A 144,179-nucleotide genomic window follows, 5' to 3' on the forward strand; every position below is an offset into this window, starting at 1 on the left:
GCATCCAGTTTAACTCCCCAAGCCTTGATTAAATTCTAACACTTACTAGACCCGTGAATTTAAGGGGGTCTGGCACCCCCCAAACTCATATTAATCTGAATCCACTGATTTCAGACACTTGCTCAGAACCTACACAGCATTCCTGAAATCAGTGGAAGTAGAGCACCCTAAAATTTGAGAGAAAATTTCCTACCAGTTTCTCGTAAATGTTTTTTTAAAAAGCATAGGGAATAAGACGGAATTATAGAGTTCCCTAAACCAAATGCCATGGGGCCCAACCGCAGTTTCCCCAAACTAGACTTCCTCTAGGGAAAGAGAGATTTCCTCTTCCAAAGACACAATGGCTGCATTCTCTGCTCCAAACAGTCATTCAGACATATCTTCAATATAACAGACCCCTTTCCTCCACATAAATATTGCCTGTGAAAAATAGGCAATAACAGGTATTTTGTTGGTATGCATTTTTTATGCTTTTAACTTCCAAGAAGAAGAAGAAGAAGAAGAAGAAGAAGAAGAAGAAGAAGAAGAAGAAGAAGAAGAAACAACTTTGTCAGGTCATGTCCAGGTAAAGTTTGACAGAAGGAACCATCTTTGAATTTCCTTAAACATTTTCTTTCCTGGCAACTGATAACATGTCACGCTCAGCAAGTATTTAACCCCCTAAGTGGATAAAAATATTCTGGAATTACCGAACTGGAAATCACAGTTATAATAAAGTGGAAATGATCCCTTTGGGTGAGGCAGGCCAGCTGTGTCATTACCAGGCCTGGGTGGAACCCTCAGAGAGACCATTATACCATCAGCTAAGCAATTAAAAAGGCTCTAACTGCAACCCGCGATAATCACAATGCTAAACTGGGCCTGGTCTGCCTAAGAGTCTGAGTTGTAACCTCAACAAACTGCTCTGTGAACAAATGCCTGCCCACATTTGACAAAGGGAAGTCACTACCCGTGCATCATTTTACAGTTTCAGTTCCTACCTTATGTAAGCAAGGGGTCCGCTGAATGACAGCAAGTCAATGGCGGTGGCTGTTAAGTCCCAAAATTTTGAAAAATAGAATTGATAATATTAGGTTCTTTAGTATATGCCGAGTAGGTAAAAGGTAAAGGTAAAGGTACCCCTGACCGTTAGGTCCAGTCATGGACGACTCTGGGGTTGCGGAGCTCATCTCACTCTATAGGCTGAGGGAGCCGGCATTTGTCCACAGACAACTTCCGGGTAATGTGGCCAGCATGACTAAGCCGCTTCTGGCGAACCAGAGCAGCACACGGAAACACCGTTTATCTTCCCACCGGAGTGGTACCTATCTTTCTACTTGCACTTTGACATGCTTTTGAACTGCTAGGTTGGCAGGAGCTGGGACCGAACAACGGGAGCGCATCCTGTCACGGGAATTTGAACCTCTGACCTTCTGATCGGCAAGCCCTAGGCTCTGTGGTTTAGACCACAGCGCCACCCACATCCCTTTCGCTGAGTAGGTACACCTTCTTAAAAAGGTGACATAATACAGCCAAAACAATGCAGCTTTTAAATTATCAATATGTGAGTTGTTAGAAAGAGTTCTGAGGATATGACAAACTTAAACAGGGACAGCTAGAAACCTGTCTCCAAGAACAAACAAATTCAGTGCACATTGGCACAACTGATCCAAGCAAACACTGTGGCACCTATTAAAAAGTCATTTCCCCTCTGCTGACCTTCCAAGTGTGTCTCTTTAATTATCAGGTAAGTAGGTCCTGATCCTGCTGTTTGCTGCAGCCATTCCTGCCCTGGGACAAAATGGGCATTTTTAATGCAACTCTCCAAATGTTTGAGAGCCAAGTTTCAATATGAGAAGCAATTTTCTTTGTATTAAAGCTGTAATCTAAGCAACTAGGCTCCTGCTTTTCTCATTGTAGTAACAAGCTGCTAACCACCATAAACCAGGTATTAGGGGTTCTACCAGTTAAACAACTACAAGACATAAAAGGAAGGTGCTCATTAATTTTGGATCATATGTACTTCCAGCATATGTAGCAGCATCCCCAATGTGTAGAATATTTCCTATAGATACTGGGGGGGGGATTCCTTTTCGTCTTCCCCTTTCCTCTGTTTTCTCACATATAAAGTAGGGGGTTCACAGGCAGCGCTGAATTAGGTTTGTCTTTGTCTTCTGTTGTAATGGAACAATAAAACCTCTAGGAATCTGTGGAGGGACCACCTGGGCTCATGCTTGTCCAGTTAAGGAAACATCCCTTTCGATGAGCATCAGATGTTTAAAACCAAACACAATACAAAAAAGGATGGCACACCAGACACACTAAGTTAACTCCATTATCTGATCATTTTTATTTTAGTGTAGGACCACTCTTATACCTTGTCTTGCTTTTATTTTGACTGTCTGCTGCATCTGGTATAAAAGAGAACCATGATGCAGGCCTGCCGCCTGTCTATTGATATTGAACTATGGGTGTAGGGAGGACTCTTTGATTAAGGTTTACAAGGTTTCAGGGCATGTTCTGAAGTTTGGGAGTTTTAGCTTCCTTCCTGGGGATAAACTCAGAGAAGCCAGGGAGCAAGCCATTTTCCAATGTGGGTAGCAACATGTTGGAAATGTGGGAAGCAACATGTTGCACTGAAGTGCTGCTGAAATGCACTCATCTCGTAATGAAAAACAGACATGTACAACATACCCTCCAACATGTTGAGTCCCCCAAACCGGGACGTGCATGTTCCTGTCCATGCTCCCATGCAAATCACACGACCTGTGCGAAATCACTTTTTTCAGGGCCATGCTCTCACAGTGCCCCAAAACACGCATTTGGGGGAACTATGTGAGATCATGGCCTAAAAAAAAGCACTTTTTTGGGCAGAGATCTCAGCACAAAAGCATGTGATATCACAGCGCCCAAAATGGCAGCTGTGCTCTCATGGAATAATACACATGTCCTGTTTTTCCCCAGGACACCTGCTGAGTATGGTACAAACTTTGTGTCCCTCTGTTTTGTTTTGTTTTGTTTTGTTTTGTTTTGTTTTGTTTTAATCAAGATAGGACATTGAAAAATCCCCAATGCTTTGGAGGGAAGAGAGAAGAAGAAGAAGAAGAAGAAGAAGAAGAAGAAGAAGAAGAAGAAGAAGAAGAAGAGTTTGGATTTGATATCCTGCTTTTCACTACCCGAAGGAGTCTCAAAGCGGCTAACATTCTCCTTTCCCTTCCTCCCCCACAACAAACACTCTGTGAGGTGAGTGGGGCTGAGAGACTTCAAAGAAGTGTGACTAGCCCAAGATCACCCAGCAGCTGCATGTGGAGGAGCGGAGACGCGAACCCGGTTCACCAGATTATGAGTCTACCACTCTTAACCACTACACCACACTGGCGAAAATCATAGTATGGACAAAGCCTGGGGAGTGCCTTTTTTGGCAGAAGCATACAACTCTCTTCCAATGCATCCGCAGTTAAGGGAAACATAAGCCCTATGAGCCTGCACCACAGCAGTAACCTTATTGTCTCTCCGGGGCAATAGCTTTTCCTTGCATGTATTTGTGCCATCATCTCCCCAGCTCGTCTACAAACACTGCTTTCCTTCCTCCCCAGCTGGTGTTCTGGTTCCCTCCTGCCATGCAATATGGCAGCATTGTGGTAGCTTACATTTTGGAATTGCTCTGTTTGCCTTGGCATGGAGGAGGCTGCTGCTATGCAAGCAGGGGGAGGGGAAAGGGAGCTGCTGATTCACCGCAGCTGTTTAAACAACCCATTCACCTCTGCTGCCTCCTTTTCCTTCCGAAAGACCAGCTCAGCCATTCAAGGCCAGGCTGCTGCTTGCGTTCCCTGCATCCAAGTACAGCAGCATCAGCTATAGCAAATTCTTTGGCAGTCTCTTTCCAGCCAATATCCTTTTTATCGCAAAGCATCTGTTGCGAGAGTTCAGGGACAGCAGAAGCCCTCTTTTGTCTTTCAGCACCAAGCTGATGGACCACCGGGCCAAATTAGAACCTTGAACCTTTGCAGAGATTCCTATCTATCAGGTGGTCCAATGAAACCCATTTGCTAACAAAGAATGCACACAAACAGGCTGAAAAAGGTCAAGAGGCTTATAAAATCTGTCTGCCAGCACAGAAAGAGCTGCACAGCCTTCCTGGTGCTCTCACTTGACCACTTAGAGATGCTAAAATCCTCTGTTAATTCCAAGCTTTTTGTTTACTTGTCCAACTCCACCTTCTTCTCACTCCCTTTGGTCTCTTACAAAGTTTTAACATTTGTAACACAGAATTTCTAACTGTAGGTTCAGCTTTAATTTGTGGCATGCAGTTAAAAACACAAATCACTGTATTCCCCAGCATCCTACTAGATGCAAATGCTATACACATAGGTGCATTTCAAGTCACTGCTACACGATATCTGTTTCCATCAGAACTTTCGTCAATTTACTTAACAGAAACCCATGTGGTTTCTTACGGTTATATTTGTCTAAGAACATACTTTATAGCAGCATCTCGTGAACAAATACCCAGCTACTGTGGTAAACCACAACAGCTCAACCTAAAACCACAGGAATGGTTCATAGGCCATAACTATTTTGTCTCACCTGCAATTACAGGTGAGGAGGAAAATATGCCACCCATTAGATGGCTTATCCAAGGATATAAACTATTAAGACTTATATTCCAGGGAGATCTTAAAACAGGAAAGACACTGCTCAGAGGGGATGCATTAGTTGATACTCCTGGGATTGATCACATTATGCAAAGGACATCACCAATTTTGTTGCCTTCCTTCCTTTAAGTGATGCTTTGGCAGAGTCTGGTCTTTCTATCCTGGGAGAAAAAAGAAGGGGGGAAAGTGATAGCACTTTTGTCTCCACTATCAATAATGGAAAGAAGGCATGATTGCCAAGGGTTCACTTCTGAACTTGCAAACTCTGACCCTCAGCCAAGTCCCCTGGCAAGGGATACTGGGCAATTTACAGCTCAGATGATAATGCAGACAAAACATATATATTATCGGTATGGCCATGCTACTTAAAAGCACTTCATGGTGTTCAGAAATTCCCTCTTTCAGACTGAACCTGGGAAACCAAGTTCTGTCCATTTGCAGCAGAAGCTGTCTGTACATTTGACTAGCTCCTGTGATGCAAAAAGCATATCCTTCTCCCAAATACTGGAGCAAGTCTTTTAAAATTGATTTTCTGTGTTGTTTTAATCTAGGGGGATGATAAACTATTGAAACAGTAAATAGCCAAACAGTGCCTAGCATTTGTTTAAAAGCTGGACACTCTACCTGAAACATAAGCAAGATATGTAGCTTAAATTCCAAAGCTGATGCAATTAAGTTCATCCGTCCAATGCATTGTGAGGACAGGGGGAAATGCTGGGTTCATACTGCATGAACACACCATGGTGAGTCTTCTTTAAAGATATTCACCCTACATGAAAGTGATGAAGAAGGTAGCCTAAAGCCCTGTGGGCGCAGTCTTGAAGATTATTAAGCCTGTTGGAATCCCAGACAGGAATAGTTGAATAGAACAAGCATGAAAATGTGTTTCAATGTTAACCCTAGAAATCCGCTTGTCAGGAGAAAAGAAAATCTTGCTAAACCACGCCCCCTTACTCCTCTCCACCCTAAAGAGTCATCTCCGAACTTTTTGCAGCTTCAGAAGTTCTTCAGTGTCTGACAATACTGCACCCTATGCTGCTGTGCTGTGCTGTTCTGTGCTGCTGTCTTCTTATTCTCACATGGGCTGCTTTTGTGGTTTTTATTTTTTTTAATTGTACTTGTATTTTAATGTTTGGTGGAAGCCGCCCAGAGTGGCTGGGGAGACCCAGCCAGATGGGCGGGGTACAAATAATAATAAATTGTTGTTGTTGTTGTTGTTGTTGTTGTTGTTGTTGTTGTTGTTGTTGTTGTTGTTTTAGCTGTCATTTTTTTGTAACATTGTAACATATTTAGAGAAGGGCACACTAAAAAGTACAACCAACCAATCAATATCACACAGACTGAGCCATAAACCTCCTTTGTTGTTGTTGTTGTTCAGTCATTCAGTTGTGTCCGATTCTTTGTGACCCCATGGTCCAGAGCACCCCAGGCACTCCTATCTTTCACTGCCTCCCGCAGTTTAGCCAAACTCATGCTAGTTGCTTCGATAACACTGTCCAACCATCTCATCCTCTGTCATCCTCTTCTCCTTGTGCCCTCCATCTTTCCCAACATCAGGTTTTTTCTAGGGAGTCTTCTCTTCTCATGAGGTGGCCAAAGTACTGGAGCATCAACTTCAGGATCTGTCCTTCCAGTGAGCACTCAGGGCTGATTTCCTTCAGAATGGATAAGTTTGGTCTTTTTGCAGTCCATGGGACTCTCAAGAGTCTCCTCCAGCACCATAATTCAAAAGCATCAATTCTTCGGTGATCAGTCTTCTTTATGGTCCAGCTCTCACTTCCATACATTACTACTGGGAAAACCTCCTTACCCAAGACTTAAGAAGGTACATTTATTGGAACGCTTCAGCTACAAGCAATGACTGAAGTGGACTATGTACCGCTTGACTAGCTTAGATGTTCAGAACATAAATCCAAAAGCCAACAATAAATAAGGAATGCTCTGTGACCAGGCTGATAGTAACCCTGCTCTCTCATGTGCTCTTTAGAACAGGGCAAAGCAGCAACTGCGATACATTCTTGTGTTGTTTTGAGTCACTTTTATGAAAATAGCAACTAATAATAATAATAATAATAATAATAATAATAATAATAATAATACTATAGTACAAGTGTTCCTTCTCCACACAGGGTCTCCTCCCCCCCGCTGCCCAATTCATTCTATTACAGCCAATAGAAGAGGTGGTGTGCATTTGGTTGTGGTGTGTGTGGTGCCCATTACAGTTTCTCACTAGCCTAGAAAGACTGGCAACCTGTTGGATCCCTGTCTCTGGACTTGTAGTGTACACACTTGTGCCACACTGTCTGTGTTATAAAATACCTACCTTTCATACATAGAGAAATTGTCTTGTTTAAAACAGCCTCAGGTTAATTGGATTACAAACTGTGCACTGTTGCAAGAATCAGATTATTAAATGCCATTCTTCCTCCCACCCCACTGCCCAAAAAAAAACGAAATGCAAAATGTTTCAGCTAGAAACAGCAAAATTACCTCAACTTTCTAAGCATCTTGGTAGGCTTGTCGAAACAAGAATGATTTTTTTGCATGTGTCAAAAAAGAGTGCAGTGAAGGCACCTGCTTGATATCAGTAGTATTCTTCAGTCAATGTGCAGTTGCACTCAACTGTGTAGTACATCAGCTAATCCAGTGAGAAAGCTACAGTAGAGTACAGTAGAAAAAGTATCTAGAGTCTGAAGTAAGCATTTATGGCTCTTATTTTCATCACCTTAACTTGATAAAAGAGACACAGGGGAAGGCATATTTGTAGAGTCATGGCTGGTAATTGTAAAAGGAGCTGCTGGCTTCTTTCCGTTAGAGGAAACATATCAGGGTTACAAGACAGACAAGAATTATCAGTACAGGCCAAAAGCCCATCCTACTCCCCTACAATCAATACATCCCCTGTGAATCTCCAGTTTGGGAAAACCTGGCTTCATTCCTTTAATCCTGACATGGGAGAGGGAAAGTGAGCTGGAAGCAGAGATCTTCTGCACAGGAAACATACCAGCAGCTGCTGGGCCTGGAGGATATACACTCATATGACAGAACCAGGAAGCTATGTGGGATATCCTCATGTCCATAAACAGGAAGCCAGGACCACACACTGCTGAAATGTTATTGGGTCCTTTCTGGGTGACTTAAAGAAAGGCTGTTGTTTTTCATTCCAAAAGCAGTAGGAATAGTGTGGGCAACATATTACAGCCTGGGGATTACATTTATCAGGCTGGAAGATTCATGCCACTGGTGGGTGGGCGCAGAGTCATGAAGACATGGAGCAATGGATGAATCTCTCGCCCTTGTGCAGTAGGCTACTTTCCAGCCAGAGACACCAGCTTGGGAGGGCAATTTGGTGGGGAGGTCAACATTGCTTGTGTGAAGTCAAGATGTCAGGAGGAGCCAGAAGTGGAGCCAAACTCAGTGGCTGCATGACTCAATGGCCAACGGCTCCTCTTCCTCCTCTTGGTGCTACCACTGCAGGAGGCTGGTTTGACCTTCCTTCCCCTCCATGGCAGGAGGAGAAAGAGCTGGCTGCTGGAGGCAGGCCACATTTGGCTCTGCACCTTGGCTCCATGCTTTCGGGGCATGGGGGGGGACCCCTACCCCAAAAATATGGAGGGGGGCAAAAGGGCTGGCCCCAGGAGACGGCACCCCTGATTCCAGCCATACAAAACTGAGAAGCTTCTACACAAACACACACAGAGAGGGGGGGAGAGAGGCAGAGGGGGAGGGAGAGGGAGGGAGAGTCAGTTTAAGGTTTCCCACCTCTGCAGTAGTGGGTGTTCACTGCTTGGGATCAGTGACTCTCTCGTGCTTTTCAAAACATCATCATCATCATCATTCTTTATTCGACCGTCAGTCAGAAAAGATACATTTTTTTTCCAAAACGAGCATTTATGGAATGGGATTTTCTCTGGCAAAACTGGGAAACATACGCAGGAACACACACATGTTAGAAAGTGTGTTTTTAAAACTTAAAAATGCCTATTTTCAATTAACAGTTCAAAATTAGAAATTTATGTTTGTTAAACCTCCTGCTCTTCTTGTAACTAGGGAATTTTGAGGGGGAATTTTTATTTTGTTTATCTTTTAATCAGAAGCTACATAATTCACAGTTCTCAAACCAATGCGCAAATGAAAAATATAGCTATCCTTTGAAATCCACACTTCTCCAAATCTCGAAATGCCAAACAATGTGTACCACCCAGACAATGTGTACATATTAAGGAACAGGATGCTTAAAAATACAATTGTTGGTGAAAAATAAGATACAAATATGTTATCACATACGAGAAAATTTCTTGCATAAATGTATATGATAGTTAAAACTGCCTATAAAAATGTGTTTATTTACCCTATAATGTTTTTGGGGTTTTTTTATTAAAAAAAAAAGAATAACTGCTGCAAAAATGTGTAGAGCTGAATGTAAGATTGGAAAAACAAGAAACTGTAACATGGACAGTAGCATAGACAGATTTGCCCATCCCTATTTGAATATTGGGCTTTGGGGAGCAAGTCAATATATTGTTAAAAACAAAAGCAGGCTTTAAAAAGTGAGGGGAAATTTTATGCTTCCTCTCATTGATGACTCAGGCCTCCTCCCACATTTGTTAAATGAAAAGGGTGTCCTTTTGACTTTTCAGCTTAGGTGCAAAAACCGCAGAGGCTGGCACATGGCCTTTGAACTAAGATGTGAAGGAGGATGTATTTGGCTCCACGTGGATTTAAACTGGCTAAGATATGTGATCCTAAGTTTCCATTATCACACAGACACTTTGTTTAAATGCATTCATTTGAACCTCTCTCAGCTAGCACAGACTTCACTTGTGGTTTTGCACATTGGTTTTGAGGAACTCTTGTCAACAAGACCATTTCTCCTAACCGCATGTCTGTGGCTTTTGTTTGCTGATAGCACTTCTTACAAACAGCAGATCCTCCCGGGAAGAAAGACAGCCTCAAATGGACGCTCAACCAGAAATGTTATCCCAAGTGCAACTAAGTTTACATAAAGCACTGGCAGGATGGAAACTTGATGTCCGCAGAGGTTGGGCCAGGGGCTTATTTTGTTGAGTTAATGCAACCCAGCATTACCTTTGGTGAAAGACAAAGCTCAGCATGCAAAGAAGAAACCCTGAACCCCCCACCAATTCCCCATTATCTGCATCTCTGGAATAGCATTGCTTGGGATGCTTTGCAACCTTAAGACACTATTAGTAATTTAAACCAGGGTGGGTGGGTGGATAAATAAATAAATATATAAATAATAACATCTGCTTGTTTTGATTTTAATTTGTTTTGGATTTAAAAGTTATTCATTCATTTATTTTGAATGATAAATGCTCTGGCCGATATCCAACTAAACTGTTCCATTAGCACAAGGTCCCTACATGTCTCTCAATATGTTCACGACTGGGGGTTCCTCAGCCATCAAATTTCTAGGGGGCGCAGGGAGGAGGTGGTGAAATTCTACTGCACAGCTTAAAAGACCTTGCTTTAGCAGCGCTGTTTAGTTAGATGTCGCCTCATTTTTCTCTTTAAAATAACTGGCCTAATTCTAATCTTTTGGATATTAGCACATTAGCCCTACAGTTGATTTCTACACCAAGGCAATGCTTCTAAGAGACATTGCGGCCAATGAGGTTTTTCTATGTAAGTAAATGAAGAACCAGTCTGAATACTTACACTTTGCTTATCAAATAAAAAGGAAATGCATTCAAAATGTCTAAAGTGCAACAAAGTGATGCAAACAAGGCTTGGTTTTAGGAATGAAACAATAGTGGAACCAATACCCTATTTAGTTGTGAATAAACAAGTTTTAGTGGTCAGATTTGCACCATTGACTAGGGAATATATGCAGTAGCATCCACGGGAAACTTGATTTAAATCAGAGTTTTAAAAATCAGTGTTTTTCCTTGCCGATTAAAATCATGCCCTGCCTGAAACACAAACATAACTAGATTGAATAAAGTTATAGTCATTTGCCCTTGCTTACAGCTCCCTGTTCTGTTATTTTCTAATTGTTTTGGCCCCATGTTTGTGGAGGTGTCTTTCTCCTTAAGTGATAGATACACTTACTAGAACATTCCTTTATATACATGCTGACTTACAACCAAGTAAGATATGTTGAGCTCAGTGTGTACTCCAGCCTTAATACAAATATAGTGGTACCTCAGGTTACAGACGCTTCAGGTTACAGACTCTGCTAACCCAGAAATAGTACCTCGGGTTAAGAACTTTGCTTCAGGATAAGAACAGAAATTGGGCGGTGCGACGGCGGCAGCAGCAGGAGGCCCCATTAGCTAAAGTGGTACCTCAGGTTAAGAACAGTTTCAGGTTAAGAATGGACCTCCAGAACGAATTACGTTCTTAACCCGAGGTACCACTGTAATCTTATACTAATAGCGAACTCATTATCTGTCTATGAATCATAATATAGGCAAAAGGGTATCATCCATACACAAGAGGAAGATAACAGCAAGCTTGGAGAAGCCCTAAAGTTTGAAGAAGCACAAAATACGAACAGCAGAACGCGGACTGAGCATGCTCAGTGGTAGCAAATGCTGGCTGTAATATGGTATTGAGAAGAATCAAGGAAAGAAAGGGAGGGGGGTTGAATAGGGCTTCCTATGAAAGGGTGTGACCAGCTGGAACTCTGGAAAGAAGCAGTCTAGCCTGCATCCTACTTGTTATGGGCTGACATGAAGGGCAATATTTCTGTTTTCCTAGAATAAATCAGTTTCTCAATTTCTCCAGCTCAGGGAACAGTCATATAGGGTGCTCATCACCCAAATAAATGCTTTCATTCAGAAGCAGTGTCCTCAATGGGCTTCTGACATCAGCTTCCCCATAGAGAATGCTGCTACCCATGCCCTAGCAGGACATGCCTTACAGCAGGGGCAGGGGATGCTTCCAGGACATCAGATCTTAGCATGGTGTTTTGTCCGCACTAGTGGGCATGACAGAGGCATGTGGGGAAGATGAATACAAGCCTGGATCTGCTTCCAAAGCCCCGTTCAGGTGCCATACACCCTGGCCAAATGTTCTGCCTCCTTTCCAGAAAACGGGGAAACAGAAGAAGCAGGAGGGGGAAGTCAGAGGACAACAATATGATCACAGCATCCTGTAGGTGCCCTGTAAAAGGTGGGTGAACAAAGCATGTGAATTCTACAACAAATGGGGCAGCCGTCACCAAGTACTCTTTCACACCCCACTTTGTTGGCCACATCTGCTGAATGAAAGGCAGGAGCAATTATCCAGATTGTCACTTTGGCAGCCATACAGCCATGAAATATAAGCACTGAAAGCAAGTCATCAACGGAGCCACAAGATTCTATTATGTTTGTTCCCACTGAAGGGAGGGGGAAGAGATTGGTGTGAAACCTGGGCCTCTGCTTTAAGGGATCCGAGGATTAGGCTGCTAAGGATAATGGGGGGACTCAAAGATGTTTAGACTTCCCCCAGCTTCTTAGTGCTGCATGCCTCTCCCCTCCTGGTTCTCTAACTGTTGCTGAGAGAGTATATTGACAATAGGCTAATTGTCAGCTTCTCCTCTTTCCTTCTAATCTCCAAAGTTTAAAGCATAGGAAATGGTTTGCTGATTAGCTAATTAGCTACTTCCGCCTTGTGCCACTTCTCTTTCTTCTGCCTGACTCTCCTGGGTGGTTTTTTTGTTTTTTTTTATCAGATAAACATCCAGACAAGAAATAACACCTTAGATGGGGGACATTGTGGCCCTCCAGATGTTGGATTCCAACTTCCATCAGCTGCAGCCCAAATGGTCAGTGGTCAGGGAATGATGGGAGCTGTAGTCAAACATCAGGAGACCCACGAAAGTTTCCTACCTTTGCCCTAGAAGAATCAGAAGGCAGGGCCTGAGCTAGAAAAATGCAGAATTTGCACAGGATAGGGATAGATGGACAGAGAGTAGGTGGTACTGATACCTTTCTTTAAAAGGGAGCTACCTTATTCTGGACTGTGATTTCTCCATGAAATGTATTTTTCATCAACAATGATCTTTCCTCAATTTAGATTTCTTTTTAGTGTGCCCTATGAAAGGAAAGCCATATCACAGTACTTAATTACTTTTTTAATGGTGCTGGCAGGACCACTATACCTTTAACAGGAGCACAACCAGCAAAATAATTAGCTGGCAATTTTTTTCTAGAATGTAGATGATTGGGGGGGGGGGCTGGCCAGCCTCTTATGCAAGGACAATGGCAAAGGAACACTGGGGGAAAAATGGTGAGAGGAATGTATTGTCCACTAAGCTCTCAGAGGTGGACTGTTTCCTCATTTAGCTGCAGCAGGGTTGAGAAACTCATGGCCCTAGTCTTAATTCATCATGTGGGTGGGGAGAACTCAGAGAGAAAGATCCTGGATCAAATGGAACAATGAAGCCTGGGAAGCCACCTTATAGTGAGTCAGACCATTGGTCCATCTGCTTCAGTATTGGCTACACTGATTGGCAGCGGTTCTCCAAGAGTTTGACCAGGGCTCCCTCCTACCCCTAACTGTAGATGACAGAGGTTGGACCTGGCGCAATCTACATGCAAAGTAGCTCTACCATTGAGCTATGGTCCTTCTGTAGGCCATCTTCAAGCCAGCACTTTGGACCTGTGGCATGAGCAACTTGTTCCTCCTCCTCCTCTGGCTGCCCTCTGTGTGAGGAGGAAAAGAAGTATAAGAGGGAGCCAGAAAGAGAAAGGAGAGGTTGCAGGAAGAGAGAAGGAGGTGATCCCACCCAATGGCTTTAGCCCCCTATATATTACCTCCAAGGGAATTTGGCCCTCAACAGGGAAAAAAATCCACTTTGGCTATAGATTCTGTTGTTAGGGTTCCGGTCACTTACCAATGAGTTCCTGAGAGTCTGAAGTGCTTTTATTCGGCAATCTCCTCCATTAAGATTTTAACCCTGTAAATTATGGGCTAACCAGCCATTATGTTGGGCAGAACCATCAAGAGGTTTTGTGGCATTAAATATATTCTAGGTATCCAGCCACATTGTTTTCTTTCAATTATCAGATACAGAACTGGAAAACATGTTACTAGTGCATTAATAGAGATTAAAAACTGCTATTACCCAGCAGAGCAATTTCAGTTTGTAGAGCAGGGGTGGCAAAAAAGGCAGAAACACAGACCACTGTGTTTTGTTTCTCTGTTTGCTTTTTTGAAAAAAAATAGCAATGCACTTATCAAACAGCATTCTTGAAAAAACAAAGGCAAATGGGATGTGGATTTTTGTCTTTTTCACAGCTTGAATTTTGTAAAAAGATGCACTTTAAATTTTGGGAAGGTGGAAGAGATCTCTGGCTTATGTTTGACAAAGTCATTGCATTTATATAAGGACCTCTATTTGTGTAATGAACTAACCCTCCTTCTCCTCCCACCCTGCACCCCCTCCCCAGGGGCTCTCCTAATCCTCACACAGGGAGAAAGTTACATTGCACAACCAGAGGTCCATGTATGAATGGAATGACATAGCTGGATACAAGCCTCTATTTGTTGAGGAGAGCAGTTCCATCTCCTTCACAAAAAATATCGAGAAAGTATATATACTGAACAATGGTGTGAGAAGGTGAGGTCCTTGTTACCAATCCTCAAGTGTTAAAGAAAGACGGAAATATGAATAATTGTAATTGTAGCTGTCTTGTTTTTTTTTTTTTTAAATATATCTTTATTTCTTTCAAATTTTACATAAACCACAAATAAACAAAAATTAATCATAACAAAAATACACATCACAAAAATTGCCGACTAATTACAACTTATTACAACTTATTCCAAATTCCATCTCTTCCCCCTCCCTCCTTCATTCCCCCCTCCCCTCCCCCTTGCTTCACAGTTTACCTTACATATTGTCTTTAGTATCCATTAGTCCATTCGCATGTTTATATTCTATTCAACTTTCTCTTATATCTTGTTCATTTGGATCTTTAGCATTCTGCCAAGAGGTTGGCTCTCTTTACATATAATTTAAAGTAGTTTTTAAGCATTTCCCAATTCTTTCCTCTCTCCAATTCCTCTTTCCCTTGTAATTCTTCATATTTTACTGCCCAATTATAGTAAGTCAATAATTTTAACTGCCATTCCTCTTTTTCCGGTACTCTTTGAGTCTTCCAGTTTTGCGCTACCAGCAATCTCGCCGAGACCGTGGCATATAGTAACAAGTGTCTATCTTTAGCTTGTATTTCATTCTCCATCATTCCTAAAAGGAATAACTCCACACTTTTTCTAAAGGAATATTTGACCATTTTCTTTATCTCCTTATATACCATTTCCCAAAACACTTTAATTTCTTTACAAGACCACCACATGTGCATAAATGTACCTACTTCTTTTTTACATCGCCAGCATTTGTTATTTTCGTTCTTATAGATTTTTGCCAATTTGACCGGTGTAAGGTACCATCTATATTGCATCTTCAATAAATTTTCCTTAATATCATAATTTGGGGTTAAATGGTTATCCCTCTTCCATAATCTTTCCCACTTCTCTAGCATTATTGGGTGGCCTACGTCTCGGCCCCATCTTATCATGCTTTCTTTAATTTGTTCCTCCTCTGTTTCCCATTGCAGTAATATTTTGTATAAATTTTTTGTATAGCCTTTTTGCATATCCAATAAAATTTCCTCTAATTTTGATTTCCCTTTTTCAAATCCAATTTTCCTATCTTGTTGGAATTTTTGGCTTATTTGGAAATATTGGAGCCAGCTAGTTAAATAATTTTTTAATTCTTCATATGTCTTTAATTTTAATTCTCCTTCTTTTTCCTCCAATAAATCTCTATAAGTAGGCCAATTAGAATCCATATTCCTTTTTTTTACTGCCACCATCTCCAGGGGGGATAGCCACCAAGGTACCTTTGTCTCGAAGTACCTTTTATATTTTAGCCAAATTCCAAATAACGATCTCCTGATGATATTATTCATAAAGATGTTTTGTTTGTTTATTTTCTCTTTCATGAGGTACCAATGCCAGCCAAACCCCAGCCCTTCTCCTTCCAAATCTAATAGATCGTTATTTTTCAGTTCTATCCAGTCCTTGATCCAATATAGTGCTGCCGCATCATGGTACAGTCTTAAATCTGGTAATCTGAAACCCCCTCTTTCCCTGCTGTCTATTAGATTTTTGTGTTTTATTCGGGGTTTTTTCCCGTTCCAGATGAACTTAGCAATGTCCTTTTTCCATTCTTTAAAGTAGTCTGACCCCCCTAATAGTGGTAAGTTCAGGAACAGATAGTTCATTTTAGATAGTACCCCCATTTTCACCAGTGAGATTTTACCAAGTAATGATAATTTTAGTTTAGACCATATTTCCAATTTTCCCTTAATTTGTCTCCATTTTTCCCCATAGTTTTCTTTTAGCAGGTCTAAACTGTTTGTTGTTATTGAAATGCCTAGATACTTTATTTTTTTTGATATTTTTAATCCTGTGAGTTCTTGTAATTTTTCTTTTTCTTTATTTTCCAGGTTTTTTACCATCATCTTTGTTTTCTCATAATTTATTTTTAAGCCTGCTAAGTTGCCATATTCTTTTATAACCTGCAAAGCATTCGGGATGCTATTTATGGGATCTTCTGATGTTATAAGTATGTCATCCGCGAATGCTTTGATTTTATGCTTCGTTTTCCCTATCACCACCCCCTTTATTTTCTCATCTTCTCTTATCGTTTTTAATAACATTTCCAGAACCATTATAAATAGGGATGGCGATAGGGGACAACCTTGTCGTGTTCCTCTTGTGATGTTTATACTTTCTGTTAGTTTGTTATTGATCAATAATCTCGCGTTTTGGTTCCCATAAATAGCTCCTATTGCCCTTTCAAATTTTTCTCCAATATTTATTTCCTTTAGTATTCCTTTCATAAATTGCCAAGAAACCCTGTCGAAAGCCTTTTCCGCATCGAGGGATATTATTGCTGCTTGTTTGCCTCTATTATTTTCTAAGCATTCCATTATATTTATGATGTTTCTTATATTTTCTTTAGCCTGCCTGCCTTTCACGAAACCTACTTGGTCTTTATGTATTATATCAGCCAGTATATTATTTAGTCTATTTGCTAATACTTTGGTGAAAATTTTGTAATCACAATTTAGCAGTGATATTGGTCTATAGTTTTGGGGTGATTCTAGATCTGTTTCCTGTTTTGGGGTTAATGATATCACCGCCTCCTCCCATGACTTTGGTACTGTCCCGTTTCTCAGAATATTATTCATTAATTCTTTCAATGGTGGTAATATCACCTCCTCCAGGTGTTTGTAATATTCCATTGGTAACCCATCTGGGCCTGGTGTTTTCCCTTTTTTCATATTTTTGATTGTTTCCTTTATTTCTGATATAGTGATTTCTTTATTTAGTATATCGATTTTTTCTTGGGATAGTCTTGGAAGTTTATGTTTTGTAATATATTCCTCTATATCTTCCTTCGGTGATTCTTCCTTTTGATATAAGGTTTTATAATAATTTTCAAAAACTTTCATGATCTCATTAATATTATTTGTAATCTTTCCCTCTGATTTAATTTTGTTTATTAATCTTTCATTCTTTCTTTTATTTATTTTCCAACTCAGTAATTTACTAGGTTTATTTGCCCACTCAAAATTTCTATATTTCCATAGTTGGATTTGATATTCCATTTCTTGTTCTATAATTTTTTGATATTGTGATCTCAAAATTTTTAATTCATTTTCTATTTCCTTTTTTCCTGATTTATATAAGTTTTTTTCCTTAATTTTTATTTCTTCTAATAATATCTCTTTGTGTTTTTCCCTTTTCTTTCTAATTATGGCATTTTGTTGGATAAAATACCCTCTTGCCACCGCTTTCCCCGTATCCCATACTGTTTTCGAATCTACCTCTCCATTATCGTTAAATACAAAAAATTCCTTCATTAGTTCTTGGGCTCCTTTTTTAATCTCATCATTATTCAATAAGAACACATTTAATCTCCATTTCCTGTTTATCTGTTGTTTTCCTTCTTCCAATACTATTGTTACCGGGTTATGGTCAGAAAATGTCTGAGGTCCGATCTCTACTTTTTGTATGTGTAGTGTCAATTCCTTGGGAATCCAGATACCGTCTATTCTACTTGCAGTTTGATGTCTGCTTGAGAAGAAAGTGAATTCTTTTTTTATGGGAAATTTATATCTCCAGGCATCTACCATGTCAAAGTTTCTCATCATTTCTGCGAATAATTTCGGTAGTTTATTTTCTTTCTTTTTCCCTGCATTTGTCGTTCTATCCAGCTCTGGATTGGTGACACCATTTAAGTCTCCCATAATTATTATCCTCTCTCCCACATAATTCATTAGTTGTTTTTCTAGATTTTTGAAGAAAGTCACTTTACTTCCATTGGGTGCATACACCCCAACCCAAAACCATCTTTTTCCTTCTATTAATGTTTTAACTATTATGATTCTTCCCTCTTTATCCTTCCATACTAGTTCTGGTTCCCATTTATTTTTTACATATATTACTACTCCTCTTTTTTTTCTTTGGTGTGAGGCTATAAATTCTGACCCTAGTTTTTCATTTTTTAAAACTCTTTCATGTTTTTTATTTACATGTGTTTCCTGGAGGCAGATGACATCCCAACCTTGTTTTTTTAGTGTGTGAGTTATCCTATTCCTCTTCTTTTTATTGTTCAGGCCGTTTACATTCCAGCAGAGTGATTTTATCTTCATCTTTTATTAATTTTATTATCAAATTTGGACGTATAAGACTTTAAAAATTCGCTTAAGTGGATAGTGTGCCGGCTTAATAAAAAACCCCCCACAAATATAAGTATATGCTTCTTTTACTCCTCCCCCTTCCCCTCTGCTCCTTCTTCCTCTCCTCCCTCTTCTTCAGCCTCTTCTCCCTCTACGTCAGTCTCTGTGGCGCCTTCTTCTTCCTCCTCTTCCTGGTTGTGTCGTTGTTCTTTTATCGACTTCGTTTTACCTCCTCCCAGTTCCTGTAGATACGTTCTTTCAAACCTTTTAGCCTCCAGCACAGTCTCAAATCTTCTCCTTCTTCCCTTGAATGTAAATGATAGTCCTTCTGGGTATTCCCAGCGAAAACGAATTCTTTTGGCTTTTAGGGCTTTTGTTAAAAACTGGTAGTTTTTCCTCTTTTGAATCAGCCTGGGAGGGATTTCTTTTAGGATTACTATTTCTTCTCCATCTATTCTCAACTTCTTCCTTCCTTTTGTTTGTAAAATTTTATTTCTCATCCATAAAGTTGTAAAAGTCACTAAGCAATCCCCAGGCCAGTTGTTGATTTTTGCTTTTTGTGAGTTAACCCTGAAGGCTTTTTCAATCCGTATTTCAACTTCTTGTTCCTCTAAGTCCAGCCATTTCGCCAGTTCACTGATTATTTTTGTCTCTATTTCTTCATTGGGGGTTTCTGGTATATTTCTGAACCTGAGGGTCTTTTCGCGCAGTTGCATCTGTATCATAGATAGTGCATCTTGTGTTGCCTCCTGTATCATTCTCTGTTCTTCCATCTCTTTCTTTATTTTTTCCAATTCCTTTTTCCCTTCTTTTTTTTCTTTGGAGAATTTTTTCACAGCATTCTCAGTTGTCTGGCTTTTTATTTGTATATCTTGTATTGCTTTTTCCGATTGGTTTGCTTTTTCTTCCACTTTTTTCAGGTTTTCTTTAATTTCTAATTTCTCTTTGTCATTTGTTTCCAATTTCTCTTCCATCTTTTCTATTTTCCCTTCAAGCCCTTTAAACCTGTCATTCATTGCGTTCATTTCTTTTTTAATTTCTGTAATGTCGTGTTTAATTTCTCCAATATCGCCTTTCAAGCTCAGAATTAATTCTCGAAGGTCTAGTTCTTGGACTTGTTCTGCCATTGAATTTCTCCTTTGCGTTGTTATTCCTATTGTCGTCTTTTTTAGATGTTTATCCATTGTTATATATATATGTATTTTTTTTTCCGGCACAGATGCAGTATGCTTTCCCTCCTCACTGTAGTGCTCAGCTCTGGTCTATTTATTTAATTATTTTTCAACACAGGTGCAATGTGCTTTCTCCCCTCACGGTGGCGCTTTGCTCTAATTTATTTATTTATTTTTTCGTACACAGTTTGCTGTTTGCAATCTGCCGTCCCGCCACTAGATGTCGCTGGTATCTTCCCTTAACTATCGCTTCTTAGATCTTCCACTTCCTGGTTCTTTATGCTCCCACTTGCTTAGTCATTCCATCTATACTGTCTCCGCCATTTTCACCATCTCTTCTATTCCTTTTACAGTTTCTTTTCCTTCCTTTTAAATAACCTTCACCACGTCTCGCTACTCTTTCAATTCCCGCTCACTCCAACCAGTTCTAGCTTCTCCACGCAGCTATCCTTATTTTTGTTTTCCACGTTTCTGATCCAATTCTATACACATGCGTATGGGTTCTGACACACAGTAAGGTAACTCCTCTAAACGCTTTCCTTTGCAATTTCTTATAAGTTATTTTATAGGTTTCTTTCTCGTGCGCTGTTGTTTCACCTCTTCATATAAGATCTCCTCTCCCTTCCGCTGCGCCCTCCTTTCCACTACACTCGCTTCTTCCTTCTGCCTATCTCTCTCTTTGCGCAGCGTGCGGGAGCTTTTAACGATATACTCAGCTCTTTTTCCTTCTGTTCATTTGTTAACCGCACGAGGAAAGGGTACAGTCCATATGATAAAAGGAATTTTACCGTCACAGCCGCTCCAGGTGTAAGCTCCGAGCTGGTAGGTGCGATCTCCCTCGTCTTAGCGCTCAGGAAACCTCCTCTCCTCAGCCGAGCCCAGCGCCTCCGCGTCTTCGCGTCTCCGCGTTTCAGCTTCGGCGAGGGATGCCAGGTTCCTTTTTGGAGCGCCGCCAACCTTCAGTAGAGGAACGCCTCCTCCACCTTTTATTTGGGGGTGCACCTAGCCTTGTGCAGCCCCCCCTTACCCCAGCTGCTTACCCGAAAGCCTAAGAGCTTTCGGTATACACCTGAACTCGGCAGCGGTAAAACCGGAAGTGTAGCTGTCTTGTTTTTGCTTCTCTTCCATAGTGAAAGACATTTTCCTCTCAAGTCATTGCCTTTGGTTCATTCTGCATTAATAACAGTAGTAGTAATAATAATGCATTTATATACCACTTATATGCCAGAATGGCTTCCAAGCAATTTACAAGTGTAAAACAAATGGCAAAATCCATACACAATTAAAACACACAATAAAACAATTCCATCAAAACAGTTTAAAAACTTCCATAATTAGAATTTACAATAAAACAAGGCAATTAAAAAGTCACAACATCCCCATTGGCAATCCCTGGCCTAGTCACCCTAGAGAGATGCCCTTCCTCAATAGATATTTCTCACAATTAAGTAAAAAATGCTGCAACACAACTATTTACCACCATATTTATGTGAGCACCTGGTGCACTTTGGCTGTCCTGCTCACAGCTGCGCATTTTGCCCTGAGCCCCATTCAGTCCCATCTTCATTCCCATAACCTTGGCTGTCCACGTCCAACCCTCACAGTTTGCGCTAACAGAGTTAGCCAGTGTGGTGTAGTGGTTAAGAGCGGTAGACTCGTAATCTGGGGAACCGGGTTCGCATCTCCGCTCCTCCACATGCAGCTGCTGGGTGACCTTGGGCTAGTCACACTTCTCTGAAGTCTCTCAGCCCCACTCACCTCACAGAGTGTTTGTTGTGGGGGAGGAAGGGAAAGGAGAATGTTAGCCGCTTTGAGACTCCTTCGGGTAGTGAAAAGCAGGATATCAAATCCAAACTCTTCTTCTTCTTCTTTATTTTCTGGTAGCGCTTCCATGTAGAAACCCCAACAGGCAAAGCTTTCTTTACTATTTGGAATGGAAAAAGTAACGTGGAGAAAAAAAGAGGAAAGGTTACTGAGGGGAAAACCTTTTGGGTGTGCTTAGGGTCAGCCTGCATGTACCGGTATATGCATCAATCGATGGCCAGCAGGTTCCTTACAATACCCACCGTCAGCTGCCTCTACTGCACCCCCAAACCATACTTGTCAACCTTCCCTTTTTTGTGGGAAATTCCCATATCAGTACTATCAGTACTGATAGAGGAATTTCCCGCAAAAAAGGTTGACAGCTATGCCCCAAACTACTATGCAAACCAGGGCTGTCTTAAGTAAATCCAGCGCCCCTCGCACTCCGCCAGACAGGGCCAGGCACAGCGGGCAGCCGGAGGGCATGGCACGGCGGGCAGGGACACTGAACTCATGCTCCGCCGGGCAGCGGCAGGCTGCCGCAGGGCACGGGGGGGGGGTACGCTGCCAGCTGTGCTCCACCTCCGCCTGCTTGGCCAAAGCAGCGGCGTGGTGCTGCCGTCCAAGAAGCCCTGGCTGCAGCACCGACGGGAGGCTTGCTGACGGCCTCCCCGCATCCGCAGCCAGAGAAGAGGTAGGTGAGAGCGGTGCTGCCGGGGGGCTGGAGGACGCAGGTGCCCTCCTTAGGCCGTGGCGCCTTGCGCTAGTAGCCACAATGGCTAAGATGTCCCTAATGCAAGCCACAAGGCTGGAGCAACTGTGGGGAGGGGCAGTGGTGTTTACCTGGCCTCCTGACACTATGCCTTACCATAAGGGGTGGGGGAAACAGGTCAGCGCTGTTTAGATGCACCAGCAGGAGCACCATATTGGCTCTTCCACTGTGTGGCTTCCCACCGCCTGCTTGCCTCTTCCCGCCACAGTGATGCCAGCAAGGCTGCTGCTCTTTATTTTTTCATCGTTTTTATTTATTACATTTGTATACCGCCCTACATCCAAAGATCTGGCGGCAGTTCATGGCATAGAAAAAAGATAAAACACAAAATGCATAATGAAAACAAGAACAAAACAAGCCAATAACCTCTTCACAAATGCATTTAAAAGTATACAGGTGCTAGATCAGCCAAAGGCCTGGTTGAATAGGAACATTTTTTGCCTGGCACCTGTAGGGAGGGATGTGTATAGATGCTAGAAGAGGATGTATTTATTCAGTGGTTTTTTTTCCTGGGGGGACGCAGAGGGACGCATACCCCTAAACATTTTGTGAATCTTTGTACTTTTGTCCATTTACTGTATTTATTTCCCCCAATTTGAACTATAAAATGGTGGTTTTCTGGAGTCAAAATGAGAGTACCCCTAAACATTTTTTAGGAAAAAAGCACTGTATTTATTAGATAGTATCCTTCCTTCCTTCCGTTTGTGAGTTCAGCAGATTGCCATCCCTTTGCAGATTAAAAGGGAAGCTTAGATAGACTTTTAGTTCAACTAATCCAGGATGCTTTAAGGCAGACTGGATTCTCCTGGTATTTCCCCCCTTAAAACAATAATCACACGTACAGTCTTGTAAAAGGTAAATACAACATTTACTCACTCAAACTACTTGTTGAAGACAGCAGCTTTGATCCAGCAATGCAGTTACAAAGTCCTAGTTTAAAATGGTGCCTGAGCATTGGAGCTCAAACTCTGTGTACTTCAGCTCCCATCATGGGCTTATCTAGCAAACATGCATGGTTGGTTTGACTGCACTGTAAATATCCCACAGCACCTAAAGGTGAGACTATTTTTATTTATTTATTTATTTATTTATTCATTCATTCATTCATTCATTCATTCATTCCCACCCATCTGGCTGGGTTTCTGCAGCCAGTCTGGGCAGCTCCCAACAGAATACTAAAAATAGAATCAAACATTAAAAACTTCCCTACCTGGGGAGAGCATTCGACAATTGTATGGAGCAGCTGGAGAAGTGGGCCTTTAGATCACTCTAGATAAACTACAGGCCCCAAGGAGCTTTAAATAAATATTTCTTGTAAACATTTCTCAGGTAATTACTTAGGGTTTACGCCTCAAAAATTAGCAGTATTTCTCCCTCCTGTGCTAGAAAGGTGCTTAATCTGACCTCTTGTGGCCTAGCATGGTTCAAATAACAGCTGTTTTCAGTAATTGCAGTAGAGATGGATGTTGTATTAATTCAAGGCTCTTCTTGTTGGGAGAGGTTTCAAACTGTACAGCTGTCCTTGTGGTTCTTGATTTGCTGGTGTGGCAAGATAAATCACTAGATTTTTTTTGGGGGGGGAGGAAACTAAGCAGATACATTTCTGTACTTTAGAAATCATAATGGCAACGGGCGCAATAAACCTAGCAGTCTGGTATAATTACTTGGAATTAAGGTTGCAATCTTGGCATCTTTTTAAGGGAACAGGAGCTGTGGCTCAGTGGGAGTGGGTCAGTTAGCATTTGCTTTGGTTGCAAAAGGACCCAGGTTCAGCCTCTGGCATCCCTATGTATGGCCTGGAATGACTCCTGTTTGAAACCCCAGAAAGCCACTGTATGTCAGTACTGAAGTTCATGCATAAGCCATAGTTTATGTGGCTTACTAGCAGCGCACCAATCTGAGCCAAATTGCTCCTCCCTGCTAGCATGCAGGACCAAGCCAGTAATCCCTATCTTAGCATTGTGTCCGAACTGGGGATCATGGTTTGTTTTGCTTAAATAAACCATAATCGGTAAGCCAAGAACAAACCTTGTCTGCATATTGTGGTTTATTTGAGTGAAGCAAACCATTATCCCCACTTTGGACATAAACCAGGCATTATTGATTTCTTCTTCTTCTTCTTCTTCTTCTTCTTCTTCTTCTTCTTCTTCTTCTTCTTCTTCTTCTTCTTCTTCATGCTAGTGGAGAGGAGGAAAGCTTTTCAGAATGGTGCATTCACAGCCAGCCTTGGTGCCTGTTTAAGCAAACTGGAGAAACCATTTGGTGGGGGGTGGGCATGCAGATCGGGATGGAAAGGTTAACCCTTACCTCACAAGCTGCAAATGCCAAAACTGTTCCTCCCTCATTGTAATTAGACTTTAAAGCCTAATTCTGTACTGACTCTGCTCCTGAGCCCTCAATTGCAGCCTGCCACAAAGACATCAAGCAAGGCAGGGCAGAGAGATGCCGTAGAAATGTGCTGAATATCGGGCTACTGTTAAAAGCAGAGGAGTAGGGCTAGGGAAAAGGTGGCAATCTTATTATCAGCATCCATAAAGCAAGAGAGACCCTCCTGCTGAAGATTAGACCAATTCAGAGGGGAAAGGGCTATCAATGGCCAATAGCCATTATGGTTATCCTCTGCCTCCACAGTTGGAGACAGCAATGCTTCTCAATACAATGGTACCTTGGAAGTCGAACGAAATCCGTTCCGGAAGTCCGTTCAACTTCCAAAATGTTTGGAAACCAAGGTGCGGCTTCCGATTGGCTGCAGGAAGATCCTGTAGCCAATCCGATGCCACAGAAGCCATGTCAGACGCTCGGGTTCCAAAGAACGTTCGCAAACCAGAACACACACTTCTGGGTTTGTGACATTCAGGAGCCAAAATGTTCAAGTTGCAAGGCATTCGTAAACTAAGGTACAACTGTACCAACCAATTGCAGGAATCCTGCTTGTGGGTTTTTCACAGGCATCTGGCTTGCCACTGTGAGAGCAGGATGCTTGACTAGAAAAGCGATTGACCTGATCCAGCAAGTTCTTCTTAGGTTTGTATCACTGTGACTGTGAAAGTTCTGGTTGGATCGGTTCCTCCTTTTCCATTTTCTGTACAGTGGTATCTTGGTTCTCAAACTTAATCCATTCCGGAAGTCTGTTCCCAAACTAAAGCATTCCAAAACCAAGGCGTGCTTTCCCATAGAAAGTAATGTAAAATGGATTAATCCGTTCCAGAAAATTCGAGAATGAAGCTGTTTGAAAACCGAGGTACCACTGTAGCCTGCTTGCCTCGCTGCCTTTGCTGGGCTGATCTTCTGCCTTTGTTTTGAGCCACTCACCTGCTTCTCTGTCAGCAAATTTGGTAAACCAGCCTGCTTGCCAAGTTTGAACAAAGGCTTCATTTCATGCTGCTTGTGTGCAGTTATTATTCCCACTCTACACACCTGGGAAAGGAGAACTTTTGACATGTAACATTAGGCCAGTTGTAAAGAGACCTCGGTGGGTGGGGAGTAGCAAACTGGGACGATAATGAACCCACCATTTCGGTTAAATGAGAAGCAAAGCCTAAACTGCACAAGGGGGTTGGGGTTGTTGTTGCTAGAGGAAAGCTGCACAGTCTAGGGAGAACAATCAAAAGCAGCTCCAGGGAAGGGGGCGGGGGAACCCAAACCAGTCAACAGTGAGCAAAGACAGCCAAGTCTGACCTGCCATCATCTGCCAGTTGAAATAGCACACAGCATCAGCGGGGCTTCTCTACTTTTAACAGCTGTGTGGCAGGCAGAAATTCAACATGTAAAGTTTGCCCATGAGATGAGATGGCAAGAAAAGCTTCGCTCCTTGAAGTGATAACAAGCCAGAGAAGCTCTTCAAGGAAAACAGTGGCATAGACAGGCCAAACTGTACTACGCTGAAGTTGCATGGCAACACAGCGATGTGAAAACCCAGTTCATTTCAATGCAGCTTGCACACTGGACAAAACGGAAAGAGCATCAGGGCTAATCAGCATTATAAATGGCATTTTAGTATGGTTTTCTAAAGCAAGGATGAGGGACCTGTGGTCCCTCCCACTCCCATCAGCCCAAGCAAGTGTGGCATATGATACAGGGCCGGCGCGTCCATTTAGGCGAACTAGGCAATCGCCTAGGGCGCCAAAATGGAGGGGGCGCTGGCCAGGCTTGGGTGGGGATGCGGGACGGGCTAGCAGCAGCTTCTCCACTGTAGCGGAGAGATGCTGCTTGCCCCCTACACCACCACCCGGATCCCGCTAAAGCAGGCTTTGGCGGGGGGGGGGGGCGGGATGGGTGAGCAGCGGCTTCTCTGCTACAGCGGAGAAACCGCTGCTTGCCTCTCCACCCCCCCACCTCCCGCTAAAGCAGGCTTTGGCAGGGGGCGGGGGGGGGGGAGCCAGAAGATTGGTCTGGCCTAGGGTGCCAGAAGCCCTAGTGCCGGTCCTGGGCATATGGTCAAGGATTGTAGAGGTTGTAGTACATAGGGCCACAGTTTCCCCATCTCTGCTCGAAGGCAACAGTCGCATCAGCTTTGCTGACACATTTCTCTTATGCAACCAGGTGGAAATGCAATTAAAAACGTGGCTCTAAGTGGTGCTTTCATATGGCCCATAACAATCCTGCAGTGCCCAACCCTAGGGGCACGTTTCTCAGTAAGTTTGTACCGAAATAAATCCCATTCAGTTTAACAGGGTTTAGGCCAAATTAAATGCAATTACCAGGGACCTTTTTAATGTATTGAAAATAGCAGTCATGGGGGACAATGTCAGGAGCTGCCTGGCTTAACCCTTTCTTCCTCTACCGTAGCCCTGACAAAAAGCTCCCGCTTGAAGTTGCATTGCCAAGTGGCTTCCAGCCTAATGCAAATAGCAGCTTCAGCAGAAGGGGAGGTAATCAGGACCAAGGCAAGGGCAGAAGGATCAATCTCTCGGGGGAGAAAAAAAATCCCTTTGGGGTTCAAGTTCAGAGGCTGATACCAAATTTCCATGCCCTGCGGAACCTCCCTTCCCATCAGATGTCAAACAGATAAACAACTACACAACTTTCTGAAGGCATCTGAAAGCCTCCCTGTATCGGTAAGTTTTTAATGTCTGTTGTTGTTTTTCTGTGTTCTTAATTATATTGGAAGCTGCCCAGAGTGACTGGGAAAACCCAGTTAGATAGGCAGGATATAAGTAATATGTTGTGGTGGTGGTGGCTGCTATTTTTCTAGAAAAAGAGGTGCCGGGACTAACCATGATCACCTCCCTTGTTCTCTTATAATGGCAATGGCGCCCACCTGAGAGGTGCTGGAAGTGAGTTCTGCCTGAAAAAAGCCATTATTATTATTATTATTATTATTATTATTATTATTATTATTATTATTATCATTTTCAGAAATGCATTACTGGACAGAGTCCAAAGTGTCTGCAAGAGCTTTCCATTAGGACACATTCTATAGAAGCAAAAGAGAACCACCCTGGTTGTTTTATCACCTGTTAAACCACCTTCACTCACTCCATTGCCCTACCATCTCTCATCCAACCGCAGTCCTTGAAAAGCAGCTTGCTCAATCCATTTCATATGAGAGCCCTCTTTGTACCTTATATGGAGTTGTTTTTCACTTTAACATTCAGCTGTTAGCTTTCCCTTTGGCTGGTTCTCACCAGCTTTGTGCTCCTGCCTCACTCCTGCCTCACTGATAATGAGCTTAACGAAAATTGAACAACAGCCTCCTCCCCATCCATCACTGCCTGCTGCCCCACTTGCTCCTACCACCTACATTCAAAACAATGCAAAAGCTAAACCGCATCCACACAATTAGAGTAATGTGAAGAGAAGTATTTTATAAAGTGCTTGTCCTGAAGACTGGCCCTTTAATTAGTTGTTTCCTGAAAAAGTTCTTTCTGGGAAATAGTTCAGGAAATTAATATATATATAATCTGGTAGACTGCAAAAGCAGGAGCTATTTAAAACCACTCTGAAAGAGGGAGAACTCTGCCAAACATGGCTCTTTAAGTCCCGTCAGGGGAAAAGGCAGGGTATGAATAAATAAATAAATAAATAAATAAGATGATGATGATGATGATGATAAATTGTTTCCTGCACTCATTCTGGGCACCAGCATTATTAAAATTAGCCCTTCTTTCTTTTTCTTTCTTTTTGAAACAGAAAGAGGAATAATTGTACATTGCGGCAAAAGAGATTGAAAATATGTTGGTACACTCGCAATTTAGTGCAAACATAAAGTGAGGTGTATTTATTAAAAGCAAAATTCCTGCTATGGTGGCATGGATTGTATAGCAGATCTCAATGTGGGCAGCAGAACAAGGAAATGCAGGGCAAGCAGTGCAGCAAGCATCCCAAAGGCAACTTTTTGTCCGTTTCATCAAAGGTCTATTTGTAGTGAATGCTAGGGCTGATGCTACTGTATTCAGAGTCAGGAAATCACCACAAACCTGGTCTAAAACACTGCAGTGCTGTAGCAGCAGCAGCAGCAGCAGCAGCTAAATTCCTCCTAATAGCCAGTCTTCAAAAACCCCACTTGTCACACTTGCCATGGCGACTGTGGCGTTGGCCTTTGGTGAACAGAAGAAGCAGTCAGTCTTCTTCCTCACTGAGAAGCTACAGAGGTAAGCAGAGATCTGCCCAGGAACTTCATAGTGGTGCCTGTTACCTCTTGATCTGCAAAACTGGGTAAAAGGGCCAAGGTGGTTAGGCAGCTGCATAGCTAAGAAACCTGGAAAGAGTCAAACTGGCAAACACCCCCAGCTGCCCATTTCCTGCTCCAGAACAGAATCAAATGCCTATTTTAAAATCTTAAATTTGTGGACATGCAAAGGAGGAAACCACTCCAGACATAGGCAGGGATGTGACAGAAAGCACAAGGAAGATAGTATTACAGATCAGGAAATAGGACAGGAATCTTCACTCATCATGCAAGCCAACACAGAATTTTTATTTATTTATTTATTTATTTTAAAGTGTCTCAACTGAAAAGGCTCCTGGAGTGGCAGACGACAGAGATAGATAGATAGATAGATAGATAGATAGATAGATAGATAGATAGATAGATAGATAGATAGACAGACAGACAGATAGACAGACAGACAGACAGACAGACAGACAGACAGACAGACAGACACAAATGGGAAAGGGGGTGGGAAGAAAGGAAGGAAGGAAGGCGTGGGCCAAGCAAACTCAAGGACCTTTCTTAAAAGTTTCAGTGTTCTTATATAATGAGCAGCTGGAAGAGAAATAGTTCAGGGAGAGGAGGAGCCAGAAGGAGATGCTCTCTCAGCAGAGCAGATGAGGTGGAATTAAGGAGAGAGGAACTCATAACCAGCCAGAAAAACAAATAATCTTCTGGTGCTCGGTATCTCCTAAGGTCATAGGACAGCTTTACAGAGTTACTGACCTGTGATACTTCCTTTCCTTGGAAGCCACCCTTGTTTCAGACGGATGTCAACATTTTCAAGCACTGTGGCAACCTGCTAAATCTTTCCTGTCCAGCAGAGAAATGTAGGAACTACCGGTAGTTAGCACTAGAAATTAGCATATCAGTTATAACTCAGGAGGTCACATGCAACCATGTTCCTTCCTTGCCTCCTCTCCCACTGTTAGGGTCACCAACTTTTTTTTAGCAGCCTGTGCTCCTGCGCTTCAAACATCACAAATTAAGTGGGTGAAGCTTTTTCCTTTGAGCTGGACTTTATGCCAAGTTTTAGCTGCTTGATTTCTGTAAAAGGCTTAGGAACAGCAGGCAGGGTTGTTCTTGTTATGCACCTGCCAAGGCCCATCACTCAGTGGGAGACCCCACTGAGGTAAAGGACCCCTGGATGGTTAATTCCAGTCAAAGGTGACTGTGGGGTACAGCTCTCATCTCGCTTCAGGCCGAGGGAACCGGCGTATGCCCACACTAGGGTACAAGTCTGGATCAGGGCCGCACACTGGCAGTTTTAAAAAGAAAAAGCCTGCACTCGAGGATCAGCCCAATGGTAAACGTCAAGTGGAGCTTAGCTTTTAAGACAGTGCTTAACTCTCATTCGAAGAATCCCATTTTCTCAGGTTGTTGGTTGCCTTGTTATCCGGCATATAGATCCTGCTAAGAGGACATCACGTTACACAAACAGGTGATAAGTGCAAAGCTATTATTAGCACTGGAAGTCAGTTTTAACATATGCAGCGGTTACTTCTTCTCCCCTTCCTTTAAAGAAAAACAAATGCATCTCCAGCTCAACACCACATAGTATCTGATCTTGCTCTGAAATCTGCCCATTCGCACGTTATGTTTTGCTCATGGCCCCCTCAAGTAAGGAAACTCGCTGTAGCAAGTGGAGCCTTTGCGCCAAGAGACTGGGGACACCTACTGGCAAAAGCTGAGAAGCACAGCAGGCAAACAGGAAGGGGAGAAGGAAGGATCAGGGGCTGGAGGGCGCCAGGTAATGATACTGTTGACTGAAGGCCACCCTCGCTTGCTGTGGTCTTCAGCTTTTCTCCCTTTCCTGTTTTGTCTGTTCTCTGGGCTTTCTTCAGCTGCTGTTTCCTTCCCCAGGATGCCTGTGGGTTCCTACCAGAGCATATTAGGGAGTCGCTCCAGGATATAACCTCACTATCGCTGTTGTTGTTGCCAGGAGTCTGCCTGCCTGCTGGATGTCGCGTTCTTGCCAGCATCCTTCTCTTTACTTTCCATCCAGTTTGGTTTCCTTAGAGGAATGGCTCTAAGGGGTAGCAGGTGCTCCTCCAAAATATGCCCTGATGCTTTGCTTGCTCTCACAGTGTATTTGTATTTTGTAATTTCCAGTGGTGTGACCATGTTAGTCTGTGACAGAAAAACCAATATCAAAACAAAATAAAATAAAAAATTCTTTCCAGTAGCACCTTAGAGACCAACTAAGTTTGTTCTTGGTATGAGCTTTCGTGTGCATGCACACTTCTTTAGATACACTGAGACGGAAGTCACTAAACCCCTAAAAACCAATATATTAGGGAAGGCCAGCAAACAGGTTGTTGTTGTCACCGCAACATTATTTATATGGGTGGGTGAACTATTTGATACCTCAGGAAGCAAAATGTCTTGGTCCAACCCTGAACATTGCTCTTCCTTTCCAACCCTTTGCTTCCCTAGTTTTTCCAGAGTCGCTGTTTGTTGCCTAAACAACCTCCAGAGCAGGGGTGGAGCACCCACAGGATGTTGTTGGACTCCGACTCCCATCAGGTTCAGCCAGCATGGCCAATAGTTGGGGCTGTTGGGAGTTGTAGTCCAGCAAGAAGAAGAAGAGTTTGGATACGATATCCTGCTTTATCACTACCCTAAGGAGTCTCAAAGCGGCTAACAATCTCCTTTCCCTTCCTCCCCCCACAACAAACACTCTGTGAGGTGAGTGGGGCTGAGAGACTTCAGAGAAGTGTGACTAACCCAAGGTCACCCAGCAGCTGCATGTAGAGGCGCGGGGAATCAAACCCGGTTCACCAGATTACGAATCTACTGCTCTTAACCACTACACCACCCTGGCTCCCAGCTCCTGTTCTGGAGCATTAAATTCTGACTTCAAATGCTCTGTGCTTCCAGCTGTTAAGTTGCACATATGCAGTTCCACTGAGGATCTCTTGTTTTCAGCTGGGTCTGAATAATAGTTGGAGAGATGTGATTCCTAAGCACATCAGTAGAACCAACAGTCACTCTGAAAACCTTCCCTCTGTCTGACGGTGTTTTGCAACAGCTTTCAGAAGAGTCTTGGAAAAACCAGAACATGCGATTCAGTTTCTTTCTATTCTACAGAGCTGTGATTTGTATCTCAAATAATTGTTTCCAGCACTCGACAGCACCCTTATGAATAGAATTGCACTTCTGCCCCATAATTCTGCTTTTAGCCTGAGCTGAAAGTCAGAGGAAGGGATTATAGTGAGAGTAGGCAGACCAGAACCCACTGGGTACGGACAACTAGAAAATCCCCATTCTTTAGCCTGTGAGTGAAATTTAAAGGAAAAAGCTGTAGTAAAGGGCTGTATTTGGAGTTTTCCCAACACAGACTAATAATAATAATCAGCAATGATTTGGCACTGCCTGAGCTGGAATAATTTAGTAATTCTGTGCCTGGGAAACATTTTTTTAAAAAACGTTCTATGGTGTTAATGTTGCATTGGAGATGGAACTAAGTTGGGAGGAAGAAATGGGATTTGGCACACACTCCTGTTCCTCAAGCAGTTCTCATTATCTGAAGTTTTCTGAAGTGAGTGAATTCCTCAATCTCCATTTCTCACTGTTAACTATACACAGAGTCATCTTGATCCTCCGGGACAAGAAACAGAACTAAGAAGTCACATTTTAGAGCTGAAACCCAGGGGATAAATGCATGCCACACACTGATATGAATAACGGCTCCTGCAGGCGACTTATTTATGGAGCATTCATTGCGATCTGCTTGCACAAAGTTTATGCAGAGGTTAGATTGCACCTGGTCTTTATTGAGCAACTGTTCTGATTTGTTTGTGGGGCGGTTATATGACTTCTGCTTAACCATTTGTTCATTCCACATTTTTCAAGGCATTTCCACGTTGTCACTTTCCTAACCATTTCTTTTTAAATGTGGATGCATTGTGCTAGGGTGGCAGATGATTTAATCCACTTTGATTGCTGAACTTAAATTTCTTATGATACACTGAAACCCTCCTGCAAAGTGCTGGCAGTCTGTAAACGCTGTAAGTGAGCCCTAACTCTTGGTTGTTTCTCATTTTAAAACCCACTGTAGGTGTTTGGGGGCAGAATTTAAAGCAGGCAAGTAGCGGGGAAAGGAGGGAGTGCTTAACCCTTTTGTGCATTTCATTTTGTTTCTCTAATTCCTTCCTCCAGTGTGGCTTTTCATTTTAAAAACACGCTTTTCTGTGTAAGTGAAACTTGCTCCCTTAAGTAGATGACATAACCAAAAAGAGACAACAAAATAATTTTAAAGCTGTCTCAAAACACAGAAAACACCATACACTTCAGCACTTGAGTTGCTGTTGTAAAATTGTTTTATTTCTGGCAGGGCTGCATTGCCCTTTACACCTTCGGAAGTAGAAGTTCAACAGGTTCAGTTTTTAGCATCGTGCAATGGAACAGCCCTGTTTCTCTCTCACTATTGGGGATGGTGAGTTGCAGGACAGTGAAGAGAACAGCTTGGGTCCCAATTTGTTTAAAATATGAGGGTCGGTCCCTTTTCCCATATGCCAGGGCAAACCCCTGTATAGACAGCAAGGGTATCAAGAGTAGCAGAACTCAACTTAAGATTGGAAAAACGAGAAACTGAAATGGGTAGATTTGCCCATCCCCACAGCACATCTTCCTTCTCCCTCCCACCCAACCTCTGCCAAGACATAGCCTTCTTAACAAAAGCTGCCTGGCAGCTTCCCATTTAAAAGCCAAGGATCAGGTGTCAGGATATATCCTATGGCCTCACATTGTTTGGGTTAGAGCTGGTGAGCAGCTGGCTCTTTGGGCAGCAAGGATGCATTCAAGCAGAGCCATTAAGGAAGTTCATAAACCTTTGAGTAAGAGGATGTGATGACACGGGGAACTCAAGGACCATAGAAGCTGGCTGGAGTTCCAGACGGAGATTAGGTTGCCTCTTGGTGAGCAGCAAGGAAATGCCCCACCTCCCATGCCACCCAAATAAGTCTCTGAAAGCACTACTTCTGGAAAAAGAAGTAGTGCAGCACAATCTGAGGACATGAGCAATCAGGATAGAATGGACAATGTCCAGAGCTGGGCCTCTCTTCTCTCAAATCAACTTTCTGAAAGAGTTTTGGTTTTGGAAATGCCATCTTCTTTCTGGGGCTTCTGGAAGTCTTAAACTTCAACTAAACACTGACTACCCAAAGACTTAATTGTCAAACATTCCCCTAATAATAATAATAATAATAATAATAATAATAATAATAATAATTTATAGCCCGCCCAACTGGCTGGGTTTCCCCAGCTACTCTAGGCGGCTTCCTGCAAAATATAAAAATGCAACAATTCATCAAATATTAAAAGCTTCGCTAAACAGGGCTGCCTTCAGATGTCTTCTAAAAGTCAGATAGTTGTTTATTTCCTTGACATCTGATGGGAGGGTGTTCCACAGGGTGGGCACCACTACCAAGAAGGCCCTCCGCCTGGTTCCCCATGGCTTCACTTCTCACAGTGAGGGAACCGCCAGAAGGCCCTCGGTGCTGGACCTCAGTGTCCGGGCAGAACAATGGGGGTGGAGACGCTCCTTCAGGTATACTAGGCCAAGGCCATTTAGGGCTTTCAAGGTCAGCACCAACACTTTGAATTGTGCTCAGAAACATGCTGGGAGCCAATGTAGGTCTAGCCAGATACCTCCAGGAAGCAAGACATGAAGGCAACACCCCTCTCCAAGTTTCTATAATTAAATTGCATGTATTTAATTCATCCAAGGAGCTCAAGGCAGCATACAAGATCCTCTCGCCTCCGTATTTATCTTCACAACAATCTTGTGAGGTGAATTAGGCTGAGAGCCTGTGATTGGCCCAAAGTCACCTGGTGCACTTCTTGCTTTCCAGAGTATACTGCCTCTAAACATGGTGGCTCTATTTAGTAATTGTGTCCATTCAGAAACCTTTCCTTCTGAATATCAGTGGCACAGCTTCTGGGAGTATCTGGCAATGTCATGTCCTCTCCAACAATGAAAGGCTTACTGCTATTGCCATGCAAGGGGCTGAGGCCTGTTTTCTGAGGTGGCTAGCAAAGACATACCCTCCCAACATTTCTCTGATGAAAATTGTTATTGTTCTGTCGTGTCCGACTCTTCATGACCCCATGGACCAGAGCACGCCAGGCACGCCTATCTGATGAAAATAGGGAGATCCTATTCCATAATAATAATTTTACTATTTTTACTGCACCCATCTGACTGAGTTGCCCCAGCCACTCTTGGCAGCTTCCAACATATATAAAACATTTTAATTATTATTATTATTATTATTATTATTTTTAAAAAAGCTTCCCTATACAGGGCTGCCTTCAGGTGGCTTGTGGGTAGGGTAACTCGCAAAATTTCTCTGATCAAAATAGGCACGTCCTAAGGGAAAGCAGGACATTTCGGGATCAAATCAGAAACTGTGACAGCTATTGTAAATCTGGGGCTGTCCCTGGAAAATAGGGACACACATTTACTAAATGTTACAAGGGTATAGGGAGACAAGTTAGATTTACTTTTGAATAGTCACTCCTTGTTAACCATCCAAGTGTCTGGCTAACAAATTAATTGTTGAAAGCACAACTCCTAAAACTGAGGCATACGTTGCTTAGGGGAATATTTTTAAAGAGCTGGGAAATTGGAAACACTTATTTCTTGGTGATATATAGCTATACAGACTCTGTGGTTATTGGCTCTCTGCCCCCTAAGCAAACACGCATTTGTCAGAATCTGGATGAAAAAACCAGTGCGGATAAGAGTGTAATCCTGTAGATTAAACACATAGGCTCAGCCTAGTTTAGGGGAACTGCAAGTCCCATCAGCCCTAGCTACCAAGGCTAGTAGTTAGGGCTGATGGGAGTTGGAGTCCAGCAACACCTGTGAAGAGACTTGGTTGCTCCTTCCTTGGCTTTAATTTGAAAAGGTGGGATGAAGTTGGGTCTTTATAATTTCAAAGCAAATGAAGGCCTTCTTGTTTGGGCAGACTATTGACTTGCTGTGATAACTACTTCCCTGCCAGGTACCTGATGTTGGTTTTCATTTGTTTGTTTTACCTGTGTATTTTTAATTGCCTCTTATTTTATTCATTGTACTTTTGTTTTATATTTTAGGGTGTCAAGAGACAATACTGAGTTAGATACACCAGCTGTCTGACTTGGTGTTAAGACAGCTTTTCTTTTTAAATTTTCCTGCATTTCCCTGGGAGTTGCGTGCCTTCCCCACATATTTTTTTTTTAAAAAAAGATGCAAACGAGCACACACACCACCCTTGCAAGACCAGAAAGCTCATCCACAACTGCCAAACCATCACATGGGAACTTTGGCTCGCACTAACCTAGAAGATGTTGGCCAGACCTTTTGGAGGAACAGGCTGTGGCTTCTGCACAGGATAGCTGACAGTCCTTGCTCTTTATATAGACTGTACTTGGCCTTCATGTTAAAACGATTGCAGGCACAAAGCAAGGCAACTTTAGCCAATTTACATCCGGACTTTAGTAAATGCAGAGGGGAGGGAAGAGAGAAAAGGTTTCTGGGGGGATGATCCCACCCATGTTGAAACTCATCAACCCACTTTAGCTGGAGACACTACATTACAGAACAAGGCCACGGCCAATATAGTCACACAGAGGCAGCGGAGCCAAGGCCATAAACACCTTTTCGTTTTTAAAATGATCGTACCAAAAATCCTAGGGAAAAAGTCTGCTTTTTCTTCAAACCACCCTGAATTTTATGGCGTGCGCAACATAGCCCTCCTCCTCCTCCTCCTGACTCTGGAGCCATAATGGGATATTATGTCATCTGTAGACACTGTGACCAAAGCTGAACCCACTCAATCATCTGGATGCATTTATTCTACACGATTAGGCTTGCTCTGAAATAAATCAGGAATCTGAAATCACAATGCGCTTCCATAATGACTCAGGCCATTAAAGAACCATTTATCATGCCGATTTCAAAATGTGAGGGAATGCATCCGTCCTGAGGAATGAGAACGTTATCTGCTCCGTGTTCAAATGAGACCACCACCCTGGGATTTGTGTGTGTTTTATGCGCAGAACATTTGTCAAATGCACTTCAGCCCATCTCAGATCATAGATAGGAAACTGTTGAGTACAGTCAGGGCTTGTTTGTCTTCACTGAGGATCAAGGCTGCATGTTTGACAATATATTGCACTTCTTCTTTTTTAGATTTTCTCCTTACAACTTCTGCCCCCCAAATTGCCAATGGCTCATCCTTTCCTGTTTCCTCTCAATCTTTTTCAATTGCAAAGTAACCGTTTCACAACAAACAAAGAAAAGTTTATGAGTTGACTGTTAATTAAAGCCTTCCCCTGCAATAGGAAATGAGAGATTAGGGGGCATTTCTTTAGTAATGCCCTACCTTTGCTAGGGGCGTGGGTGGCACTGTGGTCTAAACCAGTGTTTCCCAACCTTGGGCCTCAGACTACAATTCCCATCATCCCTGACCACTGGTCTTGCTAGCTAGGGATGATAGGAGTTGTAGTCCAAAAACAGCTGGAGGCCCAAGGTTGGGAAACACTGGTCTAAACCACTGAGCCTAGGGCTTGCCAATCAGGTTGGCAGTTTGAATCCGCAGGACGGGATGAGCTCCCGTTGCTCAGGCCCAGCTCCTGCCCACCTAGTATTTTGAAAGCACGGTCAAAGTGCAAGTAGATAAATAGGTACCGCTCCGGCGGGAAGGTGTTTCCATGCACTGCTCTGGTTTCGCCAGAAGCGGCTTAGTCATGCTGGCCACATGACCCGGAAGCTGTCTGCAGACAAATGCCGGCTCCCTCGGCCAGTAAAGCAAGATGAGCGCTGCAAGCCCAGAGTTGTCCGCGACTGGACCTAATGGTCAGGGGTTGTTGTTGTTCAGTCGTTCAGTCATGCCCGACTCTTCGTGACCCCATGGACCAGAGCACGCCAGGCACCCCTATCCTCCACTGCCTCCCTCAATTTGGCCAAACTCATGCTAGTCACTTCAAGAACACTGTCCAACCATCTCATCCTCTGTCGTCCCCTTCTCCTTGCGTCATTACACAGGATTAGTAATGACAAACAGGAAGGTTCTAATAAAAGACACAGTAGCCCTCCATAGTGTTTTGCCCTCCACACTGCACAGGCTGGTATTGCATTTGCATTTAAACAGGGGAGAAAGTAACCAGCAATAATGTCCTAGGGGTGGAAAGAGAGAGAAGAAAGACAACACAGATTTTTATGGAGATTTATGCATAAGTCCTTAATCATCCATGTTTGTCCTAATATGGATCTATAGTTAGCATTAGCTAATCACAGACTACAACTTTCAAACAGTGTCATCTAGTCACACACAAAATTGGGTTTACTTAAGAGGACATCTCAACTCCTTTATCGTGCACCTTTATGCACCATTAAAATCTTGCACTTTTCTATATTCAGTTTGAGTGTTTACCCTCTTTGTCTAAACTGATACTGTTCAGGTATTAGCTCCAAGGTCTAGCGCCCCCCCCGCCCCCCCCCCCAGTACAATTACAGTACCACAACAGAAACTGTACCTCAGGAGCAGGAAATATCCCATTTCTAGACTCTTAACTCATAGGATGGCTTATTTACCAAATGAACTGGGAGAACTATTTTATCAATGTGGCACTTAAGAATTCAGTGGGGAGTGTGCAAAGAACACCAGCAATTCTTAGGAAAGGGCAGAGAAAGTGTACAAAAGGATAGTCTAAACTAGGAATTGTGTACACTGTCCAGTTAACATGCATCCAAGTGAACAAATTCCATGCCAAGAACAAGACAATTGACTAAGGGCTGCTGTTTTATACAGTAGTATGTTTTCATATAGCACCAGCACCCCTTAGTGGATAGGAAATGGTATTACTATACACATGGTTAATTGTTCCAGTTACAGGTGGGTAGCCATGTTGGTCTGCCATAGTCGAAACAAAATAGGAAATTCTTTCCAGTAGCACCTTAGAGACCAACTGAGTTTGTTCTTGGTATGAGCTTTCGTGTGCATGCACACTTCTTCAGATACCACACTTCTTCAGATGGTTAATTGTGTTAAGATTACTGGTTGACAGTTACGTAGGAGTAAGGTGACCAGACTGCTCATGCTTATTATCCAAGGATTTTGGTAACAAGCATTTCCACCATTATCAAATGCAATCCTATGCAATCCTATGTCTTGTGCCGTTTGAATGATTAGTGTTCTGCAATTCCTATCAAGCCCATTTTTCAAAATGTACTTAATATATGAAATACACACACACACTTCTGTTTGTGAAATGAAAACTAATCAGCATAAGCAGTGTTGGCACTAGCTAATGACTGTTCAGCATTACTCTACATTACAGATCCCCGTTCTTCTCTTAGCACCCTAAACATATTTAAGGCCACTTCAGTAGTATGTTACACAAAGACAGACACTTCTTTTTTTTAAGCAAATCTTTTTATTACTGAAATACCCACCCATTACTTGTTTAAATCTGTACATGCATTTCTTCCATTTGGAAGAGGTTTCAAAAAAAAAAAAAAAGGAGAAATCCAGAAGGGGCTCAGCTTTTCTTCCACTCGGCGCTGAATCCGAGAGAAGAACCACAGCATAAACAGCTTATCAATCGAAGCACAAGAGGTGAATATAAAACCTAGCTTTACAATCAATTCCAAAGGGGGGGGGGGGAGGAAAAGGAAAAGGAAAGACCAGGCTGGAGGTGAGAAGAGCAAAAACAATCACTCCCAGGGAAGTCCCTTTTGCAAGCTTTGTTTGCTTTTAAATGAGGAAGGGACTCAACATGGGGCAGGCAGATTCCTTGATGGTCCTCTTCCTGCACTTAACTCTACCCCCAAAGCAAAACATTATTAATAGCTTTTTCTTGGATTTGTCACCACCAGTCATTATTTAAGAACTAGGAGCATATGTTTTCTGGGGTGCATGGAGATATGAGAGGCTCTTCTCAGATTTGGGACTTGTACTTTAGACCACCTCAAGCCTGTTAAAAAAATCTCCACACAGGGCAATCGTTCATGCCTTCTTGTAGACTCTCCCCTCCACGAGTCTCCCGGTGTTGTGCTAGGATGCGCCCTGCTGGCCTGTGCATTCAAGGAGATTAAGGACTCTCAGCATATGAAGAAAAGAGAGAGAGAGAGGAAATGATTTGTCCAAATTTGAAAGTTTACATTAAGTGCCATCTTAGTGCTAAAATGGAAGCGTTCCATGCAACAGTCAGTGAGTGTCATGTGGCTCAGGAGTAATCGCTTAACCTGGATGAGACTACCACCCGCCCCTCCTTTTTCCACAGGCCTTACCGGAGTTTTGCTGTCCCCAAAGCAAGGGATTCCCCTCATGGGACTGCATTGCCCTCCCTGCTCTCAGTCCTGGAGCAGAACCTAGCATGGCTGCTGGGTGCAAAACACATTTCCCAGTGAAACACCGAGACAGAGGCTCCCTGCTACAATGAGTCTCTGAATTAAAGATGGCACCCCAAACAGAGATTTAGGTTAACAGGAAGGAGTCGCTACACAAGCTAAAGGTCAGAGCAAATGCTCCCCCACCACCACTGGTACAAAAAAGCCATCAATCCTAGATATTCTTTTACCACAACACATTATTACGCATCACCTCTAAAAAAGTTGGCAACCAAAGAACATATTCCAGTTGAGCCTGCGCAGGCTCACGTATGCTATAGGTGTGCTCTAAAGTGCCTCCAAGCTAACCAGATTCAGAAAGGAAGAAGAGTGTGGCAGAGAAGATAAGGTTTGTTTTGTTTTGTACAAAAATCCAATCTCCCAAGTCAACTTCCCTGTTACTACTAGCTGGTGACATCATAAGCCTGGGCCTGGGCCAATCCTCCATCAGATTGAAGTCACTGAAGATGGTGCAGTAAGTGAAAAGGGAACATTTCTTGGGGTGGGGTGTGGGGGACTATAGCAGAACTATGCAAAACTATTCAAGAGACACAATTCAGCAGATCTGAGGAAGTGAGTTTAAGGAAGGCCAGGGTGTCAGGTTAGAGAAAGGATGCTCCTTCCTACTGCATGTATTTCTTTGGGAGAGACCCCCAAACCACCGACAACAGCTAAAGCCCCCCAAAAGTTCTTCCTAGTGGAAAATAATATACAAATCAATGGTAGCAGACAGCTGCGAAAGAAAAAGGAGCATTTTACGCTTAGTCACAATGCGTCAGAAGTGGATAAAAACAAAGAAGAGGCTGTCTAGCATGGTGCTGGCAGTAAAGGTGCAGGGCATCACACGAGCGGAGGAAGACTTTAAAATGGCCAGCTTCGTAGAAGAACAGTCAAGAGATAGGAGGGGCTGCCCAAGCCCCTGATCCCTCAAAGAATTAATAGCCGCAGTGCAGCCTAATTGATCCATAGCAATGCTGGATGCCACAGGAGGAATGGTAAGTGATGAAGACAGTCTGGGTACGAGGAAGGAAATGCCCCGTTAGCTCCGGGACAGCTCTTGAGGCCACCAGTCTCAGTACTTGGGCACTTTGGTGTAGTCTTCAGTGTGTATGTTCTTGCAGAGGCAGATCGAGAGAATCATCCCCAGGAGCTACAAAGAGTAAGCAAAAAATGCAGCTGGTCAAAGAGACGGTTGGTTGCAAGCACCCGAGGGGTGGGGGGATCCCTGTGCTAATTCCCATTTCCCCGCCCTGTGAGGTAGGTTTCGCTGAAAGAGGCAGCTGCTGGCCAAAGGAGCTTCATGGCTGAGTGGGGATTTCAACCCTGGTCATCCACAGACCAGTCCAACACTGCAATCACTGCACCACACCACACATTGTTTTATCTTTTGTTTGTTGCCTCGGCCCACTTTCAGGAGGAAAGACAGGCTATACATTTAACGAATAAGATAAAAATAAATAATCAGTAGTTCCCCCCCCCTTTATTCATTAAAAAAAACGCTTTTATTTTTAAGTTGAGCACTGCAATAAAGTGAAACTGGGCAAGAAAGCCTCTTAGCATTGTGGGTTCAGTTCATAAGTAGCAGATGTCAGGCTTCAGGGAATCGGCTTCCTCCCCCATGGAAGTAGATAAGCAGAACAAAGGAAAAGGAGTCTTCCTACAGGTTACAAACTTTAATAATCACAGCAAGAGAACAAAGAACACATCTATTAATAGCGGTGCTCCCAATGAAGGAGCCCACCCCCTTCTGTCTCTATTAATCTACATCACTTTTACATTTTGTAATCTGAGCTTGCACCCTCTGTGTTTTCTGTTCTGCCACTTTCTGAACTATTCTCAACTTCGGGGAGGGTGGTGGAGGAATGCTGTCCAGAGACTGTGAATCTGTTAACCCCCTCTCTTCCAATGTTTCTTCTCCTAGCTGTTCCCCATCCAGTATTTCCCAGCTTCTGCCTTCTGAACTATGTCCCTCTGCAAACCGCTGTTCCAAATCTATACTATCCTCCTGCTCCTGGGAAGATTCAGGATCTGGAGCGGCGGGGGGGGGGGGGGGGCTCCCAAGTGCAGCCCTCCTCAGAATGGTCCCTGACAGCAGACTCCATTAATTAGGCAAGGCTAGATTTTTTTTACATCTAATTGCAGTGCTGGCTGTTTTGGCAAGACCCCTGTATAAGAGAAAAGGCAGAGAAAGCAACACAATCTTAAAGTGTTAGCTTCCAGCAAGTGTCTTGAGTAAGAACCGGGAAAGGAGTTGTCAGCATGAGACAATAGTCTCAGGCCACATTACAGTCCAGACTCCGCACACGCTTATGCTGCTCTGAGATGGTGAAGCATCTACAACTCAGAAGCCACCACAACTGCATAGCACTGTAAGTAATGATGGGACCAGATGAGCAATGTTGGTGTGTGGAGCTTACACACCTTGTGTCCCTTGCTTCTAAGTACAAGATCCATCCGTCCAGGATGCATTCTATAAAACAGTGTGTGTGTGTGTGTGTGTGTGTGTGTGTGTGAGTGTGTGTGTGTGTCGGGGGGAGGAATCTTACCTCAATGAAAGCAACCCCTGCACAGACTCCAAGAATGATGCCAAGATTCTCCTGTAACCAATTCTGCACACCTTCCCTACAGCCCTGGGGGTAAACAAAAGGGTAAGAAAAATGACTTGCCAAGCATTTATTTAATGCCATGCAAAAGGATCCTCACCCCCCCTCCCCACATATTTGCAAGGTGGGGTTTGTTCAGATAGGAGCACGGGAAAAGGCTTTATACCATTGTCCACCCAGCTTCATATTATCTACTCTGATTGGTGGCAACTCTTCAGTGTCTCAGGAAGAGGTATTTTTCCTTTAAGTGGGGGGGGGATGATCTCTAGATTCTGTTCCAGACGTCGTGTTAAATTAGGTCCATGCAGAAAACAGCAATATCTTAGTATTCCGAAACGGCACAGCCTGCACCTTGTTGGCATCTTCCAGCTTACTCTCTTTCTTTAAGGGCAGGAAAACTCTCATACAGGGGTAGATACACTTTCTTGGCCAAGGGCCACATTCACCCTTGATAAATCCGCTGGGAGCCTCATGCCAGGGGTTGGATTGGATTGGCCAAACCTGGGTGTGACCACCCCAGACACCCACATGAAAACATAGAGAGGCACACACCCCTCCCTTCCTCAGCTGATCTGCATGGATCAGTTGAGGGAGAGGGACTACTGCACGCTCTCCAATCAAATCATCAATCTGACAACAGGGGAGGCAGCAATTTGCAGCTGCCTCTTCATCTGGGCACCGTGCTCTGCTCATTCCAGTGTTGCACCTACTTAAAAAACTATTTCTTTTTTTCCCCCTTTCTGGTGCTGCCACCAAGTTGGCCGGGTGTTGGGTGGCCAGGAAAAATTGCTTGAGGTGGCAGATCAGGCCCCTAAACTGAGGCTTGGCTACACCTGCTTTTATACAACCTCATGCAATGGGATTAAGTAATAATATAATAATTTATTATTTATACCCCGCTTATCTGGCTGGGTCTCCCCGGCCACTCTGGGCGACTTCCAACAAATATCAAAATACAATACAAAGTCACAGATTAAAAACTTCCCTAAACAGGGCTGCTTTCAGGTATTTTCTAAATGACAGGTAGTTGTTTATCTCTCTGATGACCCCTGATGGGAGGGCATTCCAAAGGGCGGGCGCCACTACCGAGAAGGCCCTGTGCCTGGTTCCCTGTAGCTTTGCTTCTCGCAGTGAGGGAACCAACAGAAGGCCCTCGGTGCTGGATCTCAGTTTCCGGGCTGAACAGTGGGGGTGGAGACGCTCCTTCAGGTATACAGGACCGAGGCCGTTTAGGTTGTCCATTAAGTCAGACACACTCACCTGCTTTCTAACAGGCCAGTCCTCGGCCGTTGTGGTGTTGGAAACAGTACCCAAAGAGCAGAAGCCTGTTTCTGAGAGGGAGTTAGTCGAGTCATTGCCACAAGAGCAAGGGTAGGATGTCTGGTTTCCGTCCTGGAGGAAAGTGTTGTTTTTCCAATTTTCTGGTGTAGCCCAGCCACAGCAAGACAGCTGCCATTGAAGAAAGAAATCACTTAAAGGAAGGGGAGGAATTTGATTCCGTCCACACGGAAGCCAAATCTATCAAATTCAAACTCTAAAACAACCTGAGAACCAAAGCACAGCCACCTTCAAAATTCACACTGCATTTTGTTACGCGGTTCTCCAACCGAACAATGTTTACAGGAATGCATGTAGGGGGCAGTGCACATAAAAAGGAATATATTGGTAAAAAAAAAAAAAACAGCATATGTATTTGTAGTATATTAGGAGAAACTGCTCGCAAAAATGTGTACAATGGTCAAAACTGAGCACAAGAATAAAAGCACACTAAAATGCTGAAGAATTTTCATGAGGATTTTTTTTTAAAAAAAGAACATTGCAAGTTGCTTCAGAAATTTAATGAATTTTAAGATTGTAAAAATGAGAAACAGACACATGCTTAATAAGCCCACGTTGTCTTCTGCAAGCTCTCACACATCAGTTCATAGAACACTGTAATCCCAGAATTAATTCTGCTCTTGCACCTCTGGATCCAATCCAGAGTTCTGAATTTTCGGAGTGCTAGTAATTTAAATATAAGACAATAGCTCAGCTCCATTCGTACATGCCTCCTCAAAGCAGTAACTTAACCAAAGAATGCCAAGTGTTAAAACAGCAAGTCACCAGAAGATGGCGCTTGTCACCTACTCTCTCCTCACCACCAAAAACTGAAACAAGCTCAGCTTTGGAGAAGGGGGAGGAAGATATTAAAAGCAAACTACTATCAGACAGACAAATCTTAGTTCAGCTTTCCCCAACCCTCCAAATGTGTTGGACTGCAACTCCTCTCAGCCCTGGCCAGCATGCTTGGAGAAGGCTGTCTTAGCCCACAGCCTATTGGCCTGTGGGGCTAAGTAGTCTTTAAAGGTCAGATTAGTCTCAAGATATATATCTGAGTCCATCTCCCCCAAATATTTGATTGGAGGTCTTGATTCAGCCAGATTTATTGTGGGGGGGGGGGGCAGCAGCAGCAGCAGCAAGAGAAAGACATTTCTGGTGCAACCAATGGTTTGCCCAAGCAAGGAAACAAATCCTAGTATCCTAGGGAAAAAGAAAGCCCAGGGAGCAAAGCCCATTCACAATGGCCTTGTGTCTGAGCTGGGACTTAAATCTGCAGAGCCAAATGGGGCTCTGAATGTTTAGTTGCCGTGGTGCAACAGTTGCGCTGTTTGTTATTATGACTATGTGTTTCAAAGCCAGTATATTACTGAACACCTAGATTTAACAAAAGAGAGCCACAAGTTCAAAAACACAAGCTCAGTTTTTCATAGTCTTGCTCCCTTCTTTGTATAAGAGACTGGGAGCTCAGTAAGCATGGAAGCACTTACCCAGAACACACACACACACACACACACACACACACAAGAGTGAAGGCTGTAGGGCAGGCATAGGCAAACTTGGCCCTCCAGAGGTTTTGGGACTACAACTCCCATGATCCCTAGTTAACAGGACCAGTGGTCAGGGATGATGGGAATTGTAGTCCCAAAACATAGGCTGAGTTTGCCTATGCCTGCTGTAGGGTGAGCAGAAAGGAGGCAACCTCTATGTGAACCTAGCCATTTGTTCCAATGCAATGCTTATATAAAGCCTTAAGAACTTTAGCCTACTGACCTGTCTGCCACAATGATCCAAGCCAGGCTGGCACAACTTGTGACCTACGAGCTCTGCCAAATGCAGCTCACTAACCAAGTCTGATAACCCAAACGCATCCTGTTTTTCTTTTTTGCTGTTTCCCACCAGCCACGCATCGCATTCTGCCTGCCAGGGCCTGAAAGCACACAGAGAGGTACCAAACATCTGGCAGATCTTACAATGCATGGCTGGTGAGCCAATTTCAGCTTGGCAAGTCCTGAGTTGTGCAAGCCTGATGTATGCAAAGTGTTTGGCAAGAAACACACACACACACAGCCACGCACCAGATGGAAATCACAAGGGTTTTGGCCTTCTTGTCCCCAAAGCAAGAGGTTTAGCTATTTATATAATATTTGAAAAAAGAAAAGAGTTTCAAGATTCCTGAAAGGATTTGCTTTAAAATAACACACACACACCTACTTGCTTCACATGTGTGTCACTTAATATTGATCTGGGGACATCACACGCCAGTCAGCTGGAGGCATAGGACCACCACTGAGCTGAGAGGGGCACAGATTGCTGCCATCGTTTGCAAACCCAAGGTGGCTCAAAGCGAGTCATTCTGAGTATGCAAACCATGACAGTCACAAGTTCAATAGTCATAGCTTCATGCAATCACAACTTTCTGGGCCTGGAAGCTCAGTGGCATGTGGTCCAAAGCAAAGCCAAAGCTCGCTTGTCCATTGTGTGAGGCAACACTTGATTTGTTGAACAAACCACGGTTAAAATCAGGGCTTTTTTCCAGCCTAAACTCGCCAGAACACAGTTCCGGCACCACTCAGGTGGGCGCCATTGCCATTATAAGAGAACGAGGGAGGCGTTCATGGTGAGTTCCTGCACCTCTTTTTCTAGGAAAATAGCACTGGTTAAAATAAACCATGGCTTCGTGTTCTGTGCAAACACATTTCTCTCCCTCACACCCCGCAAGCCCATGTAAAATAACTCCTGAGTGAAGTGGCTCTTGCTTGTGCCTTTCTATAAGCTCATAGCAGTAAAGAAAGACGAGCAAATAATAGTGTAATGAGGCTGCTGCCTCCAGTACTTTGATCAAGCTATAATAATGTCGCATCTGCCCGTTCTCAGGTGGCCACCCTTCTGCACATCCCCCAGAGGGGCCACACAGAGAATATGGTAGGGAGTGTGCTGGGTGGCAAAAGACTACCCCAAAGGGCTCCCTCCTCCAACTTATCTCAGTTTGCTGCCTTCAAACAGCACTGTTTATTTATGAATTGATTTGTATCCAAATCCCTAGTGGCTGGACAACAGTATCTCTGCAGAGACTGCCAATAACAGCTCCCTCACAGCACCGAATACCGGCGGCCTGCCTTTCCCCCTTGTCTGATCAACTCTTGCATGACCACTCACCTGCAACTGGACATAGTCCCATGCATTCTCAAGGGTCCTGTTCTTGTCATCATAGGGATTGTAATTCTGAATGAGGTCGCCAGCAATCATATCCAGTTCTTTCCTGAGCTGGTGAATCAAAAGAAAAGTGGGGGAGGGGGTTAAGTATTGATCACTCAGTCTTTGTCTGACAGATTTAAAAAAGCCATTTAGCCCATGTTGAACACATGCAGGTTACCATGCAGTATTAGGTTTAGCTAAAAGGCACAACCAATTTATAAAACTGCAACCTTTCTAAACATGCAGTGAAGGTGTGTGTGTGTGTGTGTGGTTTCTGGATGGACTGGCTAAGGCTGCTAGTCCCGAGCTCATCTCCTCTTCAGACAAGTCATCATTTTCTGAAGGGTTGGGTGGGCACCATACTGGGTCAAGCACCTACAAACATCCTTCCCCTCCTGCTTCCTTTCCTGAGGGAAGACTCTGTAGAGAGAGTGGTCAGTTGGCTGCCTCCGCTTGAAAACATCTTGAACATCTTCTGCTCAACTCTCATTTTTTGCACTCCACCTCTCACCGCCCGCCCCCCACTCCCGGGGCTCCCCACCCTTGGTTTATGCTATAAGAATCATAGCTATAGGAGACCAGTTCAGGTCAGGATCCTCCCAGAGGATGTTAACTCAAAATCAGCGTATTAGTGGTGGGAATGTGAGGAGATTCAACCATTCTGAAGCTGGGTTTTTTCAATGAGAGCAGCTATTTAACAGCATTTGCCTCCATAGCCCTTCTTTCTTTAGAGGACAATGTCAATTTTCCTGCAACTTATGAAACTTATGAAAACCCAATGCTTACGTTACTATTATCAGCCAAACTGGCAATAGCCCGATACAAGAAATCATCAAAACTTCCTATGCGGGAGGCATGATTTACTAATACATGGAACATTGCTTTATCTGAATGCCTGGTCAGACATAAATGTGTAGTCTGGAGCAAAGCCAAATGAGACAGTTTTGACGCACACTGGTACCCATATTTTTATTATATAAATAGGGAGAGTCATAGAAGTAACCCTACCATGACTCACTCCTCATTGTGGTTGGGCTATATAAATTCATCTTTAAAATGTAGCCATATGTAACTGCATCTCTTTGTTTTTTACACTGAATATGCTCTGTGTGTGGTTTTGTTGTTGTTTGCATGGTTATGTGTAAGTTTGTACATATTTCTATAAGTCAATAAAAATAGACGATGATAGATGGAAGATAGATAGATGGATAGATAGATGGATAGATAGATAGATGGATAGATAGATAGATGATAGATAGATGGATAGATAGATAGATGATAGATAGATAGATGATAGATAGATAGATAGATAGATAGATAGATAGATAGATAGATAGATAATAGATGATAGATAGATGATAGATAGATAGATGATAGATGATAGAGATAGATGATCAATAGATGTGTATTAGTGAACCTCCAGATCTGCAAATGAAGCAAATTCCCTCTGACGGCAATGCAACTGGGTCACAGGTTCCCCCCAACCCCCCAGATCTGATTACTGTGCCTGTCTACACCAGTAAAGCGGGAGATCTCTCTGACTGCAGCTTACGCCAGTTCATGAGCTCACTTAAGCGGGATGGCCCAGTTACTGCACTAAACCACACTGCCAGCCTGTCCCTGTCAAGCTATTTCAAATAAAGCTCCTCTTCCAAATTCTGCAAGCACAAAGTACCCAGCACTCGACTGCACAAGCTCGAGAGTGTCACGCTGGGGACAAAGCTGGCACTTGAAGCATTTGTAATGGGCTTTCAGAACTAGGTCAAATTTCCACAGGGCAGCCAGTCAGATAGATCTCCATATGGCAGCCCCGCTCAGCCCCAATGAAGCTCGCACTCTCCTCAGACATACAACCGAGCAAGGCTGTTCTCAGTGGCGGCTGCATACAGACTGCCTCCGAGCAAAGCCGCTCCGAAGGAGGCTGCATCTGCTCATATATTCCTCCTGGCCATGCAGTCAGATGGAAGAGAATCATACAATCACTCCCAGCTGACGTCTGGCCCTCTGTTACTCAGTTTACATGGCCAAGCTCTCTGCCTCTCGCCCCAACTCCTCCCAGGGAGGAAAGGAGGGATGAGCAGCAAAGCAACTTGACCTGGATCCCGCCGCTAATGCAATTGGTCCTGCCTCCCTTTGTCCTAAGTCATAGACAGCATGAAGGCAAGGAGCCTGTGGGTTTTCGTTGTCCCTCCCTCTGCTGTGTTAAAAAGAGAAGACCGCTTTTACACGCTACAGACTCAAAATGTGGAAAACCAAAAAGGTCCGAGTTTCAAGATGGCCAGTGGCAAGTGATGCTTTTCCACCCAAATGATGTGGGCATGACGCACTGTTCCCTTTGCCTAGGTGTGGGCTCACCAGACCTTAGCCCCAGAATCAGTTTTTGGTGTCATGTGTGAATTAGATTAGGAATGCATGGATTAGTTTAATGTCCATGTATGTGTATTGTGCCTTTTCCTTGTCATGTAACTACAGTCTGTCGCTCCCCAGCCCCTCTCCAAAAGCCATTCCTGGTTAAGTAGGTGACATGACTTCCAAATGCATCCAGCCTTTTCCTCTCTAATGAAGAACAGGCCACAAAGGAATTCAATGTCTTCCCCCAAATAACATCCTCACACACACACACCCCAAGCACATCTTTTGCACTAGTTGCTTCTGTGTGTAATAGAGTATAAAACATTTATTAAAAAAAAAGAAAATAACATTCCTCTCTTGTTAAAAATAGCCTGGATATTAAATCAGATTATTAGCATGTTGAGCCCACACTTAATCTGTTAAAAAAAAATGAATCCACAGCCACCTAACCAAACATAAGGATGTTCCACCTCAACAATGGTTTGGTGTGTTGCATCACCGAGTTTCATGTCCACAGGTTCTCCTCTTCCCTTCATTCACATATTTGCAATTTCCCCCAAACTCCATATAAGCCACCTGAGCATTACTTTAGTGCTGCTTTCAGTGAAACTGGGACAAGATGTCACAGCAAGAAATGTGCATGACACCTCAGGGTTTTATTGTGTGTCTCCCTCAGCAGGTTACTATTCAGAGGATAGCTTTGAAAGAGTGAAGGGCTACAGGTGTGGATCTGTGTCGGATGTGGAGCAAAGAAATGAGAAGGAGGGAATAGAAACCAAAAAGGGGAGGAAAGCACAAACCTAATCCCGAGAGCGGAGTGGGAACACCTGACTGGTCCAATGGCACAAAGAACACAGACATGCTAACGGTGTATATTCTAACCCTAAAAAAGGGTCCCTGCTTGTCACAGGAGGGTGACCTCGGCCAAGAATATACAGGAAGGGACAGCAACCGAGAGCAAGCCCCTCCTTCTAGTACAGAGTTCCTACAGGATACTGCCAACAGCTGGAGGTCTCAGAAGAAGAAGAAGTTAGCCAGCTTTTCTTTGGCCTGTTTGTGTCACTGAATCATTGGGGAGGACTCCTGAGGCGCGAGCCCAGTAAGTGTCAAGTAGGTGAAGCACAAGCTCACATCCCAAGCTATGTAGGGTACAGGCGCCTGGGTTACTGTCTGGCAGCCCCAGTTATGAGATCAGACAGGAACAATGAAATGTTTCACAATTTCCCCTTGATGAGAGCTTGCATACATACCATGGAAAAGCAAGAGAGGTCAAAAGTTTCCATTTAATACTACTTCACTAACTACAAGTCAAATTCCAGAAACAGAGGTTCTTCCACCCCCAGTTTCTGCCTGAATTTCCAGCACATTGCCCCCTCCCAAACCATTGCTTCTATTGGAGATATATATATATAAATGCAGACATGCATTTTAATATCATGCCTAGTTTGGCCCAAAGTAAATGAGAGTTGAGGGGAAAGTATCTTTGAGAAGAGGCAAGGCAAAGGCAGGGCTGGCCTAAGACATTTTGCTACCTGAGGCAAAGATGGCACCCTGTCCCCATTCCATTGACAGATGCCAGTTGTATGGACAGAGAGTCGTACTTCAACATAGGCAGTGAGACAGCATCCTCCAATGCACCCGAGGACAGTGGGCCAACATAAGATGTGCAGATCATGTGGTACACCCAGTTCTGTCCTTCTTGCCCCTATAATCTACCTCAGTCAGTCTAATGGGGTAGCCAACATGGCGTCCTCAGACACTGCTGTACTCCAACTCCCATCATCCTTGACCATGGCTCATGTTTGCTGGAGCTAATAGGAACTGAAGTCCAGCATCATCTGGACTGAAAGTGAGACCATGAGAGCATCCTTGCTGGATGAGGGCAAAGGCCCATGTTGTTCAACCTTCTCATATCATGCTGTGACTAACCAGATGCCTATGAGAGGCCTGGAAGAAGGACCCAAGTGCAACAGGAATTCCTGACAGGAGCAGCGTGTACTGGGTAGGGCTGGTTTACTTCCAGACAACCTGTTTATTGAGCCCCTAAGAACTTGCTTCAATCAATTATCCTACCCAACACTTGCCAGGGCATTTTCTTGCCACTTTCCTTCCTGCAAAAAAGTCAGAGAAGAGAAAGAGCACTTGTGGCACAAGAGCTCCAAATCCACTTTCAATTGCAAAAACCTGAATTTGCTGTTAGGTAACTGAATCCCACCTGCAAAATTGCACTGGTAGTTACATGGCCCCAGGGCACATATGAAAGCTAGAATTTAACCAAAAGAAAGTTCTCCTTTGCACAAAACGAAACACTCAACTATGCAACAACATTGTGATTCAGACCACTGGACGAGAGAGGGAGAAGACGGCAGCCTGCCGGCTATGCCTCCTGGCAGCCAGATTCTAGCTGGAAGTAGGCCCACCTTTATCAAACAACATGAGGGGAGAGGAGACTGGTGTGCCAGACTCTTCCTGCCAAGAAGAGTTCTGTGGTGTTTCCAAACATGCCTCCCCACCATTATGAAGCAGAAGAAAAATGAGACTTTGGGACCAAACTCTGTTGCTAGAGCAACCCTGCAGCAACTTCTCCACATAGAGGCCTCCATCTTTATAATGTGGAGGAAAATATGACAAGCCAAACCCAAAACATCTACAGCATCAAAGGGAGAAAAATATCCCAGAAAACCAGACTTTGAGGGAACAAAAAAACCCTCAATCAAAGACTGGTAGCAGCAGAAGAGTTCTGTAGAAAAATAGTGCCGGAGCTTCGTGGAATAACATGCCTTACGAAGGAAGGAGGTGGCTTTGCAATCTTTATACATTATACCTAACCAGGGGTCTTTTCTTTGGCATCCTGGAAAACATCTCTTGCAGACTTTTTCTCTTAGCGCAACAGCAACCTCAGCTAAAGTGAAAGAGGTTGCGGGAGAAGAGATCCTGAATATTGTTGTTGAGCTTGTTATGCAGTTTTAACTGGCTATTTTACAACGTAAAACGGCCAGTTAAAAGCACAGAACAGGTTCAACCACTGCAGGAGATCATAAAAAGGTCACAGAAGAGACATTAAAATAAAAAATCCATACAAACAGAAAAGGCATTACTCCATCCGGTTTGACATTAACTGTAGGAAGGGGCATGTCAATTTGGCAATTATGTAAAGCCAAATTTTACATAATTTTTACCACCCTACTTCAGACCCACACTATACAAACGAAATGTCCCAATTCTTATACCAAGGATGGCTGTTTGAGTGCACTTTCACACACACACACACACACACACCACCACCACCACCACCACCCAGAAAAGTTCTAGTCCACATGCTGCATTCATATAATCAGTATTGGCCTATTCTGCATTGGTTCCAAAGCTAAAACAGTGCTGGTCCTTTTGGTAGACTATATACTAGAATGACCTATTTGTCTCAAAATACAGCTCAGAAATTAACACAGCTGCAGGTGTGAAGTGGCAGCCTATCCACATGCCAGGATGAAATAAATAATGCCATGTCTGGGCAACCCTACCCTTTCAGAATTTTATTACAGTTATTTATTAAATTTATGTACCATTCCTATAATCTGAAGATCACAGGGCAGTTCACAGTATTAAAAACACAAAATAGATAAGAATTCGGTTTTTGGAGGCCACCAGTGGCAGCTCTAGGACACTAAAATAGCAACGAAACAAGGAGTGGGGTGTGCCATGCATAACAGCTGGCAAATAGGGACTGTTCCAGGTTTATAGACACAGTTGGACCACATGCACATAAGAGGAAGCACTCAAGTGGGGAAGTGGTTAGAGTAGTAACTTTCTCCCAGCTGCTATTTCGTTTTTAACTAGGCTAAGGGGCCAGGAACTTGTGGCCCTCCAGATGTTGCTGGATTATGACTATCATAAACCCTGATCATTGGTCATGCTGTCTGGAGCAGATGGGAGTTTGTATTCAATCACCAGTACAGGATCAGAGCTCCTCTACCCCCAAATTAAATCATGCCAGTTTTATTTACAGTGGTTCTCACCCAGATTCTAAAAAATGTGCCACCACTTCTGAGGCAGGAGGCTACTACTGAGCACCAAGTCTTCATGGCATAATGTGTCAGCAGGGAATAAGGGTTTAGAGTTTCCCAGCCTTTAAAAAAAATATCCCCCAAAGGTAGACTGCACCCCAGTTTTAGGAGTTGCACTTTGAGCAATTAATTTATTATCTAGACTCTTCACTAACCAATTTCTGTTAACAGTGAAAAGCAAATTTAACACAAATCATCCTATACCCCTGAAATATGCAGTAAATGCTATGGGTTGTATCCAGTGCTGACTTGCACACTTGGAATTTGCCTTCCTCTCCTTCAGTTCCCCAGATCTGTCCCCGGGGAGGAAGAAAGGTGAAGTCCATGGAGCTAGCCGAAGTCCACTAGTGAAGCATTTTATTCTGCCTTCTGTGTTCATTCGGCATAAACCATCTGCTTTTGTACATAGAATCATAGAATTGCAGAGGACCATCTAGTTCAACCCCCTGCAATGCAGGAACATGCAGCTGTCCCATATTGGGATGAAACCTGCAATTTTGGCATTATCAGCACCACGCTTTAAACAACTGAGCCAGGCATATGTTTCGTTTAGCTCGACCTCATGATATTGTATGTGTGGGAACACAATAATCAAGAGAAATATTTTGAAAGGAAATGTGACCTCAGGGGCATTTGCCCAAGGACTGGCTCTTAAATCTACAAGAGCTAGATTTAAGAATTTTCCCAGAGTAAAATGGCAATCTAAGTTCTGCATCAGAACCAGGAGCATATGGTGAAAGCACAGGGTACAAGCACAGTTTCCATGGAAGAAAGCAGGTGGGAGAGAAAAGGAGTCACTTACTCTATCCCGCTGGAGGTAGATGAGCACGCCAGCAGCTATCTGGGCTATGAGGATCAACAACAGGCAGGTGAAGTACTGGAAAAAAGAAAGCACAACATCACTTGGTGTTTGGCATGGCCATTACTATAGACAGCAACCTCAAGAAAAGCTCTTCAGGGGACAGCCTATGGAACAGAGTCAGGCCTAAGAAGAAAGAGTTTTGAGATAGACTTTCTTTTTAGGAATGCATAGAATTATTTCCCATGCAACACAGCCAATAAAAAGTCCCCCCCCCATTTTTGCCTACTCTTCAAGTGCAATAAGCTCATAAATTGGCTCCTTCCAGGTGTTCCAACAAGAACTTGGCCCAGGTGTACACCGGGTAGTTGCCCAAGTTGGAAGCAGTTCAAGAGTCTCCCCCTACCTGCCTGGTAGTCATTGTCGCATAGCTGAAAAGCTTCGCCCAATATATGGGAGTATTACTTTTCACGATGCAAGAAAGGAAGACAGTTCAGCTGCCGGGCTGAGTACAGGATACAAAGGACAACAGATGCTGAGACAACTATTGGGGCTCACAGCATCCCAGAAAATTCAGAAAGGTCTCATGTAACACTTGGATTTCACGATACATATGAGAATCAAAAATAAATGGTAGAATTCAACAACGCACTATTATAGAAACTTCCTTTGTCCAAGCCCTGTTCTGGGGGTTCTCCCGTCCCCCACTTCCAGAGCCAACTGGGGGGCACGGGAGGGGGGCAGAATCACAGTAGGAGAAGGGGGAAGCCCCATTGCACAGCGGAAGTCCTTGCACAGTCCTTCCACTGACAAGGCTTCTTGGATTAATCCCACCCATAATTTTCCTCACCTACAGGGGAGAAAAGCTCCCATAATGGCAAGTGCAAACATAAACCTGGGGTGATATATAGATATACATAATATTTATACACACATTTGTATACACACATACTATTTCAAATCCATGCATCTCTCTCTCTCTCTCTCTCTCTCTCTCTCTCTCTCTCTCTCTCTCTCTCTCTCACACACACACACACACACACACACTTTACCTATTATTTACCTATTAGCAACCCAATATCATTTCATCTTCATATGTCCTTATTTAGATTAATTATAGGTTACTGATTTATTTTTAAAAGAAAACACCAACTTATCCAACAAAATAGCAACATCATAATCAAATGAAGGAGCTAGCAAACCCTATTCCTTGTCTGAAAAGGGCTTTGCATGGACATCAAAGAAACATAACAGACATCAGGTGTGTTTTCCCTGGGAAAGCATTATATCATCAGGACAGGACAGCCAAAGAGACTAAAGTTGCTACCTGCTTAACTTTGAAGGCCCTTCTCTAGATGCCTCAGTTTTCTGTGAAGCCAGGAATGTCTCGCTTAGAATTCCTAAGTACTGTACTTGTCTATCAACCGTAGTTGATATTCCTGAATGCCTTGGTCTCTAGTTCAACTGCAGCCCCCAAGCAACCAGCAAGTCACTTAAAGCAGCATTTATCTCTTTTCACTCACCAGACCCAAGAGACAGCGGATCTCATTGACTGCTCCAATGCAGCCCAGGAAGCCCATCAACATGGTCACAGCACCGACTCCAATGAGAATGTACGCCCCAATCTTCAGCGAGGACGACGAGGACTCTGTGCAAACCAGAAGAGAAATGGACACAAAGTGAAGGAGGATTCTTTTAACATTGGTTAGGTCCAGAAAAACAAGACTGCTCAGAGCCACATGCGCTTCAGAGAGCGAAGAACTTCAGGCCTAGGGAATCAAAGGCCACGTGAAGGCTGCTTGTGATGGAGGGATCCACAAATAGGCAGTCAGAGAATTGAAGTGGGGCGATGAAGGAGAGGAGGCATAATAGGAACTGATGACTAGGCAAGCAAGAAGAGCACAAAAGCAAGACTTTATCCTGTCTCCGTTCGCTCTACCCCCAGAGTCTAGTTAGCTGCTCCCAAAAGGCTCCTCTGGGACAACTGCCAAGTTGCAAGGTAGAACTGGTCTTTGAAGGATGCACATCTTCTAATATGCAGCCACCAAACCCCAGTTATCCCCCTCTAACCCAGTTCAGCAAACACCCTTAAAAAGGTAAAGAAAGGGAACTGTTTCCTTGCCAAACAGTAGTGCTGGTGGCGTTAACATTAGCTTACTGGGTGGGGAGTGAGAGAGTTTGCATGTTACATCTTACTGTGGCATCACAAGACACATCCACTGATGGTTATGCAATACTTCTCACATGGGGCAGTGGCAACTAAGTCACAGATGGACCCAACCTGGCTGCCTTTCCAAATGTACAGGGCAGGGGTTGTCAATGGTCTGCCCTTCAGATGTTGCCGGGCTCCAATTCCAATCAGCCCCAGTCAGCATGGCCACTGGCCAGGGACGCTGGAAGCTGTAGTCCAAAAACATCTAGAGGGCTCCACCTTGGTGAATGCTGGTATAGATAGATACTGAGGCAAAGCCTTGGGAAAAGAGACTGTAGCAGAAAGGCACAGCCTGGGCTCAGTCCACAGCCTGCAGCACGTCTTGGATTTTGGAGGAAAACTCCTCACAGTTTATATTCCCTCTTGCGCCATCTTTTTCCTCGTTTCTGGGAAAAAAGCCAGATAAGCACAAAGGGGGGGGGGGGAGAGAGGAAGGCCTCTCTGGCAATGGATTGGAATGCCCTGCTGTGTAAAGTTCCTTCCCAGACTCTGTTAAGGTTACCAAATCAAAAATAAAAAGAGGGGGAAAGAAATGAGAAAAGGGAGGGGAAAGGGCTTCATCTGGGATCTCAAGGAAGGAAGCAGAAAAAAATACTGCATACATGCAGCGAGATTACAAGCAAGAAAGGAACAGGGTTGGGGCTGGGGGCAGGAAAGGAGCCCGTATACAGAATACGGTACTTCAAGTCCTTGGCAAGCAAAATCATTCCATAGGCTCAGTGTGGGCAAAACTCCTTTTGAACTGATCAGTTCATCCAGCTATTAGTTTTGGTTCTAGACCACAGGGAGAAAACGAGGTCACAAGGCAAAGCCTCAACTGCTTCTGCAGTCTAAAAATGGCTGCAAGCATTTGTTTTAAAAAAGGGGGGGGGACTTAGTTTAAAACACACTTTTCAGCATAGCCCTTTCTTGTTATTTCTCCCTTGTGAGTAACACTGCAGCAGTGACCCAGATAAAGAACATGGAAAGTGGAAATAGCATGCACAACTGCACAGGGAATTTTTTTTTTTAAGGAAATGCATTAGCTTGGCAGTTCCCCTTTACCAAATCTGTCCCTCAGACTTTTGCTGAGGTGAACCAAAGTTACCAAGCCTTGGGGAACTTTAAGGCTAATGCTTTCTGTCTGACCTGACATAGCCTTCCAAGAAAGAAAAGGCTGATTAGCAATAGAAAGCTCTTTTAAATCTAGCGGGAAGCCACTTTTGCTTTGGCCTGTGATCTGAAGGGGGGCTGCTGTTCAGATGGGCTAATCTTTACAATTTAGTAAACACAACATGGTGTTCTCTCTTGACAGGGAATGCTCTACAGATAAACACCCACAGAACAAATGCAAAGATAAGAAAAGCAATCTTACGCAAAACTGAAATGAAGCTATTCTTGTCAACCAAAATCCATATTCCGAAGCCCAGGATCACAGCACCCAAGATCTGGAAAACAAGTTTTGGTTACTGAAAACAGATTATACAAAAGGTGTATTTCTTATGCCACTTTTACACTAGAAGAGTCTTCAAAAGCACCTTATGCAATGGCACAAGTTCCCTCTAGTACAAACCTATTTTTCTGAAAGGGTCACGTTGATGCTTCTATGAGCCAAGTACAAAGATAAAATCCATCCCAGCTGGCCCTAGTGTTTAAGCTAGCAAGTTTTACCCACTTCTATTTTTTTCTGGGTATTTCCTCCTATCCATTACTGAAATATTATCTACCTCCAACTTACAGTAGTTTCCAGCTAGATATAAGTAACTCAGAAGCCTTGAGCTATGTGAAGCTGTCGATCAAACTAAAGCAGTGCTGGGGAATCTGTGGCTCTCCAGATGTTGATGGGCTCATCATCTGTCACCACTGGTCATGCTGGCTGGGGCTGGTAGGAATTCGGAGTCCAACATCTGGGTAGCTAGGTCCCCCACCATCAAACAACAGTTCTATTAAGTCCCCCATTTCTAACCAGTATTAGAGTCCTGCCAGCACACAGCAGATTCGCTCATAGTGTATATACTAGGCATGAGTTGTCTAGAACAAATGGTCTACTTAGAACATAGCACCAAGCATCTTTGCTACAGTTAATTTAGAATAAAAAGAAAGTTATAGTTCCCCCCCCTTATTTATTTCATAAAATTCATAAAAGCTATCTAAAAAAGGATGACTCGAAAGCTAGCAACCTGGACATCATTCCCACTGAAGTGGTTAACCTGCCTAAGGTTTATTGCTTCAAACTGACTGTGGGGTCTGACAAGATTGAATATTTTTCCATACCAAAAAATAAACTAAAATCACTCCGCATAGAGAGCTAAATGTCAGCGAGAAGGCTAGGCTAAAACACAGTTGGAGAGGAGCACTCAATCATGCAGACCTCCACATGAAGTATGAAGCAGTAGGTCCCAGTCCGACTTGCCAGAGACAGCTGCTTCTAAAAAGGCAGATAATTGGAAGGTAGCTTGCCGTACCATTCAGCTCACAGGTTAAGGTGTATTATAACATCTATTTCTGCTGCTAACATGCCACCAAGACCCCTGTTAGCATGCCTGTAGTGAAGAGCACAATAGGACCAGTGTGTCTTGGCATAAGCAGAAATAATACAAGGAAACAGCTGAATAAGGGCTTGTATCAGACCTTTTCCCTTTTTTTACATATGATCACACTTTAGTAAAGAAACAGGAAGCCTGTTCTGCTGTGCATCCTCCTGTGATCAACACGCAGGCTAAAAATTTGCCTACAAACCAGAATTAAGTGAAGCCACGAGTCGTGCAACAGTCATATGGCAGCAAAACCTAAGGCACAGAGCCATCAGTTGGCAAGCGAACTGCAAACACGTCGCAGTCCAACAGTGTTCCGTCAGTGGGAGCCAACTGGCAGCCCTCATCCTCGGATGAGAATAGGACAATTATCCCAGGGCCATAATGCAGATTTGATCTAGCAAATCACAAAGCCAACCTGGGACAGGGAGGATAGGTCTAGAAAATCTCTGCGGACACCTCTGCCAAGGCTGAACTCAAATGGTCAGGACAGGGATCTCCCTTTCCCCAAGTTCTACAACAAGGATAGGAAACCTCAGGCCCAGGGGGTGAATGCACCCCTTCAATTTGGCCCTCGAGACTCTTATTTATTGCCTTTATAGCCCACCTTGTTATTCAAGGAGCTCAAGGTGGCATCCATGGTTCTCCCCTTCCTCATTCTACCCTGTGAAGTAGGCTAGACTGAGAGGCAGTGACTGGCCCAAGGTCACTTAGTTGCATGGACAAGTGAGGATTCGAAAGCTGGTCTCCCAGATCCTAGTCCCAAACTCTAGCCACTATACCACAATGGCTGGCTTGCCAGGCTATATTACCAGCCCTGCTTTTCACCTGGCTGGAAGTACTTTTGCCTGGCTGGAATAACTCTTGCTTGCCTGGGTGGAGGACAGAGAGGGGTGGCTGGAGAAACGAGTCGGCAGTACAGAGATAAAATTTACGTTGGTTGCTCTGCTCAGGTTGGACTCTGGCCCTGCACAACATTGGCATGTGGGTCCCAGAAGGTTACCCAGAAGGAAATACGGAGTGGAAAAGGTCCCCCACCCCCCTGCTCTGCAACTAGAATGTCCAGATATTTTTATTACACAATTAAACTTCCACAGACAGGACTTCTCTGTGTTACAGGTTGCTTTCCACCTGGTCAGCAGTAAAGGAAAACAAGTGCATGCCAAATGCTTTACACTTAATAATTAAGTGAGACTTCCATGGCACACTTGAATATAAATAGCTCCTATAGTAAACATTAAAGAACAAAATAATCTAACAATACACAGCATGCAGACCTATTTGCTGGCTAGAGGCCAGTAATTCAAAACCTCCTCCAGAACTTTAGACTGTTTTGAGAATAATCTGGTACACAGGATGTTTATTATACCCGCTTATGTGAAACAGAATGTATTCTGTCAGGGCCTCGCATCAGTCATGAAAGGATCATTAACACTGTCAGCAGAAATGCGGAATTTTCTCCCACTGCCTCCATGTTGTTGCTACAAAGTACAGAAGGCCAGACAAACTGGAAAAGTGATGGTTCCATTCAAAGAGCTGCCAATATAGTTCACCTGCTTCCAAGGGAGCTGTGGAGAAGATGCGGTCTCTGTGAAGTTAACGCTGGAGTTCAACAGTGACAAGGTGGCATTGAGACACAGGGAGAAGAAGCCTAGGGATAAAACCAACCTGCTCATACTTAAAATTTAGTTCTCTTTGCCAATAAGACATTGCAGCAGCAGTCTTGCTTTCCCTCCTGTATTATCTTAGCTCTGGCAAGTGAATTATGGCCACCAGGTAGCAGCTGTTTACATAGTGAATAGTTTTCTGTGGAGCAGGTCTCCATGCAGTGCAACCTCCTCCTAGGAAAAAAACTTATTCCAAAGGGAGAGCTTGTGCCAGCACTGGTAAAAACAGAAAGCTTATTAGGGAACCATGTGGGCATCCTATTACAAAAGCCACCAAGTTTTATACCAATGAGAACAGCCTAACCTTGTTTGGCCTGCCATTTATTCACAGGATGAACTTTAGGTTCCCAAAGGTTGAGATGCCATGGAACTGCAGAAAAAGCAGCTCTTTCCCCTGAGGCAAAAGGTAGTGGAAACAAAGGAGGATCAGAGGAGTCTTGAAGAACAGATGCTTCCTGTCACCTGTGGCCTTGCCAGAGGAAGTCCAGAAACGTCTACTGGGAGAGAATTCCAACCATCTACCCCTCTGAGCGCCATTTGCTTCAGCCAGCCATCTCCCTCAAGAGACTTTCCACTTCTTTCTGTGCAAAATGTGGGAAAATGCTTTGCCGCTCAGATCTGGATTTATTCAAGCCAAGCAGCTTGGATCCGCCTCCTGTCAGCTCAGAGCCATCTCATCAGGGCTCCAAGAACATAACTTGGCTTTACAGGCTGCAGAGCGGGAAGAGGAGGGGTGTGTGGAAAGCCTGGAATCGGAGGAAGAGTGAAAATATCCACTTTGCTGAAGTGCTGTGGCAACGGGGAGGCGAGCAGGGTTACTGGAGGGCAAAGCTTTTCCGCAGCCCATTGTAGATGCATAGATTCGCCGCCGCTGCCACTCAGATTAAGTTCCCTTTAGTGCCTCTCGCCCTTTGTCTTCTTCCTTGAAAAAGTTGCTATAGAGACGGTTAACCTGACAGGGCCAGATCAATTCACCTGAAGTCTCAAATCAAGGCTAATTCACACTTTATGCAGCAAGTATGTTTGCTGCACACTGGCACACATCAAAAACACTGCAAAATATGGCACAAATATATTTATCTGCATACTGTAGTTCTATTATCATGAGATGCATGCATCGCCTGCTCTCTCCAAAGGAGCACAGTTTAATGGGGACAATTATTTGATAGTGCAATCATTCTTCCCATTCACCCTCTCCAACTACAGTCAGGGAAGAAGCTGCAATTCAGATGAGGTCTGGCCACTGCCAACCTTCATGTCCTGCCCTGGATGGCGTTCCACCAAGGAACGCCATGAGCAAAATGACATCTGCTTCCACAGTGGGACTCCCCCCCCCCCACTCTCCCATGCACACCCCACACCCAAATGTGCTTCAGAGGGTTGTAGGAACCCCCAAAAGAAACACAAAAGTCATGTGGGTTGAGGAGGGGAAGCCTAGCTTTGCAAGTGGAACGCATTCTGCTTGCACAAGGAACTGCTTTGAATACAACCACTTGTTTCCCCAGGAAGACACCTGGAATGAAACATGGTGGTACTGCACACATCATTCCCCGCCCCCCGCTCCCTTTGCTAGTGGATGCCAATGAAGCACAGAAGGAAGGGGAAAATTAGATACTCTATTTAGCACCACCAAAATAGTTTAACTGATTGCGAACAGACCAGGCAGTGGCCTAGCAGCCCCCATAAACTTGTGGCAGCATAGCTTCAAATACCTTAGTATTGGTACTGGAATGTCTTCCATCCCTGGGAGCCAACTACCAACATCCCACCTCAAATATCAGCTGCAAGGACTCCAGTAATGCTAGAAGAATTCAAGTGCCCAAGCATGCAAATGAGGCCACCTCCTTTCCCCTGCTTGTATCCCGTTTCAGAAAGGGCAGAAACAGTCTTTAATATCAAGGGGTTAATAATTACAAATACTCTCTGAGCCAGCAGGCATAGAATCATAGAAATGTAAAGCTAGAAGGGATCACAAGGGTTAACTAGTTCAACTCCCTGCAATGCCCAAGGTGGGGCTCGAACCCACGCAGTGGCGGAGAGCAGGTAGAGTGGGGCTGGCACACGTCCCAGGGGTGGGGTGTGCTGCCCAAAGGGGCGGGGCGTGCATTCTGGGGGCAGGGCATGCGTTCTGGGGTTGTGGCACTCTGCCTGTAGGGGCAGGGTGCCCAGCGTGGGCAGGGGGGGCAGCCGTGATGGAACCCCACCGGGATCATGCTGCCGGGGGTGGTGCGCTCCCACTGCCCCCCTCTTCCTCCGCCAGTGAACCCACACCCCTGAGATTAAGAGTCTCATACTATACCAACTGAGCCATCATTTCCGGCAGTCAAAAATGGATGGAACACTGTCTCTTGTAGACCCAATATGAAGTGATGCTGCTATGGAATAACAGATAGCATATTGCACCCTGTAGTTCTAGCTCTGCTATCCAATTCACCCCCACTCAGCCCCCCTACAAATTCTGAAGATGAAGCCAGACTAGTATTCAATGAGTTCTGCATCTTTTAACTGTGTGTTTAAAGACTTAGCCCCACCTTATTGTAGAACTGGATCTTAAAAGAGTCTTCCTCCGCATGCTAAAACCATCCACGACCTTTGGTCCCTGGCAGCCTTAACTGGAAAGCCGATTGCTCGGAGATGGAAACAAAGCATACAGCTGGGGGGTGGGGGCTAGTGGAGAGAGCAAATTGAAAACCAGTTCCAGATGTGCCATCTGGGCAAGCTTTCTTGCTTGCAGTTTCTACATGGCACATGGTGAAAGAGTGGCAGAGGGAGGGGAACTCAGATTCACAACTGTTTGAGAAAGCAAGAGCCTTAGTGATGATTTAAACACAACCTGGGGGTGGGGGACAACCCGGAACGTCTAACAAGGGAATCGCAGTTTGTATCACTGACGTTGCTTTAGATGCCAGGGGAAACATGCACATCTCTCTTGTGCACAGGCTTCACGTGGATTCGGCACTCGCATCTTGAGGCACCCGTCACACGTGTCAGAATGAGAGTCTCTTTGCTGCCGCTTTCTTTTTTAGGATCTGAAGTCACCCTAAAGTGGTAGAAGCACCAAGCTAACACACACTTAATCTTCAGGTGAAACACAGAGTGATGGGTGATGGGTTCTTACATTTGGCTGGGAGGGGTGGCTGCCCAAAAATACACCGTAACTGTCAAGGAAAGAAAATAAGGAACGAAGAGGGTCTCATGGATGAAAGAAAAAAGGTATGTTCTACAACACTCCAAGTCTAAGGGTGGAGCATGCAAGTGTGAAGGCTTCTCCTAATTTTGGTTCAAGAAATGAGGACTGTATCTCATTGATAGCGGTGCTCCTAAACAAAACTTTAGAAGTAAGGCCAAACAAGTTAAGTCAGGTGCAACTCCTATGCTTTAACCCAGATAAGGCAGCAGTGAACATGAGGCCTTTAAGAGAAGCTCATGTAGAAATGTATACCCTACACCCCACTGTCTTCTCACTGGACCAGGTGCCTTCAACTATGGTTCTGTGGAGCTGATCCGTTTAGAGGAAGGTGGGGGATTCCAGTTAGCATCTACATTTATACCTCCACCAGAGTAAAAGACTCAGCAGATGCTCTAGATGCAGAAGAGAACTAGAGCAGCGGTTCTCCAAAAGAAGCAGTTGGATTTTGTTGACAAGGAGTAGCACCAGGTGTTAAACGTTGCAGATAAAAGCTGGAGAATAAGAACACCGTCTGTACAAAGGGAAGAGTCTTTCTGAGTTCAAAACCCCAGTTCCTTTCAACACAGCACTTCCTCAAAGTTGGAACATTTCCAAACACAGCTCACCAAGTCACCAGTCAGTTTACAAATAGGAAGTGCCCAAGAAGAAACTTGTGGCAGTTCACTGTCAGTCTGGAATTAACTCTAGGATGGGAGATTATGTCCTTTGAATATATTGTGCAACATTAAATGCATTCTCCCATTGAAGCAGATCACTTTTGGGGTTCTTTGAATGTCAAATCGTTAAATTTGGCGTCTTATAGCTGCCAATTAAATTGCTACAACTGGCAATTATGTCTTAACAGAACTCCCAGGTATGGATGTTTCTGCATTAATTTGCAGTTTTTAAAAAGGATATGGATTATAGCTTAGAAATATTTCTCCCAAAATACGCATTTCAAAAAAACATCATTTGCTTCATTTTCAGTCAAAAACTGCCAGAATATTCAGGATGTACAAACTCTGATGATTAACCAAGTTCCAATCGGCACATCAGTCTGGGAGATGTGAATCATATCAGTTTATTATTGAAGTTTACAAATAATTTGAGTTCTTCATGCCTCTTGGTTTCCAGGTAGCAGGCTTCTGAAAGTGACCAGTCTGATGAATTATCAGGGGCCAAAAACTGCTATTATTATTTCTTGAGGTGTTACAAAGACTGGATGCTTCATGTATAAAAAAGATAAATAATAAACAAGACATCAGAAAAAAGAATGGAAGGGGAAAATGGGAGGTGTCCATATTAATTGGAATATGTGTTGCAAAGTAAGTTTGATACACTAAAAATAGATACGGTTTAGCTCAATGAGAAGAAACAGTTATTAAGAGGCGGCCCTTTGTCAAAGTTGATTTCCTTGACCTTGGCTATGCATATTCTTCAAACATTATTAAATACAATACAGACTTCTTTCCCAACCAATTCATTTACCCAAAGAATTGTGTAAACCATCCAGTATCCAAGATCAAAAGGTGGAGTGGCCTCAGACACAACACTGTCATGAAGCAGTATTGAATATTGACAAAAGACAGGGAGTGAAGCCGGGAGAAAGGTCAGCTGAACATTTCGACATTAACACCCTGCTGAGAGAATGGCTGTTCTGGGGAGAAAGAATAAAAGGATAAAAAAACGTGAAGGGGGGAAAAAGAGGTAAAAACCAAGAATTATGCTGAAGTGTAGGAACAGGGGGCGGGGGGAACGACATTAGTCGCAGAGATAATCTTATCATTTCATCTGTGATATATGAGGGAAAGGTTTTACGGTGGATAGAACCATTAGTGATTTGTTTAATGCATAAGACTTATCTTTGAATACTGCAAGAATTAGGTTACCAAGGACAAATCCTACTCCCATCCCTCACTAATCTATGCGATCTGGAATTTGGTTTATAAAGAGCACAAGGGATGGAAACCAGTAAGTTTTGAAAAATATATTGATCAAGCCGCAATTGAGTAAAGATCCATTTTCTGAAAACAGAGAAAGAGTAGAAAGAGAGGAAGTTGGGAGTGCCCAGTGACTGCCCCCCCCTTTTTGCACTAACAGCAACAAAAAGGTGGAATATCTATGTACCCAACATCCCTCTATTTCTTTGAACATGGTCACTAAACAGAATTTCTATAAAATTATGTACTGAAAGGATTACACACCTAGGTGGGTTAACGGAAAACAGATTAAATGAGAGGTTGCCAACATGGTACCTATACTGTTTCAGTGGTGTAAACTGAAGCCCAGGTATTTTATGCCTGTTTGTTGGTCATGTAGTGAGATTAAGTAGTTTTGAGCCTTAGTGAAAAAAGTTATTCAAGATGCAGTAAGAGGAAAAATAGTCTTTCAGAACCCACAATACCTGAGTTCCATAGAAATTACAAACAAACATTTTTATGTTTCGCAGCTGTGAGAATACTAGCAGCAAAAACTTGGTACTCCTCACAAACTCAAACTTTGAGTTATTAGTAATTAATAAAATACCCCCCTTGAAGATTACACAAGTGATCTGTACTCAGGAAGATCATGTGCATTTCAATCCTTCATGGAGGTTTGGGATATATCTTGCTTTGGGGAAAATGTTATAAGGACAGTTCTTGTCTTGGTAGGGGCTACAGCTAGCTACTAATACTACTACTGGGAGCAGGTGGCGCTGTGGGCTAAACCACTGAAGCTCTTGGGTTTGCCGATTGGAAGGTCAGCAGTTTGTATCCGTGCAATGGGGTGAGTTCCTGTTGCTCTGTCCCAGCTTCTGCCAACCTAGCAGTTCTAAAGCACAACAGTGCAAGTAGATAAATAGGTACCACTGTGGCGGGAACATAACGGTGTTTCCATGCACTCTGGCTTCCATCATGGTGTTTCGTTGCACCAAAAGCTGTTTAGTCATGCTGGCCACATGACTCAGAAAGCTGTCTGTGGACCAACACCAGCTCCCTCATCCTGAAGCCTGATAAGCGCCGCACCCCATAGTTGCCTTTGACTGGACTTAACTGTCCGGAGGTCCATTACCTTTAGCTTTTTTTTACAGCTAGCTACAGCGCAAAGCCAGCAATAATGCATAAATCAAACCACTTCCACAACACACTTTCATCTTCCATTTCCTGTTCTTCACATTACAGAACTATACAACTCATACGCCCCAAGGGTGGCGTTACATGTCTAGCAAACACTGCTCTGGGAACCTAGGCTGCTCCTTCTGCACTGCAAAGAAGTGTTTGCATACACACCCTATGATACCCAATGGAGAAGACTCCCTCCTCCAATTGCTTTTTTCTCATCTGGGTTCTAAAGTATAGTTGAGTGAAGTTACCAAACTGGCTGCCGGAAAAATCAGTGGGTGGGGCAAAAGCCCACTAACTACCGGTACTGCTCCCCTCCTGCTAGCCACATTTCCAGGCCCACATTAACTACCAGATGTCTAACTTAATAGGTTCCATTATGATATTTTGGGTTTTAATAGAGACGTGTGTGTGTGTGTGTGATTTAGAATTTTCCATCAGTGTTCCCCTGGTATCTGGAACCCCTAAGTATCCCTTTACTATGTAATCTTAGCCTTTCAAATACAGTCGCACCTCAGAATCCATTCCGGAAGTCTGTTCGACTTCCAAAACGTTTGGACACCAACACACAGCTTTGGAATACGCTGAAGCCCTGTCAGACATTCAGCTTCCAAAAACAGTTTGCAAACCAGAACATTCATTTGCGGTGTTCGGGAACCAAAACGTTCGAGAACTAATACGAGTGTATTTGGGTACTGCTTGTCAACAAAGTATAGAATTGTAGAGTTGGAAGGAACCCTGAGGATCATCTAGTCCAGGCATGGTCAAACATGGCCTTCCAGATATTTGGGACTACAACTCCCATCATCCCTAGCTAACAGGACCAGTGGTCAGGGATGATGGGAAACATCTGGAGGGCTGAGTTTGGCCATGCCTGGTCTAGTCCAACCCTCTGCAATGCGGGAATATGCAGCTGTCCCATATGGGGATCAAACCTGCAACCTTGGTGTTACCAGCAACATGTTCTACTATGGTGGTTCTACTATGGTGGTTAAGTATACCAAGGGTGTGTAGAAGGTAGACTGTTTCTAGTAGACTTAGCGCTGGAATTCTTGCAAGAAGTCTTGGGACTCTGTAACTTTTGGTCTGCTCCTTCAAGGAACTTAAAGATACGTATGATCACTTAATTATGGCATAATTAGTATTTGTTAGGTGATCATGAACACACATTCCTCCTTTGTAAATTTAACCTGTTTGTAAAGGATTATAGTTTATGAAGCGTAGCCCAAGTGAGACTGATCAGCCAATCTTTTGTTGAATCAACTTAAGTGTTTCTACACTCTGTTTATCACGAAACAAGCAGGAAATGAAAAATTTGCCTGTTTGCCCAGGAGATTTTTATCCAGCTTTATCTAGCTCACTGCTAGATTTTTCCCATGGTTGTGTACAGCAGTATTATGATTTAAGTTAGTGTAACGGGCAAACTTTATTTTAAACACAGGATGAATTTGTTGGGCTTTAATCTAAAATCAGCTGTGTATACAGTCATTTATGTAGATAAGGACCAAAAAACGGGCTCCCGTTCTCTGCTAAATATAAGATTATAAAGATGTTGTAAGTTTGTCTTAGATGTCCATCTGACACCAGATATACTCTTAGCAGAAAGGAAGGAAGGAATCAATATGTTTAATGAGAGAACTGTACCAGGGCTTTGCTGATCCTGAAAACAGGTTAGCACATGCTGACTGCAAAGTGTGTTCTTTAAGTCTGTACTTCTCTGCTAGAAGTAACTGAGCCTCAGTGTCATCAGCCCAGTATAGTGGAACACTCTGGCCATAGAGATTCAGCAGGCACCTTCTGCTTCGACTAATAAATGCCTACTGAAAACACTTCTATTCTATCAGGCTTATCCGGACATTAAGAATACATCTTTCCATAAAAGCCATCTGATTTTAACTTTCTTTATATGGTTTCCATTGTATGGTTTTATGTACAGTTGTTGCAAACCACTTTCATATTTTCTTTATGAATTAGTGGTATATAAAGATTGTCTAAAATAAAATAAAATAAAATAAAATAAAATAAAATAAAATAAAATAAAATAAAATAAAATAAAATAAAATAAAATAAAATAAAATAAAATAAAATAAAATAAAATAAAATAAAATAAAATAAAATAAAATAAAATAAAATAAAATAAAATAAAATAAAATAAAATAAAATAAAATAAAATAAAATAAAATAAAATAAAATAAAATAAAATAAAATAAAATAAAATAAAATAAAATAAAATAAAATAAAATAAAATAAAATAAAATAAAATAAAATAAAATAAAATAAAATAAAATAAAATAAAATTGCTGCTCCTCTTGGCACCAATCTGTTGCATCCTGCAAATAGAAACACATTGACCCACAGAAAAAAAATCCATTCAGCAGTGCACTGATTATAACCACACATGTTGTGGCTGGATGCCAAACTGCAATTATTGCAGAGAACAGTCAAGGACTTGATTAAAAATTGGCTAGCCGGTAATTTGGCTCAGCTTGTCTCAGATAGGGAGCACACAATACCCAAAAGCACTTAATGGAATCACACTGACTATACAATTAGTTGCATTTCCCCAACCTCTCGCCGTTTCATCTTTTTTAGCATTTGCTAGTACTATACAGGCAAACAGGTCAAGACAGACTTTAAAGTGCCCAAGACTCCAATTTTAACAAAGCCAAGAACCTTTGCAGGATTGTCAGGAAAGTTTAGTCATCCAACAGGCATCTTGATCATAGGTACCACTCGGGGCATTTCTATAGTCTGCAAAGTCTTTTTGGTACAAAACTGTGCACACACAGTTATTTGGGTTGAGCACTGCTGCAGAAAGAGCCACTGTACAGCAGGCTCTGAGATTGTTCAGATTTCAGCTGAAAACCAATGTCTTCCTCTACGCCTTTGGTAGAAATGGAGATACTGAGCCACCACCTGGTACTGTTGTGGGAAGCAGATTAAGTGATTCAGATTCAATATGGTTTTGATGCAATAAAGGGTTGTTATCTTAGAAATAGAATTAACTTATAACAATGGAGTTTGGAAGCTCTTTGGAGAGAGGTAAAGGTAAAGGGACCCCTGACCATTAGGTCCAGTCGCGGACGACTCTAGGGTTGCGGCGCTCATCTCACTTTACTGGCCGAGGGAGCCGGCGTACAGCTTCCGGGTCATGTGGCCAGCATGACTAAGCCGCTTCTGGCGAACCAGAGCAGCGCACAGAAATGCCGTTTACCTTCCCACTGGAGCGGTACCTATTTATCTACTTGCACTTTGATGTGCTTTCGAACTGCTAGGTTGGCAGGAGGAGGGACCGAGCAACGGGAGCTCACCCTGTCGTGGGGGTTCGAACTGCCGACCTTCTTATCGGCAAGCCCTAGCTTCTGTGGTTTAGACCATAGCGCCACCCGAGTCCCACACTTGGAGATAGGTAGAACAGTCTTCATAAAAAGGGTTATTGTTATAGTCTTTCTCCAATATTAGATGCCAGTTCTGCTGTTAGGATATAGTTGCTCCCGCCAGCAGTCAACTTAAAAAACAGATCCCCCAGATTCTGAATCCAAATACTTACAAAGAAAAGGAGGTTGAAGAGGAAAAGGAAGTACTTTGTGACTTTCAGGCAGCCAGACCCCATCTTCTCTTTTTTATAGAACCTGCGTGGAAAACAGACAGCCATATGAGCATATATCCTTTATAGCATCACAACTTGACTGTGGTCTGGAAATTTTAAGAAATATTTTACCAGAATCTCCCCTCCCACACCACCCCCTCAGAAAGCAAAGCATTTCAACAGAATACTTCTCTGACGAGCTATTTCCTTAGCAGGGGAGAATACGGGGGGGGGGGGTTCAGCCAGAACTCGCCAGAACTCAGTTCCAGCACATCTCAAATGTGTGCCATTGCCATTATAAGAGAACAAGTGAAGCGCTCATTGTGAGTTCTGGCATCTCTTTTTCTAGAAAAACCATGCTGCGGAAATATATATGTATAGCTTTGTCTTATTAACTGTTTTTGCCAGTTCCAGCCTTTAGTTCACCAAACTAGCCCCATCCATCTAAGGAACCACTTTCCATCTGGTTGGTTGCCACTGAAATAACAAAATGTTGATCAAAAGGAGTCTTTGGCCTGGAGCACCAGGGCTCTTCTGATCTTTTCAGTGAAGCACCATCTGCACCTCAGGTACAGATATTTCAGAGCCAGTTCAGAAACTTCCTTATACAATATTGGAGACACCGGAGATTAAGGATGCTTCCACATGAGGCATTTACTGTGGAATGTTTGGAACCCCATGCTCTGTTCACTACTTTTTTCAGGACATTTGCAGGACACCATCGCAAAATCACCTTCCTCCCATATTTTCTCCCTTTACTTTCTGTTTCTTTTCAGAACTCAGAAAAAAAAACTTCACTCACACACAAACACACAGCTGTGCAATCTTCCCAAGCGTAGATCAGTCATAGTAAAGCAACCCCACAGATTTTCTGGTGGACAGCATTTTCTGTATTGGTCATTCTAGCTCAGGGGTAGGCAACCTAAGGCCCATGGGCTGGATGCAGCCCAATCGCCTTCCCAATCTGGCCCACGGACGGTCCGGGAATCAGCATGTTTTTACATGAGTAGAATGTGTGCTTTTACTTAAAATGCATCTCTGGGTTATTTGTAGGGCATAGGAATTCGTTCATTCCCCCCCCCCTCATATAGTCTGGCCCACCACATGGTCTGAGATATGGCGAACTGGCCCACGGCTGAAAAAGGATGCTGACCCCTGTTCTAGCCATTTCCTTTATCTATGGTCTGTCATTCCTGAATAGGAGTGAACTCACAGTTTAACCTTTTCCCTTCTAGGTGGCATTGCCTTTCAGTCAGTTTCTTTTCTGTCGCCTAAATTGCAGCCACCAGCAAGGTCCTTAATCTTGGGACTGCAGCAGTAGGGAGTCCTTAATCCCTTTCTCCCTCAGACAATGGCCTAAATGAAGCCACCTTTCCCCTCAACATTAAGTCCTAGAGAAAGGGGCAGTGCCCATTTAGGTACAAGACCCATTTTAGGTACAAGGCTTATCCGCTTGTGGCAAATAAGCACCAACCATGTGCCTCTATGCTAGCTAGCCACATCTGGAAGCCACTAATATTGGGTCTCATATATGGTAGCACACACACACTACTGTTTACATGATCCCATAGAAGAAATAGCAGTGGCAGCCTCAAGAAAACTATATTTGACAGAAATCAGAAGCTAGTCAGCCTTTTGCTCACCATTAAAAATGGGTGTATGAAACATAGGCGTAGCCATGGGGACAGGAGGCAGCTGCCCCCCATCAAGTAAAACAATAGAAATACTTAACTAACTGACCAATCACATCAGTCCTGCGTGCATGCCACCCCAAAAGTCCCATGCTATGAAACAGCAGATATTTCACCTGGGGTTACATCTCTGGTGGCTAAAAGCTTCTGAATGACAATATGACCCAGGATTCTTTATCAGAGTTACCCATATTTAGCAGAGGCGAATTGGGAATTCTGCCGAAATCCAATGTAGAAGCCACTGTCTAGTTTAACAGCTGGAGCTAATTCTAAATATGCAAACTATGTGCAAACTATGTGTGCACTTTTTTAATAAGACAAGAGATTATTTAAACACCAGGTGTGCAATGCAAAGGGGAGCATTAATAGTGCTGCAAAGACAGAAAAGGCTTGGAAATGTTCCACATTGGACAGAAGTCTAAGGAAAGAATTCTGCTTTGCCCTGTTCTGGCCTGCTGTACTTTACCATCACCAATATAAGCAGATATGTCTGGGCATGAGTATGCAGAAGGAGAAAGCTTTTTGGGAAATGGCAGAATTGATGGCATGTGAACATATTGCAGTATCTTATGTCAATACTTTCAGGTAGAAACAAGAGCCAAGAGCCAAGAAGATATTGTGTGCTTACCTCACCTATCCTAGTGGAGACTTTCACTTTCCACGATGAGTTGTTGCCTCCTCCAATACAGGAAGCAAGGTGACAATTCTCATAAAAACTAGTGTCGAATAAATAGCATTTGACAACATCCTTAATGATCTTATCTCACAATGCAATAGGAAATAGGTTGGGCAGACTTAAGAGCTGCCTGCAGAAGATCTGCTCAGAGCTTCCTCACACTGGGACTGCATTCAGTAAAGGGCAACAGAACAGAACAGAGCAAGTTATTCTGTTTCCAGTCTAAAGCCTGCTTTTAATCTTATTAGGATATTTAGGTCAGTACTGAGTTCAGGGTGGAATTGGAGCATCATTCTAAACGGATAGCTCTCGCCAACCAGCAGCAGTTCTCAAAAATTTATCAGCTCTGTGGGGGAGAAGAGATGCTGCTTCCTTTGGAAAACTGATGTTAGAAAATGGATGTTTACTCCTGAAACTGTGAGGTGTGCCTGTTCTTCCATCATATCCCAGCGGAAGCCCCAGGACCTCACAAGCCTGCTGAGAGTCACCCTTAACTCAGTAGGATATTAAGAAGTTGACTTCAGCACTTGGGAACAAAGAAAGCTACCTTAGACCTCAGTCAAACTATTTGTCCATCTAGCCGAATATCACCTGCTCTTTATGGGTGGCAGATATCTTTCCACAACCACCTCCTACCCAAACCGTTTTAACCAAGGGTGCACCAGAGGATCTGACCTGGACTGTACTACGGAGCTGCAGGTGTCTATTAGTAAGTGTTGGCTCTGCTTTTTCTATCAAGAGATTCTCTTTAAAAGGAGAAGGGTGATCCATCAAAAGCAACATGAAAGCCAGTTCAAGATGCACCTGCTGGCAGCCATTCTTAGGGAAAGACCTCCACTGTGGAGTAGGGTTGGAAGGTAGGACTCTTGGCTTGCTGACAAAGGTAGTCCCATATCAGATCAATACGGTGTACTTCACAACACTGAAAGCACTATTCTCAATTGCATGCCCATGACTGTGTGGCAGGGTTAACAAAAAACTGCATTTATTTGTATGTTACACGTATGGATGCCACCAAACAGAAGCTGTTCCAGCAGACTGCAGCAGAGGGAGAGATGGGAAGGAAGGCCATTCCATTGGTTCCGCTGAAACAACAGATAGATTTGGCTCCTCTTCCTTCTGAACGGTTGCCAATCTACCTGGCTATCGCAAGAACTTTAAGAATTGGTGCCCAAGCTTGCCTTTCCCCCTCTTCTCTCCTCACCCCTTTTGTCCTTGTGTGATTGTTTCATTTTCATTGATCATATGTTAAGCCCGCTCCGGTAGCCTTTTGGCTAAAGGATGGGGCAAAAAGGCTTTAAATAAATAAATAAAAGTTACGAGTGAGAAGCAGGCAAATACAAAATTCAATTTACACTGACGAGCTGCAGATATCCAGAGAGCATGATTTTCTTCCAATAAGAAATTGCCAGAGTGGGAAAGGCATGAGGCCTATCCTCAGAGTTGGCATTCAGATCAGAGCAAACATAGTTGATCAGGTTTTTCCCTTCAGGAATTTTTTTTTTAGCAAACACAAGGATTAGAGCTAGATCTTTGGGGACAAGCTCACAGACAGTTGCAAGTCGTAACTCCAGGCATCTTCTACACTTTCTTCAAGTGTTTACCCACCCTCCCCTATTTCTTTTCTAAACAGAAAAGAAGATTTTACTACAGCTCCCCAATGCTATGATTTTGCTATTGAGCATTATTTTCTTGCCAAGGAGATATAGTCATGAAATTAAAATATACACTGTCACATTTAAGAGAGAGGAGGGAGGTATAAGAGAGATATACATGCATAACATTCTCTTCGTTTATAAAGAAAACAGGCTTCCCTTTTTTTAAAAAAAATCTAAGAACAAAAAGAGTCTATTCACAAGGTTTCAAACACATTATTACAACTGGGTGAAATTTCCCTGCAATCATTGAACAAAGATCAGTCATAGCATAATAATTCCATATAGGCAGTGATGTGCCGAAAACTTTCCACAGAAAAATGTGCAAGGTCCATTTAGGGGAGAAGATTTGAGAGAGCAGCATGCATGTAAAATCTTAGGGGGCTACAGGAAGCTACTTTATACTAAGTCAGACCATTGGTGAAGATTGCCTACACACCACCTTTGGCCAGCCTGATACCCTCCAGATGCTTTGAATCACCACTCCCATCAGCCCCCCCCCCGCCAGTCATGCTTGATGGGGATTGGGTGGAGGTGTGGTCCAAAACATCTGAAGGGCACCAAGTTAAAGAAGGCTGGTCTACAGTGACTGGCAGGGGGCTCTCCAGGGTTAGAGGCAGAGGGCATTCCTAGTGCTACCTGGAAATATCAAGGATTGAACCCAAGTACTCTTCTGCATGCAAATCAGATGCTCAGCCCTTATGTCCATTCTCAGAGTTGAAGCAATAAGCAAAAATGTAGTAAACAAAAAGTACGGTAAGTAGTACAGTTAGATTGGGCGGGCGGGGAGAAGCACCAATAAAATTTCATCTATCAATTTAAAGATTTGGAATGTAAAGTGCTTCATGTTACAGTTACAGGTAGGATTTTATTATTATTATTATTAGTTTTTGTTTTTTCTTCATGTTACAGTAATTCCAGAGCTGTTTTGGTGGGAGAAACCAATTTTAAGAGGCATATTTATTTCATTTCAGCTAACCAGCATTGCCTTCGTACTTACGCCCACAGTTCTTCTAACTGGAAGCAGCACCAAAGACATTTCACCTGGAAAGGCAGAGCATCAGCTAAGGATTTTTCTTCTCCTAATCAAACTTGGCAGAAGGAGGAAGGAGCCATTGTGTCTGTGTAGCCTACTTGGCAACCAATTAAAAACAATCGACAGGTTTGAAGTAGATGAATAAAGCTTTGATCTCAGATCAGTTAAGATTTTTTTTTTTTAGCCTTGTGAATTCTGATAGGTACAGATAAGTTCATGGAGTAGTCAGTCAACCTGCCTTGCCAGTTCAGGTATTTTCTAATTGACAGCATTTCAAAAAGCACATCTTCTTCCATCCAACAAGTTAAATAAGAGAGAAAAGAAGCACAACTTGGGTCTGTTATTTTTCCTAGCAAGGCTGGTACATGGTGCAACCAAGGGAGTACTATTTATAAAAGCAAGATTTCTTGAGGTTCCTGACTTGAACCTGTTTTAACAGGCTTGTTTATTGTACATTTTAATTATGGATTTCATAGAATTGTAGAGTTGGGAGTATTTTTCAAATGATGTGATGAAATTGTTTTACTGTGTGTTTTAACTATGTGCAGCTATGTTTTTATAATCGGTTTTATACCTGTAAACTGCTCAGAAGGCATGTTGGCAAGTCAGTTGTAGAGATATAAATAAATAAGGTATCTCAATAAACTAAGCAGACTTTGCAGGCCCCAGATTCCAGAATCCACCATGCAGAAGCAGAAAGGAAGATGGCAACAGACTACTTTGCCTGGAACAGTGAAAAGGTCATGTTATGTACTGAGTTTCAGGTCATTTAAAGGATTCCAACTTTAGGCTTCTCTTAAGAAGGTCTCTGGAGAGAAGGATTATTGAAAGCAGTGAACCTCACCATTGGAAATTCACACAATCAAGCAAGGTCTTAGGTCAGTGGTTTTCAACCAGTGTGCTTGATTGATGGTCAAGGGTGCCGCAGACAACACTGGCCTCTGTCCCTCTTTGCTTCCCTCCCTCCTCTGATGCCTTCTCGCATCTCTACCTCCCAAAGGCTTGAACAGCTGTTTGTTGCAGCACCCCTGGCTACAAGCTCCCCAGGTAAATGGTCCTCTGGGGCTGGCCAAGGGGTGCTGGTTGCCAGGAGCTGAGGCAGCCTCAGAGTAAGCAAGCAAGTGGGTGAGGGAGCCCAGTCAGCCAGTCCACCAGGCTCTGATGTTAGGTATGGACTGGCAAGTGGGAGGCTGGGCAGGCAGGCCAGCAGGTGATGTGCTGGCCTTTCTTGTGCTTGCTGTGTGCAAAGCCTGCCTGGGAGCTGAGTGCCTGGTGCTGAAGGGGAGCCTTTCCATCATGCAGGCTTAACAGCACCTGCTGCTGCCACTGCTGCCTCCCAAGGTAAGGTGCTGGCCTCACATTCACCTTTGGCCAGTCTCCGTTGGGCTACTAAGGCTGCGAGCATCCTCTTCCCAGGCCCCTGTGGGGCAGTGTGAGGAGGCACCTCTCTTTGGGGCAGCTCAGATACCAGGGGCAGCAGCAGTGACTGCCCAGAGGACTCCCAAGGAGAGGGGAGAGGAGAGAAGGCTGAGGGAATACTCCACAAGGGAGGGAGTTTGAAAAAGGCACTGCAGGCAAGGGGAGATATAACTGGGCTCCTAAGCCCCACAGGGGTGCTGCAGAGAGAATGTAGTTGGTCAAGGGAGCCATGGACTCAAAAAGGTTGAAAACCTCTGTCTTAGGTCTTTCCCCACCCCCTTCCAAAACAGTGGTCTTCTTGTTAAGGGCAGCAGGAGGAAAACTTGTGACTCATTTAGTATAGTTCTGTAATGTGACCCCAAGTTGTCATTCAGCAGAGCCCTGTAACATGAGCTTAAGTAGCCTTCCCTTTGGCCGAAAGATACCTGAATAAAGGCTGGTACGCCACATTCCACTATCCTACTTCTTACCCCGGTCCAAAAAAAAACAAAACACCTATACAAGGGAAAGAGCTGTAAAAAGATACTATGGGAAAGAGAAAGAAGGCTGTGAGGAAATTCACTGCTTCTCTTCTCACTGGGAAAAGGATGGTGTGTGACTTTCAAAAGCCTCTTCTGACTCTCCTCCTTACAAACCACTTCTGTGGAAACCTATTAAACAAAGCCGCAACAGGCTCCAATCAGTATTCCCATCTTCTGTTTGCAGCATTAATTGGCAACCCCCAACTCCTTCAACTCACACAAATAGGAAAGCTCAACTTTTGAGCCTGACATACACACCCTATTTTGCAAGAACTGCCGCACATGGTATATAACTAAGGTTCAGTTCACTTTCATGAGCATAAACCTCACGCTAATAGAGTTAACTGCCTTGTCACTGCCTTGTCATGGCGAAGGGGCTTGAATTAATCAGGGAAGCTATGGACAGGTCAAGATGGACAGGTCATAGTGGAGAGTTTGGACCAAACGTGATCCACCTGGAGGAGGAACTGGCAAGCCACTCCAGTATCCCTGCCAAGAAAACTCCATGGACAAAGACAACAGGCATATAAAAGTTATGACGCTGGAAGATGAGCCCCTCAGGTTGGAAGGCGTCCAACATGCTACTGGGGAAGAGCAGAGGACAAGTACAAGTAGATTCAGAGCTGATGAAGCGGTTGGGCCAAAGCCGAAAGGACGCTCAGTTGTGGATATGCCTGGAAGCAAAAGGAAAGTCCAATGCTGTAAAGAAAAGTATTGCATAACATGAGTTTGGCCAAACTGCGAGAGGCAGTGAAGGATAGGCGTGCCTGGCGTGCTCTGGTCCATGGGGTCACGAAGAGTCGGACACGACTGAACGACTGAACAACAACAACAATAGAGTTAAATGCCTGAAGGAGTCAGCAACACACATGACCTCTAGTCTACAGCTGATAAGTGGTGCTATGCTAAGAATGAAGCTTCTGCTTGCTAGTAGAATGGTTGTTGTATGAGTGGCTAGCACCAATGGGTATCACCCTAAATTTATAGAAATCATCCCAAAAAATCTACCCTGTCCCACAAAGAATTTTACCTGTTTTTAGTTATTATTAATTTTGGTATTTATTCGATTTGATTCAAATGAGGTACATGTCAGGCCCGAGTCTCAACCTTCACAGCTTGTCACCCCAGATTAGATATTCTGGCCTAGTCAGACAAGACACGACGTTATTTTAGGAAGTCGGCATAACATGACTACAATAACAGAGAATGCAGTATGTGATGCCATTCTGAGGTTCAGGTCTAACAGCATTTACTGCATTCCTGTTGACATTCCTCAGAGACTTGGGTGGTTCAAGGCATATTCACCCGAACGTAGCTATAATTTCAAAAGTGCTCATAGTGACACAGAGCTTCTTCACCTTGTAGCACTGCTGTGCCCACACTGGGTCTGACAGTGGCAAAATGAGTCAAGAGCAGCGCACAGGTTTGTACGGGCTTATTGCCAAGATCTAGTAGCAGAAATAGTATCTGTTATGTCGTGGGTGAACACAGCAGACAACACAGTGATTTCCAAACAGCTCTTGTTTATTATCAGGCTGGAACAGGACTGAGCTGAAGGCCTCAGCAACCTGCTTATATAGAACTCAGTTACAACGCAACAGTAACAACCTTCTGCAGCTACCCAATCCCTGAGTGTCAGTTTATAATCCTTCATTTGCATATGCTGACCTGAGTGAAAACTGCAGCAGAATGAACTATATACACACACCCCTAGTGGCCAAGGGTGAGAACTTCAATACATAACAGTATCCTTTGTGAACAGACTTCCGGCCTCCTTCCTTTGCTGAACTGGAGAACAACTTCAGACTGGATCAGAGACATGGTTATAGAACTGCCGCTGCTGGAGCCACATTAGTTTACTGTGAGCGTGTAGCATTGCTGGGGGGGGGGGGGAGGCTGACCAACATGATAACCATCCATTGCTCATCTTTTCCCCGTGTCTCCTGCTTCTTCCATGCACCACAGGCACCCAGTCTTAGCCTATGCTTGTTTTTGCACAGAACTTCCACCTGATTCAATGGAACGTCTCCCATGTGACCATACAGAAACAGCAGCCTTTCTTGTTCATCAGCGCTAATACCTCATGCTTTGTCAAGCAGCAAGAGGAAGAAAACACGGGCTGTGCTTTCCCTGCTCCACTTGCTCAGAATTTGTGGCTTTCTTGCAGGTTTGTCATTTTCCGGGCTGGAGCTACTCTCAAAGGGTGACTAATATCTGCACGCACAGTTACAGAAGGCTAGTCAGGTGGGAGGAAGAAGGCAAAGGAAAATCTCCAACAGCTGTCTCTTGCTTTCTGTACAGTACTAGAAAATGTCACAAAGGCTGATGTATGCATTATGCACCTGGGGACGGAGCCATGAGAATTTACCTGCCATGTAAACAACTTGAACAGTCTCTCAAGTGCTACTCATTCACTGCCCTCTTTCTCTCAGGCCAACACAGGCACAGTTTTGTGGGTACTCTTCATCACAACAGGGGGTGGCCAATATGGTGGCCAACCCACAGGCTTTGAGGGCAGAGACGTTAGAAGCTGATGTATAATCCCCACTTAGAACTCTGCCTCAAATCCACCATGTAAAAGCCTAAGGAAAGCCATGCTAGTTCAGCTAGAGGCCTATCTAGCCCAGCATTCTGTTCTCACAGTAGCCAACTAGACGCACTGTGTCCAACTAAACACCATAAAGCATGATTTGAGTGCAATAGCATTCTCCTGCTCATGATCCCCAGCAACAACTGTTCAATAGATGTATGTGGAATGACCACAGAATGCCTCTCTCATTCCAACAGAGCAAGTTCCATATGTTTTAAGAAATGCAACAAGTCTTGTTCCTGGGTTAAATGGATTAAATGAGGTGAAAACCATTGGAAGTTCCCCCATTGAGGTAGGAAGCCAATACAGATTTGTTCAATCATGTGTCCTATTATAGTCAACCAGTGTAATAAACTCAGATATATGATCTGATCTAATTGCAAATTTCACCTCAAACCTGGGTCACGGTTGCCACAATGGAACGTCTAGGTGCCTTTTTTGCAATGGAGGTTGTTGTTGTTTGTTTGTTTCATTTCTATACCACTTTATATTTCAAAGAACAAATCTCTAAGTGGTTTACAACGCATTAAAACGTCAAATAAAACAATCCAGAATGAAACAAATTCAAGCTTCAAAGAAAATATATCAGATCCTTCTCTAAACGACATATTGCTTTCCACAGTCGCCAACCTGTGGTCTCAGTTGGACCCACGCCAGTTGCAAAATGTGCCTGGCACCTGGCTAGTTTCATACACTGTTCAGCCAACCAACAGAAATATTGAGTCAAATCAACAGGTTAGATAAGACAGCAATCTATGTTTGTGTTTGTGTTTTTTGCTTTTTAAAAAAAGCTTATAAAAACTGCAGTACCATTTTAGACGAGGCATCCCAGCCGCCTTCTCTCACCCACATAGGAGGGAGTGCCTCTAAGGCAGTGGTGCCCAACCTGCACCCCTTGGCCTGATTTCATGCAGGTAGCAAGGGAAAGATTATGGAAAGTGGGTGGGAGAAAGAGGGGAGGAGGGAGCCCCCTCCACCTTTTGCTCAGGCTCTAGCAAACTTTTGTTGTTCAGTCGCTCAGTCATGTCCGACTCTTCGTGACCCCATGGACCAGAGCACGCCAGGCACCCCTATCCTCCACTGCCTCCTGCAGTTTGGCCAAACTCATGCCAGTCGCTTCGAGAACACTGTCCAACCATCTCATCCTCTGTCGTCCCCTTCTCCTTGTGCCCTCTAGCAAACTACCCCGGAGCAAATACAGCCCTTGATAAACCCTGATCTAACTTGCCAGTGGCAACTTATGCATACTTCATCTAAGAACTGCAAGTTTAAGCTGATCGTCCAAATGATAATGGCATCAATAAAGGCTTGCAGTCCCATCCACACTATGCTTGGGAGCAAGTGCCATTTGCATTCACTGAAGCTTACTCCCAGGAAACAGAGACTGTAATGTAAGTTGATCCTACACTAGGGAGCTATTTGATTTTGAGCAAGCTAGAGATAAAGAGCAAGCAGCATGGTGAAGATGAAGGGAATCAATAACAAGCAGCTAATGGCGCTGCAGCATATTAAGTGACTTAGCGCACTCCTAATGCCAACAGTGCCCTTCAGCTCTCTATATTGGACAAACAGGCCAAACCCTACGCCAAAGGATAAATGGACATAAATCTGATATCAGGTATCACAAGACAGAGAAACCAGTAGGAGAACACTTCAATCTCCCAGGACATTCTATATAAGATCTCAAAGTAGCTGTCTTACTACAAAGGAATTTCAGAAATAGACTGGAAAGAGAAGTTGCTGAATTGCAACTCATTACCAAACTTAAAACCATGGAGAGACCTGGTCTGAACAAAGACAATGGATTCTTATCTCATTATACAGTCGTACCTCGGGTTATGTACGCTCCAGGTTGCGTACTTTTCAGGTTACGAACTCCGCTAACCCGGAAGCGCAAGCCGACGCGTGTGTGATTTGCACATGCGCAAAGCGTTTTTTGCGGGTTTCGGGTTTTTTCAGGGTTTTTTCGGTCTGCGCATGCGCAGAACGAATTGTTCAGGTTACATCCTTTTTGGGTTACGTACTGTAACCCAGAACGGATAAGTATGTAACCCGGGGTACCACTGTACATGACAAAGCTATCTTTAGCCATCTCACCCCTTGCTTTTTCCTGTAAGACCAATTGCAGTTGTTAACAGGTTTTCCACACCCATCAGCCAATCACCCATTCCCACCACCCTTCTGAGTAATACCCCTCCCAACTCTCTCACTATATATAAGGGTCTAGTGACTTCTGTTTCAGTGTATCTGAAGATGTGTGAATGCACACGAAAGCTCATACCAAGAACAAACTTAGTTGGTTTCTAAGGTGCTACGGGAAAGAATTTTTTAATTTATTTTAATTTTTATTTTGTTTTGACTATGGCAGACCAACACGGCTACCTACCTGCAATTAGCACTGTCATTTCACCTCCAAGTGCTACAACACGAAGCCCTTAAAAAAAAAAAACAACTACTGGAGAGAGAGAGAGCACCAGAGGGAGAGGTATGCTGCTCTGTTTCATAAGCATGCTACACCTTCCTATTACCTGCAGGGAGCTAATGAGCAGTGGCAGAATTAATGACCCTTTTGTTTACTAACAGCAGTCAGCACATTCCCTAGAGGCCATCTTCCGTGAAGACTCCAGCTAGCGATCAGGTTAAGTTTGTCATCTACACGCAACTAGGTGTGCAGGGTCAACGTTAACATTATCTAAGGGCGATGGATTTATGCAGTTGCAGCACGTTGCAGCTGTTTTGTAATTAAAAGTGTGCCCTGACACGGTTATTTCATCACCTACCAACACAAGAGCGCAACAAGGCCTAGCTTGCGAAGTCAGCTGCAAAGCAAAACTATAAAGCTACAAAGATTGAGGCAGCTCTTGACAATTATGAAGCTGGAGATTTTACTAATAAGAATGTAAATCTTCTCTAGGAGGGTCTAACCAGCTTTTTTACTACCCTACTGGGGCAATAGGTTTTAGTTTCTAAAATCAGAATTTCCTGCCGGCACTAATGATACATGGAAGAAAAGGTAAAGACCAGCACAGGAAGTTAATCCGGGGATTATTTCAGATTGCAGCTGCTGCAGGGTGCCTCATTTGTTATTTATCCAATAGCCTTACACAAAAACTTACGTATTTTGTCATCTCACTGCATAACTCAGGCCCATTTCAGGGATTATTCACCCAGTTTACCTCTCTTGGTGAAACCAATTTGGGGATAGCTTTGACCCTCCCCTGTAATGGCAATCACCTGTAAGTAAACCTCGTTTCACACATATTCTTCATGCAGCCCTAGGGCTGCATAAATCCAAAGTGATTTAACTGTGTGAACTGGCTGTCAGAATGCTGTTATTACAGACTAGCTTCACTACCTAGTAAAACATGTTTGTTAAATTTAACAAGTATTGTATTTACAAATTGCCACTCACCAGAGCCTAACAGACTCTACTTTGCAACCTTTTCAGGCACTAGGAAAGTCAGACTTGAGGTATGTTGAATCGGTTACACAACTGCTTTGCAATTTTGCAATGTGCTTTTTGTTTTTTTGCTTCTTTTTGACTCTGAATTAACAACAAAAGATGTAGAATGTGTTCAAACCCGATTTCTTAGAGCCATTCTCGGGATTCCCCCCTGACCCCCGTCTGTAGCGGGTGCGGTCATGAGACTAGAGGTGGGTTGGCAAGCTTTTTGATATGTGGCCTTGAAGACAAAACTCTGGCTATGGCTTAAACTATGTTTTAACCCAGTGGGCATGGCCCCCTTGATACTGAGGGATGACTTCCAATCATCATCGGGAAAAAGAGACTTTAAACGAAGTGCAGACCTGCGAACTGACACATCTCTTCCTGGAGTCTATGACATTCAGTCAAGCTAAAGTTGTGATCTCTCAAAGACTGAGGGACATTGCTAAACAAGAGGTTATTGCCCTTGTGAAACATGGGATGTTTTGGGGGGATCAGATATTCCAGATTTCACCAGCCCCTTATCTGGCGGAAATCCACTATGTAGAATACCGCAGACTCCTCACAGCCGCTAGGTTAAATGTTCTGGAATCGGCGGTTTGTGGGGAAGATACAGGGGAGTTCCATTGTGCCCAGAGATCCTGTCCCTGTGCCCAGGGAGTGGTTGAGTCAACTGAACATATCCTTTTGACCTGCCCATTTTATGCAGATCTTAGACAAAAACTTATAGCTCCACTTCTAGGCCAATTTAGCCTAGTAGACAGAGAAAGACAGGTTTTGCTTTTGTTGAACAATTTCACTGTACCACAACTTTCTTGGTGGCCAAATTTCTTTTCTTTCTTTTTCTTTTTTTTTGGGGGGGGGGGCCTTAAACGCCGTAAGGTTAAAATGACAGTATTGACATGGGTCTAAATGTATAATCTACTTCTCATTGTATGTTTTAGTGTTAAGCTCCTTGAGATGTTTAGACATTTTAATTTTTGTATGGATAATGATTGTGTACTGACTGACGGTCGAATAAATTTTATTGATTGATGTGGAAGTGTCAAAATACAGCTAGCAGCTCAAGAAGGAACATTCACCAACTAGTTCAGTGTGATTGTGGATTCAAGATTGGAAACTATGTTTTAACATCTCAAAGAACTGTCACTTCCAAATAGCCATTAATGAACATGTTTTTTAGTGCAAAGGAAGCACATTTCTGAAAAGGTGCAACCTAACAGAAGTGTCATATAGATTCAAAGATTTGTTCCTATCACATCTAATTTGGCACTGCAGTTCAGGTCCCTCAAATGTTGCCTTTATGGGTTATTACAAGTCTGTTCTCCTGTTTGGACTGGAGGGCAAAGTGCCACACGGTCTACTCATTTCAGCAGCAGTTGTTTCAGAAAGTCTCCAATGAGAAGGGCCGGCATAAATTTATACAGATTGCAGTTTACATGCATAAAAGCAATACTATTGAAGTCATCTTGGTGGAATTGGTTTCAATATAGAATGCAGGAAAAAAGCAATGATTTCATAGTATGCTATCTGCCGTTAATCACAGAACACCAGGGCAGCTCAGTCTCCGATGGGGAAAAGGAAGTCAGTGCCATGCAGAGACAAATGTCTTCTTGTTCAACCCCGCCTGCTCCTTACCAAGTTATGTACAAGCGCACTTGAGATATCCTGCCGAAGACTGAAATCCACCCACACTCAAAAAAACTGTTATCCCCTAGCACTGCATGCTAGCAACTCACCTGGTTACACATGTGCAGAGCAAATAAAAAGACACTCCAGAGCCATTAGTCTTGAACAACAGATACCACAACCTTCTTTCCATTGAACCAGGGATAGCCAAATAGCACAGATCCTAAAGGAACTCTATCTGGTCCCCAGTGTCCCTACCAAGTTTCAAATGAGGCATCTTAAAGCGCTGCTCTGTTTCACTTGGTATCAAAGCAGTGATTCTTCATGTGTACTTTAGCTACATTAGCACCACACATAAGCAGTCATGTTTTCCACACACACACACACACACACACACCCAAGAATTCTGGGAGCTGTAGTTTGCTAATGGTACTGGGAGTTGTTAGAGGATCTTTATTCTCCTTCCTGAACTACAATTCCCAGAGTTCCCTAAGAAGAGGGGTTGATTGCTAAGTCACCCTGGGAATTGGAGCTGTGGGAGGATAGGTGTCTCCTAACAACTCTGAGCACCCTTAAACTACATTTTCAAGAATTATTTGGGGGAAAGCTATGACTGAAGTGGTATCATACTGCTTAAAATGTATAGTCTGAATGCGGCCTTTGTGTGTTCTCATACTGCTTCTTTCTGCTCATTCTCATCATTCCGGCAAAGAAAGACAACAGACTGCCAATTTGTGGGGAGGCAATATCACTCTACAGCTCACCTACCCCTATGGTATACTGGGTTATAACAAGGTGGTACCAGCTTCACTATGTTAAAATGGACCATGTGAAAGAGAAGCAGACACAGCGGAATTCTTCAGACTAGTGTAGAGTGAATATATATAATCGAGGAGAAGAGAGGCAGGCTAGAATAAAAAGTGGGGGAAGATTTTGATATATGGTAGCTTGACTGATGGCAGTCACTTTTCCTAGAAGCAGATTTGCAAGCCCAGTGGAACAGAGTCAAATAAGCCATAAGAATCTAAAAATGCAAACCCCTGCTTTCTTCTCTACAGAAAATGTCTTCAGACCACAACATAAGCCACAAAGTTATCTATGCTATATTCTCTAGGAGATTTGATTCACCTCTAATAAATATTGTAGGCATTTTTCATTGTTAAAATGCTTTGAGATGTCTTTATGAGAGGAGATTATAAACCAACGGACAACACGGTATAAAAGCCAAATCAGAGCAGCCTTTCCTAGATTTGCTCCTGGCTTCCCCAGTTGTTCCTTCTTTAAAACTAAAAAAAAGGGACATCTGGCATCCTTAACTGTACACAATGTGCTTCTGCCGCCAATTCAGTGTTCAAGGCTCCAGAGCGTCTCCACATGACACAAATTGTACTGTAAAGTTTAAAGCTGCACATTAAATGCCAGCCCTGTTGGTTGCTCAGTGTGGTTATAGTATTTGCACATACTCTGGCGTCCTGTCACTGAAATAGACAAACCGCAACATAAAACCTCTAGAGGTGTTACTGCAGAAGACTGGGGCTTAAGTCCAACCAAGGACAGAGGTAAAGGAAACTTTCTAGCCTGCACAGCCTAGGTAATTCAGTCTAGATAATTCAACAAGTTGACCTCATGGCTTGAGAGGACATGAGACCAATGCAGGACTGTTTAAGGTTAAAAAAAAGGGGGGGTAAAGGACCCCTGGTCGGTTAAGTCCCAGTCAAAGGCGACTATGGGGTTGCGGCACTCATTTCGCTTTCAGGCCGAGGGAGCTGGTGTTTGTCCACAGACAGCTTTCCGGGTCATGTGGCCAGCATGACTAAACCGCTTCTGGCGCAACGGAACACCGTGACAGAAACCAGAGTGCACGGAAACAGCGGTACCTATTTATCTACTTGTACTGGTGTGCTTTCGAACTGCTAGGTTGGCAGAAGCTGGGACAGAGCAACAGGAGCTCACCCCGCTGTGGCGATTCGATCCGCCAACCTTCTGAATGGCAAGCCCGAGAGGCTCAATGGTTTAGATCACAACACCACCCACGCGTCCCTTGTTAGTTTAAAACATCTGCTAAAGGCTTAGATGTGGTCAGAGTATTCGACTATTGGAAATAACTAATTTGTTCTATCCATTGCTTATTGCCTCTATCCAACTACCCTCTGCTGCTCTCCATCCTAACCTCAACCCATTTTTCAAGTTTCTTACTGCCATACATGGAATAATCCAACTTCTGGCCTAAAGTCTTCATATTTGGAAAATCTGTGTAAATTATGCCTACCATACTTATTTTGAAGACATAAAATGTTCTCTTGGCTGCAAGATATACAAATTCTGACTATATAGCAAGTTTCAATCCCTTTAATCAAAATGAGGACATGGCAAGTAAAATTGTTTGGGAAGTTTTCTTCAGCAGAGACAGTTTCAAGATAAAAGACTTTGCAGCTTCGTACTATGCCTGGGATTAAGGGCAGAAACTGTGCACATTTCCCAGGTAGGTAGCTGATTCTAATGGAATTAAGTAGAGCAACATGAGGACATTGGTCATTTCCAGACCTGCCAAGCCTCACACTGAGGCCTGCCACTTACTATTTGCATCACTCCACCCTCCCCATTCTCCACACTGTGATCAAACAGCTATGAGAAAGCTAATTCATCACTTTGACCAGAAGAGTCCGTGCAGAAGGAGTTCTGGCAAGGCTGCTACAAGCCACGTTAGGGGCAGACGTTAGGGGCAGGGGGAGAACACACACATGGGATAAGTTCCACAGGAATTTGGCAGCTGAAGAACAGGGAGAGAGAACTGGATTCGTTTCGGGGGGTGGGGGGAGAAAACACAAGAGGAGTTTCCGAAGTCTCCAGACTTTCACATTTCACATTTGGCAGTCTGTTTCAGCAACTGGTAAGTCTGGAAATAGGTTAACCAGAAACAAAGGCAGGCTGGGTGGCCTCTTTCAGTTGCCGAGTTGTCTTTACATTCCAAGCTCACATCGTGGAGAAGATATACGGTATGCGAACTTAGAACATCATGGAGAACACACAAAATCCACAGGACTCCAGGTAGTAGCTGGCCTTTATGAGAAACTTGAAGATGCAAGCCACTATTCAAGGGGTCACTCAAAACCTTTACATCCTCTGCCCCATTACCTTGAACTGGTCCCTGGCTTAGTCAACAAGAGAACTCTATGAGGATCTGGATTTCTCAGCTCCTTTTGCAGTTCGTCTCAAAATAAGCAAAAATGGAGCAAGAGTCTAACTGCACTGAAGTTCAAGAGTCCAGAATCTGCTTTCTTCTGCTCCACCATTCATAGTCAAGTGGGATAGAGGTGCCTTCAGTATTATCCCTTATTTGGAGCTCCAAACTATGGAATAGGAGGAGCACTTGAGTCCTACAAGGGAAGAGCTGCCATCCAGTAGATGGCAAAGGGAAAGCATGGAATGTCTGGAGACTTTCTGAAGAAATAGAGCTTCCATCCTCTAGCTCAAACTTTCTCAACCTTGGGTCCCTATATGTTGTTGGACTACAACTCCCAACATTCCTAGTGATGACGGGAGTTGTAGTTCAAGAACATCTGGAGACCAAAGGTTGAGAAAGGCTGGTCTAGCTCAAGTTGCAGAAAGGGCAGGTCACAGCTACTGCCTTAGGAAAAGGGTTGTGGTTAGGAAAACAAAAAGCAAATTGATGATACCAATTTGAAAGTGTCTGGAGAAATGAGCACAAGGAAACACTGAACCTGTGCTCTGTGGCAGGGCAGTGGGAAGCAGAGAAGGGTCTTCCAGTGCAATCTTTGACTATGTAGTCAGCCGGAATGGATAAGGTTATGGTTTTTTATTTTATTTAAACCATTTATATAATGCTTAATTAAAATGCATCTCAAAGTGGTTTACAAGGATATGCACTCTCTAGGACAGTGTTTTTCAACCTTTTTTGGGCAAAGGCACACTTGTTTCATGAAAAAAATCACGAGGCACACCACCATTAGAAAATGTTAAAAAATTTAACTCTGTGCCTATATTGACTATATATAAAGTAATTTTTCAATTTTTCCCACGGCACACCAGGCAACATCTCGCGGCACACTAGTGTGCCGCGGAACAGTGGTTGAAAAACACTGCTCTAGGAAACAAAAACATACAGGGTTTATTCCAAGTTAATTCCAAATCAGATTAACCACCCCAACTCTGTAATAAAAAAAAAAACCAGGATCTTTACACAATAACATTTAATCTCTACGAACATAAAAAGATGGCCAACATACACTGTAAGGCAACAGAGTCACATCTTAAATGATCCTCAGCTACACAACAGGAATTTCAAGCATATGTGGCTTGCTTATTACCTTCGTGACAGGTCCTGCACCACCATTCCTTAAACACATAATAAGAACCTAACAGCCCTGCTGAATCAAGCCAAATGCCCATGGGTCCAGCATTCTGTTCTCACAATGGCCAACCAAATTCCCATGAGAATCCTGCAAGCAGAAACTCAGTGCAACAGCACTCTTCCCACTTGTGGTTGCCAGTAACCGGCAATCAAAAGCAAAGTGGCTCTGACAAGAGGGGCACAACACAACCATCTTCACTAGTAGTCACTGACATCCTTATCCTCCATGAATCTATCTGGTCTTCTTTAAAGGCATCCAAGTTGGTGGCCTTCACTACCACTTGTGTAAGCAAAATCCATCATTTAACTAAGTACTCTGTGAAATACTTCATTTTGTCTGTTCTGAACCTTCCAATATTCAGCTTTATTGGACAGACCCAAGTTCTGGTATTACAAAGGGGAGACGGGGACGGGAACTTTCCCCTCACCACATCTTATGGGCCTCTTCCCTAATCCAAAAAGCACCATATGTGGTAACCTTTCCTCATAGGGAACTTGCTCCTACCTCATGATCATTCTGGTTCCCCCATGTTGACCACTTTCCAGCTCTACAATAACCTTTTGGAGGCAGTGCAACCAGTACTGTACACAGCATTCCTGGTGTGACCTCACTACAGGTTCGAATAATGATCCAAAGGGGATGAGCAAGGTTAATATTGCACCTGAATTAATCACTGGGATTTCTGCCGATCAAAGGGATTGCCTAAATCCAGGCAGTTGTGTTAACTACACAACTTTAGAATCCTATGCCTTTACAGACTCTTGCAATCTGCACTAAGAGATTTCCCCTTTTTGTTGAAGCAAGAAACATATATCCACAGGAAGCATGGGGACCAAAGATTGTCAGAAGCCCCTTTCCCCAAATTTACACAACATTTGCCAGAGACTTCAGAATTTGCTGTGCATAAATTACTATCAAGAGACTGCAATCAAGCATGGAATTAAGATTGTTTGACACAGAGGGTGCAATCAAATTCTGCCCCTACATTGATAGAAGGACTTTTGATCTAGCAGAAGCATCCACTAACAGAAGACAAGGAGATGCAATTTTTGCCAATTTCCCCTCATCACAGCAGACCCTGAACCAGCTCCAGAAAGTTGGGGGATTTGTTTAACAAGCCATGACAACCCTCCACTTCCACTAGTGGGGCACCTCTGCTGGATCAATGGTCTGCCTGTGAATGCAAGGGCACTAATTGGATCACACCTGGAAGGTTTCTGCAAAAAGCTCCAGGAAGATGTAGCTACTGCAAAAATATGTAACAAGCCTTGAAGCATGAAAGGCTATTTACAGTGGTCCTCGGGTTACAGACGCTTTGGGTTACAGACGCTTCAGGTTACAGACTCCGCTAACCCAGAAATAGTACCTCGGGTTAAGAACTTTGCTTCAGGATGAGAACAGAAATCGTGTGGCTGCGGCGCAGTGGCAGCGGGAGGCCCCATTAGCTAAAGTGGTACCTCAGGTTAAGAACAGTTTCAGGTTAAGAACAGACCTCCAGAACGAATTAAGTTTTTAACCCGAGGTACCACTGTATTTAGAAATGCTTTCTACAGTCCACCCTCAGGATCAGCCCAAGATGTTTTGCCATTATGGTGGCAGTATAATAAAGTCATTCTGCAAAATGGCTGGGTATCAGCAAGCAAACTGAAAATTAAACTATGTTTAATTGGACTATTCTCACGCCATATTCATCTCTCCCCAAACATAGCTCTTGTGGGCCCTGTATCCTTGTATTGTCCCAGTGTAGCTCTGATATTAAGCTGCCTAGCTATGAGATTCCCCAGGAGCCTTATATAAAGGGAAAGCATATTAAGTGTAGCAAGTAATCCAATTTACCTTGTGATAAGACAGACCTATGAGCAACATTTCAGGCAGAAAGCAGCCAGAGTCAAACTCCTGAACACCACATTCGATGTCTGTACTGCCTTGTCACCTTTTGGCTTTCACCCAAAGTTAAAAATACAACTCCCGCTGTCCCTAGTGTCGGCAAAGACAGGGCCAAAGCTGTTGCTCCACAAGGCTTGAGTGATGCATTCACCTTTGCCAATGTTTGCTCTAGGACACAAACCTTAATGGTTTACCAAGAGGGTTTGCTCCTGCCGACATAAGGGGACGGCTTGATGTAAACACTACTGAAAACACACCTTAAAGGGGCAGTTAACTACCCCCTGCATTAGCACATGAACAGAAAGTCACTGCAGAAAATTCAACAGGCTTGCCCTTGTTAATTTTCATGAACACTTGGTTTCCTAACATGTATTAAGATTTAAAACAAAGGAAACAAGATGGGGAGGTAAAAAAAAAACAACAAATTGAAACAAGGAGTGTAGCTGGAAAGGAGGTGAAAATGAGTCTTCACGGATCTTCTTTGCCTTTGAGCATTTTGTGAGCATTGAGACCTGATCTCATAAAGTACCACATACGTGAACACCTTGGGTTCAATACTGGCAGGTGCAATCAGCACTAACACTGCTAAAATCTGCCGCAGCACAGAGTTTGCCCTCCCTTACTCCTGATTTCTCCATAGCATCATTTTAAAATCTTGAGAGGATGGAAAGGAGACTGAAGCAAAGCTCACATATTTGAGATTTAAAGTTCTTCCATTTCTAGAGGTATTCTTTGCCTTCCCTTCAATCCTCTTTCACACTAGTTTTTCTGAGTACACGAACTTTCCCTCTTCAGGAATTACCATTTTTTGCCAAGTGAATAGCTGGAGCCCTTTGACTCCCCCGCCCACCCCGTGATGCACGAATTAACAGCCACCTCAACTCCAGGCTGCATCCTGCACTATTGTTATGAAGGCAGAAGCTGCTTTTGTGATCCCCAAATGACAGAGGCTTGCTTTCAGAAGGCTGGATCTGCCTGGACAGGGTCTCCGGCATTTCCTAGCTGCTGTTCCTTTGTTCTTCACCCGCTCTGCAAATGTCATGGCCTCACATCACAATTGTTCTCAGCAACTCCAATTCTTCTCCGCTTCTCAGATTCCCAAAGTTTCCATTCAAGGCCTGTTTCTCAGGGTCTTAATGGCAATAGCAGAACCAGGAAAGTAGAAGGGTGCAGAGCTGCAAATCACCACAGCTTGCATCTTAAATGGTGGGGCTCATTCTGCAGCCTGCTTTCAAGTTCTGCGCCAGCACCGCTTCCAGGAACAGCGCTAGAAATGACAGGCGAAAAATGCAACCCAAGATACCGGCCAAGAGGAACATTGTTATTACAAAAAAAGACATTTATTTCATTCAATGCTTGAAGAAAAAGGGAAGGCTTTCTAGCAGGATTTGAATGAGACCATTAACAGAAGGGAATTCTCAAAAGCAAGATTGTTGCCATTTGCAAAGATCCTACCTCTCCCTCTTGCACATTCTAGGATATTAGCCAGAAGGACGGGGCTGGGTTGTTTAAAGAGTGCAATGCTACTTCCTAAAAGCTGAAGCTGTAAACTCTAGGACAAATATAATCCCTTCCCTCTTTTAATGAAAGCTGTTATTGTCATTGTCTGAAAGGGGAAGAGAGGTTATAGCTGCCAACGATTAAGTTGTCCTTCTAGACATCATGGAATCCTCTTTACTTATCCCTATCTAGGACGGTGCCTCAGTACAGTAAGGAAAAGGAAACACCCCTTGGATTGAGCCAAGTGGAAAAGGCAGCCAGGGAGCGATTTACGAAGAAACACAGCCATCTGAAAGGCTTTGAGACAGATTCCACAATTCCACTTAAAATGCTTTTGAGAGAGAGAGAGAGAGAGAGAGAGAGAGAGAGAGAGAGAGAGAGAGAGATGCAGGTTTGAATGCAGATTAAATGCCCGTGCATTTGATTTTTTTTAATCCACCGGATGGTCATCCCAAAAGGGGGGCTTTACAACCTCCTTTCAGTCTTTCTGGATTTGCAACGCCTGCGAACAACACTGAAAAGCATTTTCAGTGCTCTCAACTCTGTTTACACCCCTTCTCCCTGCATGTACTGTAAGTGTACTCTGGAGCAGGAGGGGTGGAATGGAGAGAAGAAATGTGGCCAGTTTCACCAGTAATGGGAAAACTAGGGGTCGCTTTTGAAAAGAGTGTGCCAATGTTCTTTGAAAGAGTATGCCAATGCTCACCAGCCAATGCTGGTGTGTGCATAGACACAGGGAGAGAGAAGTGGCCAACCTTTGCACTAACCCATGGGTAGGCAAACTAAGGCCTAGGGGCCGGATCCGGCCCAATCGCCTTCTAAATCCATCCCATGGACAGTCAGGGAATCAGCATGTTTTTACATGAGTAGAATGTGTCCTGTTATTTAAAATGCATCTCTGGGTTATTTGTGGGGCATAGGAATTCGTTCATTATTATTTACTTCAAAATATAGTCCGGCCCAGCCACAAGGTCTGAGGGACAGTGGACCGGCCCCCTGCTGAAAAAGTTTGCTGACCCCTGATCCACTTCACTGCAGAGCCGAGTGGGAGAGATGAAGGAAACTGTAGCAGAGTGAGCTAGGATACCTGTGGATAGGATAACTAGGTTGGTTATTTATTTATTTGTTATTAAATTTCTATACCACCCTTTATCTGAGGATCACAGGGCAGTTAGCAATATAAAAACATAAAAATACATCACCTAGTTGTTTGTTTGTTTAATATTCCACCCTATACCCAGAGGTTTCAGGGTGGCTCACAGAATTAATGGTTTAAAAATATATGTGCATGTGCTATTTCAGCCCAGCTTCCATTTTCAATTTTGATCATCAGCACAACAGAGTGGGCAGTGCTTTGTGTAGGAAAACATGGGTGTTAAAAATCGTCTTGAAGCGTGTTTAATCAGGGCTGATTCGACATCCAGAAAAGGAGAGCTGGCTCCTTCGACCCAACTCAGAAGCTTCTGGCAAGGTATATACTGTAAAGCTTTAAAATTGAATGTCAATACGTCCTCCAACCTCAATGAGAGGCTCACAACAAACTTTAGCTTCACTTCAACAGGGGTTAGGGAAGAATTAACTTTTTGCCAGAGGGCAGGGTACAATAACATCAACAAGCTCTGAAGAAGATATTCAGTGCATAAGTACAATGGAAAGTTAAGGGCTGGGCTCATCATTTTACCCACACCCAGAGAATTGCCTGCCAGATTTATAATTAGTTACCGGTATGTCGAAGGGATCATTCACGGGCTCTAGAGATAGATGTAAGACTACAGGCATTCAGGTGCATTTATGGTTAGATGAACAAGCAAAGAAGTCTTGGAGAATATGCTTCTTCCATGGATGCACAAAAGTCCATCTATCCATACCCCTTATAAGAGTCTTGAACATCCCAGGAACCCACCTAGAAAGCAAAACACTCCAGAAGCCACACGTAGAATGCTGAGCTCATCACAAAGCACCCCAGTTCAGAGCATTTGTTGCCAACAAATGACAGGCACTGCTAACTTTGGTTCTGGGACATTACAGACTAGAAAGTGGTAAGTTAGGTATCTTCATATTTATTCATTTGTTAAATTTGCATCCTGTTCTTCTGTCAAATGTTCCTCACTGGACAAGTTCCATTTTCCCCTAAACTTCATTAAAGCTATTTAATATCCACAGCAGTTGACTTCTCCCTGTTTAAGTTCACCCCCCGCCCCCATATACAGTGGTACCTCAGAAGTCAAATGGAATCCGTTCCAGAAGTCTGTTCAACTTCCAAAACATTCGGAAACCAAGGCACGGCTTCCGATTGGCTGCAGGAAGCTCCTGCAGCCAATCGGAAGTCGCATCAGACGTTCGGGTTCCAAAGAACGTTTGCAAACTGGAAAACTCACTTTCAGGTTTGCGACTTTTGGGAGCCAAAAACGTTCAAGTTGTAAGGCGTTCGTCAACCAAGGTACAACTGTACTTCTTAGTTAAGAGTTCCATCCAGCAGACAGTGTGGCAGAGGACCAACATCATGGCAGGAATAGCATCGCCCAGGGTGCTGTGGTCAGGTGGAAGGATTAATGAGAGCAATTGTTACAGGCAACACGTCTATAGCCCAATCCTATTTACTTACTAACAGCATTTACTGCCTTTCTGCCAGGCCATTCTGGGCAGTTTACTAATTAAGCTCAAGCCAAAACAAGTAAGCACACAAGGCAAAACACGACACTCTCCAGTTTAGTGCTGGTCTCCTCAGAAGCAGGCTGCACAAGCTCCCTGGCCTTTGCCTTCCCCTCTAAGTACAAAAATGAACGTGTGATACTTAACTGCAGCTATGAGCAAACTGAAGTTTCTAATTGTTCAAAGACAGAGGAAAGAAATAATTGGCCACAGAGTGACCGGCGCACACCTTTACTATCATGGTAACTGGCCAGTAGAAACAGTATCATGGTGGGCGCTTTGTCTCACTGTGGGTGGCTAACCTGCAGCACTCCAGATGTACGAGGCCAACGCCCATCCACACTGGCCACTGGCCATGCTGTCTGGGGTTGAAGGGAGCTGATCATACTATATGCAGCTGAACCTAACCCTTTTCAGCCAACATGTTCAGTTCAGACAAAGGAAGGGTTTTAATGAAGACTGGGACAAGAACATGCGATTTGGGTAGGCTTGCATTAGGGCAGGCATCCCCAAACTTTGGCCCTCCAGATGTTTTGGACTACAATTCCCATCATCCCTGACCACTGGTCCTGTTAGCTAGGGATCATGGGAGTTGTAGCCCCAAAACATCTGGAGGGCCGCAGTTTGGGGGTGCCTGCATTAGGGGATGTAGGTATGAAATGGGCCCTATTAAAGACAGCAAGCTACTAGCTAGCCGGATATAACAGTTTTATAGCATTCCAAGTGTTGAAATTAACGCAGGCAAAGGTTACCTTGAACGTCAGTAATATAAGAGCATTGTGCAACACATTTGTTGTTAAAGCAGCATGTTGTAATACCAATGAAACTGTATTCACAGCTGCATCAATTTTCACCCATGATATATATTTTTTTCCAGAGTAAGAAGGGGGCTTTGGGGAGCACACAAAAATACACCACCTCCGTGTAGTTGTCCATGTTTTGTATTTTTAAACAGCTGAAGTTAATAAATGTCCCTTTTTAGCTTTCAGCTTTGGCAATACACCCAATCAGTTCTTCAGATTTGGCTATAGGATATCACCAGCACAAATAAATTGCCCTTACTAGGAACTTGTGGGTGGGGAGAGAACACTTTGGTATTCAAGTCAATGCTCCCTGCCCTTGCCACTGAGCAATGCGGGACACACCAAAACAAGACAGAAGATATAAACTCAATTGCAGTGGTTCATTGCGAAGCCACACTCCCATCCAGTGAACACTCTGCAGCCCTTTGAAAAATGGAGGAGGGGAGCTTTTTCGGAGCTCAAACAAGTTTATAAAGATCTCTCAGCCAAGCCTTCCTCCCCTCAGTTCTAGTATTAATTAGCTGGTAAATAACCAAGCTAGGCAAGCCAGAAGTTATTCTGATGGAGGTAAGGATAAAAGAGCTGGCTGCCGGCTGCCACTGTTCCAACCCCAGACTCAATGCCCAGAGCACCACCACTGCCCTGCCTCACAACTGTAGGCACTGTAAGGATGCCTGCACTTGAGACTTTGCCAGAAATCCCTACTCTCAGAAACACTCATCACCCCATGAAAGTGGAACAAGTGCCTTGAGGAGCTGCTATATTCAGAATTTGTTTCCTTAGGATGAGGAGATGGCTATGAAACATGCAACTGAACTTGCACATTAAGAGAGATGTTTTGAAAAGGATGGAGCAAATTTAGTCTATACCCAACATTACAAGGTTTTGAAATACAGTCGTACCTTGGTTTTGAACAGCTTAGTTCTCGAACGTTTTGGCTCCCAAATGCCGCAAACCTGGAAGTGACTGTTCCGCTTTGCGAACTATTTTTTTGGAACCCAAACGTCCAATGGGGCTTCTGCGGCTTATAATTGGCTGCAGGAGTTTCCTGCAGCCAATCAGAAGCTGTGCTTTGGTTTCCGAACGTTTTTCGTTCGACTTCCAAAGTACGACTGTATACTGTATAGTGCAGACAAATGAGGATTGCATTCTCCATAAAGTAATGTTTGACACCAGACAAATCTCCTGATGACAGGTCCAGCGGCGGAGAGAGAAAAATGGCAGGACTATTTGGAGGCATGTGCCAGGCTTTCCCTTTCCTCATGCAGCCCTATATGTGTGGTAGGAAAGAAGCAAGAAAGAAAGGGAAGAGAGGGAGAGACATCTGAGTTGTCTCAAAATGTTGTCTGACTTAAGTGTCTCTGCTAAAATCAGCATTAGCAATATAGCTCACTACAGTTCCTCACAGCTACTGCTTTAACTCTCATTTGGAAAATATTCACAAGCTAGCCAAAGATCTGGGAGTTATTAGACAATTAGCGGAGGCTAAAATGGTTCCTTACTGTTCCCCTGCAGGGGAAGAGGGAAGTTTTGCACAGCCAACTGTCTTTCACACATGCATCTTTTAATTATTGTCATATGAAGCTCCCCTTCCTGCATGCAGCAACTGCTGAAGCTTTCCATAACAGGACTTTAACACTATTCTGCCCACAGACCCAACTATCATAGTAGTAATTATGGACAAAGAAAACAACCCAATTCCTAAATGAGCACATGCAGATTGTGAACAGGTGTTTCTCATCATCCATGGGCAAATCCTTCATCCGTTGATGCGTCTCTCGTGATCTATTGCATTCTTCTCTTTAAAACTTATTCAGTAGGTGCTTCAGGCTTAAGTTAGCATTGCTGAAGTAATCCAAGTTGCTTAGAAAAGTTCTTAACACAGCTCTGAACACTTGTATTTCCATTTAAGTTCCATAGCCACAAAAACTCAAAAATTTGGCAGGTGGGAAGTGGATAGACTTCTGAATTCACTTCACCTTCCCATGAGTGGTTAGGCTTAAGGCTAGAACAAGGAAGAGATGGGTATGGAAGGGCTTGGAGATGTTAAATCTCAGAATACAGGCCCAGATAAAACACTCCCGCGTAAACGTGAGTATTTCAGCCAGCAATGTAACCAAAACATCTGAAAGACACAACTCCCACTATCCCTGACCAGTAGTCATGCTGGATGGTACTGATGAGAGTTAAGAGTCCAAAACATGTGGAGGGCACCAGGTTGACTGGCAGGTTTAGGACCAGCCAGTGCAAGTTCTTGTAAACAAATTGTGAGACCAGGACACTGTTCTTGCAGACTTCAACACCTTTGCCCATTGCCTTGTAGGCGCATGTGAATGGGGCATCCCATAGGAGCCAACTCCATGGGGCCAAGGTCACTTTGGCCCCAATAAAATATTTGAGAGGTCCAGGCCCCCTCAAAGCTAGTGGGCATTGCCATTCAAATGGCGTGTGCGCGCTGTGTCATGTGATCAATTATGTGGGGTGGGGCTTACCGGGCCACCCACCAATATTTTATTCAAATTGGCACCCCAGGTCATGCTATATCTTATCTCCTTCCTTGCTCCTTTGTATGCATGTATGCCAATTCTGGCTCTGCAAAAGCTGAATGATAATTCCACAACTTCAACCATTTGCAGTTTACATGGCATTTCAAATAAGGGTTGTGTTTTCTTGAAGCATGTTATAGGAATGGCTGCAGCCAACCACAAGACTGCTAAGCTGTTTTACACAATGTTGATAGGAGACTACAAGCAGGCATGAAACCAGGCATAGGCAAACTCCAGATGTTTGGGACTACAATTCCCATAATCTCTGACCACTGGTCCTGTTAGCTAGGGATGATGGGAATTGTAGTCCCAAACATCTGGAGGGCCGGAGTTTGCCTATGCCTGCATTAAACAGTCATACATGCAAGTGGTCTTCAGTTTACTCCCCAGCAGCTCCTGTTGAAAACAGGCCAGGAAGCAAGTGATAGGAACGACACCAGCCTGAAGAACTACTGCAAGCCAAGGCTTTAAACTCAATGGGAAAGGGCTGTAGCTCAGTGGCAGAGCACACCGCATGTGCACAGAAGGAGCTAGGATTAAGCCTCTGCATTTCCAGGTAGGGTTGGAAATGCCCCCTTTCTGAAAACTTAGAAAGCCACTGCTAGTCCATGTAGGCAGTACTAGGGCTGATGGAAGTTGTAGTCCTACAACATCTGGAACACATAGCTGTCAACTTTTCCCTTTTATTGCGGGAAATTCCCTTATTATAGCATTGGGAAACAGCAGGGAGGGTTGACAGCTATGCGGAACGTTGGGAAAGGCTGGTTTATGATAAAGTTATGATTTATTATTATTGAAATAAGACAGGATCCAAATTAATTCTTTGTGTGTAAGCAAGAAGACTGGTCCCTGCTCCAAGCTGGTCACAATTTACCTTTAAACAGGTGGTATGCAAAGAAAGGGGCAAGTGCTTAGAAATAATTTTTGTATGGGATGGGTAAAGATATGGAGGCCCTTTGCATCTCTAGCGATAAGGCCCAAGGGATTAAGCTAAAGCTTCTTCCAGATCTACACAGCCACCACCTTGCTCAAAATAAAATGTCCCCACCCCATGTCAATCCAACAGTCCTCATTTAAACCAGAGAACTGCATACACAGGAAATGTTTGTAGATTTTATTAGGTACGGCCTTGGCTGGCCTTCAGAGGGCTCAGGACACACAATAGTCAGGGGAACAGCCAAAGTCAGCTTGAGCTCTGACCTTAAAGGGGCCGAGATGATCTCTCGCTTCATTCCCAGGATAGTTTTTCCATGTAGTGGAAGTTAGACCTTTACCATCCTTGAAACACAGGAATGGGAGAGGCAAAGAACACACACAGTTTGAGGAAACATTTAACTATTCTTCTGTGGAATGCTGCTAATGCAATGCAGGCAAACTTTCTCCAGCCTGTTGTCCTGTGGATGCTTTGAACTTCAATCAGTCCAAGCTAGCATGGACAATGGGAAAAAAATTGGTGGAACTTTTAGTTCAACATCAAGGGCACCAGGCTGAGGAAAGAGGCATGGGCCGTTCCCCCCCCCCCCAAGGTCCAGTTGGGCATCATAATCTAATATTACACTGCACAACAGTCCTGTGGTTCTTCACTTGTCACCTCCTACATTACAAATCCTTTTTTTACCAGCTTACCCCGGCTGGTAAAAGATGAGAGAATTCTCATTCTATTTAAAGCAGCGCCTACTGGAAGAGAATGAACATTAAGCAGAACCTCTCTGTCACAGTACTTCACAGTTTCTTTTCCAGGATCCCTTGACTGGAGGAAGGGACAGGGCAGGCTAAAGAAGGTAAAGATGATATAATAAGGTCCATGAATCTTTCAACAATACATAGGGAGGAATTGAGGCCACAGGGAGCAGCCTTGCTCACTCTTGGAATCAGAATGCCAATCACTGTGCCGAATTGACCAAGGATGCCAGGGGTTCAGCTGGGACTTCAAAGCTTTGTAAAGACCTAATACTTGGTAGCCAAACTGCGAGAGGCAGTGAAGGATAGGCGTGCCTAGCGTGCTCTGGTCCATGGGGTCACGAAGAGTCGGACACGACTGAACGACTGAACAACAACAACAACAATACTTGGTAGCAGTTAGGACCTATGTCGAATCTACCAAGGACTTGTTCACACAATTTCTCATACAGGTAATTTAGCTCACCATTGTTCGTAAGCAATGTTGTGAGATCCCTTTTGAGGTATGCAGACCCCCCCTCTCCTTCCCCCTAGATTTACTTACACCCAAAAAGGTAAAGTTCACAGTAGATGAATATAAAAACTTTCCAGAATCTCTCAGCTAAAGATAAAGGTAAAGGGACCCCTGACCATTAGGTCCAGTCGTGTCCGACTCTGGGGTTGCGGCGCTCATCTCGCGTTACTGGCCGAAGGAGCCGGCATACAGCTTCCTGGTCATGTGGCCAGCATGACAAAGCTGCTTCTGGCGAACCAGAGCAGCGCACAGAAACACCGTTTACCTTCCTGCTGGTGCGGTCCCTATTTATCTACTTGCACTTTTGACTTGCTTTCAAACTGCTAGGTGGGCAGGAGCTGGGACCGAGCAACAGGAGCTCACCCCATCACAGGGATTCGAACCGCCGACCTTCTGATCAGCAAGCCCTAGGCTCAGTGGTTTAACCCACAGTGCCACCCGCGCTACCTTCATGTTAATGTGAGCTCTTGAAGTTAGGCAGTTTATTATTCCCTGCCTTCTCTGGCCAAGTGTAGGCCCTACATCGCAGACAAATCTGTGCCTGCATATACCGTAGAGCCAGGCTGCTGCAATGGGGGGGGGGAGCAGAACTGGAGAGAACTCGTTTTCCATTTGATAGCATACAGCACTGCAGAAGTGCTAAGGATCTCTTTACTCAAAAACAGATGGACTTAAACAAACTGCAGATTAAGTCACTTGGGATCTCTCTTGCATTTGGACACTGGATCAGTTTGAGGCTACATTTAATATCAGTAAAGACACTGCAGCATTATTTTTCACTTTTGTGCTACTTCCGTTTTTGTTTTTTATTTAAAAAATGCAGCAGCTTTGGAGTTCAAAATGCTGCAGAGTGCAGCTCCAATTCCTCCATTTAGGTGTAATATATTCTTGCTGTAACAGAATGAAGCAATTTAAGCACTGTGTATGTGTGTCCAGTTTAGGGACACTGTATTCAGTGCAGATGTCTGGAGCTCCTCCTCAGCAAGATTACAGCAAATACTATAACTTTTATTTGACACATGCATTGCAGGAAACACATTTCCATTTATTTCAGTGCAAACTGAAAATATTGACACTGGTATGCACAGGAGTGTGGGATGCTTCCAAAATAACTGGGTATCTCAATAGGAATGCTTGTGTAAAGGAGGAGTGTTTATTCATGTAGTTGGTGTACCCCTCTTGCTAATGTGGAGTCCTACATGCCATCAAAAACCAGGAGCCCATGCAGGCTACCTGAAACAGCAGGTTCACCAGGCAGCATCTAGTAACAGTTTCTGTGGTCTGGAAGTCTTGCATGTGCTTTTATAGTACAGTTCTGCCTTGCATGATGTACATGCAGCAGTTACTTTCCTTGGAAGCATCCAGCACTGGCCAGTGCCCAAGTCTGTCCATAAAACAGCGCAGCCAGCCATTAGTTCCTGAAGTTTCCACTTCAGCTTTATGCTTCTGTGGCACGCTGGACCTCTCAGCCAAGAAGCACCCAAGCAATCATATGAGAGGCAGAGAAGATTTATCATCATCCAGTTCAAGCCACCACTACATTCATAGGAGATAATTCAGTCCCTGGTACCACAGCATAGCAAGTAAAAAACATATGGAGATTTGAATACAGCCACAAATGAAATGCATGGGTTCACTGGAAGAGACAGATAAAACCTGGTATGTACAAGGGCTGAGGGGGTGGGGAACACATGATCCCACATTTTAGGAGAATGTATGTAACCGAGCAAGGAATTAAGATGTTCAGTGGACTATGTTGAACTGTAGACTTCAAGGGACCTGAACTGAAGAAGAGGAGCCCTGCCGGATCAGGCCAAAGGCCCATCTAGTCCAGCATCCTTTGACCAGCCACATGCCTTTAGGAAACTTAGTTCATATGGAGATGTTTCCTCTCATACAAGAGACAGACTTCCATTCTCATCACATTCATGCCCCATCAAGACTGCTGTATGCCTCAAGAAGAGACGAGGATGGGATGAGGCATACTGAACTCCAGAAATTTCCTTGTGCAAGCAACCACCCTATACTATTAACCAGCATTCAAAAACATCAGTCTTCTTGATGGAAAAATCATTTGCCATCCCAAATCCACGTGAAGCACATATAGAACAGGGGCAGGGTCCGAGGAACATTTTCTGGTTGTCTCCCTACTGCTATGTAGGCCAAATGTGACATGTGGCAGGGCTGTGCACCTGTCAATCACCTGACATCACTATGACATCAGGTGATGCTGCACTTTGAAGCCCCAAATTGTTAGGACTTCCAAGGCTGTTTGAAAGAATTTGGCGGTTTGCAATGGGCATTCAGACACCCACGCAGCCCCTGCTCCTGTTTCAGCCTCTGGGATTTTTTTAAAAAAAATCTTTTTGGATGGACCAGCTGTCTGCAGGAGGAGTCTCATGCACTGACGGTCCTTCCAAAATGCAACCGCTTCCCAAATGAGCTGCTTTCTTTGGCTGCCAAGCTGGGTCCTTTGCAAGCTGCTCCTTTCGACTCCTGGTTTTGGAAGTTGAAAGCGGCCACTTCAAAGAGCAGCACGGAGAGGGAGAAGCAGTCTCCATTCAAGGAAAACTGCTTCCTCCTCCTTGAGCAAGGCACACTCCTCCTGGCCATCAGCTGAAGGGGAAGCAAGAACATTCCTTGCCCCAACAAAGGAAAAATTGGGAGCCCATTTCAAGCTACCCATTGAAGCCCAGACCCCTGGCAGGGCAAGATTAGCCCATAGTCCAGAGATTCCCCAGTCCTGCCTGATAATTTCCTCTAGTATTCCAATACCACTACATCCCAGTTCCCAAGCTACAGCACACATGGTACCATCTCAGAAGGAACTGGAAGGGTGATGTTTGCAAATCATGCTTGAACAGCAGTATCCAACTGACAGGACAATTACTTTGGCCAGATCTATCCACAGCACAGTCACTTTGACATCCTCCACCGTAGAACACAAAAAAGTCACATACTGGCAGCAGAGGGTCTCAGAAGCTCTCTCCTTCTCCGATAAAATGGCAACACAGCAGAGCTGACATGCCCAGAATATAGCTCTGTGCTAAAGACTTGGCAGAGCATTGGAATGCAACAGCTGCAGTCGACACCAGAAAGGCTTCTCAACAGTTCACCTCTATTTACAATACACGTTTCTGATTACACTCTGAGAAACTCCAAGTTCCTTGGGTGAGTCATGCCTGCACACACATCCCTCCAAACACAAATGGCACGCACACACACACAAACACAAACACAAGCTAAGCACAACTGCCACAGAAGCTCACTCTCATGGGAGCCTATAGATGACCAAGGTATCATTTTACAGATAACACAATTCATCACTGTGTCCACCCAACACCAGCAGCTCTGTCCATCTTAAGTGCCACATGCTGGCAGCCTTTGCAAAAGGGGTGCTGTGACTGCTTCCAAGACAGTCTGGTTTGTCAACCTTTTCTCTCCAGCCTCTATCAATGAAATCCCCAAAGCGACTATTATTGAGATCACTTCCCTTGCCAAAAAAAAAAAAGCTCAAAAGTTTCCATGAAGCCAGCTGTCACCCCAGTCATACTCCATGGCCACAGCTAGTTCCTCCACTCTGCGGTCAAAGGACATGACCACTTCATGCTCCTGCCTGACACACAGCTGCGTCACTGCTTCTCCCATCTCACATCAAGCTGGTGTCTCTTTTCATTCATCTCAGGAGTATAGTCATATGTTGAACTTCTGCCTTCTAGCTAAAACACAACATTTTGGGGTATGCCATGCAGCAAGAGGTGCTTTCTAATATCAGCTGGACATGCCACCTTCTCAACCTTCCAGATTAACAGGGCAACTTCAACCAGAATGAGACTCCGGATCAAGAATGGGGCTGCAGGAGTGAAAAGAAACTCTGCCTGGCTTCATGTGGGCGGAGGACTCTGAACTTTGATTCTAGATAGGTGCGGGCTGCTCTGAAACCAGCTGGCTTTAGACAAAAAAACAAAAACAAAAAACGCAGCCTTGAGGTGGAAAGTCCCTTTCACTCTCAAGGGAAACATTTCCCAGCACTGCCTGGGTGAAAGGAGGAAGTCTTCACCTATCGAACTTCTACCTGCCGTTCAAAGGAGCAGGAACCCTGCCAGAAATCTACCCACAACCCAGAGCTTTCCCCTTCCACTGCTTTATGCCCCCAGCAAACCTACCACTGCCAACAGGAAATGGAACAAAAAAAGATTAATCATTAGCATATAACTAAGGGGGGGGGGAGCAAAGGAGACTTGAAAAAAATGAAGCGATCGTAGCCTATAGGCGGACGACTCCTGTTTAAATGTTACTTCTCAAAGCTGGCTCTCCGCTGTGACGACGTGGCCCCTCTTCCCGCCCCCAGCCAGAATCAATAGCGCCAACATTATCCACAGGTGCCCACACAAAGCGGATCAACCCTTAATAACAGCTCGACGCGGGAAGGAACCCCGTCACGTGGGAACCCCAGAGGGGCGATCAACCCAGAGGGATAGCCGTGTTCAAAAACTATTATTTCGAGAGGACGGTGGCGGGAGGAGGGAAGAGAATAAGACAGAGGAGGGAAAGGAAGGAGAAATATCCCCAACAAGCAAAAGATCCGGAAGAGGGTTAAAGACGTTTTCTCGACCTAATAATGGAGGGAAAGGAGCAACGACTCTCCTCCGCCTCGCTCCTTAATGTAGCGCGTTAGATGCCCTCCGCAGAACAGCCCCACCACCACCACCACGCACACCCCTCTCTCACAGACTCCTGCAATGTGGTCGTAAAGTACCGCCAGGCAGGAGCCGAATCCCGATTACCTGCAACGGGAGACGCACAACAAGCGACGCGCAGCGCCTGCCCAGCCTCGCGTGCCGCGGAAAATGCAAGGCGATGTGGCTTCGGCGAGACTTGGCTTCTCTTCTCCGCCCCAGCTGCTTCCAGTCCTCCTGATCAGGAGGAGTCAGCGGCGGCGGCAGCAACGGCCAACCCCCTGGGGCAGCCCAGAGACGCCTCGCACGCTTAACCCTCTGCTCGCTCGAGGGAAGCAGGCAGAAGCAGCAGCACCGCCCATCCTGTCAGGAACGGAATTTTCCTTTCACCTTGTGCTTCCCGGGCCTTCTGCAACCTCCTGTGGCAGCAAGGCTGGGCAGTTGGGTGGTGGGCTGGCTGGAATGAGGACTGAGAGCAGCATGCCAGCCGCAGTGGCTCAGGCTGCCCAATTGCCTTTGCACAGGGAAGGCTGCCAAGTGCACCTCTCCGGGAATGTGCTTCTGCAGCCTCGGTGAGAGCGAGGCTGGAGGGGCCTGCGCGGAGCCTTGAGAGCAAGGGTGGCACCGTGCCATGCCAACGGCAGAGGAGCCAGGCTCCCCGATTGCTGCCGCAGGGTTGCCAAGTAGTGCACCTTTCTGGGAAAGTGCTGAATAGTCAAAAGCTGATCACAAGGAGGGGTGAGAGAACAAAGGAGCGCATAATCAGCACGCGGAAGGAAAGCCAGGATCTAGTATCGGGGTGTTCCTCAAGACACAGGGCGATTACCTGCAAGCTTGCTCGTCGCAGAAGGTGAAAAGCAAGCAGCACAAAGAAGCCTCGGGGCAAGCACAGGCAGGCAGCACGAAATGCGGGAAGCGAGGAGAACTCCCCACACGCACATGCAGGGAAGAAAATGAGTGGGCGAGGGACAGTGGAGATCAGCAGAGGCAGCAGTGGAAAAAGCCGAAATCACCCACATCTCCGCGTCAACGGAAAGGAAAGCAAAATAAGCGAGGAAAGCTAAGTGGCACCCAAGACACATAGGAAGGAAGGAACCCCCCCCCCCAAATCCAGTCCATCTGCAGCAGAATATAGGAGTGGGGGGATCAGAAAATCAGAAACAGACACACACACACACCCCAGCAGCACCCAACCCACACAGAAACAGCATCGTGTGAGAATTGGAGCGCATCAAACATCAGTAGGCTACTGTACAAGAAGTGCAAAGTCAGTGCCTGCGGCGGGGAACCAACAGCAAGCTTTTCGCAGAAACCAAAAGCAAAATAAAGCAAAATAAAGAGACAACGAATCTTCAAACAGCAACAGTGGAACGTGTTCAAACAAACAAACAAACCCATATTGGGGATGATCTACACATTTGGGATTGGCATGTGAGCAACCCTTGGGTGGAATCTGGCTCTCAGTGGGCTGTGAGAAAAAAGAAAGATCATTTATCACCTCACATTCAGTGGCAAGGCCTCCATTCCCACAAAGTTCTTAGAATGAACACCCCCCACTCCAAAATGAATCCAATTTTTGTTTCCCCCACCCCACCCCACCCCAGCAAGGCTTGTGAACATTGCTGGGACACATACCCTCCAATATTTGTCTGGTGAAAATTAGGGTGTCCCATTCCATAATGGTAATTTTACCATTTATACTCCACACATCTTACTGGGTTGCCCCAGCCACTCTGGGCAGCTTACAACATATATAATAACCTAATAAAACATTGAAAATACTTCCCTATACAGGATTGCCTCTAGATGGCTCTGGGGTTGGATAACTCCATACCTTCCAACATTTCTCCAATGAATATAAGGACATCCTAAGGAAAGGTGGGACATTCGGGGATCAAATCAGAAACTGGGATGGCTTCTCTAAATCAGGGATGTCCCTGGAAAATAGGGACACTTGGAGGGTCTGCACATACTGTGGTCCAACACAAGTCCATAGTCTCCCCTGCTGTGCAACTACAGACTAAGCCATGGTTTGGTTTAACATTATGTTTAATTCCTGGCTCTTCGCTTTCCTCCCAACAAACCACAAGTTGTAACCAAGGTTTCTTCTTGGTTTAATCCTGGTTGCCAATTAGTTTCTTGACCCAATTCAATAGTGCTGGTGTTGACCTATAAAGCCTTACATGGCTCAGGACCTCAATAACTTAAGGACCACCTCTCCACATAAGAACCAAACTGGACCCTGTGATCAGCATCTGAGGCCGCTCTTTGTGTCTCTACCCCCTGAGAGGCTTGGAAAGGGAAAATACGAGAACAGGCCTTTTATGTGGTGGCTCCCCGCTTGAGTAGTGCTGTCCCCAGAGAGGCTTGCCTGCCACCATCATTACCTATCTTTAGGTGCCAGGCAAAAACAATAATCTGTGGCCTGTTAAATGTGATTATTTTATAATTATGCTGTCTATTATTGTGCTCTGTATTGCATTTATTAATATTATGCACCATAAACTATGTTCTTAATGTTGTACCCTGCCCTGGGATCTTTGGATAAAGAGCAGTACAGGCAACTCCCCACCTGCATGGGATCAGGACTGCTGACACATGCACAGTTTCGGGTGCTGGAAGGGGGTGGTGGCAGAACAGAAGGGACCAGAAGGGACATAAGCACATCCTGCAGATTTCTGGGGCACCTGGGGAGAGGGAGAGGAAGCTCCCATTGCGTGAACAGTACTCTGCTCATGCAGCACTGGATACAACCCATGTTCTCCAAACTTCTTTCTCCCAAAGGATGGCTTTGCAATACCTGTGGGAGTATTCTTAGTTCCCTCTAGGCATAGACAATTTGTGTGTTCCAGTTCTGAAGTCTGATGTGCAAAGCACATTCCTCAGATTGAGGGTAATTTGGCTTGGAAGAAATAGGTTGGAATTGAATTTGGCTTGGAAGAAATAGGTTGGAATTGTTTGTTGAAGAGCAAAACCTGTGTGCCTAAAAGTTTCTGCACACCTGGCCATGGTAACCCCTTTAAACCAGTGGTATTTTTCTAGAAGTTCCAGCTGAAAAAAATGCCCTGAATATAACTGTCATTAATTGAGTGTTTATTATAATGATTAAATGCTGGGTTTGTAATAATAAATTATAATAAACTCTCAATTAATGTCAGTTATATTCTTCACTTCCTGTTGTGTTCACTGTGTCAGTGTGCCTACTACTAAACAGAGGGAAACTGCTAAAATGGGTTAATTTTTCTGCTTTATCTGGAGACTCTTTGCTACCTTCTTCTCATAAGAGCTAGGGATCTAACTCATTTACTCCAGAATTGTTCCAGTATTTTTAAGGTTGTGATCCTGCGCATACTTATCGGGGATACGCTCCATTGAAATCAGTGGAAATTAATTTGAATAGAAAATCATAAGATCAGATTGCAAGATTACAATGCCTACCTGAGAGTTTAACTCCACTATAGAACTTGCCTTTGAGCAGATTTAATTAACCCTTAAGGACTCGGGTGGCGCTGTGGTCTAAACCACAGAGCCTAAGGCTTGCCGATCAGAAGGTCGGCGGTTCAAATCCCCGCGACGGGGTAAGCTCCCGTTGCTCGGTCCCTGCTCCTGCCAACCTAGCAGTTCGAAAGCATGTCAAAGTGCAAGTAGATAAATAGGTACCGCTCTGGTGGGAAGGTAAATGGCGTTTCCGTGCACTGCTCTGGTTTGCCAGAAACGGCTTAGTCATGCTGGCCACGTGACCTGGAAGCTGTATGCCGGCTCCCTCGGCCATTAACACGAGATGAGCGCCACAACCCCAGAGTCGGACACAACTGGACCTAATGGTCAGGGGTCCCTTTAGCTTTTAATTAAGACTTACCCTCTGCTGGAGTAAAAATGATTTGGCTGTTGCTGCCAAACAGACACTTGGTACAATCCAGCAATGCTTAAGTGTTTTTAAATCCCTTGCAATATAAGAGAAGTTAATGTGCGCATAACTTTCTCCTTTGATATAACTGGGGTTATTATTAGGACGTCAATTGCTTATTAAAATTTATAACAGGAATGCTAATCATATGTGTCTGGGATGTCTCATAAAAAGGTCGAGGAAACAGTTGAGTTAAACCAGTTGTTTGGAGAGGATATAAAGCCAAACTTAATGTTTTTGCCAAATTCAAACACAAATCTTTATTTTCCATCTCCCCTCCTTATTTGGCTGTAATACTTATATTCCATTTCCTGCTTTAAAGCCATTGTTAAGTGTTGCCTCTTAGTCTTCTCTCACTCCAGAAATGCTTAATGCTTGTGGTGTTAAGGCATTGGCCCTTGAATCTCTTATTCCAAAGTAGGCTTATTTACCTGAAAGGAATTAAAGGTAAAGGTAAAGGGACCCCTGACCATTAGGTCTAGTCGCAGACAATTCTGGGGTTGCGGCACTCATCTCTGTTTACTGGCCGGGGGAGCCAGCGTACAGCTTCCGGGTCATGTGGCCAGCATGACTATGCCACTTCTGGCGAACCAGAGCAGCGCACAGAAACGCCGTTTACCTTCCCGCCGGAGCGGTACCTATTTATCTACTTGCACTTTGACGTGCTTTCGAACTGCTAGGTTGGCATGAGGGACTGAGCAACAGGAGCTCACCCTGTCGTGGGAATTCGAACTGCTGACCTTCTGATCGACAAGCCCTAGGCTCTGTGGTTTAACTCACAGCTCCACCCACATCCCTTTGAAACAAATTACTACAGAGTAAATGATAAAGAATCTGACTGGTCTCTCCCAGAGATCGTTTCACAGAGAGGGACAATAAAGGCAGAATCCTGTACACACTTACTGGGGAAGAAAAGGTTCTGCTGAAGTCTAATAGAAATTTACTTCCCAAGTAAACACAAACAAGATACAGGTAGGTAGCCATGTTGGTCTGCCATAGTCAAAACAAAATATAATAAAAATAAAAATAAAAAAATGCATTCCAGTAGCACCTTAGAGACCAACTAAGTTTGTTCTTGGTATGAGCTTTCGTGTATCTGAAGAAGTGTGCATGCACACGAAAGCTCATACCAAGAACAAACTTAGTTGGTCTCTAAGGTGCTACTGGAAGGAATTTTTTATTTTTTATTTTATTTTGTTTTGACAAGCAAGATAGGGATGCATACAATCTAACTTTCCAGACATCATTTGAAACTATTCCAAGGCCTACTGTGGATCCCAGCCTGCTCAGAAAGTCTGTCTTAGATGCAAATTCCTGTAAGGTTCTTCCCCTTTTTATTTGTATCCATGAGTGCGGCTGGCCCAATACATTTTGGCACTTGAGGCGAACCACAAAATGGTGCCTCATTCCCCACGACAGAAGAAGGGGTGAGTGAAGATCTACATCACAAAAAAGATATACATCGGGATCTACTGAGGATCCTGACACCTGAGGTGATCGCCTCACCTTATCTGATGGGTGGGCTTCATGGGAGTAGCTAGAGGGGTGGGGGTGGGGCAGCTGCCCCCACCCCAATAAAGTAAATAAATAAAAAAACTTAACTAAAAGCAGAAATCGTAGAAAGATTTTGACTGGTTTTTCTGAGCACTTGGGGTCAAAAGAAAGAAATCTAAAACAACTGTAGAGACATTTCATATCTGCTAGACACAGCCAGACAAGAGAACGATGACAGGTGGGTGTCCTGCCCACCCCTCCTAAATCCTGGCCACACCCATGGTGAACTGGCCCTGTCCATGAGGCAATCTGTATCCAGAATGTCTGGGCCCTCTCTGGACTATGAGTACTGGGGGAAAGTACTTTATACTTTTGGGAGAATTCACCCTGAACTGTGCAGACTGGCAGAGGAGGATCTGTCATAGACTGAAGACACTGATCATCTCTTTGGTAAAGTTATCCCTTGCCTCCTTTAAATACCCTTTTTAATCTCCTACCTGGCAGTTTGAAACGCTGCAATTCAGAAAACGGGTTTACGTCCTCACCTGAACTTGTGAGAATTCCCTTAAGGTGAACGTTCAGAACGTGTCAGGATTAATAACAACATCGCCTTTTAACATGAAAGACAAAGATTTTGCAGAATGGAAACCTTCCCCTTGTAAACAAACTTGCTTGGCATTGGTGTGGTAGCAATAAAAACTTCTTGGTGTTTAATGTATGTGGGATTTGTCCTTTGCTGAGGCTTGTAGCTAAATATTTGCATAAAGTATTTTAAGCCTTCAAATGCATTTCATATTTGATTTCCACCACACATTTTGCATTAGATATACAGAGCCAACTGGATGTGTGGTATACTTTAGGGGATAAACCCGTGCATTAATACTTGCCGCAGAAATTTCAAAAGCCTTAGGACATGTACATTGAATATAATTTTTGCTCTCCCTCTCATTGGGGGGGGGGGGTATTTGGATGTCCTAACTCCTTTTACCACTTGCAAACATCTATTTACTATCATAACCTTCATGTTTCTACAGAGCCATACAGAGCCCCGAGACCACATAATGAAGGCAGGCTATGAATGCATATAAATAGAATCTCCCTCTAAGGTTTGAATATAAAAAACATGTGTGCATGAAGAACTCCTTAATTTTTTGTTTGATACTAGGGTTGTCAACTGTTGGGGGGGCTGGCCTGCTCTTTTGCTTCTAATTGCAGTTTGATGTGCAGAAATTAGGGACGCTGGTGGCACTGTGGGTTAAACCACAGAGCCTAGGGCTTGCCGATGGGGGTCCCTTTACCTTTACCTTTTTATGCAGAAATTAGCAGATTAAGCCTCTAACAGCATTGAGATTACCATGATGCCTGTTAATGTCTGCCCACCAGGCTACTCTTAGGCACAGCTACAGAAGCTGGTTTGAAAAGTTGACCACCCTACTTTTAAAGCTTGCAGGAATCAAGTGCCCTTGTATGAGAGCCTGTGGGGAACCCTGATGTAGACTAAGAGCTCCCCCTTGAGTGTCTTGTGATTTTGCACCCTTGTGGTGAACCCAGAATACCAGATAACTAAGTATCTTCATCTTCATCTTCATTTGACATTCTGTTTTAATCCCCTTTTCCCCAATAACACCTCTGGTGAAAACTCAATATTTCTTTTATAAGCCAAGTCTAAAAACATTAATGAGGTGGGAGCAGCCTCTTAATTGATCATTTAGACCATTTAGATCCGAGATTGAGCTCATCTTTTCATTGGCCCAAGCACTGATCCAGCTCTATAAAGAGGCTGACTTTTAATTATCTCAGTTTCCTAAATATGTGAGGGTCCCTGGAAACTATCCAACCAGGTGACCAAAGGTTTGATTTCTTTTTTAGACTGATGCACTGCCTTTCCACATTCCTGAACATAACCCACAGACATGACAAAGTGCACAACAAAATTGCATTGACTTGGAAAAAGGAGTACGACAAGGCTGTATATTGTCGCCCTACTTATTTAACTTATATGCAGAATTCATCATGCAAAAGGCTGGACTGGATGAATCCCAAGCTGGAATTAAGATTGCCAGAAGAACTATCAAAAATTTCAGATATGCTGATGACAGAACCTTGATGGCAGAAAGTGAGGTGGAAATAAAGAACCTCTTAATGAGGGTGAAAGAGGAGAGTGCAAAATATGGTCTGAAGCTCAACATCAAAAAAACTAAAATCATGGCCACTGGTCCCATCACCTCCTGGCAAATAGAAGGGGAAGAAATGGAGGCAGTGAGAGATTTTACTTTCTTGGGCTCCATGATCACTGCAGATGGTGACAGCAGTCACGGAATTAAAAGACACCTGCTTCTTGGGAGAAAAGCAATGACAAACCTAGACAGCATCTTAAAAGGCAGAGAAATCACCTATTCGACAAAGGTCCGTATTGTTACAGCTATGGTTTTCCCAGTAGTGATGTATGGAGGAGAGCGCTGGACCCTAAAGAAGGCTGATTGCCAAAGAATTGATGCTTTTGAATTATGGTGCTGGAGGAGACTCTCGAGAGTCCCATGGACTGCAAGAAGATCAAACTTATCCATCCTTAAAGAAATCAGCCCTGAGTGCTCACTGGAAGGACAGATCCTGAAGCTGAGGCTCCAATACTTTGGCCACCTCACGAGAAGAGAAGACTTCCTGGAAAAGACCCTGATGTTGGGAAAGATGGAGGGCACAAGGAGAAGGGGACGACAGAGGACGAGATGGTTGGACGGTGTTCTCAAAGCTACCAACATGAGTCTGACCAAACTGCGGGAGGCAGTGGAAGACAGGAGTGCCAGGCGTGCTCTGGTCCATGGGGTCACGAAGAGTCGGACACGACTAAATGACTAAACAACAACAACATAACAATTCAAAATATAGCTGCAAACAAATATAACTGTTTATCAATATGGAACATAATTAAAAACAAAGATGCTCTTTCTCTCCAAACCTTTCTTCTGTGTGAAAACTAAAATTCTACATGCTTCAATATTTGGATTCATTGATTTAAAAAAAGGCTTTTCTCTCATTTTTTTTCTCCCTGAAATCTTCCCCACATGCCATGTGATTTTTAAGCTATGCCTTCTGTTCTAAGTTCTGTAAGATCTGACATCTTCTAGCCTTCAGTCATGTAAATTTAAAGGACCCTCTTCCCACCCCAACCCCTTAATTATTCCTTGAACTGGGCTTAAGGGAAGGGCCCTTTTCAGTTCAGCTTAGGACCTCCACCCTGCCAGTACTCAGACAGCCTAGACACTCCAGGCACCCATGGGGCACGCAAATGAAGACGAACGTTATATACACATTTTTTTACAACAACAAAAATTGCTCACTTTTATCCTATGTGAGGTGAGATCATTGGAAATGGATAGTACTGAGTGTTATGGTGGGGAGATGCAGCCATATTAATAAAAACCTTAAATGGCTCAGGACTGCAATACCTCAAGGACTGCCTCTTCCCATATGAACCTACCCGGTCCCTGAAAACATCTTCTGAGGCCCTCCTTTGTGTGCCGCCTCCTCGAGAGGAGGGTGGCAACACGAGAACGGGCCTTCTCTGCAGTGGCTCCCCATCTGTGGAATGCGCTCCCCAGGGAAGTTTGCCAGGCGCCTTCATTATACACCTTTAGGCACAAGGCAAAAACGTTCCTTTTTAACCAGGCCTTTGGTTGATTTGATTGACATCCTATGCCCTCTTAAAATGTGGCTCTTTTCTTGAGGGGGGGGTGTTATTGGATTGTTGTTTTTATTCTGATTATATATGTTGTGATCTTTTCTGTGAACCGCCCTGATACCTCTGGGTATAGGGTGGTATATAAACTCAATTAACAACAACAACAACAACAACAACAACAACAACAACAACAACAACAACAACAACAACAACGTGTATAGTCTGGTGGGTGGTGACTGCACAAAGATTTTAGGAGCTGGGTAGCAAGCAGAAGATACAGCCACAGTTACTCCTGCTGTCCGTGTACATCAACAGCTCATCAATGGCTACTAGCCCTGATGCTATGCTCCACCTCCACTGTCAAACGCAGTGTGCCTCTGAACACCAGTCGCTGGGAAATGCAGGTGGGCAGAGTGTTACTGCACTCATGTTCTGCTTGTAGGTTTTCCACAGGCATCTGGTTGGCCACTCTAAGAACAGGATATTGGACTAGGTGGGGCTGATTCAGAAGGCTCATATTACATTCTTATGTACGTGTGTGGCGAGAGCATGTTTGCAGCAAAGCAAAGCCCAACCGACACACAGTAGCATATACAAACATTGCTCCTAGTAAACTTACAAGGTTCACAGTCCTGTGTGCATATGAGCTCGATTTGGGTCTTGCCTTTCTTTCAGTTCAATATGGACAAGTTAAGATTTATAATAATTGAACATGGACCCCAACAAGGTGAAGATGCTGATTTTCAGAATCTGCATCAGAGGATTGTTGCAATTTGTCTGGCAACTGGTTTTAAAATACGCTTCTTAATGGCAAATATGTTGATCAAAACTGGATGATGTATTCAAAAAAAATTAAGATATTATTTTGCTTTCCTTGTAAATTTGCGACAAACATCTCTGAAGCATATACAAATATTTGCAGTAAATCAAACGGTTTCAATGACTTGAAGAAGCACTTCAGTCAAATTAACGATCATGAAAATGTATCAGACCACCAATATATTTTTTATTAATGGAAGAACTTGGAAAAGAAAAAGAAAAAGTGGTGGACTTATTTATGATTCCTTACAAAAGGCAATTCAGACAGAAAAGGAGAACTGGCTGCACATTCTGAAGGTTATTTTGGACATTATTCTGTTCTTAGAGGCTATAGAGATTTTTAGCAGTCCTAATGCAGGATTTCTTCTAAATCTCATTCTACTGATTAATCATTATGATAGTGAAGTTAAAAATTATTTGTTAAATCATAAAAAGTGGGGTGTAAACTATTTACCACATAAAGTATGAAATGAATGTCTTGAATTATTGGGGGAAATGTTTGTGGTGAGCTGAATGCTAGGATTAAAAAAGTAATTTCCCACTGCTATTTGATTGTACTCCAGACATTTCTCACCACAAACAAATGCATCAGATTATCAGCTATATACCGGTAATCTTGTTGATACTAGAAACATTTTGATTGAGGAAAGTTTTGCAGAGTTCATTGAAACAATACAGAAAACAGGCAGCGGTTTAGCGGACAAAATCACATATTAAAACAGGATGACATCAATATTAAAAATGCCAGAGGCCAAGGATATGAGAATAGGGCAAATATGTCTGCCGTGCACGAAGGCATCCAAGAACTTATATTAAAACAAAACAGCTTCACTGATGCTTATCATTTTCTGCATAAAATACAGGGTTGATTGAGGGGTGTGTGTTTTTCACGTTGTTTGTCCCATGTGCCAAGATGCCTAGATGAGCCCTGATGAACACAATTCTCTTTGGAAGAACCCTTGAAAACTAGTGGGGGGAGTTCCTCGTCTGATCTGTCACAGAGCCCCATGTTAGAAACCTGTGAAGACATCCGCTTAAACTAGGAAACATTGAAGTTGGTGTCAGGACCTACCAGGGCTAGAGCTGGGAGTCTTCAGCCTATTAGAACTTCATTATCTTCTGGGTAGTATCTTCAGGTTTTGGAGTGGCTCCACCTACCTAGGCTGTCCATTGGCTGGGACCTTGTTCCTAGCTCTGGTGTGTCTCTGTGTGATCCTTGGCTCTCCTTGGCTCCTGGTAAAGGTAAAGGGTAAAGGGACCCCTGACCATTAGGTCCAGTCGTGACTCTTGGGTTGAGGCACTCATCTTGCTTTACTGGCCGAGGGAGCCGGCATACAGCTTCCGGGTCATGTGGCCAGCATGACTAAGCCACTTCTGGCGAACCAGAGCAGCACACGGAAATGCCATTTACCTTCCTGCCAGAGCGGTACCTGTTTATCTACTTGCACTTCGTGCTTTCAAACTGCTAGTTTGGCAAGAGCTGGGACCAAGCAACGGGAGCTCACCCCGTCATGGGGATTCAAACCGCCAACCTTCTGATCAGCAAGCCCTATGGTCTGTGGTTTAACCCATAGCACCACCCGCACTCCTTGGCTCCTGGGTCTCCTTTAAAAGCTGCCTATAATGAGCCTTAGTGGAAGGGCTGACAGAGGCTGATAAGAGATGCAAATATTAATATTAATTCAATAGCTGTCATTGGCCTTCAAAAGCATGATTTATTACTGGTGCAATTGCCCCCTCCTGTATTATATGGTATTTTACAGTAATGTGTTATGATTTACAGCTAGGAATAGGAGAGATTTTGATTTCATACTTAACTCACACTTGAGCAATACAAAAACTAAAATACAGCTTTCCTTCAAAATTCACACTTCTCTGAATTTTGTTATGCAGATCTCCAACCAATGTGTACATTTTGAGGAGAGTGTGAATGAAAAAGCAGATTAGTGGAAATAAAATAGAAAAAAATGCCTTACACTAGGGAGGACTGGTTGTAAAAATATGCATAGTAGGCAGAATTTAAAATGTCCATATTAAGAGGTAAGCACTAAAATCCTGATGAATTTTTTTGCAGACTTTTTAAAAAGGAAACTGATGCAAAGATTTGTGGATCGGAAAAATAAGAGATACCCAAATTGACAGATTTTCCTGTCTACAGTGCAACAGATTTATTTGCATGCCAACAATTTCAGCTATTGGCTGGACTTCCACCCCTGACTCCGGTGATGCAAATTAAGGAGGAAGGCTCTATGCATCCCTGATTGTACACTGCTGGAGACAGTCAGTATGCAAGAGAACATGATTCAATGTGGCACCAAGCTTGCTGAGGTGAAGTGGATATAATGTGAAGAGAGTGTGAACAAAGAGCTAAATATTCATCAGAGAATCTACTAGACAGAGCTGCCAGGTTGTCTCTTCTTGTTACAAACTTTATGATATATTAAGTTATTCTTACGTTCTTGCATGTGGGATGATGAAGTTGTAGTTCCAAAAATACAATGTAAGCTTTCCCATCGCACCACTGCAATAATGGGAGAAACTGCACATGATCCTATCCATTTCTTAAAGATGTAGAAACCTTTTTAGGATATTGACTAGCAAATCAACAAACGCACAGCTATGCATTTTGTGTCTTGGATTGTTTGACATTATGGCCTTATCACTAGATATCAAAAACCATGCTGCAATGAGATAATGTCTCAAAATATCCCAAGATAGCCACAGTTCTGGGAATCAAGTTGTTTTCTTTGGCTTAGCTAACCATCACTAAGTATTTTACGTATGGCTTGCATTACAAAAGCTGTCAAGGTTTCTGCGTTCGACTGTATAAGTATGAAATCCGCATTTTATTTCATGAGGTTTTTTTTAAAATTATAAGTCTTGGTCCATTATTTTGTGTGTGTGTGCGCGCGTGTGTATGTGTGTGTACACACACATACACATTTTTATAAAAGGGGAAAGGAGCAGTAATTAGGGAGTTAAGGTGGAAAATTGATAATTTGGTTCTGGGCTACAAAGTTGTGCAGTTATTTGAACAAAAAGAAAGCTGAACTAAGAAGGAAACTGTGAACTCTGAGGCAGATATTAACATTTGTTTAGAGCTGCTTAGCAGAGGGAGAGAAAACTGGTGGTAAAGGAAAATCAAGGCCATGATTTAAAAATGGGTAGAAAGAGCAGGTGTGATCTCTGGGTATTCAGTCAACAAATGTAACGAAACATGGCTGGCACTGGGTGCCACGCTGCGGGGGCCAGCACTTACAGCAGGGCCTGCAGCGTGCCCGAGCCACGCGTCTCTCCTGGGAGTGACGTGGTGGCTTGGGTGCCTGCAGGCTCTGCGCTGCCTGAAATGGCAGCATGGGGCTTGCGCCTGCCCACTGCCTCTCCCTCAGCCGCCCTACAACTGAGGGGGAGGTGGCCCTCGGCTGCAGGACGCGTGCACTACACTGGACACCTGAGCGGTTAGCTACACTGCTGCCAGGTATAGGGCAGTATATAAATTCAATAAATAAATAAAATAAACATAAGAAGAGCCCCTTGGATCAGGCAGTAAGGGACAGAACAGACTCCCACGAGAGGTGGTGGACTCTCCTTCCTTGGAGGTTTTTAAACAGAGGTTGGATGGATGCGTTAGCTGAGATTCCTGCATTGCAGGGGGTTGGACTAGATGGCCCCTGGGTCCCTTCCAACTCCAAGGTTCTATTATTCTATCCCAGCTCAATCACTGCGATCAAGCTCAGGGGCGCCATTGGTCGCGTTCTGAGTTGGCGAGGATCATTTGACAGCAACAAGAAGCCGAGCCTTACGTAAACTTTTATAAATAAACACAAATAAAATGCACAGCCCACCTAGTCCAGAATCCTGTTCTCACAATGGCCAGCTGGATGCCAATTCTATGATTCTATGACGGTGGAAGCAGAACAAGTGATGGTAATGAAGAAAACAAGGCAAGGGAGAGGAGAAGCGGCAGTAGAGAATGCTGGCTGCTGAAATTGTATGGAAGCTATGGAAATGTGTGTATTTTAATAAGAGGATATATAGCCCACCCTTCATGTCAGTGGATCCCAGTGAGGGGTACAGGATAAACTTGTGCTTGTGCCACAACATAAATGAAAAGCGTGTTTTTGTGCTCTTTCAAGTTAGTAAACATATGCCACCTTCTGGTCAAATCTAAACCTGCATGCATGTTAAGCTGAACATCATAGAGCCATAGAGTTGTAGAGTTGGAAGGGATCCTGAGGGTCATCCAGTCCAACCCCCTGCAATGCAGGAATATTTTTGTCCAGTGTGGGGCTCTACCAACTGAGCTATGGAGCTATGGAGATTAGGGTAGGAGAAAGTACTAATAATCATTTCTCTAAGTAGCCAAATAACTGGCTATTGCAGTCCCATGCTGAAATTTTTATATTTCCTCTCATTCATTTCCTCTCATATATCTAAATATAAAAATATTTTAGTGTCTTATGGATCTCTAACACCGCAAGCCAAATTGTCCAGGGTATAAAGTCTGAGGATTCCTTATCAGTTTTGATCCCTGGCTGTGTTGTTGTCCATTGTGTTAGCGTCTTTAAATGAAATCTGTGCTGTGGTAGCGGGGAAAACCTGGCAGATAAAATAAAATCAATAGGTGTAATCTACCAAATGGCCAGCTGGTGTCAGCCTTTAGTCTTGGATTTTATTTTAAATTGATGGCTTGCTAGTGAAGACAGCTGGCTGGATGAAAGCTAAATAATTTTGTTACTGTATTAAGATAACCCTCTAAGTTTTATAATAATTCATCCTGCTCTGAGTGTAATCCATTGTGGGATATTCTTACCAAGATGAGATTGAACTGCAAATTTATAACAACAACAACAACAACAACAACAACAACAACAACAACAACAACAACAAACTTCAGGCCAAGACCATCAGAAAATGTATATTTTACTGCAGTGGTAGTGGAGTATCAACATGGACAGCACTTTATGGAGTGAAGCTCTTGCCCCAAAGAATTTGCAGTCTATAATTTGATAGAGAGGAACACAACTGAGGGAAGGTATGGGAGAATGGTAGAATTTCAGTAGGAGATGAGAACTGAGGATTTGAGGCTAAGGATTCACAGAAGAGGCGGACTTGGGAAGCTTTGAAGGAAGAAATTTGGAACAACACAGATGCTTTTGGAGGGCATTCTGTACATAAGTGGAAGCAATGGAGTTAACAGAGGCAGTTTTAGGGTGGAGAGATCAGTGTGGCGGCACTGAGTGCTGCGTCGCAGAGGGTGCCACCACAGTGCTGTAGAACGGAGCGTGAGAAGCAGGGGTGTGTGCCAATTTTTTGCACCACACACAGCACTGCTGAAATTTGAGAGCCCCAAGTCTGCCACTGGGGTTATAAGAGACCGTCTGGCAGTTGTGTGGGTGGGAGAGTTAGCAAAGTGAAGGCCAGAGACAGGAATACATTGGACAGGGACTCAGCTACATGTGTCACAACAATATGTTTTGAATGCGTTATGAACATGCAACACCAGATGGCACCAGAGAACAAAAAAGGAATATATATGGATTTTTACATAGGCTTTTTTTTTCTCTTTTGTTGTAACAATTTAATTTCTGACTTATTTATAGTGTTTTAAACCTGTGTCTACATGTGTAAGGTAAAGGTAATAGGGATGCCTGTGGTGCTGTAGTCTAAACCACAGAGCCTCTTGGGCTTGCCAATGAGAAAGTCAGCGGTTCGAATCCCTGCGATGGGGTGAGCTCCCATTGCTCTGTCCCAGCTCTTGCCAACCTAGCAGTTTGAAAACACACCAGTGCAAGTAGATAAATAGGTACCGCTGCGGCAGGAAGGTAAACGGTGTTTCCGTGCACTCTGGTTTCTGTCACAGTGTTCCATTACGCCAGAAGCGGTTTAGTCATGCTGGCCACATGACCTGAAAAGCTGTCTGTGGACAAACACTAGCTCCCTCAGCCTGAAAGGGAGATGAGCGCCGCAACCCCATAGTTGCCTTTGACTGGACTTGACCATCCAGGGGTCCTTTGCCTTTTTAAAACCTAGGTGTATGCATTTGTTTAGGAATAGTTGGAAAATTATCCAAATGGGGCCATGGGCGTACCCAGCGAGGGGCAGGGGGGGCAGCTGCCCCCCCAGCAAAAAAAATTAAATGGTTATAAAGTGATGAAACGAAACAAAATTAGGTAGGGCTATGGTGAATAATCAGTTGTTTACTACACTGAAATGGTGTAAAAACCGAGAAGTATCTAGAGCCACCTAGCGACTGGTAGAGGATTCTATGTCAGCCAGCCAGTGGGATTCAAGGGAGGGAGAGGTCTCTAGCAGGCTCTAGCAGAGAGAAGAGGGAATCTTCTCGAGGGGTCTGGTGAGTTCCGCGTCACTATATAAACTGAGCCGCCCGCCACTAGTTGATCAGTATTTTAAGTGCTTTCCTCTCCACCATGGCTACTGTTGAACGAACTTTCAGTACCCTTCGAAGGGTAAAGACCTGGCTCAGAATGGGAGAGGACAGACTGACTGGGTTATGTTTGATGAGCGTCCATCGGAAATTCTTCAAGGAAAATCAGGACTGGATTGAAATGAAAGTTTTGAACAAGTTTTCTTCAAACCCAAGAAAAATGATATTAGTATAATTGTAATAACTACCGTAATAAAGCACTGCTATAATTATATATAATTTTCTTAAAATTTTGGTTTCATTCGCCTTTTCCGTGCTGAAATGTCACAAACTGAATGACCATGGCTTGCCCCCCCCCCCCCAGTTTTGATCCTGGGTACGCCCCTGAATGGGGCCCATTCAGTTCAATTTCTATACATCCCAAAACAAATGCAGAGTGGAATATATAGCCCTGTACAGGTGTCATTCTATTTGGAATGAGGGGGGCTTTCTTTTTCCCCAGTGGTAGCAGGTAATGGCATTGGCAACTGTCCTGGCCAACCATCCTTTTGCTTGACATAGAAGTCTCTGGACATTGCATCCTGGAGAGAAATGGCAGCCACCAATAAAGGAACACTATTTTTCATGACAGCTTGTTTTCCCCACTACAGTGCCCCAATATGGTGCAATGGCTGGGACATTCTAGCAAAACCAAAATGGTCTGAATTATAGGAGATGGGTGAATGATTTTTTGTGTGATAAAGTTCTGGATAGATGTGTGAGCAATGGGGTGTGATAATTGAAGGCCAGAGGGCAGAGAAGATGAGGAAGGTGACTGGAGTATGAACTATAGTTTTTGCTGCACTGATCAAGAGGAGCTGCTGTGTTTTTGTGGTGCCAGAATTAGGAACTGAAGTTGGGGACTGCCTCAGCAAGGGGAGCGATGATTCAGATGCAACTATGGAAGCAGTGACTTTGCCAATGGAGAATATCTGAGGAAAGAAGGCCTTGTTAAGATGTTGAGATGAAACCTCTGTGGTTTAGTCTCTCCTTCATATTCGTATTGTGCCTTTTCAGGCAAGCCCTCAAAAGTCAATTACAAGGGGGGGGGTGTGTGTTAAAAATACTGGAACAAACAACATAATAAACACAGAGTGGTTAGGTTCTGGCCTAACTCTGTGAAGAACAGGAGCAAAATGAATGCTATTGGTTCCAATTTTTGAACCAGGTCCTAACATCATTTTCATTTGTTTACAGTGTTTAAAACATTGTATATTTTCACACAGGCCCGTCTTAGAGGGATCAGCCGCCCTGGCGCAGCGATCCCTCGGCGCCCCCAGCCTGCCGCCTCTCCGCCCGCCTCCCTCCCGCGCTGGCCGCCCCTCGGGAGGGGGGGTGGGCGAGCGGGGGATGAGAGGCGTGGCGTTGGAGCGGGCGCCCGCGCTCCGGCGGGCGGAGGATGAGGGGCGGGCGGACGGGCTGCAAGCCGGCCGCCCTCGCCTCCCAGAGCCCCAGCTGGAGTGCTGGAAGGTCGCGCAAAGCCCCGCGCCGCTTCAGCGCTCCAGCTGGGGCTCCGGGAGGCGAGGGCGGGCGGCTTACAGCCCGCCCGCCCGCCGGCGCGCGAGTGCCTGCCTGCCCATGGGGGCGGGGGCGGGTTGGGGAGGGGGAGCCCGGTATGCCGGCGGGCTCACGGGGGCGCCCCTGGGGTGCCCTGCGCCCTGGCGCGCCGCGCCACCGGCCTCTATGGATGAGACGGCTCTGTTTCCACAGCTACAAAGCTAGAGTGTAAGAACACAACAAAAGCCCTGCTGGATCAAGTCAGTGGCCCCTCTAGTCCAGGATCCTGCTCTGACAGTACCCAGCCGGATGCCTGTGGGAAGCTGACTGGGTTTGGGCAAGATAGTCTCTCACACATAACCTGTCATGGTTTCTGTCAGAGGATAGGATGAATCGCATATATGTAAAACACTGCACTGAGCTCCTCGAGGAACAAGCATTTGAACAATCTTGCCACTAAGTTGACTTTCCTTTATGAGATTCCACAGAGTCACTTGTTGAAATATGGCTTTCAGGAATGGGGCTTTATTTTTCAATCTCGAGAATGGCATCCTATATTTCATCTAGCTTTCTGAGTCATACCTCTGGGACCCTTTTTACACATTCCATACGAAAAAATGTGTGTAGGCCTCATGGTAAAAGTACCCTCCTCAAGCTATGTATACCCTATAGAAAAAACAAAATGTTTCTATGTGTGTAATGTTTTGTAGGCATACGGAGACCTCAGTCAGGAATTCCACTCCTGTTTATTTGATAAAAATAAAAATAATTTTATTATTATTTGTACCCAACCCATCTATCTGCTTTCCACACTGCACTTTCATCCAGCAATAATCATTTGCCTGATGTAAGAGTGTCACAGACAGGGAGACCCGGTGCTGATAGAGAAGTTGCTGAAAGGAGAAGCCTGCTGTTGGATGACACTCTGCAAAATATCAAGATTCAGTTGCTCAGCTTCAATCCAACACAGCTGTAAACCTATGAGAGAGGTTCCTGGTCAGGTCAAGTTCCACGAATAGGAAAATGGTAACAGACATGGCAATTTGAAATTCGGTCAGATGCTAAGCAGTTTTCTCATCCCCCATTTTCCTTGGAGCCAATTCATTCATCCAGGTGATGAAAACCACAAGGTTGATTGACAACTTTTGGAGTAAATATGGCATAAGAAGCTCCAAGGCAGAGATGGGCCAGTAAGTTAACGGCTCTGTTACCCAACATTCAATCAAAGCTATCCAATATTCAGTCAAAGCCATCAACAATCAATGATGACAATGTGATGCTTTGAAAATACTTTGTTTATGCAAACCTCTGGTTATCCAAAGGGTAAGGATGCTTGCAAGATTGCAATATAAAGCATATGAGCTGCTTTAAATTACAGACAGCAACCATTTTAGATGCAACCGATATGTGCACGGCCAATGTCACAAAAGGGGGCAGAATGGAGCAGGAGTGGAACAAGGCAGGGTGGCTTTATGCGGGCCCCACCAACGCGCATGGGGGTCTGGAATGTAAACCCCATGCAAATCAGTCGCTTTCTGTATATTCTATCCTCCCAAGTAATTTACAATGCGGATTTCTTTTCTAAAAAGAGAACTGCCGGGGCTCAAGCTGGAAGCCATCTCTGAGTTGGAAGACCAAGCCACTAATTCCACAAAATGTGAACTGTGCTTACTCAGTGATAATAGAAATGCTTTGCACATGCTCCATGAGGCCTCTCAGTATTAGACAATCATGAGACAAACTGGGGTCTAATCCCACAGTTCAACTCAGCACATTAGTCCTTTGAAATCAGTTGTCTGAGACTATGTTTATAGACAATGTGATTGCTTACAGTATCAAATTCTGTGTTACATTTTCCTGAAGGATTCCCTCTGAGTCTCTGAGTCAGCGAACTCTTTCCTCAGGCCAGTGGGTGTTCCCTTTGAATGAGTTATTGGGATTTTCCAGGGAGCACAACCCATTCAGGCTGTATCTAGTGATTCTTTCATATTATTACACCATGGGATTGACAAGGTTAAAGGTAAAGGTAAAGGACTCCTGGATGGTTAAGTCCAGTCAAATTTGACTATGGAGTTTGGCACTCATCTCCGCTTTCAGACCAAGGGTGCCAGTGTTCGTCTGCAGACAGTTTTTCTGGCTCATGTAGCCAGCATGACTAAATGCACAGAACAGCAGGACAAGTGCCAGAGCACACAGAAACACCATTTACCTTCCCACCACAACGGTACCTATTTATCCACTCACACTGGTATGCTTTGGAACTGCTAGGTTGACTGGAGCTGGGACAAAGCAACAGGAGCTCACCCAGTTGCGTGGATTCGAACTATCGACCTTCCAAATGGCAAGCTCGAAAGGCTTGGTGATGACACAGTCAACTTCTCTAGAGGCTAATTTTGTCCATGATGGTTATATTGGAGGCAGGATGCCTGTTGCTGCGAATCACAAGTAGGTAGAGTGCTGTGGCATTCATGTCTTGCTTGCGAACTTCCCATAGCAGAACTGGTGCAGCCATTAGGCAGAGTGAGGCTGTTCCCTCAGGTGGCAAAAGCCCCCAAGGCAGCACACAAGCGGGCACCCCCCCTGCCCCGCTGGCAGAGAAGTGGTGCCAGTACCAGCGACATCTTGCAGATCATGTGCAATCTCGCACAAATTCAGCACATTCTCTCCTGCTGGTGGCAGAGGCAGCAGTTGCATTGGCGGTGGCAGAGTAGCAATCCCCATTAAGCCTCAAGCAGCGAAGGGGGTGTGTGCCACCCCTGTCCCATTGGCATGGGGTTGGACTAGACGTGGGACTAGATGGGCCTTTGGCCTTATCCAGCAGGGCTATTTTATAGTCTTTGCCAACCTGGTGTCCTCTAGATGTGCTAGACCAAAACTCCCAGCAACCCTTTCCAGCACGGCCATACTGGCTGGGACTGATGGGAGTTGTAGTCTGGAAAACCATGACAGCACCAGACTGGTGAAGGCTGGCATAGATGTTCCCAGGTATCCTGTTTGGTGGCTTCATCTGCACAAGCCTCATTACAAAGGCCTGGGTGCTGTAGAAGGATTGTCTGAAATGGCCAACCTGCCTTCACAGAATCTGTCCACTTTATTCAGCCTGCACTGTTTGTCTTCTCAGTTTCCCTTCCCTTTGCCCTAGTTCTGCTCACTTGGACCACCCTAAACAATCCTCTTTCCCTTCCTTGGTGTTTACACACTCCAAATATGCCAGCAATTATAAACTGCTGTTAACTTCTCCTCATCTCGCCAAGGCTGCTAAGAATGGGGCTTTAGATGTGGTGAGGCAATTTGCAGCCTTCCCATCTCCCTTGCCACCAGCAGAGGCTCCTTGAGGAGGAGAACAGCATGAAAAGGCCTATTACATGCAACACTGGATCTGCAAACATTCTGCTCGGCTGGAGCTGAATGCTCAAGGGAGAGGGGGATGTAACCACAAAGAAGGCTTTCCCCATCTTACAGGGTAATTAGGCATACTTCATCTGAGTGACCTGGGAACTATGGGAGATGTGGTCTCCAGGGACAGAGAAATTATTCAGAGGGGAAGTACTTGGAGAGTATCCCAAAGTGTGGTGAGGCCCTAATGTGTTCTGTTATTGAGCAGCTTCAGTATGAGGAAGACACAGCCCCACCACTAAGCTCTGCTGGATCAACGCAAAAGCCTATCTAGTCCAGCATCCTGTTCTCACAGTGGCCAACCAGATGCCTACAGGAGGCCTGCAAGCAGGACCTGAGTACAACAGCACTCACTGCACATTCAGTTCCCAGCAACTGGTATTCAGAGGCATACTGCCTCCAACAGTGGAGGTAGTAGTCATGGATGTATGGCTACTAGTCATGGATAAGACTTACCCTCCATGATTTTGTCTAATCTTCTAAAGCCATTTGAGTTGGGGGCCATCACAACCTCTCATGGGAGCGAATTCCATAGTTAAAGCTATGCACTGTATGAATAAGTATGTTATTTTGTCTGTCCTGCATCTTCCAACACTGAGCTCCATTGGATGTCCACTTGTCCAGGAGTTCTGGTATTATGAGAGATTTGGAGCTCACAGCCCACTCTCCCTGCCATTCCTTCTACTTCTCAAGCCTCACCTTGAGAAAGGTTGAGAGGAGAGCCGACAGCAGATTCCCTTAACACAGGACAGCTGCCACAGGGTTCCTCCTCTACAGAAATGGATTGGATGAACCTTCCAGGGTTTGTTTTATTATTATTTTTAGCAAAAATTACATACCATTTGATTGTACACAGTTATATATCTCTCTTTCACATTTCTTGCACCTGGGTGGCATACTTGTGGTTCCAGGTGGTCACTCATCCAGGCTACAACCACACTGGCACCTGCTTGGCTTTAAGCAAGATGTTGACTTATGTGCCGTCAGTGCATATCCCTGGGATGAGCCCCATGATCTCCAACAGGAAATGATGTTCCACATGTCAACTGCCACCTAAGAGAAGGCACCATGCAATCTCTCATTCGCTGGGAATAACACAGAGAATATTCCAGTTACAGATAGGTAGCCGTTTGGTCTGCCATAGTCAAAACAAAATAAAATAAAAAATTCCTTCCAGTAGCACCTTAGAGACCAACTAAGTTTGTTCTTGGTATGAGCTTTTGTGTGCATGAAGAAGTGTGCATGCACACGAAAGCTCATACCAAGAACAAACTTAGTTTGTCTCTAAGGTGCTACTGGAAGGAATTTTTTATTTTATTTTGTTTTGACAGAGAATATTGTTTTCTTTCAGAGACCATGGGACTTGTAGTCAAATCCCAGGATTCACTGTAGGAAGAGATGTTCTGCATGTCAGTTCCTCCTAAGGAGGAGGCTGTGTGGGTCCTCTGGTGTGTTAAGGGAGCCTTTAACCACCCACTATTTCCTTTCCCAAAGTCAAGCATTTTGAGGTCGGGGAAGGGAGCAGAACATAATAGGGAAGGGGAAAGAGTAAAATCTGGGGTTTTCAAATGTGTGTTGATCATTTAGAAAGCACTCATTCAAAAGTGAACATTCAGAGTAGTTCATCTCATAGAGCCTGCTCTCCATCTGTGAGTCTTTAGGAGATTGTCACACTTTTCGGCTGCCTTCATCCATCTCCTTAATTCCTTGGTTACAGACAAAACAGGTTTTTTTTTTTCTTTTTTTAAGGCTCAGTTCCCACAGTGGGAAAGAAACTAGGATGACGCCTGTAAAGCGCCACTCTGGTTAAAGAACAGCTGACGCCTTGTGGAAAACTTTGACATGCAAAGCTCTCTCCCCTTCCTGAGTCAGTTGTGCTGATGTATTTCATGTGTTTTGGATTGCTCTTCCCCTCCCATTATTTCTATAGACATACTTGCACAGAAGACTCATATTTAACCCTTCGAGAAGAGCTGCTTTGGTGTGATGGTTAAAGTGTCTGACTGGAACCTGAGAAACCAGGGTTCAAACCTCTACTCCACCACAAAGCTAACTGGGTCACCTTGGAACAGTCACTATCTCTCAGCCTAATTTACCTCACAGAACTAAAATGCAGAGGGGGAGAACCAGGTACATCACATGCAAAAACAAAATAAACACATCCGGGGGGGGGGGGCATGTGAGAAAGGTCCACACCTAGTTTTCATTCTTCAGTCTTACTAATGCAGTTACTGTTTCCTTTCCTATCCCTGAGATATTTGATACATTATGCAGTGCCCAAGTCTGGCACAGCCTCAACCCCACATTGGCTACCCTTTGTACCTGGTTTAGGCGTCACAGCTAGTGTAGAACTCAGCAGTTTGGGTCCTGAATGGGACACCCAGCGATGCAAATATTTCACCTGTGCTGAAAGAAATGCACTGGCCACTCTTACTGGGCCATGTTCAGAGTCTTGCTGCTGACCTGAAACAACTTGGAACCAGGACATTTGGCAGATGGCCTTCCACTGTATAGACCTAGTTGATCGCTACAATTTTCAGAGAAGAGTCTGCTAACCCTCCTGTAGTTCATGGACTTATGTCACCTTATATTATTACGGAAGCAGGATTTCTCTGGACCACCCACCCTTAGTAAATTTGGACGGTATCAACTGTGGTGGGTGTCTAGAGGCAACTGAAAATGTATTTGTTTATATTATTATTTAAAAAACCGTTTCCAGAAGACATAAACTATAAAAAGATCCCATCAATCCTGATTTAAATGCATAAATTAATATAGATAGCAGCCCTAATGTCCAAATAGGTCTTGAAATGAAATCGATTATTCTAAGCCATGTGCACAAACCACTGGATGCTTGATTGCGAATATTGTAGCCTTGCAGTATAAGTCACTTAGCTGCCATAAGGCCTCAGAGAACCCACTTTTGTTAGCCATCTATTAGTCCCCACACCACAGGAATACAGTTGAAGAGTGAATGAACATGCAGAAATGTCAAGGATTTTGCCAAAACCACAGTTGATATGTATACAGTAATTTCTCACCAGAAATAAAATAGGACATGTCCACATCATAGCCTTCAAATAGGTGTTTTCAGCATTACATTGCCAACCTCATTATCTTATTCAATTTGTATGCCACTGTATACCCATAGGTCTCAGGGCAGTTTAATAATAATAATAATAATAATAATAATAATAATAATAATAATAATAATAAATTGTGTCTACCCCACCCATCTGGCTGGGTTTCCCCAGCCACTCCGGGCAGCTTCCAGCAAAAGATTAAAAATACATTAAAACATCAGTCATTAAAAACTTCCCTAAACAGGGCTGCCTTCAGATGTCTTCTAAATGTTATATACAGTGGTACCTCGGGTTACATACGCTTCAGGTTACATACGCTTCAGGTTACAAACTCCGCTAACCCAGAAATAGTATCTCGGGTTAAGAACTTTGCTTCAGGATAAGAACAGAATTCATGCTCTGGCGGCGCGGCGGCAGCGGGAGGCCCCATTAGCTAAAGTGGTGCTTCAGGTTAAGAAGAGTTTCAGGTTAAGAACGGACCTCCAGAACGAATTAAGTACATAACCAGAGGTACCACTGTAGTTGTTTATTTCTTTGACATCTGATGGGAGGGCATTCCACAGGGTGAGTGCCACTACCAAGAAGGCCCTAGAAGAGAAGTTATAATATATGAAGCACAATATACAATAAAAATAATACAATATAAAGCAAAGCAACTTTCCATTGATTGAGCTGAATGGAACACTACATTCCATCTCCATTCCATTCATCTCTAAGGCCTTGAAAATCCACTTGAAGGACTGCAGATCTCAACAAAGCTCTCTCAGTGATACACTCCAGTAGAAGGTACATACAAAATGGCAGCAAAGTCAATTTTGTGATTAGACAGTGAATGACCAGAGGTTCTTTTGGTGCAGTAGGATTGAATACTTTGAGCTCTTTCCATCCATCTCGCTTTTCAGGATCTTTCCAACTCTATGACTTCAAGGCAAAACATAATAATGCACATTTACCGGTATTCTCTGCATTGTTTAGGAATCCATCTCACAAATAAGAATGAGTAGGGCTACCATATGTCAAGGTTTCCCCCGACATGTCAGGGAATCAGACTGTCAAAATGGCGTCCCAGCAGATTTTCACTGAATCGGCAAAATGTCAACTAAGGTGATTTTAAAAGGAAAAAAAAAGTTTTTAAAATCCCCAAAAAGCCCAAAAAGGGGGTAGAGATGCCCCCCCTACCAAAAAAGCTGAATAACTTTGTCCGGATTTTCACTTTTGGGAATATGGCAACCCTAAGGATGAGGAATACCTTGGTTTTGTCCACACTTCTGCTCTTTTCAGAAGAATATGCAAACACTGTGAGGGCGGAATCCTATCCTTTGAAATTTGCACTTTTCCGATTTTGCTGCTGCCGTTTCCCAACAAAACAATGTGCACAAAAATGTCTGTGCATCCATTAGTGAAAATAGCATGCAAAATGCATATATTTTCGAAGTGCATACAAAAATGTATATATTAGGCAAAATTACATATATAAATGTGTATTATAAAAAGAAATGCACACTAAACTGCTGGCACATTTTCATGAGGATTTTTTTTTTAAGTGAGAATGTGAATAAGTTTTCTTATGATTGGAAAAGATGAGAAACTGATGGAAACCAAAATGTACAAATTCATCCATCCATCATCATACACTTTGATGGACTAGCTAGGGCTAGAAGATATGAGAGTTGGTGTTGCAAGCTATGTGGTTTTGCAAGAAGGATTCTGCAGTCCTACCTGCTATTCAGAAGGCCATGGATGTTATCACCATAGTCCTTATGACCCTCACAGTGGCGATTTTCTGATAGTCTGGTATATTCCACTGAATTTGTTTTATCAGTTTCTCTTAGGGTTTTTCCCCCCTTTAAGCTGTTTGTCAGCCCCCAGTCCTTTTTGTTTTGACTTGTGCTAAGCAGTTTCATGTGCATTTGCTTAGCAAGCACCCACTTCAGCAGCAGTGCTCCATATATGCTGTTTTCTCTTAAATGTCAGGAAATGTTCTGCACACATACAACGGGATTGTGTGCAAGATGCATTCCTTGACATTATCAAGAATGAGGCAGGCCAGTGTGTTGAATTATTGTGTTTTGTATCGTGGCTGCAATGTTGGAAAGGCCCCAACAAGGGGAATGAGATGAAAGCACACACAAAAATCCATTCTTTGTCTTTAGAATATCCTATATCAAAAGATTCTTGAGAGTTTTATATTTTTCTAAGGAGTATAAATGGGCCTTAGAAAGCCTCGCTAACAACAAGGCCAGTGGAAGCGATGATATTCCAGCTGAACTATTTAAAATTTTAAAAGATGATGCTGTTAAGGTGCTACACTCAATATGCCAGCAAGTTTGGAAAACTCAGCAGTGGCCAGAGGATTGGAGAAGATCAGTCTACATCCCAATCCCAAAGAAGGGCAGTGCCAAAGAATGCTCCAACTACTGCACAATTGCACTCATTTCACACGCTAGCAAGGTTATGCTTAAAATTCTACAAGGCAGGCTTAAGCAGTATGTGGACCGAGAACTCCCAGAAGTGCAAGCTGGATTTCGAAGGGGCAGGGGAACCAGAGACCAAATTGCAAACATGCGCTGGATTATGGAGAAAGTTCCAGAAAAACATCTACTTCTGCTTCATTGACTACGCAAAAGCATTTGACTGTGTCGACCACAGCAAACTATGGAAAGTTCTTAAAGAAATGGGAGTGCCGGATCACCTCATTTGTCTCCTGAGAAATCTCTATGGGGGACAAGAAGCTACAGTTAGAACTGGATATGGAACAACTGATTGGTTCAAAATTGGGAAAGGAGTACGACAAGGCTGTATATTGTCTCCCTGCTTATTTAACTTATATGCAGAATTCATCGTGCGAAAGGCTGGACTGGATGAATCCCAAACCGGAATTAAGATTGCCGGAAAAAATATCAACAACCTCAGATATGCTGATGATACTACCTTGATGGCAGAAAGTGAGGAGGAATTAAAGAACCTTTTAATGAGGGTGAAAGAGGAAAGCGCAAGATATGGTCTGAAGCTCAACATCAAAAAAACTAAGATCATGGCCACTGGTCCCATCACCTCCTGGCAAATAGAAGGGGAAGAAATGGAGGCAGTGAGAGATTTCACTTTCTTGGGTTCCATGATCACTGCAGATGGTGACAGCAGTCACGAAATTAGAAGACGCCTGCTTCTTGGGAGAAAAGCAATGAAAAACCTAGACAGCATCTTAAAAAGCAAAGACATCACCTTGCCGACAAAGGTCCGTATAGTTAAAGCTATGGTCTTCCCAGTAGTAATGTACGGAAGTGAGAGCTGGACCATCAAGAAGGCTGATCGCCGAAGAATTGATGCTTTTGAATTATGGTGCTGGAGGAGACTCTTGAGAGTCCCATGGACTGCAAGAAGATCAAACCTATCCATTCTTAAAGAAATCAGCCCTGAGTGCTCACTGGAAGGACAGATCCTGAAGTTGAGGCTCCAGTACTTTGGCCACCTCATGAGAAGAGAAGACTCCCTAGAAAAGACCCTGATGTTGGGAAAGATGGAGGGCACAAGGAGAAGGGGACGACAGAGGATGAGATGGTTGGACAGTGTTCTCGAAGCTACTAACATGAGTTTGGCCAAACTGCGAGAGGCAGTGAAGGATAGGCGTGCCTGGCGTGCTCTGGTCCATGGGGTCACGAAGAGTCGGACACGACTGAACGACTGAACAACAACAAGGAGTATAAAGAAGGAGGTTAACAACTGACAAAGCTAACAGAGGCAATTCAGAGTGAATGGGGAAACCCAGTCAGATGGGCAGGGTAGAAATAAAATTGTTGTTGTTAAAAAATAATAATATAAATTTTATTGAGAAGAAACAACACAAACAACAAATAATGGGTATTGGTATGGGTATTAGTTTCAAAGCAAAATAACATGTATAAGGCAGAAAATCATAGCAGCATGTTTAGTTAAATAACCATGCCCCAAAGACGCATGAGTTACAGGAGGTCTGGTTTCCTCTGGGTGAGAGTTAATAAAAAATAATAATTATAAAGCAATCAGCATCAAGCATTTCTTCTTCTTCTTCTTCTTCTTCTTCTTCTTCTTCTTCTTCTTCTTCTTCTTCTTTTGCTCCATGTATGACTCTACACTACATTACTGTTTACGGTAAGTTTGTCAGTCAAAGCCAAGTGCCGTATCTTATCGTAATGTTTGTAGATAGTAGATCTATCTGCATCATTCCAATGTAAATCAGCTCCGTGCATGTTGCCACAGGGAGGTGGTTTATCAGATTCTTATAAGGGAGATCCTTTTTGCACCCTCTAAGTAAGGACAGCAAAGCTAATCCTGGTTCCATTTCAATATCCCTGTGAGGTAGATCAATATGGATTGCAAATCTTCCAGCCAAAATTTCTGAGCTTTTGGGCATTCCCACCACAGATGGATCAAGTAACAAGTTTCTGACATCCTCCCCAATAAAGAGGTGATAAGGAATTTTTAATATAACTTTATATAAGGTATTTTAAATATAATATATAATGCATATTTCATATCATTAAGTCTTTTAAGATAGATTAAGATAGAATGGTGACCCTGTAAAGATTATTGCAGAGGGAGATATTGTTTTTCTGTAATATGATAATGCATCCTTCTTTCCTAATTTATATGGAAGACTGTGAATCAAAATATGATGGATCATAAGTGTGCATGCATCAAGAACAAACTTAGTTGGTCTCTAAGGTGCTACTGGAAGGATTTTTTTATTTTTTATTTTGTTTCATCTATAATAATGTCATTAATTGCCCTTGTTATAGACAAAATATTTTGAGCAGGAAATTTGCTTTCTTTTATGAAAGACACAGATTAATATCAAACACTGTGAGCACAACCTATGTTTCTATGCATTGATGAAAATATCTCTTATTCAAATTAATTTGACTTAATATTGTTAAAATGAAACTTAATAACACAATTATTATTTACCAACAAAAAAGGAAGGAGAGTTTATAAGACACCCCCTTCCCAAGCAATACACATTAGTGTCTGTGCATATTAATGCTATTGTACTTCTGAACATCCACCCAATGCAATTTAACACTACAGTGTATATTCAATCTGCCATTTTGCATCAGCATCCTTCATGGATATTTCACATTTATTTATTTAGCAAATGCACTGTTGCTGTTATTGCAAATTCATCTGCTGCCTTCCATATATCCTTTGATATTGCTCTGCTCTAACTATAAATATGCCACTGTACATTTTGGATCATTGCACATTACAGGATCGGTGGGCAGTTGTTCAGAGAAGTATTACTTCGCCGAGGCTTAGGACCATAGAATTAAAAAGTTAGGAAAGACCTTGGAAGTTATCTAGTCTGACTCCCTGCAAAGAGCCAGGTCTCCAATACAGGGCGCAACTGAAACCTTCTATCTCAAGTATCTTCTTGACGATAAGTCAAATGGTAATCATCCTGGCCGTGGCAAAATTTATCTCAGAGGTAATAAGAAATAGAAATCAACATGCTCTGGATAAAACATAGTGACTGCCATGGAATCTTTTCCCCTGTATCTCTGTTACATTTTGCTTCCAAACATGTTTTTTGTGGGTCTTTGGACTATAACTACAGTAGACTGCTTAAATGCCTCCAGCAAAGGAGATTCCGCCGACTTCCCGCCGACCTCTGTTCCATTATTGGTTACTATTTATTATAATCATAAAACTGTAGAATATTAAAGGAATCTCAACATGTGATCCCCCATCCAATTTGAAACCATATAGGACCCTGCTTAGCTATGCAGGTGTGCTAGCAGTTTTATTGGTGCACCACTAGGAGAACTTATTGTTTTGATGTTTCTGCTAACATTTAGCCCAAATCTGCTTCCCTGCCATTCCCACTCCTTGGTTCTAGCCCTGCAACAGAGACCAAAAGTCTTCTCCACCTTCTGCATGACACCCATTCAAGTGCTTGTGGAATGCTATCATATCCCCTGTTAACATTTTCTTCTCCAAGCTAAACATGCCCAACACCCAACTCTTTCCACCATTCCTCATAAAGATTGGTTCCCACAACTTTCACCATCCTGGTGACCCAGCTGAAAGCATAGAGAAATTACTTCCAAGTAACATAACTACGATTGAGTTACAGGGGATTTAAAACTTGACAGCTGAACACCCTCAATTCATTTTGCTGGGATGTATGCAATTTTTGGTTACCAAAAGTCCTTTAAGTTATTAAAGAAAGTATGTTTCCATTGTTAGCATTTTTTGGAGTCTCCCCTTTTGCCTCAGCAACCTAGGCCTTTATTTTAAATTCAGAGGCCACAATTTAGATATTGCTGCCAAGGCTTCTGAAAGGCCACCCAGATCGTAATTTTATTTTTAAACTTTTGAAAACATCTGACAATTAACAATAGTTTTCATTAGCGTTGACGTAAGAGAACAAAGGAGTTATTTTCCTAAACTGGAGCAAATATACATGTGCTCAGCATCCCTTCTACCCCTCAGCAATAAATCACTAATATATTGTTCATATGAGGACGCCTTCATTCATCAATTTCCCTCTTTTTGGTCAATTTAAAATTTTGTTTCAATTAACTGGATTCTTTTGCCAACCCAAAAGAATTGTTGAAAATATGGGGCTGGCTTTCCCCCACTCCCATGAAATGTTATTTGTTGACAAATTTTGTATTTTCTGCCAGAAAAAAAATGGTTTGGTTGGGATTTTCAGCCTGCAAATCATCACTGCAATGATCAATTTGAAGCACTGACTCTGACAGAAAGAAAGAAAGAAAGAAAGAAAGAAAGAAAGAAAGAAAGAAAGAAAGAAAGAAAGAAAGAAGCATATGGAGAACCTATGTGATAAAAGAACACAAATATTTACAAATGTGGAACTCCCTACCAGTAAAAACTCTTTACTACTTTATTACAGGTATAAGGTAAAGGTAAAGGGACCCCTGACCATTAGGTCCAGTCATGTCCGACTCTGGGGTTCCGGCACTCATCTCACGTTACTGGCCGAGGGAGCCGGTGTACAGCTTCCAGGTCATGTGTCCAGCATGACTAAGCCACTTCTGGTGAACCAGAGCAGCGCACAGAAACGCCTTTTACCTTTCCGCCGAAGCGGTACCTATTTATCTACTTGCACTTTGCTGTGCTTTCAAACTGCTAGGTGGGCAGGAGCTGGGACCGAGCAACAGGAGCTCACCCCGTTGCGGGGATTCGAACCGCCGACCTTCTGATCAGCAAGTCCTAGGCTCTGTGGTTTAACCCACAGCGCCACCCGTGTCCTGCTTTATTACAGGTATATAGATGATTTATTTTTCCTTTTTAGTAATGAACAGGATTCTTTACAATTTTCTATATGGCTCAGTACTGTACATCCATCTTTATCTTTTCCTGGTCATCATAGCGCTACATCATGCACATTTCTGGATGTTGAGGTCTTTAAATACAACAGTTTTCTTTCTGTTAAGCCATATAAAAAATCCACGGATTGTAATTCATTATTACATTATTCTTCTTTTCACCCTAAACGTTTGAAGAACAATTTACCATTTGGCCAATTTTTATGCCTTAAAAGAAATTCGTCTTTTGATTCTGATTTTCGCAATAGTGCGGATGCTTTGGAGCATTCTCTCCGTTCCAGGGGTTACCCTTCTATTGTCGTTAACAGGTCCAAACAAAAACCACTTATTAAGGACTGGTCTTCTCTTTTTGGCCCTAAAACCACACCCTCGTCCAATAACCGGATTATGGGTTCATTGGAATGCACGACCCATGCAGACAGTATTATTAGGATAATACGTAAACATTGGCATGTACTGTGGAATGTACCCGCCTGTCATGATTTCCCCCTGATTGGCCTGAGAAGGACAAAATCTATTAAGGATATGTTGGTACACACAGACATTAATCCTGTCAGATTTACAACTCGGACCATTGGTAATTTGGGGTCTAAGTAACACTTCAAGTGTGGCAGATGCTCTTCCTGCCCATTTTCATTACAACTGAAATAAATTTATGATGATAATACTAAGTTCAGATTTGTTATATGTTAATTTAGTACGTGTCAAACCAAAAATGTGGTCTACCTCATTCGCTGTCCATGCAATTTATTATACATAGGCTCCACCACCAGAGCGGTTGGGGTCCGTGTAGATGGACATCGGGCTCGCATACGCAATGCCATAATGGAAGCACCTTCAGTTGAACATTTTATTTCCCACAAGCATTCAGATACTGATTTGTTATTCACTGTTTTATGGGTCAATCATAGGAGAGTTGGTATTAGACAAGATTTGGAACGGCGGTTACCATATGAGCACTGATCCAGAGCATATATTCTACAGCATTTATATTTACTTACATGTAAGATTGAGTTTGTATTTTAGTTGTATATATTGTATTGTGCAATTTATTTTATACAGATGCAGGTTTCATCACATGTATATTGTAATTTCAGCTTGTTAAGAAATTGAACTGCATCCTCATATTAATTCAGTCTGGCTGATGAAGACTTGATCAAGATTGGCTGATGAAGCAGATTGGTTATCCGGAAACTCTATTCCGGTGATATTATTTGGTGACAGATTATGTATGTATCAAACTTTTGAATTATCTACTGCAAGTGGTAAAGAAGATTTAGAGACTTCGGTTGCAATTTCTGATAATTTGTATTAGTCTATAAATAGTGTTTAGTGACATTGTTATTGGCCACCGTGTTGTGTTATTTTGTTCAGCTTGTCTATATTGCAACACAGGGGTCCAGTTACCCAATCCTAGCTGGGGAGGCGTTGCCAGGAGAGAGTTGACCAGGTAAGGGGAGGGATCGCCCTCCCACAAAATAGTGGGAAGAACTTACCTGGGAGTTCTCAGTCGGCTTCAGAGCTGCTCCCACCCTGCCCTCCCTCAGTTAAGCCTTCTTTTGCAGGTTAACCTCTTCTTCACAGGTACACGGGCGCTGCTATGTTATGGTCCCTGTTGAAGGGGCGGAGGGAAAGGAATTTTCCTGTATTGGCAGGTTTTGCTTTCCCTGTAGCAAAATGTCACAACTTTGGCAGTTTCAGGCCTTGGGTGGAATCCTTTAGTCTATCTTCCCTAAATGGGGGGGGGGGCATGAAGTGGTGACCCATGCCCCCCCCCGGTGGTGACGTTCCCAGGGTTCCCCGTTAAAGGGGTTGTTTTGAGGGGAGGCATTGGCCATACGCCAATAGGTTGTCATTGCTCTCCCATGACGGCGGTGAAATGAGGGGTGGGCTCTTTGCTTAAACAGATGTTCTCCAGAGCCAGCCCAATCCCCACACATTCTGGATAACCCTGATGTTCCCCAGATCCCTGGCCGGGGACTGGGAGGGATAAACAGCCAATGCCTAAGCCAAGGTCTCCCTACATCTGAAGCTTTAATAAAGTTGTGGCCAAATTTTAATCCCATAACATGTTGCCTTGAGTCATTATTCCACTTGGGTGTCACCCGGGGTTGGGGGGGGGGTCTCCGCCTGTCCATGCAATGGGTGCAGTTAGAGCTCCCCACCCATTTACCTTCATCGTTTGAGCGCTGCATTTGTTGTTGATACCCAGATTCTTCCTCTGTGCCATCAGATTGTTGGTATCTTGGGAGGCAGGCAGGTCAAATACCAACAATCTGATGGCACAGAGGAAGAATCTGGGTATCAATAACAAATGACCCATAGTGAGGGAAACTGGCGGTTCTGATATCCTTTGGTTGGTCCTCTGGTGTCACATGATTTCCCAGAGCAGGTGGATTTGGGCATCTGTCTGAATGCCCCTGCTGGAACTGCTTGTAGTTCTCTTCTCTGATTAGCAGCTCCAGTGGTGCAGGAAGCCAGTGTTTAATTCACAGTACCCCCAGGTTACCAAACCTCACAACATGTGATTGTCCAGTCTTTTGCTTAGTTATTGGCTATATTAGCTACCAAACTCCCATCAGACCCAGCCAACATGGCCAACAGTCAGGAATTATGGGAACAGTCCAGCAACATCTGGAGGACCAAAGGTTTGCCACGCTTGCTACCAGCAATTGAAAGGGCAAGTAAGCTGCCAAAAAAAAAGCAGGGGAAGGGCAGTAGCTCAGCGGCAGAGCATCTGCTTTGCATGCAAAATGTCCCAGGTTCAATCCCCAACACCTCCAGGTTAGGGCAGGGAGGGATTCCTGCCTGAAACTCTGGAGAACTGTCTGCCAGTGTAGACAATACTGAGCTGGACAGACCAAATCTGACTTAGTACAGTGGTACCTCAAGTTACAAACGCTTCAGATTACAAATGCTTCAGGTTACAAACTCCACTAACCTGGAAGAGTTAGCTCGAGTTGAGAACTTTGCCCCACGATGAGAACGGAAATTGTGTGCAGCGACAGCAAGAGGCCCCATTAGCGAAAGCACACTTCTAGTTAAGAACAGTTTCAGGTTAGCAACGGACCTCCAGAACAAATTAAGTTTGTAACTAGAGGTATCACTGTATTAGGCAGTTTCATTTGTTCCTATGACAATTGGGTCATTGATAAGAAAGCTAGGCATAGAAGGTTAAAACAAGACTCTCAGAAATTTCTCTTGACATCTGGAAATTTTGAGTATTTGGGGGGCACCTCAAGAGCAAAGGTTTGTCAAATATTCCCTGAAATGAGAACTTGTTTGCTTGCTTGCTTGCTTGCTTGCTTGCTTGCTTGCTAGCTATATGGCCAAGCTTTTCTCTCAAGGGCTATACTGTAGCTGTATAAATGGGTGAGGAGGAAAGCTAATGTCCAGTAGTGAATGAGCAGGCTTGCATCATGGAAAGCAGAGCTTGACATTGAGTGGGTTTGTGGCACAGCAAAGGAGTTTTCCACTGGAGCTGTTGAGCTATTTTTCATATTCCGTTCCTCCTTCCTTTTACTGGCGCTGATGGGAACTTAGAACCAAAGAGAAGCTGGGATGAGCTGGGAAGATGAAGAAATTTCTGTCAGCCATCAGCTGAAACTACCACATAAAAAAGTACTTTCCAACCGTTGGCACTCTAACTAAAAGACAGACCATGAAGCACAGCCAGCTAAAAGGCACTGATACAGAACCCATATATTTGATGGCAAACCTTGTACTATTCTGGCAACTGGGAAACTAAGTCTCGGTCCAAGGCAGACTGATGGTGTTGGGAGTGCTTCCTGTTTAAAAAAAAAGATTTGTTGTGAAGAGTTCCAGAATCTGACGTGGTCAGCGCCTGAAGGCACAAAAAAAGGAACAAAAACAAAGAGGCGGCCATGCTGTGTGGTCGATGGCTTTGGCCCAGATAGGATGGGTCTGCAGTAATTGCTGAAGAAGTGACAGCAAAAAAAGTAGGGACAGGGAGTGTCGCCTGTCTGCTTCCTTCATGTGCAACTACGTGACTGGGAAATGGGAAGGAGGGGCAGTTCCCAACTGCCCGGGGCAGCAGAAGTGCTTCAAGCTGTCTGTGCAGCATGCCAAATGAGCCTAGTGCCGCTCCCAGCAAGGGATTTATGGCTTGGCTATGCTCTGTAGTGAACTGTTAAATATGCAGATTATGGTGCAAACAGAGTAGAGATGCGGCTTGGAGCCAGCACTCCGAGGGCAGCGCACTGGAGGTCTCCCTGACTTATGATGTGTGTGGTAAATTGACGGCTGGAGATTCGGCTGCCATCAATGTGGGTGTCATGTGTGCTGCTGCTGCTGCTGCTGCAGCAGTGTATGCAGCATCAGGTAAACATTAACTCCAGGGCCCTTAACATGGAGGCATTCTGAAGCATAAGGATGCATCTTCTCTGTGGCGAAATGGCACTGTCATTCTGATTTGCCTTGTCACTGCCAAGTAGCAGCATTAACTGCAGCCACGAAAAAATAAAGATGGCCCATTGCCATTTGGGTCTCACTCTTCTGTCTACAAAGGTCTCAGAGTGGCAAGCCCAAAGCAAATGAGCAGAGTCTAGTTTGTTCTGTTTTATTATGGTTGTTATGTGTGTTTTTATTGGTGTTTTAAAGTGGATAGGGTTTTTTGTTATTTTGTATCATTAAAATTACAGATTTGTTAGCTGCCCTGGATTCCCTTTGCGAGGAAGGATGAAGTATAAATCAATTGAAATAAAATAACTGCAGTTTTCTAAACCCTGACTCTGATGATTTGATTTAGGACTCAGGGGGGGACTATTGAATATTCTTTAACCCTATATTTTCTAAGATTTAAGATTATAACTCTGGTTACCCATCTGTGGCTCACGTGAACCCCAAAATACACATATGCAAACATCTGAATGTCCCAATACCCATATTATAAAATTTTTGGTTTTATAAAACTGTCATGGCTTTTCCTAATGTATTCAGATTATAATCTGGGTAGATGCTGCAAATTCTCTGTTTAAAGTTCCTCAGCCTCCATCAGAGAGGTAATGGATGCTCCTGCAGAATGCTTCTTGAATCTGCTCATTCAACAACTGGCTGTCATGGACTTCTTGCTCCCTCTTTATGTTGCATTGCTTTCTAGCGCTCTATGCTATAAACTGGACAACCCACCCACAACAGCAGAAGATCACCCTGTGCACAATTAAAGGGTTAATTCGCTAGGGTTAAGTCAACTAGCCAAGGTTGGAGTAGCAACGAGGGAGAGTAAGGCGATTTTTGCTGAAGTGGCACATTCCCTAATTGGCTGCGCAGTTCTGTGGGATATCTCCCCACTCCCATATGTTTGGTTGAACGTCTCCCTGCTAAATGCAAAGCTTGAAGTAAGAAAGACAACACCCCTCTGTTCCTTTCCAAATTATACACTAGTTTTGTTCGGCTTTTCTGAAATATAGTTTTATCAGGATTTCTTTTCTCCTTTGTTATTTGAGTGACTTTGCTAACACAGAATAACTGGTGAGACCAATTACTAAGTCCTGGTCCATTATTTTTAACCGTTACGTGGAGATCAGAAATCTCATAATAACAGTAATAGAGAAATTATGATTATTTGGCAGGAAAGACATTGTTTGATCTACTGTAGAATAAGAAATTGAGATTTTGACCTGGATGAAATGTTATAACCAAAGTTCTAATTTATACATACTAGCTTCAGAGCATGAATATTTCCAAGAATTAATTTATGGCGCTTGAGTTGACTTTGTTGCTGTTTGTGTCCTTATTTGTGAATGAGAGAAATTCAGTGTTCTGCATTGCTACTCCAAGCTCCCTGGAGGGGGGCGGGTGGAAACAGGTGATTTTGTCTGTATCCTCACCCTTCACACTATTCTAGGGGTTCTTCTGACCCCACAGAGACAATTGGGGGGGAGGGCATTGGAGGGGAGGCCCCATTGTGCTTGTTGAACTGGCTTCCACCAGCACAAATGTTAAGTTGAATCCAGCCCTAGATTTTCTTGGCTTCTAGACAAAAATATACTTATGTCCTGTCAGACCTGAGAGTGCCATGTTTTGTAGTTGACTAAGTCAAATGCTCTTCAATAACCTTGTCCTAATCTTATTCTTCACCTCAACGTTGAAAATCATAGAACATTCTACTAAAGCCAGCTTTCCATTCCCGCCCCCCTCAAAATCTTTGGATTTGTTTCAAAGCAATCGTGAGTGTTCCCAGATATAGTTCTGAGGATGGGATCTGGCAGTCTGAGTCTTGGCTTTTAGGACAGATCTGAAGGAATAAGAATTTGCCATGCTCAGAATGCTTGTAAGTTTATAAAGAAGTTCAAGTTCAGGAGGGATATATTGATACAGAGATAGCAGGATCAAGCAGGATCTGGGAAATAGATCAGGAACTGAAAGAATTGTGGTGCAGAAGCAGTTAATTCCCAGGACATGAGGGAAACCTGAACTAGAATGTTTACCTGCGATGTTCAAGTCAGTCTGGAGGCAAATCAGAACTTTTCAGACTAGAACCAGGTCAGCCTGATGAATGTCAACATTCATATGATGTATTCACAACAGA

At 43.8% G+C, this 144,179-nt stretch overlaps 1 protein-coding gene across 2 annotated transcripts; it reads right to left on the reverse strand.

Moving 5' to 3' along the window:
* Positions 1 to 39,141: 39,141 nt before the first annotated feature.
* Positions 39,142 to 106,233, reverse strand: CD82 (CD82 molecule). 2 transcript variants are annotated; one of them, XM_033149458.1, is made up of 10 exons: positions 106,108 to 106,207; positions 94,145 to 94,212; positions 70,665 to 70,746; positions 58,019 to 58,091; positions 55,976 to 56,100; positions 54,456 to 54,530; positions 47,199 to 47,306; positions 43,983 to 44,171; positions 42,666 to 42,749; positions 39,142 to 41,269 (listed from the first exon to the last, which is right to left on the reverse strand). In XM_033149458.1, exons 3-10 carry the CDS (start codon positions 70,725 to 70,727, stop codon positions 41,192 to 41,194), a joined length of 795 nt encoding a protein of 264 aa, XP_033005349.1. In that variant the 5' UTR covers positions 70,728 to 70,746; positions 94,145 to 94,212; positions 106,108 to 106,207; the 3' UTR covers positions 39,142 to 41,191. The 2 variants fall into 2 exon arrangements, with proteins under 2 accessions (XP_033005349.1, XP_033005339.1); XM_033149448.1 differs by lacking the exon at positions 94,145 to 94,212 and having other exon boundaries at positions 106,108 to 106,233.
* Positions 106,234 to 144,179: the final 37,946 nt, after the last annotated feature.

The sequence above is a fragment of the Lacerta agilis genome, chromosome 1, assembly GCF_009819535.1.
Source record: "Lacerta agilis isolate rLacAgi1 chromosome 1, rLacAgi1.pri, whole genome shotgun sequence".
In the NCBI taxonomy this organism is placed as follows: domain Eukaryota; kingdom Metazoa; phylum Chordata; class Lepidosauria; order Squamata; family Lacertidae; genus Lacerta; species Lacerta agilis.

Bases quoted from the DNA above. Each gene is read 5' to 3' on its own strand.
- CD82 (XM_033149448.1), bottom strand. From the start codon at position 70,727: ATGGGGTCTGGCTGCCTGAAAGTCACAAAGTACTTCCTTTTCCTCTTC. The intron at 47,307-54,455 runs GTAAGTGACTCC...TTGATTCACCAG, and splicing joins TCTACCTCCAGCGGGATAGA to CTCAGGAAAGAACTGGATAT. The intron at 42,750-43,982 runs GTGAGTGTGTCT...GTTTACCCCCAG, and splicing joins ACTGGCCTGTTAGAAAGCAG to GGCTGTAGGGAAGGTGTGCA.